At 38.0% G+C, this 121,896-nt stretch overlaps 1 protein-coding gene across 4 annotated transcripts; it reads right to left on the bottom strand.

The window, feature by feature from the left end:
• Nucleotides 1–4,693: 4,693 nt before the first annotated feature.
• On the bottom strand, nucleotides 4,694–78,989 carry SUCO (SUN domain containing ossification factor). Of its 4 annotated transcripts, none has more exons than XM_081218990.1 (24): nucleotides 78,638–78,989; nucleotides 60,710–60,818; nucleotides 58,898–59,008; nucleotides 56,599–56,753; nucleotides 53,179–53,316; nucleotides 52,794–52,944; nucleotides 49,209–49,332; nucleotides 48,120–48,256; nucleotides 46,975–47,042; nucleotides 39,882–39,989; nucleotides 37,995–38,100; nucleotides 35,433–35,453; nucleotides 35,175–35,230; nucleotides 34,572–34,663; nucleotides 33,691–33,756; nucleotides 28,152–28,220; nucleotides 27,102–27,192; nucleotides 23,172–24,329; nucleotides 20,450–20,537; nucleotides 17,643–17,747; nucleotides 15,921–16,075; nucleotides 15,237–15,328; nucleotides 7,736–7,791; nucleotides 4,694–6,723 (listed from the first exon to the last, which is right to left on the bottom strand). In XM_081218990.1, the coding sequence occupies exons 1-24, from the start codon at nucleotides 78,697–78,699 to the stop codon at nucleotides 6,280–6,282; spliced, it is 3,762 nt and encodes a 1,253-aa protein (XP_081075116.1). In that variant the 5' UTR covers nucleotides 78,700–78,989; the 3' UTR covers nucleotides 4,694–6,279. The 4 variants fall into 4 exon arrangements, with proteins under 4 accessions (XP_081075116.1, XP_081075114.1, XP_081075117.1 ...); XM_081218988.1 differs by having other exon boundaries at nucleotides 48,120–48,244; nucleotides 78,638–78,817; XM_081218991.1 differs by lacking the exon at nucleotides 35,433–35,453 and having other exon boundaries at nucleotides 48,120–48,244.
• Between the last annotated feature and the right edge of the window lie 42,907 nt (nucleotides 78,990–121,896).

Raw genomic sequence — 121,896 nt, 5'->3', positions numbered from 1 at the left:
CACCTGCTTGCAGGTCCCCTAGCTGTGGCAGGGGCCCATGTCTGTCTCTGGAGCCCAAGATGGTGGCAGCAGCTTGCACCTGCCCCCAGAACTCGTGTAAATGGTGCCTTGTTGCCTGAGAGCCCACAGGTAGGAAAAGAAGCTCCTATGGCAGTCCTGCCCATCTTCTCAGGTGCCCCCCCAACAGTGGTGTTTTGCCTCTTGGCAGGCCCAGGCCTCTTCTGAGTGCACACTCAGTTGTCACTCTCCAACCTTTTCAGGCTGTCTCCATGCAGCTAACCCTGGTCTTATCCCTGGGTCTGACATCTGAAGCTCGAGCTTCAGCACCCAGCCCTGCCCACACCAGCAGACAAGTGTCCCAGGCTGGGGAGCACAGGGCAGAGGTACTGACCATCTGTGCATGTCCTTCCACAAACTGGTTGCCGCACTCTCCTCCGAGGCTCTAAGGCTCCCCCTCCATCCAGGCTGATCTCCCCACCATTGAGGGGATTTCCCATGGTGGGGGAACCTTTCCTCCTTCACATCTCCCTCCCTGGGGTGCAGGTCCTGTACCAATTCCTTCTTTCTCTCTCTTTTCTTTCGTCCTACCTGGTTACATGGCGGTTTTCTTGCCCTTTTGGAAGTCTGAGGTCTTCTGCCAGCATTCAGTAGATGTTCTGTGTGAATCGCTCCACTTGTAGATGTGTTTTTGCTGTATCTGTGGGAGGTAAGCTCCACATTCTACTGCCCCACCATCTTGATTCCTCTTCCATTGCTGTTGACTTTTAAGGGTGTTGAGTTGAAATGGTAAAAGGGAAGTCCATCTTTCAGCCATTCTTGGAAGTCAAGGACAAAGATAGGAAGCATTGCCTTTGCCCTAATGAAGAATAAGGTGCATTTGAAAATATTTTGAGTGTCATTTTTTTCCCTCCCCTATAGGAAAGAGAACTTTCTTTTGAGTGAAAGAAAAGTGATTTGGGAGCGGGACAAGAAAGACCAGGGTGTAAAGGGAGCTTAAGAAAGCCATCATTGTTTTATTGTTTTAGGGCATGTCTCATGACTGTTGCATGGTTTTGTTTTTAAGGAAGCCCGTTTGGTTTTGTGGTTAGGCAAACCTGCTTTCTTGAGTGATCATTAACTTACAGGGGTCTCCCATACTTTTTTTACTTATGTTCCCTTAGTGGGATTATCTATTTAATCACCTACTTTTTCCCTTTACTCTGTTCTTATCAGTATGACCAATGGACTGTAGGATTTGATGAAATCGAAGAATTGTTAGAGTTAGGGTGTGGGGGGCATGAGCTAGAAAAATAGGAGGTGGTGGTCAGAGTTGGGTGCTTGAAATTGATATTAAGGATTATGGATATTGACAGTGACAAACACTAGGATTTAATCATGGGAGTAAGTGGCTGATACAGGCTGGAGAACAAGATCTTAGGGGAAAGAAGGCAAAGAAGTGAGAAACTAGAAAAAATAATGTAGACATTGAAATCAAGGATTATGACAGAAACAGTATTAGAATGACAGTGACCCCATGAATGAAGATGAGAGAGGGTGAGAGAAAATAGGGGTTCACTTGCAACAAGGAGAAAGAGTAGATGATAGAGTTTGTCAATATAAGATACAAAGTGAGGCATTTTAGGCACTGAAGATTAAGGAGACCATCTATTCTACCTCTAGGTCGAGTGGTATGAGGCAGTCAGGAAGAAAAAAAGTGACCTCCTGGAAAGGATTCAAGGAAAGTAGTTTCAATTAGAATAAGGAAGTGAAGAGAAGGTTGAAAGAAGTTAAAGATTTAGGAAATTTTACTGATGACTGATTTTTGAGTTCCAGAGGGCACAGGGGAAGTGTTTTTAGGCGTTGGTGAAGGAATATGGGTCCAGAAAGAAGGATGTGAAGAGCCATATGGGGTTTCTTGTGGTGATAAAATTAATAGGAATCAAAGGCATATGAAATTTGCCTTAATGGTTTTGAGGCATAAAATTGTGTCAAGGCCTTATAACAAGGGGTTGCAGGGTCTTTTCAGGGGCCCTGCAGAGCTCTGGAGTGACTTACTGATGCCTGCGATGGAAGCACTGAGGGTGGAATCTTACTCAGAGCACATCCGGCTCAAAGCTCCCTGCTGACCCTGCTAATGGATGGTGGTTGTAGAGTGAGGCTGGAGATGACAGTCTTACACCTGCTGGTTGATGCTCAGAGACAAAGGGATGAGATCTCACTCTGAGCATCAAAACATTAATAGCTAACATTGTGTATACTACATGCTAGGCACATGATAGTTTTACATGTATAAGCATGACTGATCTTCAGAACAGTTATCTGAAATAGGTGCTGTTACACATATGTACAGGTGAGAAATCTGATGCTTAATGAGATTATGACTGATTGTGATTTTGTCTAATGCCAAACTCAAGAGATAGAGAACAAATATGAAACTAGGCAGTCTGATTTAAACACCTGCTCTTAAGTGGGATAGTACACCACCTACATGGGGAACTATTTTAAACCATTCTGGGTGTAAAACTTGGTTTTTATCCCTTATAAACTTAAAAGTCACAAATGCTTCTGTTTGCTCAAAAAGACTTATTTTACAAGTTTTATAACAGAAGGTATTTGTTTGGGTTTTCAATATCTGATTTGTCAAAAAAATGGAATGCAAAGTTGGTAGTCTAGGGTGTATGACCTTACAAATGCAAGTGATGAACTCTGTTGTAAACAAATATTCTGAAGATTAATTTTGAAAGTAATAGACTAAGTGGAGTATAGTGCAGTGGAGTATATAATACATGTTCCAATAGGATTTTTTTTAATGTCTTAATGTCATATAAATGAATACTTGTGGGTTGGGATAAAATTTATAGTGACAGTGTTGATACATCACTAGAAAAGCTCTTAATAGCCACTTTGGTAGCCCAGACACTAAAACTGGAATGATTCAGAGAAAATAAGTATGGCCCTTACACAAGGAAGACATGCAAAGTCATAAAGCAATCTGTACATTTTAAAAGAAACTAAACAATGAAACCAAGTGAAACTTGACTGGCCCTTGGTAAAGAAAGAAGGAAAGGAAAAGGAAGGAAAGAGTATGCATGTGGGCCTGTGGAGAAATCTGATCATGGAGTGTGTATTAGATATTAGGGAATTACTGACTCTCAGGTGTGATACTAGTATTATGGTCATGTAGGTGAATGTTCTTATTCTTAGAAAACACATGCGTAAGTATTTAGGGGTTAAGGGCATGATATCTTTTAACTTTCAAGTGGCTCACCCAAAAAATGTGTTTAATATGTGTGTATGTATGTATAAAAAGAAAACTACAAATGCTAATTGTTGAACCTGGGTAACGGTGCATGGGAATTCACGTTTTCTATGGATTTGAAATTTCTCAAGTTAAAAAGTTGGGGAAAAGCGTGAGGTTTTTTGTTTTTTTTTAAGATGTTGGGGGTAGGAGTTTATTAACTTATTTATTTATGTTTGCTGTGTTGGGTCTTCATTTCTGTGCAAGGGCTTTCTCTAGTTGTGGCAAGCGGGGGCCACTCTTCATCGCAGTGCACAGGCCTCTCGTTGCGGAGCACAGGCTCCAGACGCGCAGGCTCAGTAGTTGTGGCTCACGGGCCTAGCTGCTCCGCGGCATGTGGGATCTTCCCAGACCAGGGCTCGAACCCGTGTCCCCTGCATTAACAGGCAGATTCTCAACCACTGCGCCACCAGGGAAGCCCAAGCATGAGGTTTTTAAGTAACTCTGTTCTATGAAATAGAGAGTTAAAACATATTTCTAAATAGATATGTTGCTTATTATACTGTGATCTTAAATTTGTTCAACCAGGTTAACAAATATAAGTTTATATCTACTTCATATTCATGCCAACAAGTTTATATATTCACACTGGGGACACATCAAAAACTGTCAAATCAGTAAGTGGCAAAATAAGCACAGTAACTGGAGATACAGAGTTGAAAACAGTTGCTGCTGGGGAGCAAGAAACCCTTGATGGGGGAAAGGCTGGGGTGTAGGGGATGTGTAGTGGTAGAGAACAGAGAACAGCTGTCCTTCTGTGCAAAGCTTACCTTATAAAACAATTTCATTCCTCAAATTATATAACTATTTCAAAAAATCCAATTAAAAGAACTGCTTTACTTTGTGTTCTTGCTCTTACAGATCCCTTCGTTTCTTCTTATTTCTTACTGTTTTAATGCTTTACTTAATATTAGAAGAAACAAAATAAAGTTGACTACCAAGGAACATTGAAAGCCTATTACATACATACACACACACACACACACACACGTGTACAGCTTTTGCTTCTCACCAGGCACAAATCTATTATTGGCAAGAATTTTCATTTTTTTTCCCCTCATGTAAGTATAATCTCAGAGAGGAAAAATAAACCCCAAATTGTAAAATGTTATGCTATGTTATATATGGAAAAAATTAACAATTAGTAGTCTTAAAGGTGGCACCTAATAAGAGAAAAGCACATAAACAGTCTACTAAATATTCAAAACTCTCATTTCAGTGTTTGAAATGGTGAAATTCTGACTGTATAGGGAACAAAATGTTTCTGTCAAAGTTCAAACAGTTTGTAGTTGGCTGAAATGTGATCAATTATTTGATAGGATGCTGCTGTATTTAACTTTAAAAGTGGCAAAAACAAATCTGTTCAGAGTAACAAGTTTGGAAAAGTTCTCCTTCAAAGAACAGAAGAGCCAGTAATTAATAAAGACAAGTGTTCAGATTTATTTGGAAATTCACAGTTTCTAATGGCACTACAGCTCTGTAGTTATATATTGAAAGTCTTCTTTCCACAACCCTGGATGCTGCACACAGATGGTGTAACTTCCCGCTCTACCTCTGCTCTCATCTGGACCTCTTTTCAATGGGTTTCTATACAATCAGGCCCTCTTGCTCTGAATGGCTAACTAACTGTACAGATTGGAAAACAATTTTAAATCATCTAAAACATACTGTTAACCTAAAGCAGCAACTTAAACAAAAGAGGCTTTAAATAAGTCACATTACAACCAATACCCCCAGAAAGGTATTAGACAAGTTTAAAAACAGTTACTACTAAAAGTGCTCAATAACTTAAATCTTACAACACAAAACGGTCAATTCTCTCCCTTTCAAAAAGAAACTTTCCACTTTCACTCATTACTGTACAAACACATAGAAATCATTTGATTCAAATACAGTCACTGCCAATTATTTTTAAAGAAAAAAGATGAAGACAAACACATTGACATCACACATGTATATCTCTGCACATTTGTAGCCAATACAAAGCAAACATCAAGAAATAATAATCCCTTTAGACTTGACCAATTAGACGAGGCTTGACAAACTCACTAGCTGGTTCTGTGCATACATACATAGGCAGTGATTATGAGACCTGGACTCATTTGACAAACCTTTGAATTTTCCGTTTGTAAGAGAAAACAGTGATCTGAAAGTTGGGAGGATTAGTGCTTACTGTGAATGATGAAAATGTAATGTAGCTAAAGAAAACCCTTAAAAGTGGCTAAATGTGTTTAAAAGGTGAGTTTATAAAACAATTATTTGCAAATACTAGTTATCTGCAAGAAAAGATCCTGTCGTTTTTTTTTTTCTTCCCCTTCTCATTGAATTAGTAACCAAAGAAAACTAGTGTGAGTAAGTTAAATGAAAATAACATCAAAAGCATCACCACTTACCTAAAAGAAGAGATGTAAAAATTCCATCAAGCGTCTGTTTCAAGTGAGTTTGCTAAACAGAGGTCTAGTTGGCCAAGTCTTTAGGATCTTTATACTGTCTTTACTGATCTTTACTGAACTCCAGGCGCAGATCACATTAAAGCCTTGTAGTGTTTGCAGCTTCAAAAAACTAACAAAGTTATAAAAGAAATCAAATGACAGGAAAAGTTCTCCCTCCTCTTCCAGTGGCATTATAAATAGACAAAAGGCACATAAATATGGGAAGGTGCAAGAAATAGGAACAAAGCTAAAGGAAGAGGTTTAGGCTTTCATTCCTATCCCACCCAAGGAACTGGGCTTCCAAATTACTTTTGTCCCAGTAATTAATCTGTGAAAAAAATCTTTATAAAATGTCTAACATTGTCCTTGTAGGAAGTGATCAGCCTTGTAAAACTGCAGCTCATTAACCAAGATGGACACAATCCCACCTACTTTTTAAAAAGGCAGGAATCATATTTCTGAATACTTTTCCCAGTAATATTTTCTCCCTCCCCCAAACCCTTCAAATACCACAGACTGTTCTTCAAAGAACAACAACAAAAGTCTCCAGTATGAAAAGTCCGGTTAATTTTAAATATGTCCCGAGACTGCTGTGACACCAAGTGTTCCCACGGTGATCTCTTTGTTTCCTTTGATTATGTCATGCAGGCTTGGCAATGATCCTGACTTAGTCTGTATGAGAGTTTTTATCAATTTTCCTTGGTCTTGGACTTTAGACCGCCTTCGTTTCAAAGCCCTCTTCTCAGTTTTTGTCTTTTGGGACTGTCCATTGCACAGACTTGTGCAAGCTGAAATGCCACAAAAATAAGACTCTTCTGACTGTGATGAAGTTTCTGAGCTTCCTTCAGACGGAGGACCCTTATAAGAAGAGTGATAAACTTCTCCCATATTAGAAAAATCTCTCTGGTTCGTAAAAGGCTTTCTTCCTTTTATGTCGCCATTGGCTATAGGGTGCAATGGATGTGCTGGCTTTATGGTCTCAATTTTTTCAGTTTTGTACTTGCAGCGTTTCTTCTATAACACAAGGAAAAGAAAGGGTAGGAATTAGACCTCCAATAGTTACCTAACCAAATTCAGAGAGCTGAGCTACTGGAGTAAAGTGCCATCTCCTGGTGGAAAGTAAAAGAGTATTATAAATAGCAAAACATACTGTTATGTTCTGTACAGATACCATAACTACCTTTTCATTTTGTAAATACTACTCAGTCAAACTCTTTACTTACCTGCCACCTCTGAATATAGATTAGGGGGCAATAAATAAAATCTGAATGCCTATTATGTGCCAGACATCATTCTAGTTGCTTTCATGTGTATCTTACTTGCCAACCCTGAAAGGTGAGTATCCATATTTTGTCTCTGGTTACCAAATGAGAAAACCAAGGTTCACAGGTTTGATTCCTTCCCCAAGTTACAAGGTAGTAAGTTCTAATGGCCAAGTTCTTTCACCTAGAGACAATTACCTCTAATCAAAATGAGTACAACTTACTTTAAGAGGCAAAATGGAAAGAGCACATACTTTGTAACCAAAAAAGCCTAAGTACAGTCTGATATTTAATGAGTCATTTCAACAAGATACAAACTCTGAGTTTCAGTGTTCTCACTTAAAAAATGGGGAGAGTATCATCTTCAGGTTGATGTGAGGATTACAGGAATAGCACACACACTAAGTCATTCTTTATTATCAGTGCATGTCAGACAATCAGCCAGGGGTCAGCAAGTTTTTTCTGTAAAAGCCAGATAGTAAATATTTTAGGCTTTTCAGGTCACATACTTTCTCTCTTGCATATTCTTTTTTATTTTACAACCCTTTAAAAATGGCTTCAGGCCCGTAAAAAACAGGCCACAGGCCATATATAGCCTATGGGTCATAGTTTGGTGACCCCTGTAAACATTTACATCATTATCACGATTGAAAATAAACAGTAAGTTTAAGGACCACTTAAAGGTTATATTAAAACTTTCAACCTATTTCTTCATCTACACCCACATAACACACCAATATACTTAAAAGGAAACAAAACATTACCTTTTTTTCTGGAGAGAACTTGAGGGGTTCTACAATGTACAGATCATTTGGGTCTACTATAAGTAAGAAAAAAAGCAGACGTAAAATGTAGATTATACTATGATTAAATACTATAAATATTATATTATCCCTTTATGATTATTTTCTTAACAGAACCAATGAATTTATATATTTATGCACTTGAAATTAGTAAGCCAAAAGCAGTAAGTTAGGAGAGGGCACCAATCTTATTTTGGGCTTGATTGATCATCATCAAATAACTTAAGTTTTTAACTTACTGTGTTGGCTATCAGCTATCAGCCATCACAGTAAGGATCCTTGTTTGGGCCAGCTCTACCCTCTTACGTGATGAGAAAAATCACATTCCAGGTAAGCTAATACCAAACCTACAGATCATCTGAATATTTTTCCAGAAGACTATACTCTGTACTGTGTTGCAAATATGGGTTAACTATGTGCAACAAGCAGTTGTGACTGTATGAAAGCCAGTTAAAGGAACATACAAAAAGAGGTCTAAGAAGTTTTTTCTAATTGTTTATTACTATGATTTACTGCGATCAAAACTATGATTTATTGTGATCAAAACTATGAACTCCAAAATCTTAAAATAGCTTGAATATGCAGTATCAGCGATCAAGCAATAATGAATGAACACTCTGGCATGGTGAGTAAATTAGAAATACTGGCCTTAGGTTGCTGAAATTTCATTACTTTAAGCACATTCACGACAGCTCTATGCCACCCCCACCCTGACAAGATAAACAAGCATATAAAAGAGGTGCTCTGAGACTTCAGTCCTATTCAACCCACTAAAAGTAAATGATTTATAGTCTGATGCAGGCAGAAGTTTATAAGTAGCAAACTCAGTATAAAAGTTCATGTACCAGAAATTTACTAATAACACGATTCAACGAATTATAATTTTTACATTGTCTTAGAAATTTGTTGAGAAAGTCATCAACTATATAAAAATATCCAAAGATTCCTTTAAATAGTCATTTCTATCAGATTACTAATCTCATTCAAATTGCTTTTTTAAAAAACATGACGTCTACTTCTAGGAATGGTTTTTAATGGTTTTCAGATCAACCTCAAGCAATTAAATATGAATTTAAAAAAAAATCACTAACAGCACTGAAGGGCTGTCAAGACTAAGTAAGTAATCCCAGGCCACAGTTGAAGGAAAAGTAGGAACCCAGACAGTCAAGTGGAACCCAGAAGTCATTTCTGTCCTGAGAGCTTGCTGCTATTGCCTAGCATCATGAGAGAGAATCATACTACATATTACTAGCCTGGGAAACGTCAAAATTCAAAGCATTTTAACTGAATGCATATTGCTTTCACACGTCGTGAAGTTGAAAAATTAAGTCAAACCATCATAAGTTGGGGACCACCTGTACATTATACTCCCCTTTCAACAAAAAATTACAAGGCATTTAAAACAGGGCAAACACAGTTTGAAAAGACTAGACGTGCATTAGAACCAGTTAGATATGGAAGGAATGCTTAAATTATTAGATCAGGAATTTTTAAAAACCATGATTAATACTAAGGACTTACTTAAGTGGAAAAAAGTAGATAACATGCAAGAACAGATAGATAATGTAAGCAGAAAAATTCTAAAAAGGAATTAAAAAGAAATGCTAGAGATCAAACACAGTAACAGAAATGAAGAATACCTCTGATGGGTTTATTAGTAGACTGAACACAGCTGAGCAAAGAATAACTGAGGCTGAGGATATGACAATAGAAATTTCCAAAACTAAAAAGTAAAGAGAAAAATGAATTTTTAAAAAATGAACAGAAACCCGAAAACCACGGGACAACTACAAAAGGTGTAACATTATGTGTAATGAGAATACAGAAAGACAAGAGTAGGAGAATGGAACAGAAGGAATATTGTAAGTAATAATGACAGAATTTCCCCAAATGAATGTCTGACAGTAACCACAGATCCAGGAAACTCAGAATACCAAGAAGGACAAATGCCAAAATTACTACACCCAGGCATTTCATATACAAACTACAAAAAATCAAAGATGCAAGCTAAAATTGACGAATTGTTGCCAATAGACCTGCTTTTGCAAGAAATGTTAAAAGTAGTTCTTCAGAAAGGAAAATAATACAGGTCAGAAACTCCGATCTGCATAAAAAAAGGAAGAGTATCAGAGAACGAGTAAGTGAAGATAAGATAAAAACTTTTCTTATTCTTAATCCATAACATAACAACTTGTTCAAAACAATAATAGCAACAATGTATTTGGGTATGCTTACGTAACTATACATGCTTATATAGAAGTAAAAAGAATGACAGAAATGATATAAGGGACTGAAGGGAGGAATTAGGAATATTTTTTAATTATAAAATATTCATACTACCTGGAAAGTAGTATAGTGTGATTTGAAAGGGGACTTGGGGGACATCCCTGGTGATGCAGTGGTTAAGAATCCGCCTGCCAATGCAGGGGACACAGGTTCGAGCGCCCTGGTCTGGGAAGATCCCACCTGCCGTGGAGCAACTGAGCCCATCGCCACAACTACTAAGCCCGCGTGCTGCAACTACTGAAGCCCGCATGCCTAGAGCCTGTGCTCTGCAACAAGAGAAGCCACCACAATGAGAAGCCCCTGCTTGCTGCAACTAGACAAAGCCTGTGCGCAGCCACAAAAGATCCCACGAGCCACAACTAAGACCCAATGCAGCCATAAATAAATATTTTTAAAAAAAAGACTCCACGTAAAATAGGTTGTCTCAAGAGTGAAATAGATATCTACATGAAATAAGGTATCTGCAACATTTAACCAACTAACAATTGGAATCCAAATCTTAAAGATAACTATAAACAAGTATGAAAGAGAGAAACAACCCAGTAAAAGAACAGGCAAAAACCTTTAATGCCCAGGAAAGTCAAATGAATAAACGGCATAAGTAAAAATGCTCAGCCCCACTAGTAATCAGGTAATGCAAATTACAATTGCAATGAGGTTAAACACTTTAAAATTGGACAATTCTAAGTGCATGCTGGTAAAAACATAGAATGAAGGGAATTCTCATGGTACTGGTGGAAGGATAAACTGATATGACCACTTTGGAAAAGTTTGCCATTATCTTATAACTTGTAGATAAACATAACCTACAACCCAGCAATTTTACATCTAGATAATATTCCTAGAGAAACTCATGCAACTATGTGCCGGTATACAAACAAAGGGAATGTTTACAGCAGCATTATCTGTAATAGCCCCAAACTGTAAACAACACATTACAATGGATAACTACATTGTGATTTAGTCAGTTACTGAAATACTATACAATATTGAAAATGAAGTATAATCATGTATATGAACCTTACAAATAGAATGCTGAAAGAAAGAAGACAAAGAAGAGTATATATGGTATGATTCCATTTATCAAAAGCTCAAAACCAGGCAAAAATCAAATTATATTGTTGAAGAATCCAAACACTGATGGTAAAACTATTAAGAAAATGAAGAATATGACTATTTCAAAAGTCAAGATAGCTATCTCTACAGGAGCAATACCAAAAGTGCTGGCCTTGTTCTATTTCTTGATCTGGGTGTTAGTTACACAGGTGTTCACTTTATAATTACTCTGCATGTTGTACATTTCAGTTTTGTGCGCTTTTTTGTATTTCACTTATTTTATAATAAAAATGTCTTACAAAAATCAAAACAATTTTGGTCCACCCGGCTGGTAAACAAAAGTGAGAGATGTAAATCAAAGTATAAACTACAAAACACTGATGAAAGAAATTAAAGAAGGTACAAAAAAATGGAAAGACACCTCACATTCATGACTGGAGGACTTCATATTGTCAAGATGTCCATACTACCAAAACAATCTATAGATTAAGCATAATCCCTATCAAAATCCTAATAGCATTCTTTTGCTGAAATGCATCCTAAAATTCATATCAAATTCCAAGTGATCTTAAATAGGCAAAACAATTTTTAAAAAATAAAAACAGGACTCACACTGCCTGATTTCACAACACATCACAAAGTTACAGTAATCAAAACAGTGTGGTACTGGTATAAAGAGACATACAGACCAATGGAATAAAAAAAAGAGACCAGAAATAAATCCTCTCACAAATGGTCAAATAATCTTCAACAAGGGTGGCAAGACCACCACTCAATGGGGAATGAATGGTCTCTTCAACAAATAGTGCTGGGAAAACTGGATAGCCACATGCAAAAGAATGAAGTTGAACCCTTATCTTACATCATATACAAAAATTAACTGAAAATAGATTAAGAACCTAAACATAAAACCTAAAACTATGAAGTTCCTAGAAGAAAACACAGAAGGAAAACTTCATGACATTGGCCTTGGTAATGATTTCTTGGATGTGACATTTAAAGTACAAGGAACAAAAGCAAAAACAGACAAATGGGACTACATCAAACTTAAAAAATTTTTGTCCATCAAAGGACACAATCAACAGAGTGAAAACGCAACCTACAAAATGGGAGAATATAGCTGCAAATCATATATCTGATAAGGGATTGATATCCAGAATATATAGAACTCTCACAATTAAACAATAAAAAATAACCTGATTTAAAAATGAGCAAAGGACTTGAATAGACATTTCTTCATAGATGATTTATAAATGGCCAACAAGCACATGAAAAGATGCTCAACATCACTAATCATCAGAGAAACACAAATCAAAAGCAAAATAAGATATCACCTCACCTCCATTAGGATGGCTACTATCAAAAGAGAAAACAAGTACTGGTGAGGTTGTGGAGAAATCTGGAACCATTGTGTACTGCTGGTGGAACTGTAAAATGGTGCAACCACTATGACAAATACTGTAAAGTTTCTTCAAAATAGAACTACCATATGATCCAGCAATCCCATTTGTGTACACAGTTGACCCTTGAACAACATGGATTTGAACTGCATAAGTCAACTTAAACGTGGATTTTTTTTCAACAGTAAATACTACAGTACTACACAATACGTGGTTGGCTGAATCTGCAGATCCAGAGCCTCAGATATGGAGGAACCACGGATATGGAGGGTCAACTATAAATTATACATGGATTTTCAACTGCACAGAGACTCAGTGCCCCTAACTCCAGCGCTGTTCAAGGGTCAACTTTCAGAAGAACTGAAAGCAAGGTCTTAAAGATTTATTTGCACACTCATGTTCACAGCAGCATTATTTCACAATAGCCAAGAGGTAGAAGCAACCCAAATGCCCATCAACAGATGAATAAACAAAACATGATTATATCTGTACAACAGAATATTATTCAGTCTTAAAAAAGAAGAAAATCCTGTCACATGCTACAACATGGATGAAACTTGAGGACACTATGCTAAATGAAATAAGCCAGCCAGAGAAAGACAACTCATATAAGAGGAATCATATTATTTATCAAAATATTCAAATTCACAGAAACAGAAAAAACAATGAAGGTTACCAGGGGCTGGGAGGAGAGGAAAAAAGGGATTAGTTTAATGGATATAGAGTTTCAGATTTACAAAATGGAAAAGTTCTGGAGATCTGTTTCACATCATTGTGAATATACCTAACATTACTGAACTATACACTTAAAAAGTAAATTTTTAAGAGCAAATTAAATTTCAAGATGGTAAATTTTACATGTCTTTTACTACAGTAAGAAAACAAAATAAGACATGGACCCTATTCACTGAGCTTAGAATTAGAAATAAGGCAAGTACAGGATGGCTAAAATCAAAGTAGACTATGATAAATGCCTTAAGAAGAGATTTAATTCAAACAGGAGAAGAAATAAACGAATTAACAAACAGCAGAATCAGAATTAAAGCCAGTTTCCTGCCTACTGTACTCAACTTTTTAAACTGTAAAGATGAACCAAGATGACACAGTTGTTTAAAACAGAAGTAATTCTATTATCAGGCACAAAAGGCTATTCTGGCTTTGAAGAGTGACATAGAGAAAATAAATAGTAAAATAGGATTTCAACTAATTTAAAATGAGACTAGAAATGCCGAGAAGGAAAAACATCTCAACATATTTCTTAATCACACGAACACAGCTCAAATAAGTAATGCACATACACCCACCACAATGGCTAAAAGACCAACAATACTAAATGTTAATAGGGATATGGAACAAATGGAACTCTCAAAAAGAGCTGACGGGAGGGCAAATTCATACAACACTCTGCAAAACTGTGTGGCAGTATTTACTAAGGTGGAATATACACAATCTTATGATCCAGCAATCCCATTTCTAGGTATATACCCAACAGATGTGTGTTCATGTGTTCGCCAAAAGATATGTAATAGCCTCAAACTGAAATAATCCAATGTAAATGAATAATGTATGTTTGTATAATGGAATACTATACAGGAATAAGAGTAAACAAACTACAACTATACCCAATGACATGGTGAATCTCACAATATCAAAATATGTAATGGCTACACTGAGAGGGGATGGACAGTGTAGAGCACAAGGAAGTTTCTGGGGTGCTGGATAATGTTCTGCTTCTTAATCTGGGTGTTGGTCACACAGGTATGTTCAGTTTGTGAAAATCCACCAAGCTTCACATACGATAAGTACACTTTCCTGTACAAGTTATACTTCATTTAAAAAACTCAGTTATAAAAAGACACATCAGCCAAAAGAAGAACAAAAGAGAAAGAAAAAGGCAGGAACTAGGATGAAATTTACTAGTTGTAAGTAAACACACATGTAATGGATTAAGTCTGTAAAGTTTTGTGATAACAGTAAACCAGAGAATCTCAGGAATGATTGCTTAAATGACTGAATCAATTGAAACATGCTGCTCAGTTACTAAATCCTAAAGAAAGAGAATCCAATGATTATTAAGAAAGCACTAGTTGAAATATATCATTAATTTGGTTATTTTAATACTGCTATGAAGATAAGTCTCTCAATAAGCACTAATTACAGTACTAATTATAAAAAGTAGTAATACAGGAAAACAACCACTCAGTACACACCCATTCATTTAAATTTAAGTATTCATTAAGTGTTAGACAATGGAATACTATTATAGACCCTGGGCTATGAAAAAGAGAAAGACCTGATTTATTTTTCGGAAAGTGCCTCACAGACCTAAACTAGAGACAAAAGGGGTCCTACCTGTACAGGAAGAGAAGGCAGATAAGCACAGGATACTATGGGAGCACATTCAGGTTTTCCATATCTGCTGAACTTTCTCAAACACCCCTTTCTAAAAAGAAATACTTCTAAACAGGAGCATGTGCAAATAAGGCTACCAATGGCTAATTTCACTAAGCCCCCCACCCCACCCTCTGGGCTTTTAGGAACAAAGACAGATTTAAAGTGTGGAAATGGTAAAGTGGCTTTGACACGGCACAAACAAAGGCTACTTATACCCACTGTTCTGTTGCAGATGGTCTCAAACACAACATTGACATTATGCTTCTGCTAGAAGGAAGCTAGATTCACGTTTCTATACACATATTACATATCCACAAAAAATCTACCTTCTTTCCCAGTTAGTTGTAGAGACTTGGATCTGATGAGTGGGAATGAAGTTCTCCTTTTCAAACTCATATCATCATAGGAAGAGAAACACCTAACATTAAGAAAAAACAACATTGGGCACAATGAGTAAAATACATGTAATTTACTCCGTAGTTGGGGCTAGACAGACGCTAGAGAACTGTACATGCCACATAGGACTAACCTCTAAAGTAACACTCCAGTTATTGATAACACATGTAAAAAAATTTAAGGATCATTCTCTAAAAGGTATTGTATTAGAATACCTATTCTCCTCCTCCCCCTTTAAATTCCACATTGAAGCATCTTTCACAACCATTTCAAGGGTTTTTATGCACTTACTATCAGTGTTTTCTCTATTAGAGTCTATAGAACCTTCCAGGCATGCATAGGACCATCTCACTAGTTCCAATGATGTTTTTAACATTTTGGTTTCAAGATAATCATACGGGGAAAGAAATTATCTCAGTATCCTTTATCTGCTCAAATTTCTCAAAGGTATAAGAGGAACTGGACTTCCCTGGCGGTCCAGTGGTTAAGACACCATGTTTCCAATGCAAGGGGCATGGGTTCGATCCCTGGTCGGGGAAGTAAGATCCCACATGCTGCGCAGCATGGCCAAAAAATAAAAAAAAGAGGAAAACTGAAATATAATGCTGACTTACCTTTTAGGGCTTGGATACTGGTTACTTTTAGGAAGTTTTGAAATATAATCTCCATCAAATTGAGAAGTGTTTCGACAACGCTGCATACAAAGCATCAGTCCCAAGACAACACAGAGAACCAAAGATATGACAAGATAGCTTTGTCGATCTGAAACCTGAGATGAGAAGAGGGCTTAATAATAATAATAATAATTTGAAAACCATATTAGAAAAAAATACAGTGGGATCTAAAGTTCAAAGGACAAATCATTTTAAACATTTTTTTTCAGAGTGCTTCAAAACTGTAAATGCAGGGCATGCTCTTTGAAAATGTACCACAAAGGCAATGTTTTACTTTTTCTTCTCCCCGCCTCCATTCTTTAAAAATTTTCAAACCTATGGAAAAGTTTTAAAAATAGTATAATACAATGAATATAATATGCCTTTCACCAATCATTAACATGTTCTCCAATCATTAACATTTTGCCACATATGTTCCATTTTCATTTGTACTATCTTCTCCTTGGTGAGAAAAAAAAAAAATCATGCTCCTTACCTATCTTTCCCACATTACAAAACTAAATCACCAATTGCCCAGTGATTTAAGCCTGGGGATCACCCTTAATTCCTCATGTCCCACATCCAATCTTTCAGCAAGGCTTGTCTTTCTACCTCTAAAATATATCCTGAATTCAGCAACTTCACAATGTTCTCCACTTCTAAAATCCTAGTCCAAGCCAACATCACCTCACCCAGGCTACTGCAATTGCCTCTTTAATTGGTTTCCTCCCCACTTCCACTCTTGCTGGTCTCTAAGAGGCAATTCTCTATAGAGCAACAAACAGGGAGTTTCTCAAAGTGTTTTCAATGAGACGATCCACGTTACTTCTTTACTGAATACTTTCAATGACTTGCAGTGATTAGAATAAAATTCAAACTCTATATTGCCTACAAAGGCCTATATGACCAGGTCTCTGCCAATTTCCTAAACTCATTTCTTACCCTTACTTCTCTCATTCACTCTGCTCCAGCCACACCAGCTTTCTTTCTGACCCCAAACACATTACACTGTTTCTAGTCACAGGCCCTTTGCTCTACTTCTGCTACTAACAGATTTGTTCTGACCCCAGGCTCTGTGTGGATGCTAACTCCTCTTGAGCACTCAGTTCTAATGCCACCTCCTCAGGCAAGCCTTCCAGCATCACCGTAGCTAAAGCAGCAACACTTAAAGCACCACCAGTCCACACACACAAGTTTCACTCTCTACCCCACTGTCCCTCATATATATTTACTGTATGTATTCCCTCTCTCCCCCAGGTGAGAGGGCCCTGTGAGGCTAGGGACTCTTCACTGCTGTATGCCCCAACCTAGAACTGGACAGCTCATGCTTCACACACACCAGTAGCTCAATAATTACTGCTTAAATCAATGAAAAATTTGTTTCATTAAGCAATTAATAAGCCTATTTGAACTGAAAATGAAGTATATATTGCAACTACCAATGGTTTACAAAAGGCCTAACAGAATTGCTTTATAACTAGGTTTTTAGATTAAGACCTAAACTATGAAAGCCGTGTTTTCCAAAAGATTATGATAATTAATATATTTCCAAAACTTTAAAATGCCACATTCTGGTGTTCTGAAAAAGTTCTTTATAAATGACAATCTTCTTCGATTAAAGTTCTTAGATATGAAGCCTGCCTTTATGACACCATTTCCTACAATACCGTCAATAACAATTACCTCATGTTTTAGTTCTGCTACTGTTGTTGATAAATTTGAAACAAGCTGTGTCATGTTGGTCAGTTGTGCCTGTAGCAACTGGATGGCTTCAGTTTGCCGCTGATCCTATAATAAAGGAGGAAATAAATATTTGCCTTTGTGTTTCATGTGTACTTTAACTGCATTATAAATTCAAGTAAAAAATCTGGAAAAACTGTTAAATTCCTCAGGGCGGGGGGGGGACATATTAATAGGAAGCTCTTAATGAATGGATACTGTAAACTTGGACCAGAAATTTAAAAAAAAAAACATAAAACACTTCAAGAATCTAAGACTATTCAACCTTCCTCCCCTGCCCCGAGCCAAAAGAAACCAAAAACCAAAAAACCTTTTGCCATTCACTGCTACCATGTAGAATATTGTCTAACAGACGCTACTAAACTGCTTTTCAAGTTAATATGGGCTCCATATGTATAAACCAGTATATAACCAGCTATACGCAAAATAGTCACTTTGTCAAGCATGTTTTTTTTTTTTTAAACCAAAGCAGTCAATACAAAGACATGTTGAAAAATTTTTGAAGAATGTTTCTGGATCTCAAGCAGGCTCATACCAAGAAGGTTTTAAAAGTTCTATTTCACAGCATATTAGGATGGAACTTAGGATGTCACATAGTCAAAAAACTACAACAGGTCCTCTAGTCAACCAGTGAAAAGAAATTCATCAAAAACACCCATCTTTCCAGCTCTGAATTTTAGAAACTTTTATAATCAACAGACATGTCTTTATTTAAAATATCACTTGCATGCATATTTTAGAGACTTATACAATATACTCATGGTCATGAACCTATGTTAGGTAGACTATACTGAAAATTTCAACTAACTAGTGAATTTAGGAAGAAGGAAAAGAGGGCAGAAAGAAGTCAAGGAAATCTAACACTCTAATTTAGGACCCTCTATGAAATAGCTACATAACCATTTATTATTCTAAACCTAAGTTTTTCAAACTTAGATTTAAATAATCTTTAAGTCTCCACTGCGTATGTGGGGGTGAGTAGGCGGATGTATAAAGCTATAACAAGAAGTTTCACTTACTTCCCTCACTGTGATCCACTGTGGTACTTTCTATCCTACTTCATATTTTTAAAATGCGGAATGTGATTCATTAAACTGTTTCTTTTGACTCACTCACACTGAGAAATTCTAGACAGTTTTAAAGGATAAGTTATTACAGTTATTAAATTGGTTAACACTTCTAATCCAGATTTACTTCCAATAGTGTTAATGATACACAAGATTATTTAAAAGTACTTAAACAAGTCTTTCATAAAGCATAAATGTTAAATATAAAGAGAAAATATAGAGGGAAAATGTTAATGAAGAACTAAATAAATACTGTGTTCATGGGTCAGAGGACTTAATACTATTAACATGTCAATCCTCCAAATTGATCTATAACTTCAACACAAACCCAATCAAGATCCAAACAGGTTTTTGTTTGTTTGTTTGTTTTTGGTAGCAACTGACAAGCTGATTCTAAAATCTGTATTAGTCAAATCCAGATTAGCCAAAACAATTTTGGACAAGTGCAAAGTTGGAGGATTCACTCTACCTGATTTCAAGAGTTCCTATAAAGCTACAGTAATCACAACAGTGCAGTATAAGCAAAAAGACAGACATAGATGAACAAAACAGAAGAGAATTCCAGAAACAAATCCACATGTATATGGAATTGATTTTCATCAAAAGCACAAAGGAAATCCAGTGGAGAAAAGATAGTCCTTTCCACAAATGATGCTGGAAGAAAGGAATATTCATGTTTCTCAATCCCCTCCCTCACAAAAAAAAGAACTTTGATCCATACTCTGTAACACGTAAAAATTAAAATGGATCATAAACCAAATGTAAAACTAAAATTATGCAAATTCTAAAAGAGAACAGAGGAAAACAATCTTTGTGACTTTGGGTTAGGCAAAGAGAAAACAGGTAAATTGGGCTTCAATGAATTAAATTCGGCTCTTCAAAAGATATGTTTAAGAGAACGACAGAACAAGTAATGGACTGGGAGAAAATATTTGCAAAGCCTGTCTCTGATAAAGGACTCATACTAAGAATATGTAAACAACTTTCAAACCTCAATTTCAGAAAAAAAAAGGGGGGAGTGGGGAAAATCTTTTTGTGGAACGACAATTATAACGTGTCACAAACTGGGAGTAAGATGCAACTAAACTCTGCAACCTGAGGCCTCCTCACCTCATCTCACCTTCCCTTAGTCCCAAATAACCTTTTAGAAAAGTTAAATATAAAATTTCTTCATGATGGTAACACACTATAAAAACTTATTAATGAACATCACATTTAATGCTGCAATACTGAAATCAATCCCTTAAAATCAACAAGACAGGAGAATGGCCACTATCAGTCCTATTGCATCACTGTACAGCTCTAGGCAAGAGATAAGAGGGAAAAAAAATAAAAAGGTATAAGGATTAAAAAGAAATAGAGCTGTTTATTTGCAACCAATAAAACTGTCTACACAGAAACCACAAATGATTTTAGAGTTTAACAAAGTTGCCAAAAAGTCCACTGCACTTCTACACACATACACATACATACAAATCTTGAAATGTAATACAAATAATGCTCAAGAAAATTTTCTCTTGAGCAGATACTGATGCTAACAGCTAGAAAACATCATATTACAGCTTAATTATCAGCTATCAGGGAAAAAGTGAACCAACATTACATATCCTTCTTACCAGAGAGATCCTACAAAATTCAATGGAAATTTATATAAGAAGTAAATAAGATATGAAGATGACCAACCTGCTCCTCTGCTATTCTTGAAGTATTCTGAAGTTTTATTATTGTCTTATTGAAAGCCTTTTGCATTTCTTCCATTTGTTTTCGGTACCTATGGAGTAAGAATTGATTTAAATTGGTTTTAATTTCTTATTTATTAATTTATTACTGGAAACACACTTCTGATTTCAATATATAAGATAAATCCATATTTCTGAAAATGACTCTTACTGAACCCTGTGCAATACAGGAAAACTTACAAAGGTAAAATAAAGAGGTCCTTTGAGGCATTTGCTACCTCAACATCAATTCTATGTTCCTCCCTGCTATAAAAGATTTAATAGTCGCATATATAGTCAATAATTTATGACAAAGGACCCATGAATATACAATGGGGAAAGGACAGTCACTTCAATAAATGGTGCTGGGAAAACTGAACAGCCACATGCAACAAAATGAAACTGGACCCCTATCTTATACCATACACAAAAATTAACTCAAAATGTATTAAAGACTTGAACGTAAAACCTGAAACAACAGAACCCCTAAAAGAAAACACAGGCGGTAAGCTCCTTGACATGAGTCTTGGAAATGTTTTTTGGATTTAACACCAAAAGCAAAGGCAATAAATGCAAAAAAAACCAAGTGGGACTACATCAAACTGAAAAACTTCTTACAAAGCAAAAGAAACCATCAACTTAATGAAAAGGCTACCTAGAGGCCTGCGCTCTAGAGGCCTGCGCTCTAGAGCCCACGCACCACAACTACTGAAGCCCGCGCGCTCTAGGGCCCATGTGCTTGCAACTACTGAGCCCGCGCACCTAGAGCCCGTGCTGCGCAACAAGAGAAGCCACTGCAACGAGAAGCCCGCGCACCGCAACAAGAGTAGCCCTGCTCGCCACAACTAGAGCAAGGCCGCGTGCAGCAACAAAAACCCAATGCAGCCAAAAATAAATAAAACATTAAAAAAAGAAAATTGGCAGAGAATCTCAATAGATATTTTTTCAAAGAAAACAGATAGACGGTTAACAAGTAAAAGATGAAAAGATGCTCAACATCATTAATCATCAGGGACATGCAAATCAAAATCACAATGAGTTATCACCTCACATCTGTTAAAACTGCTATTATCAAAAAGAGAAAAAATAACATGCTGGCGAGGATACAGAGAAAAGGGAACCTTTGTACACCGCTGGTGGGAATGTAAATTGGCGCAGCCACTATGAAAAACAGTATGGAGGTTTCTCAAAAAATCAAAAATAGAACTGTCATATCATGTAGCAATTCCACTTTTGAGTATTTATCTGAAGGAAAAAACCACTAACTTGAAAAGATATCTGCACCCCCATGTTCAATGCAGCATTATATACAATAGTCATGACCTGGAAGCAAACTAAGTATCCATCAATAGAAGAACAGATAAAGAAAATGTGGTATGTGTATACCAAGGAATATTATTCAGCCATAAAAAAGAAGGAAGTCTTGCCATTTGCAACAACATGGATGGACCTTGAGGGCATTACGCTAAGTGAAATAAGTTAGGCAGAGAAGGACAAATATCATATGATCTCACTTACATGTGGAATCTAAATAAAGGGAAAATAAATCTTGCACTCATAGATACAGAGAACAGATTGGTAATTGCCAAGGCAGGGGGCGGGGGTGGGCAAAACTGATGAAGTGGGTCAAAAGGTAAAACTTTAAATGAATAAGTAACAGGAATATAATGTACAGCATGTTGACTATAATTGATAATATTGGATTGTATATTTGAAAGTTGCTAACAGAGTAGATCTTAAAATTTCTTACCACAAGGAAAAAAGAAAAGTTGTATGTGGTGATAATATTAACCAGACTTGTGGTAATCATTTAGCAATATATACAAATATCAAATCATTATGTTATATGCCTGAAACTAATACAATGTTATATGTCAATTACATCTCAATTAAAGAAAGATTTATTAGTGATTTCTGTGGTTCCTTTAGTGGGGCAAATAGGGTGGGGGTGGGGAGAGGCAAGAACAGGTATGATGTAGACATGCACACACACCCACAGAAAACTGGCCAATAAATTATATGTATGAATTAAGAAGAAACCCCTTTTAGGATATAATGATGACCGTAGTGACATTTCATTAGCAGCATTTTAATTTAAGAAGATTACGAAAAGGTAGTGTTTCAGAAATTCTGGCCATTGAGTGCCTAGGTGGTTACAATATGTTGGAAAAGCTCTAAGGACACTGGATACTTAAGGAATTAAAAAAAAAAAGTAAATAGGCTTAAAAAGTGGAGAACTGTGCCTGAGATCTTCATCACTGCATAAGCAAACTGGCATGGCCTCTGGCATTTTTCTAATCTTCACTTATTTAAACTCTTAAAAAATATCTGCTCAAGTTCCACATAGAGCTTTAAAGTCTATAAACTAATTTTTCCCATGAGTGCTCTGGGAATCAAACAGCAAAAGTGGCTAAAGTTAAGCAACAGAAGAAAGGAGAAACTGATTATAGATAATTCAAACTTGTTATCAGCCTAATAATAGTCACTTAGTAATACTTCTAGAAAAGGAAATCAATTCTTAAGATCACTGATCAACATCCAAATAACTTTCTCTCTCCAGCTAAAATGGTGCTTATTACTATTATACCATGAGATAATTAAATCCCCTCCTTCTCTAGTCACAGATTATACTTTGCTACTTAACTCACTGTGCAAAGTGGACTGTGCTAATTCATAATAAAGCTTACCTTTGGCTAAGTTCCTCCAGATAGCGACCACTGAGAGACATGTTAACTTCTAAGGCTTTAATACGGTTATTAAGTCTCATAAATACTGATTCCTTTTGGTTTGATCCATGTACAAGATTTCCATTAGCATATCCTAGATCTGAAGAATTTTGCAATTCAGCATAAAAATCTGTAGCTGTCCTCTGTAACCCTCTTAAAAGGGCATCTTCTGGAGACTGTTCTTCCTCTTTTGCCTCAGGTAATGAAGAAGAATCCACAACGGGAGACAAAATTTGCTTTGGTGTGTCAGCTATGTTCATTTTGGCTTCCCCATCTTCACTGTCTGGCACAGTAGCTGTGTTTACAGGTGACACTATTGTTTCAGATAGCTTTGTGATAGTTTGCATGGAGTCTTCTTTTACAATATTATCCATTACTTCATCAAGTTTTTTTGTTTCATAGATCACAGTTGGTTTCTCTATAGAACTAAAACTCTCAGACCTTTTTTCTGTTTCATTATCAACCTCAACAGAACTCTCTTGGGGAATCACTTGTGATGGTGTATGCCCTGCCTCATATTTAATAGGCTCAGATACTTCTATTTTAGATAATGAATTGATTTCTGGAGTAACATCTAAGAGAAGAGACTGAGAAAGAGTTTGAGGATGGCTTGGTTCAAGTTCAATTGCATCTAAAGTGTGATTAATCAAACCTCCCTGGTGCACACTACTTAAGTCACCTAGAACAATAGTTTCAGCTTTCTTTTCCTTACTCTTACTGTCTGGTTCTCCACCTGGAGGTTGCAATACTGAAACATCTACTGATTCTTCAGGAAGTACTAATGGTGATTGAGGTGACACAAGATACTCTTTTTCTTTACTCATAGCAGTTCTGCTGCGTTGCCGATACTGAGCAACTCTAACTGAACACCATTTATATATGTATTCCGAAAAACTAGAAATACAACAAATTGTGGTCAGTTCACTGCAAAATATTTGTGTCTCTGACTCAAACCAAGGTGATGTTTCATCCTCTTGTTCACCACTACCCAGAAGGGTCACTGTAGAAGGACTTGCCTCCTCCTCCTCTTCTTGAACTAGTTGTACAATGGGACCCTCTTTTGTAGTATCTGGTGATGATGGCTCTGTGTCATGTACAAGTCCTTCAGTAGTTACAAACCTAGAAATACATATCCATAATTATGTTTAAGGAAAATAAATGTATCATACATAAGGTAAAAGGAAGGCTGGAAATACAGAAAACACTCAATTTACTTTGGATGAATTATTTCCCTTCAAATCACTTTCATTATAAAAACAGTATTATTCAGAAATGGCAACAGAAAGATAACTTATCAAGTGACCAGCCAGATAATTCAAATCACCATATTTACCAAATCAAATTTTTCTTTAAACTCTGTTTAAGAGTTGTTTGTATGTGAATATTTCCATTTACTGAACGTTTCATGTAACTTTCCTCCCATAAATATTCACCAATATTACAAGCCTCATCACCCCTTATATCAGAAATTGAGCTACCCAGAGCTAGTCCCAGAGCTAGAACTAGAAGGCAGGACTCTTATTATGAATGCACTTTGTGCTTGAATATCCTACTTTCAAAAGGCAATTACTGTTGACCCTTGAACCGTACATGGGGAGTTAGAATTGTCGGCCTCCATGCAGTATAACTTATAGTCAGCCCTCCATATCCACAGTTCCTCTATATCCATGGCTCCTCATCCACAGATTCAACCAACCAAAATCATCTGTACTGTAGTATTTACTAATGAAATGCCACGTATAAGTGGATCCGTGCAGTTCAAACCCATGTTATTCAAGGGTCAACTGCAGATTTCTCAGAGATTATTTCTCTATGGATGACTTGAGGAATTTCAACATGGCATTACATACACACACACAAACAATTATCTGCAAAGGGAGAAGAAACATATCCCCACTCACCCCAAATAATCTCAGTATCACCTTGGCTAACTTTCAATTGTTGAAAGCTAAATACTTAACCATTTTAATGAAAATCCTGACTAATAATAAACTAGTAGTGCCACTAACTCAGTCCTATCTTTGGGCTCTGGAGTATGTGTGTAGGGTAGGGAGAGTGGGAAATGGAGCTGGTGGGAACAGTGTTATAAATTATAATATCTGTGGTCCCTTCCAAGATAAAGATAATGAATTTCCGGGTGCAGCCCTTGCAGCACCAAAAGTGTAATTTGAGAAAACAAAGTAATTTCAAAACCAAAAAAAACCTCTTCATATGCAAATTTTCCTACTGTGAAACACTACTAAGCTGTGACAAAGCGAAAGAGAGGCATGGACATATATACACTACCAAACGTAAGGTAGATAGATAGTGGGAAGCAGCCGCAGAGCACAGGGAGATCAGCTCGGTGCTTTGTGACCGCCTGGAGGGGTGGGATGGGGAGGGTGGGAGGGAGGGAGATGCATGAGGGAAGGGATGTGGGAACAGATGTATATGTATGACTGATTCACTTTGTTATAAAGAAGAAACTAATAAAAAAATAAAATTAAATTAAATTAAATTAAATTAAATTAAAAAAAAAAAAAGAATGCCAGGAAATGTCTTCAAACAAAGCCTAATATCACAATAGCAAAAGTAGGAATAAAAAAGACAATATCTAAAAGCTGGACTTTCATCTTATTGATAAAATAGTAAATGGATTAAACTAAAACATAATTAGGCTATGCTTCCCTAAATAGACAATATAGATACAGATATCAATATATAGTCACTATACAACATTTCTTACATACGCAGGTGGTATACTGCTTATTATCTACCAAATAAATTATAACAGTAAAAAGGAGGAATGTCTGAAGAAGGAGAGGGAAAAAAACTAAACTGAATTAATTTGGTAAAAATTAAGTTATATACCATATATATATATATATATATATATATACACCCTAATCAGAGTTATACTTTAAAAAACTCAAACCTGGGAAAAGAAAGTAAGTCATCTTTTCTTAATAACTTTAAGAGTGATACCCTATCATGGATTCTTTTATTTTCTTCAGAGGACTGTCATATAACCATCAAAAAGAATTTAAGACAAACATACATGAAGAAACATTAAGTAAAGAAACAAACAATTATGCAAGAATATCTACTAAAAAACAAACTCTAATATAGAAAAGTGAAAACTGCTACATTAGCCTGATGTGATACATTTCAACAAATATTCATACATATGTATGAGGGGTGAATGTGTATATGTATATATGTGCGTATGTGTGTATATATGTGTAAAATATCCAAATTATCCCAATTATTGTCCCAATAACCCAAATCATTAATGAGCCTATCTATTATAGATCAGAAGTTGAGGTACCGACAAACCTTAATCACCTCTGGTAGAAAGGACCAAATGAGGTTATTTCATATGTTACCTCCATATATACATCCCTGCCCAAAGTGCCCACTGCACCCTGGGAAAAGACCTATATCATTCAATTTCAGAAACTGAACACTGTAAGAGTATGCTGTGTGGCAAACAAATCATTTAAAAATCACTGCTCTAATTATTTCAGGTACCCTTTATAGCTTTCTAGGCATAGCTCAGATACTTAAATCAATGCTTTTAAATTTGAACTTAATAAAAACAGACCTTTAATATTTTTCCTCACTTATACTTGCAGAGTTAGGTTAATTATGTACAACAAGGAAAAGATTAAGTATTGTAAATAATACAAGTAACACATAAAATCAAAACAGCAAACATTTGGTCTGGAGTGAAGTGAATTCCCAGTACCCAAAAAGCAACTCAAAGATGTTTTAAGTGGCTGTGGAATGTCTGTCCCATGATCCAGAGCTTTCTATAGATAATCATTTCCCACAAGTTACAAGTACCTTTTTATGTACAAGTATACTTAGCTTTCCATTTTAATAGAACTCTAATATCACAATATAACTTACTCATGTGATGGAACAGGAGTTGAAACAGGAGCTGATTCAGGCATTTTAGGTGCAGTTGTGGCAGTGGCATTCTCAGATATACTTTTATTTCCTATTTTGAGAAAGATGCCCATATTGAGTTTAATTTTAAAAAGCTATACCATGAAAATATTTCACTATAACAAATAAAGGACTTTAGTTTCTCGAGGGAGAAGAAAAAAAGTCAAATACGTTTACTACTGCAGACTTTGTGGGGTTTCTTCATCGAAGTTCTTTTGGAAAGAAATAATCGTAGAAAGTCACAACTACAAGAGTGCATATTCTTTCTCAGCTTCTCAGATAATTAAAGCAAGTAAGATGACTATGAATTTTGTGTAATCTTACATGATTAATAAGATACCTGAGTTACTAAAAGAGAATGAGAAGAAATAAGTGGGTCATTTTAAGTTTGCACTTGGAACTAAATTTTTTTTATTGAAGTATATTTGACATACAATATTATATTCACTTCACGTGTACAACACAGTGATTTGACATTTGTATACATTGCAAAATGATCACCACAATAAGTCTATTTACCATCGGTCACCATATTGTACCTCCCATGTTGTACATTACAACCCCATGACTTATTTTATAACTGGGACGAAGTATTTTTGAAAACAAAAAAGGCAAGATTGTTTCTCCTTGCTAATAATATTCTTATCTGACATTCTTTAAGGAAATAATTGCTTTCTTAATTGAATAGCTGTTTGATAAATAAAAGCATACTTGAAGTACCTCTAGAGCACCAAAACCTCAGGAAAGAGATAAGGGATAAAATCATTACTTCTACAGCAGGGAAGAATCAAAAAACAAATTCATGATTTTATATAGACAGGATCGTATTTATTAAAGAGAACTTGTGAAATTCAAATAAACAATGAATAATAGAAGACTGGTAAGTTCCTCTGAATGGTTTCTATATTTCTAAATGAAAAATCAAATTGCTTGGCTTATTAATTAATTTTACTAACTAGGAAGATCCCTGGAGTATCATATATTTAAAAGACCCATAAAATGATTAGGTACCTTCTGTCAGGTCTTCAGTTTTTGCTCCCAGAATATTAGCGGCAATATTCACCATATTTAGAATGGCATCTAAAACAAAATTCAATCAGAGAAAAATACCAATACACCTAAATATTTTCATATAACTCAATATCAGATAGTCAAAAACCATTTGTAATGGTCTTTTTTCATTTTTTGGACTAATTACCTTTTTGCTCGCCTTACTATGTAAGTCCAATATAGGACACAAATTTCAGGCAAACAGTATTAAGCATGAATCTGAATTTTTATGTTCAGAAGGATTTTAAAATTTAATTATACTTTTTTGTAAAACTTCCCCAAACCTTTTAGCAAACACTACCTTCAGCATATTATAAAATTCAAGTATAATTCATCATATAGCCTGTACTGAGATAGAAAAGAAATGTGACAACCAAAATTTGTATTTTATAGAAAAGTCTTTTTTTCTTTAGAAAGGGGTTCTACAGTCTAAATCAAAAACAAAAAAGCCTGAAGAAATAAAAGTTTTTCCTAAACATGTGACTATCATAGGTAAAAATAAATGAAATGGGAAGATTATTATCCAAAGGGCAGCAGAAAGACTTTATTTTCAACTAAAATATCTGCTTAAATCCAAAATGACACTGCATAGAATCATGTATTTGATGACTTTTAACAATGTTTTATGGCCAATAAATGACATAAATTCTTTAGTGAACTGGATGAGTATGGGCAAGGGCAGAGGAATTGAAAGTCAAAGTCATAAAACTTAGCTGGCTGGGAACAGAAGACTTCCTTCTAGTAATATAATGTAATTTCAAGGGAAATTAACTTCCAACTCCAATCTAATCTCTGAAATTCTATTAGAATTTAATTCACCAGGTATTTATCCTATTAAAATACTAAGGTCTGGCAGGGGCTACATATTAAGCCTCATCAGTTTTTTCCATTTTAGTTTCCTTTCCTAAAAGAGATCCACAGAGTTTTCATCACACTTTCATGAAAACCATAGATGTGAGAAGTACAAAAGGATCTAAAGAAGGAAAAGCTAGCATATCAGGAAGGCTGGGAACAAGCCAAGCACTGTCACCTGGCGCTGACACTGTAAAGATATGCTTTATGGCAGGTAAAAATAGTATATTTTAGACTATTAAAAGTGATATCTGATAGACAGTTATTAATTTTAATCTTTACATTAACTATGATTCTATATTCTGAAAGACAACAAGCAGTGGTACTTCGTTGCCAATCATCAGTTTGACACACAAAAGCTTTATATTTGCTTTTTAAATATCTAAGATTACAGGTCAACCTTGCCCTTTGACCTGGCAAATTGTTAAACAGAGAAGCAGTCTCGGATCTTAGGCTAAAGAGATGCCTCAGCATGAGATAAAAACAGAAATGGAAACTCTATTTTCTTACAAACCAAGATAAAGTAGCAAAGGAAACTCTGTTATTACCTCATAAATACAATTTTAATGTCACCCAATACTGCAATAGTAGTATGTGATCCTCTACTTAGCCTGACAGCTGAAGTTCAGTCAAAACTGATGGCTTCACAGAACCCAAATTTTGTAACCAAGTCTATATTCTAAGTCCCTTGTGCTTCAAAGGGCAATCTTACCACAGATTTCAAACCTTCTGCATTAAAATTTTCTGGTATTATTATTAACAATTAAAAAAATCTGTTATCTATTAATCGGTGTAGAGAAAGAAGCTTCAGAGTATTACTTTTTTTTTTTTTTTTTTGCGGTACGCGGGCCTCTCACTGTTGTGGCCTCTCCCGTTGCGGAGCACAGGCTCCAGACGTGCAGGCTCAGCGGCCATGGCTCACGGGCCCAGCCGCTCCGCAGCATATGGGATCCTCCCGGACCGGGGCACGAACCCGCATCCCCTGCATCGTCAGGCGGTCTCTCAACCACTGCGCCACCAGGGAGGCCCAGAGTATTACTTTTTAACCTAAATTTTAATACTAGTACCTACAATAAGGAAGATTTATGCTACCCTTCATTTTAAAACATTATTATCATCATTTCAGGGGGCCACTTGATAACAAAAGCAAAATCTGGCAAATTTCTTCTTTCTCAGTCCATCTAACCTGTAAGAAAGAATCTTGCTATGTTCACAGAACAATGACAAATACAATCTTTTGCTTTTGTCTTTTGAGAGAAAGCAGCTTTGTGAATTTTCTTAACCATTCTCACTTTGCATCCGAACATGTGACTGCTTGTCATGACGATAATCTGGCCACTAAAAAGCCTTCAGAAAGGCTAAAGGGTAAAAGTATAATTTGCAATATAGTGCCAAACAAGATACCCATTCTTAATTTCTCATGGATTAGCCAACTCCTTTCTCTTTGAGTTGGGCAACTATTCATCCCATCCCATTCCTTTAGGGATGAAATTCTCCTAGGGACCAAATATCAGTATGTTATACTCAGTCTCCAGCACACCAATGGCTCTTTTTGAGACAGAAAACAAACTGCCTATGCTACAACACAAGACAAACCAATGAAAAAACTACTTCCTCCCATGTGTACTGAGCATGCCTACCTTCATTCTCTTTTCCTTCTAGGACCTTAAAATATAAAAAATACTCTGACTTAAAACAAAAACTACACTTTGTCTTAAACATATACAGAAACAGAAACAGAAGCCTGGACTTTAGCAAATCTGATGATTCTAATAAAATGCAGACCATATATAGGAGTAAAGGCAGACTTGCAAGAATATCAAAGTAGAGAGTGATCAGGAAGATCCACATGACCAAGCACAAGTAGAGCAGAGTGATACAAAGAATTTCTGGTGATATAAAATATTTAAATGTTCTGGTTCAAGAATGTAAACGAAAGATTCAGGAAGGGGCTTCCCTGGTGGCGCAGTGGTTGAGAGTCCACCTGCCGATGCAGGGGACACGGGTTCGTGCCCCGGTCTGGGAAGATCCCACATGCCGCGTTGCGGCTGGGCCCGTGAGCCATGGCCGCTGAGCCTGCGCGTCTGGAGCCTGTGCTCCGCAACGGGAGAGGCCACAACGGTGAGAGGCCCGCATACCGCAAAAAAAAAAAAAAAAGATTCAGGCAGAAGAGTTGCCAGAACTGGCATATGTAAAAGCCAAGAATGCTGCTCTAAAATAGTAGTTTCTCCCTTTCTGGCAGTTCAGTAAATTATGTAATATCAACAATGTCTAAATATGCAGCATGCATGCTCTTTGACAACCAAGTCCCATCAGAAGCAACATACTCTGGTGACGTATATTTCCTACAACTATTAATTGCTCAACAACAAAAAGAAAAAAAGCTTCTCTTTAGATTAAAGTCACAGGATCCTGTTTTGGAGACATCACATAAATACTGAAAATAAATTAGGTGCAAAATTGGCCAATTTCAAGCTAATTTAGAAAGTGGTGATGATTATAGTCAAATTCAGACATTCCAGTGCCAGAGACTAGCTCTTTGGCCTGATTCCACATTGTTATTTACACCTTAAAGTTATACTACATTGGAGGCAGTAACTAGGTCAGGCTCAAAACCAGTCCTAGACTGTTCAGAGAAAACTAGAAGGATACAGGTATAGAAGGCAGCAGTGTTAGGTCATGCCTATCAACTTTATGACAGCAGTCTTATCACTCAGTTACTACTGCGTCTCTTGTTCTGAAACTTCAAGAAATAGAGATCTTTTTAAACCCCATTTTTCATGCTTAGGCTCAGCTGACATCCTCCCACCCATCTTGTCTCACTACATAAAATCTTTTAACATCTAGAACGCTGGAAGGTAAATGGACTGTCCTTCTAGAAAGCCACAAAAAAGAAAAATGATGTGTTACCAAGAAACACACCTCCAAGGAAAAAGATCCAAAGAGTAGGATCTAAAAACATTCTATGTCTCATTAATTAAAATAATACATTAGTCAGAGAAGTGATTACAAATAGGGAAATGTCCTCCACTAAAAACGTTTTAATGGTGTCTTGGAGTTAATCCCATAGGAAGATAGAAAAAGAAAGCAAGAATATCAACAGTTTTCCCTTATCTAAAACTTCTAAGTCATTACTTCTGGAAGGTGCCTCTTCCTTCCCAGTAACCATTGGATACTAGAGAGCTTTTAGTCTGGGGCTATTTTCTGACCCCATAAAATAATAATTCCTCCTCACAGCTAAGTCAGCATTACTGAGCTATGATATAATGACTATTATATAACATAGAGTTTTTTATTACAAATTTAAGGACATGAACAATAATATTAATATCCAGATAAATAAAATAGCATCACTTTTTCACTCCTAAAAAACTATACCCCACAGCAGTGAATGAGGCACCTGTTTTAATGCTATCATCAGCTAGATAGAGCTAAGGAACCTACTTAAAAGTAGTCTATAATATCTAAAATGTCAGTTGACTAGCAATCGAGTAAAACAAAATATATTGAGCTAATCTGTAACAAGGCTAAATAGTACATAAAAGCATTCCCTTTATGCAGGTATTTTTAACACTCTTCTTTCTATTCCCTAAAAAGTCCACTGAAATCTATAGTCTTCTATGGAGAGGAAAAGGACGTGAAGGGAAGAAAGAGAAAAAAAGATGAAAAGAAAGAGAAGTGACTCAACTCCATATACTGTAGCCACCCAAATATCTACCTGAAGTATATGTACTACTGGTTGAGTATCTTAAAAAGCTATAAGGACAATGTACAGTGAGATTGGGATTCAAGCAATTCAACTCACTAAAAGAGAAATGCACAAATAGTTTTCTATTTTACTAAGACTTACTTTCATTAAATTCAATTATTAATCTCCAAATAAAAAGAAAACTCCTTCCAGTAAGTTCCATATTTTTCAGGAATAACCAAAGATAACAAACATAAAATATACCTACCTGCATTCAAACAGTAAAACTAAAGTGTCAGTCAGTAATGGTCTTTCAAGGAGTCTACTTAGTTAGCCTACCACTAAGTTCGGATAATAGGTTGGCATGACAAGAAATTAAACAACTAGTATGTTAGTTACTGTTTTTTTTAGTTTACAAAGAGTATATTGTTATTGCTATTATTGTTACTGGTTGGGAATCATCATTATTATGAATAAGAAACAGGCTTTATGTTTTATAATTAAGTAGGAAACTAACCATACCCATACATTAACAAATCCTCATTTGGTAGGATTTCATTGACGAGTACCACCTCTAAAACTAATTCCTTTCCCATCCAGTATGATTACCCAGATGCTCTTACTCATATGGTCTAGGACTTCTTTAATAATTCTTTCTCCAAGTAAATTCATAGCCCATTCTTCATTGTAAGGAATTTGCCTAAAAATATAACTGCTTAATTTTAGTAGAAGAACCAACTTGTGCTTGCATTTTTCCCTCTCTTGTTTTCATATATTCTTCCTATTTTATTTCCACGGAAATACTTTTCAAAAGTATTTTCTTTGATTTCAACTCAAAGTTTAACACTGGGAGAGTAGGAGCCCCCTAAACTATACCACAACAAAATGTTCACATATGCCAGGAAAAAAAAGTTGAGAAACACTTTAATTTTAGTGACTAACAAAACCCAAAATACTCACTTGTAGCAGAACCAAGAAGATTTTTTGAGGATTTATCCTCTCCAGTATTATAATCCAGTGGGTAATCTGTTCAAAGAGAAAATGAAGGTACTTATGCTAAGAACTATCTCCAATATGTTTAAAAGCTCAAATTATATCCCGTCAGTCAGCTGACATTTAAAACAATTTCATAATTTTTATTATACATCTAAAACACATTCACAAAAAGAAAATTAAATTCACAAGCCATTTATCAAACAGATATAAACCAAGGAAAATATTTCTACTGCTTACCAAAATTTTAATCACATTTATAAGACTTTTATTCAAGCTTTCAATGTAGTTTACCAACCCTTAGTAAATGTCTTTCACTTATGGGAAAACTAGGGAAGGGAAAAATTAGATTTTTCAGACTACAGTTTAAGACATCTTAAAACAAGAACTGGATAAAGTAGAAATGGAGGGTATCATAAAACCTTCTCTGACCTCTGCAGGTTCATGGGAGTTTCTCAAAAACTCAGGCCTCAATATGCTTGCTCTGAGGCTAAAGGCAAATCAAAGAAATTAATTTTCAAGTCTACTATTTCAGTTGCCTTATGAGTAACAGGTTTTTGGGGCTGGCACAGGGATATAACCATAATTTATAGCACTGATGTTATGGAACGGAGTTCCAGTCACAAATAACTGATTGATAAGCTTGGAAAACAGCTCAATTTACAAAGCAGAAAATTATTTTAGAAAACAGGTTTAAGAAAAAATTAGTTACTAGGGTTAAAAACAAGGAAAAAACTAAAGACAACCACCACATTGATTTTTTAAAGTGACCTACATTTACCCATTACCATTAGATTTCAAAAAGCAAAAAATAATACATAAATAGTCACTGTTTTAAAGTCACTTACCATAGTCCTCATCAAATAGTTCTTGACGTTCTGACTGGTACTGGGAATCAGCAATCTCTTCATATTCTTCCACCATGCTAGTACCAAATACCCTATTAACAACAATTTCATTAAAGTCTTTCAAAACTAAACAGTTGTTAAGTCTCATCTCTTCATAATAAATGACAAAATATAATAACTTTGGTTATGTTTTGAGGGCCATTAACTTCTGGACTCAAAAATAATAACCACTGTTTCTCAATCCACTGTTCCCATTAAAATGTTAATCTATTTAAGGCATTTAAAAATACAATAACTAAGTTTTGTATCGGTCTAAAATGTTTCCATATATTGTCATCTTATCAAGCAAGCTAAATGGAACACATAAAATGAAGTTTCTTTTTTCTTAAAGGAAATTTTTACATTTTTCTAAATGGTATTCAAGAGTAAGAAAGGTATAGTAGCTTATATTTCTTTTTTTCTTTTTTTTTTAGTAGCTTATATTTCTATGGTGTTATCTTCACATAGTAGAACATTATTTCTTTACTTTAAATATAGTGGGATTTTTATGTATCCCTTTTTTTCTTTTTAAACCACTCAGTAAATTTTTTTATTCTGTATTACCTTATAAGGCTTAATGGACAAAAGTGCTCTGATCCAAAATGTGATACCAACTCCACCTAAACAATAAAAGCACATGAAATGGGAAGCCAGTACAGTGCATGTGAGATTATCTAACAATATATTCATTTTTTCATTATAATATTTCTAAAAACAAAGTCCTCACTTCCCCAAAAATCAATACTTGTAAAGTTTTGCTCTTTGCCATGAATAATATGCCATGCCCTGTTATTCAATATTGCAAAAGAGAAGGTTGCTAACCTTTATGTACTTGATGAACATCTGAAGCAAGAGAAAGGAAAAGAAAAAGAAATCAGTTCCAAAGTCTGGATAACATACCATAAGCAACATTTAATATTTGTAAATTTTTGTATAATTAAGGAATAGAAAGCAATGTACTGTGATGGATAACATTGTAGTACTCATATTTCTTTGCAGAAACCAAAGCAATGATTTAAATTTTTACCAACACAACTAGAAAGTATAGTTTAACTGTAATGAAATAAATTAACTTTAATCTAAAATTCATTGCTGCTGTTTTATTTATCCATTAGATATGAAAGCATTCTAAAAGTAATTAGTAAAGAGTATCTAGAAATAACCTGTCTTATATTACTTTAAATATTATAGACATGTTATCATGTATATACCCACATATGAATTTATATATTGATACATATGCAGCTACACATATCTATGAACATTCATATTGATAAAAGAATTAACTAGCATAATATGAAATATTTATTCTTGCACAGTACTGTATACAAATTTGTTTTAGGGAAAGCATGAATTTTTGATATGCTATGCTATTTCAAGTATAACTTACAGAAGTAGAAGGTATTTATCAATACATTTTAAAAATATAAATTATTAAAAAGTATTTTGCAAATCTGGATTTAGTTCTTTGGGGATGAGGAAAACCCAGGTAAACTTATATAACATTTATCAGTATAAAATGAGAATCAGAAGTAAATATTTTTTGCTTTCAGACTTAATTCTACCAAAAAGGGCTTTTAAGAAAACCAATCATCAAAATGCTCTATAGTCTCCCATCATAAAAAGGACAAAGTAGGGAGTTTTATGTGGCATTTTTGTATCACCAATAAAATGTTTTTCCATTATTAACAAAGTAGATGATATAAAGAATAATTCTTGGAACTATTTCATGACATGTCAGTTGTCTTAATTGTAAAATTAGGTACACTTGTTATCACCTGCCAAATTATTTTTAACATTTTTTTCCTTATCACAGTGTAGAAACTGTGCTATATAAAAAAGTCATTAAACAACTGTTTCACTATTCACTTTAAAAGAAACTGAAAATGTACCTTTAACTTTTCTGAACACAGCTGAATCATTAACCGAGAATATCAACTGTACTTTAAAAACAGCATTTTTATAAAAACATTTTTATATGGAGACTAGGAATACTACAAGTTTACCCATTTACAGAAGCCAATTTAATACATGCTTAAAAAAGACATAGACAGTAAAATCCCAAAAGACAAGTAGGTAGCTATAAGTTTTCACATTTAAAGAAGAAAAGATTAGAAAGAAAATTAGAGCTGCTGTCATTCCAAAAGGTCTTATTATTAACACAGTTGTACTTTAAGGTATGGTTGTATTATTTTAAAGAAAAAAAGGAAGAAATGAGAGGAGTAAGAAATTCCCATATTTTGTCTAAATTCAATTCAAGAGTGATTAATTCTACTTTGGTAGATAATTCCACCTCTACATTGGGGGAGGAAGCAGCAGGAATTTATTTATTTATTTATTTTTGATTTTTATTAGAGTATAGTTGATTTACAATGTTGCGTTACTTTCTGCTGTACAGCAAAGTGTTATCAGTTATACATACATCCATTCTTTTTTAGATTCTTTTCCCGTATCGGTCATTACAGAGTATTACAGAAGAGTTTCCCTATGTTATACAGTAGGTCCTTATTAGTTATCTATTTTATATATAGTAATGTATATGTGTCAATTCCAGTCTCCCAATTTTTCCCTCCCCCCACCCTCCACTTTCTCCTCAGTAACCAAAAGTTTGTGTTTTGTTTCTGTTTTGTAAATAAGTTCATTTGTAGCATTTCTGTTTTGTAAATAAGTTCACCTGTACCATTTTTTTTTAGATTCCACATATAAGTGATATCATATGATATTTATCTTTTTCTGTCTGACTTATTTCATTCAGTGTAACAATCTGGAGGTCCACCCATGTTGCTGCAAATGGCATTATTTCATTCTTTTTTATGGCTGAGTAATATTCCTTCGTATATATGTACTACAATTTCTTTATCCATTCCTCTGTTGATGGACGTTTAGGTTGCAGCAGGAATTTAAATGGTTAAAACTTTATTTGAAATTGTTACTTAGACATAATATTTCACTTGAGTATACAAAAGGCAAAAAGCTATAATGATAAATAACTAGATATGAAAATGGAAATGATCTTAGATTCTAATAATCGGAACAGCTTTAAAGACTGCAGTGACTAACTGATTTGGGTTTTAAAATATAAATAAATATAATACTATAAAGATGACATTTTATATCAAGACTCCAAAAATATTACAAGTTATAATTTGGAATTTCATCAGAGCCACAGATATCAAAAAACCAGCCTAGGTTTCCAGTTATACAAAAGGGACTTTATTAGTATTTGTCCCATAAAATAATATATCCAAGTAAGAACTGTTTTATTAAAAGGAATATTGCAGTAAATTTCCTCTTAATTTTTCTTATTTCTAAACAGGTGAGGTACAAAGTATGAATAACAGATATGTTTCACTATAGAACATAGTTCTGCAAATATAAACATACCTTCACATATTTTGCATACATCTGTTCATCTAAAGGGAAACTCTGGACATTCCTCTCATCTCTACCATGGAAAGTACCCAGCTTAATCCATTTATTTGTGGGGTATCTAGAAAATATAAAATATAAATATTCCTTTTTAGAAAATCATAAATCACATATTGAGAGGTTCCATCACATTTTCAAAAGAGATCCTATGCATTATTTTTCCCCTCTCCAGGTAAACACACTTACTTAACATAGTTTAAATATGAGTTAAGCATCGAGTTGAATAAATACATTTTTCTCTTCCAGCTAAACTCTGACAGGTTCCTCCTTATGAGGAAAGATGGTCTTGAAAAATTACACCATTATCAAATAGAAGACAGAGGAAGACAAAAGTAGGACCAGGACTGCTTCTTGGGGTTTGGGAGGGCTTCCAAGTAAACTGGAGGTTTTAAAACAGAAAGTAGCCAAGAGATTGTTTTGGAAGAAAGAGGTACTACTCTTCATGTACCGATAAGTGTGTGATGACATGAAGTATAAGTACTGGTGGAAAAGGAAAAAATCCTTTACTATAATATTTGAATTTCACAGCTCTTATATAGCTTTTCCCCCTTTAAAAGGACATCTAATGTAATAGCCCAAAACTATTATTTTTATTTACTACAGCATTTAAAGAATCCCTCAAGTAACGAGTGTTCTCTCATCACATAAAAAAAAACACTTTAGTTGTGAAAGCTGAATATTCATTTGACATATAAGAAAATTACAGCTTAGAGAAAAGGAAATGATTTGAGCAAGATTAGTAAAAGAAAAATGAAGGAGAGATCTTGAGAATTCATTTCAAAAACTGTATATAGGCAATGCTAAGTGTAGGGTGGGGGAAAAAAGCACCACAGAAAACCCTTAATGATCAATGATAAAAGAATGGTAAAATAAAAAACAGCATCCTGGGCTTCCCTGGTGGCACAGTGGTTGAGAGTCCACCTGCCGATGCAGGGGACACGGGTTCGTGCCCCAGTCCAGGAAGATCCCACATGCCACGGAGCGGCTGGGCCCGAGAGCCATGGCCACTGGGCCTGCGCGTCCGGAGCCTGTGCTCCACAACGGGAGAGGCCACAACAGTGAGAGGCCTGTGTATCGCAAAAAAAAAAAACAAAAAAAACCCCCCAGCATCCTACATGGTATATTATGGGCACTCAAAAAGGATTTATGGAAGGAATAAACACCTCCACTGGGAGGAAAATATCAAGTATTCATTAAAAATGATGTGTTTAAAACACAAAAGGATATTCTCAAGATGTAAGCATTAAAAACTGACTTTTTTGGTAGAATAAATGTGTAGAAAAGACTGGAAAGAATATATTAAAATGCTAATAGTTATCTATGGTTGACAGGATTGGGGTTCTCTATCAAATTCCTTACAATGTATGTTTATTTCTCTTATAATCACACGTATATAACAAAGTTTTTAAAATATACTTTAACAAAAATATACCTCATGATATAAAATGCTCATGTATGTTTTTAGTAACTTTTTAAAGAAATATCTGAAAGCAATAGGGCATAATATATTAAAAATAAGGACTTTAAAGTCATACAGATCTACATTTGAATCTTGGTTGTCCAAGTCACAAGTCATGTGATCTAGGCAAGCTACTTAATCTCTCCTTGTCTGTTTCCTCATCTCATAAGGGAATAATATCAGAGGGTTGTTATAAGCACTATATAAGTTAATGAAAGTAAACTAACAAGTGCTTTTCCTACAATAGTATTACTACTGTTCTTACAAATTGATACAAGTTGATTAAAATAAAAAATAAAATAAGTTTTAAAATGTGACCTGTTTTTAAATTTTTATTCTGAAAATCCAATATAAACTCTGTAGAAACCAGCTTTAGAATTTACCTGTCACTGATAGAAACCAGAAAGTCTTTAGGAGTAGAAGAAAATAATTCATAATTTGCAATATCAAACTGTTTTACTTGAATTGGTTCACAGAGCTCAATAACAAACCTTTAAAAAGAAGACAAGACAATTATTTAGATAAAACAACCAAAATAACAGTTCATATTAAACATGACATTAACAGCTTACATAAACTAGACCTCCATGAAGTTACTCATTAAAAAAATGTAAGCAAGGAAGAGGATCTGCAACCTTGGTTATAAATAGGGAACACCCTTAAGTATTTCCCAAGCATATCATTAGTGGGAAAAAAAAGATACTGATTTTGTCCTATAATATTTTTTTAGAAGATTCTTTTCTAATGACAAACCTCATTCTTGGAGAAGGAATGACTTGACTAAGAACAGCTAGTAAGAGTGTAACCTGACCAGTTTAGTGGGTAGTTTGGCCATATTGTCTCAAAAGGTACCATAGCCTTTGATTCAGCAATATACTTTTAGAAATTTAATCTATGGGTACACGTCTCCAAATGATCACCCTTAAATATACATCTTAATAAATATAACAAAGCACAGTTTATAAGAGCAGGGGGGGGAAGTCAACCTAAATGTTTAGCACAGAGCATTGATTAACAAATTATGGCCCCACCCAGACAATGAAATACCAAACAGCTATTAAAAATGGTACTAAAAACTATACATTCCATTTACATAAAAATCTAGAAAATATAAACTAATGTATAGTGATAGAAAACAGATCTTTAGTTGCTATGGGGTTAAGGCTGGGAGGGAAAAATTATAAAGGGGCATGAGGACTTTTGGGGGAGATAGACATGCTTGTTATCTTCATTGTGGTGATGGTTTCATAGATGTATAAATGTCAAAACTTATCAAATCGTACACTTTAACATTTCACAATTTATTTTACATGCAATTTTTTTATGCCAATTATTCCTCAATAAAGCTGTTTTTAAAAATACAACAAACTAGTAAATAAAACAAAAAAGAAGCAGACTCACAGATACAGAGAACAAACTAGTGGTTACCAGTGGGGAGAGGGAAAGGAGGAGGGGAAATAGGGGTAGGGAAGGGAAAAAAAGGGTTATTATGGGATTATATGAAATCATGTGTATGAAATTTTTGAAAAAATGATACTTGAGATATATATATATATTTATGGACATGGAAGAGATGCCACAAAATATTGCTGTTTAGGAAAAAATTAAAAGTATGGTTCTACACGTGTAAAATAAAACTGCAGACAGCATGGCATTTAGGGAAAAGAAATACTCATGACATCCAGCACTGCAATACTTTAATAAACTAATTATTATATCAAATGAGATTACATACACTGACAATTAAATGTTAAATAAAGGCATTGAAATTAACATATGGTGTTAATCCTGGAAAGCAACAGAACCGAGTTCCAGGAGATGGTAAAAACAGCCATGATTCAGAGAAAAGCTCATGAAAAAAAGGAAACGAACATTAGCTGAATGCTTACTCTGGGTCAGATACCATGGTAGATGATTCATATCCATCCTTTGATTTAATTCTTACAACCAAACTGCATAGGACACTATTGCCATTTTATAGAACCACTCAATAATCACTAATTGGTTACTTCACATTTTTCCCTTCTGCCTTTTTAGTAACAGAACCTGTCCCCGCCCCCAAAGATGTAGCCAAGCATACAGCCACCCATCAAAGACTGTTTTTCCCAGTCTTGGCAATGTTGCTTAGTTATGGGTCATGGGATGTGAGCGGCGTGTCCAGTGCAACTTCCAGGTCAAGCCTTTAAAAGAAGCTGCTACCTCTCCCATTTGCTTTTTCCTACCTTGCAGGCTAGAATGAGGATGTGGTAGGAAATCATCTCAGCAATGCAGGCAGAGACAACATCTCAGGGGTGGTAGAAAAACATGACAGAAGGTGTGTGGGTCCTTTAATTGTTCTCTGTTCCCTGCACCACCTACCAGCTTGAGGTTTTTATGTCAGAGAAAATTAAGTATCTATCTTTTTTGGACCACAGTTATCTGGTCTCTGTTAAAGCAGCAGAATCAAGAGGCCTAACTAATAGTCATTTAGCCAATACATAGTAAAGCTAAAAGTCAAAACAAACATCTATCTGGCTCCAAAGCCTAAACATTGTCCATACCACCACAACACCCTGGGGAGAGGAAACTAAAGAAAATCAGACTCAAGACTTTGCCTTTTATTTACAATGGAGAAAATAAATCTAAAAGAGCACTAAGAAGAAAAAGCAAATTCTCCTCTACCTCCTTTTTTTGCATACAATGTTCTCAATTTCTAAGAAGACAGGAGCTATATTACTAACAGTTAAAATAAACTTTTGGACAAATGTATTTCCAGGTGTAAAGAGTCAATTCACCAAGCAGATTTAACAATTCTAAAACTTGTATGAAACTAACAGACTCATAAAACATTAGTACATATGTAATTATTCCACATGAAAGTTGATTTTAAAATGATTTCTTATCTTACTGCCTCATCTTTTCTATTTTCTTAGAGGCAGACAACACTGTTTGTAAATTAATAGAACTACATAAAAAGCTGACAAATCTAATTTCAACATATTCCCTTAATTATTTATGTCAGGAATTTTAAAAGATCAGTAAAGTAGCAGATCTAAACATAAGAATAGTTTGATAAAATACCATGTGTCAAAATTTAGATGATATAAACATACTACCCAAGGCAATCCACAAATCCAATGCAATCCAATGGCGTTTTTCACAAAACTAGAACACATAACTTTAAAACTTATATGGAAACACAAAATACCCCAAATAGCCAAAACAATCTTGAGAAAGAACAGAGCTGGTAGAATCACATTCCCTGACTTCAGACTATACTGCAAAGCTACAAAGAAAAGATCTTTAAACAATAAGAGAATACCATAAACAGCTTTCCTACAAAAACTTTCAAAATGTATTAAAGACAAATTCCTAGAAAAATGTAATTTACCAAAACTAACTCAAGAAGAAATAGAAAACCTATATAGTCTCATAATTATTTCTTTTAAATACAATTTTTAAAACTTCCCATCTATTCACACAAGTATAAAACAATGCATGCACAAGTTTATTTATAATAACTGGCTGTCATGGCAAAAGATTATAAACAACCCAAATACCATCAACAGAAGACTAGTTAAATCTTGGTACAATCATATAATGGATTTTCATGCAGCTATCAAAAAAAAATGAGTAAGTTTTATATGAGTGAAACAGAAACATGACCAGATATTTTTAAGTTAAAACTTAATTCAAGGTGAGATAGTAAGTATAATATGCTACTGTGAAAAGTGAGAGATAAATAAAAATCTCTAATTTTTTGCATAAAGAAACTAAAAAGATACCTAAAAATTTAACACTGAATAGGAAGATAGATGACAGATTGGAAGTATATTTCTCACTGTAACTCCCCTACCTCTTTTAAATACCTTTTTGGGTTTGAGCCATGTGACTGTACTAAATATTTATTTTTGAAATCACATACTTAATTTAATTTAAAATTAACATCTTCCCAGAGGCCTGGAAGGTTTTACAGTTGAGTTCCTAACTTAGAACATTGAATCTTGAGAAAAACGAACAAAGCTGGAGATATCATGCTCCCTGACTTCAGATTATACTACAAACCAACAGTAATCAAAACAGCATGGTACTGACACAAAAACAGACAACAGATCAATGGAACAGGATGGAGAGCCCAGAAATAAACCCATGTCCTTATGCTCAGTTAAGCCATGACAATGAAGACAAGAATATACAATGGAGAAAAGACAGTCTCTTCAATAAGTGGTGCCAGAAAAACTGGACAGCTAAATGTACAAAAAATGAGATCAGAACATTTCCTCACAACATATACAAAAGTAAACTCAATATGGATTAAAGACTTAAATGTAAGACCTGAAACCACAGACCTCCTAGAAAAGAACATAGGCAGAACACTCTGACATAAATCATAGCACTATTTTTTGGATCTGTCTCCTAAGGCAAAAGAAATAAAAGCAAAAGTAAACTTAAAAGCTTTAGCACAGCAAAGGAAACCATCAACAAAACAAAAAGACAACCTACTGAATGGGAGAAAAAATTTGCAAATGATGACTGATAAGGGGTTAATATCCAGAATTTATAAACAACTCATACAACTCAATATCAAAGAAAACAAAGAACCCAGTTTAACACATTATTTTATTTTTTTATTTTTATTTTTATTTTTTGGCTGTGTTGGGTCTTTGTTGCTGCGAGCGGGCTTTCTCTAGTTGTGGTGAGTGGGGGCTACTCCTCGTTGTGGTGCGCAGGCTTCTCTCATTGCTGTGGCTTCTCTTGTTGCAGAGCATGGGCTCTAGAGCTCAGGCTCAGTAGTTGTGGCACACGGGCTCAGTTGCTCCGTGGCAGGTGGGATCTTCCGGGACCAGGGCTCGAACCCGTGTCCCCTGCATTGGCAGGTGAACTCTTAACCACTGTGCCACCAGGGAAGCCCAACACATTACTGACTGGGGGATTTTTGCAGAAACTAAAGCCTGTGGCCATAATACGTCTCTGGTCAAAAATGTGTTAAAAATTGGCAGAAGACTTGAACAGACATTTTTCCAAGAAGATATACAGATGGCCAACAGGCACATGAAAAATGATCAACATAGCTAATCATTAAAAAATGCAAATCAAAACCACAATGAGATATCACCTCACATATGTCAGAATGGCTAACACTGAAAAGTCTACAAATAACAAACGTTGGCAAGGATGTGGATAAAAGGGAACCCTAGTACACTGTTGGCGGGAACCCCAGTACACTGTAAATTGGTGCAGCCACTATGTAAAACAGTATGGAGGTTCTTTGAAACACTAAAAATAAAACTACCAAATGATCCAGCAATTCCACTGCTGGGTATAAAACTGAAAAAAATGAGAACATTAATTTGAAAAGATACAATACATGCACCCCAATGTTCATAGCAGCATTATTTACAGGAAAAACTGGTGCATGAAAATATGTTCAATCTCATTAGTGATTAGGGATTGACACCCTTCTAGGATCTCAGCCTAATTTGTGAAACAATGTTATTTCTAGTATCAGCAACCTCACATAACAGGTGCTCAATAAACACAGAAAGAATGAAAGAAGGAATAAACTGATGAATGAACAAATGGACAAACTATCAAATGAACAAGAAGGCTCAAAATCCTAAAATGTCAATTATCCTGAAATTCATCGAGACATTCGATACAATTTTAATAAAAATGCCAGCATGATTTTTTTTTTTTTAGAATTCAACGAGATGATTCTAAAATTTAAAAGAAAAAACAAAGGGACAAAAATAGTGAAGATACATCTGAAGATGAGGTATAAACTTATTCTACCAGATATTAGGATTTATAAAGCTATAATGAGACTGTGTGGTCTTATACCTTAGGTGGGTCAACCCAATCAAATCAGGTGAAATCAGTAAAGGTGTTCTGAGGTTCTTTAATTATACAATGAAAAGACGCATAAATGGATGAGCAAAAAGTAAAATATACAGTAAACACACATACACAAATGCATGCTGTCTGCAAAAACATACAAATGGGTAGCTATGATCACTTATTCTGTAAACCAGAATAAAACAAAATGATTGCTTCATATAACTTCATCCCAGCATGTCTTTGCTTAAAATACAAAATTTTAGAGCATAAAAACTGAGTTGTTACTGACTACAAGGGCTTTTATCAACAAAAACAAAAGCCCAAAAATAACACTTTGATTATGATCTCAGATAACTATTTCCTCAAATTCAGTTTCCAGACCAAATGGCATATGGGAAAATTAAGTTTTTTAATATTATCCCTTAATACCCTTAAATAGCTTGGTGTTAATTTTCAAACTGAACTTAAATATGTATATTAACAAAAGGAGTGAAAACCAAAAGTAGAAAAGAATAAGCATTATCTTTAAAGAGTTTCTCTTTAAATTAAAAAAATGTATATATATATATATATATCATATATATTAGTTACTCAATTTGATGGTGGTGATTTACCTCAATTCTTTTTTAAAACAGCTTTTGATCAATGAAATCAAGTAATCTAATAAAATTGTTGGTATATCAATTTATTTCCCACATAAATCGGTTCCTTTGCCTATATTCTTAGTTAATGGCAGAATCATAGATCCAAGCAGGGAAGCCAAAGTCAAGGGAGATTAACAGATGCCTCTCTCTTCTTCACATCCAATTTCTAACCAAGAGCTGTCAATTTTATCTGCTATACAAATTTTTCAGATTCCCCTCTCTTCTTTATCCAAATTGCCAATGTCTTAATTAAAGCCCTCATTTCTCACCTGAGCTATGACAACAGGTTCCTAACTGGTTTCCCTGCTTCCAACTGCATTATGCTGTAGGCCATCTTTTAAGGATAAGCCTTCCTAAAATGCCAGTGAGGTCATGTCATTTCCTTCCTTAAAACAAACACTACCCTCCACGGTCTTTAAGATAAACTTCAGAAACTTTTAAGCTGGGTATGTGTAGCATGGAATGGCCTGGTTATTGCTAAACTGACTCTGCTGTCTCATCTTCCATGATTAATTGTACCTCTATTCTTGTAATCACTAAAATGACTTCTTCAGGTTGCTTCTACCTATAGTTGCCCAGAAGATAAATATGCTCCTTTTAGTGCTATCCCCTATTCTTATAGTTCCTGAATACCTCTGCCTCCCTCATCTGTGACTTCCTATGAATTCAAGGAATTCATCCTTCAAGATTCAGCTCATGAACTACCTCTTCTAGCAAGCTCATCCTCTTCTGCAGTTATATATCATCTCTTTTCCTATAATACCTCTGCAGCAGTACTTTTTATACCATTTGAAAACTGTTGAACTAGGTCTGTCAATTTTTTTGTGTGATGTCGTCCTTAAAAGGAAAGGCATTTTTGTCTTCAATTTTGTACCCCAGGACCTAAGGTAAGTACAGTACCAGCACCAACCAATCATAAATGTTTATTAAGTGACTATATGAACAAATCAATCTAATCCCAAAATAAAAGCTTAATACATGTAGAGTATACTTTATTAAATTTCATATTACTTACCATATTTTAGTGCTGCAAGGATTCAACATATAAAGATCCATATTTTCTATAAGAATAGCAGATGTGCTCTATTTTTAGAAAGGGGGAAGGGAATAAATTACTTAAAGAAAAAGATTTATTTCAACTATCAAGCTTTCTAGGTTTTCTATATTTTTAGATCTTAAAATACACCTAAGACTCTGAAACATTCACTTTGGAAGAAAGCATAAAAGTAGCTAAAATTTACAAGTTTTGTCTATACTGTGCTAAGTTAGCCTTATAACAAGACATTTAAAATTAAATGTCTGTTACTATAGGGGAAAAATTATTTTTTTATTAGCTATTTCCTTCTGTAAATTTCACACAGGTTTTAAAAGTTTAAAAACAGAGGGTATGTCCTTCAGTAGGTGAATGGATAAACTGTGGTACATCCAGACAATGGAATATTATTCAACACCAAAAAGAAATGAGGTATCAAGCCATGAAAAGACATGGATGAATCTTAAATGCATACTAATAAGTGAAAGAAGCCAATCTGAAAAAGTTGCGAATGGTATGATTCCAGCTATATGACATTCTGGAAAAGATAACACTAGAGAGATAGTAAAAAGATCAGTGGTTCCCAAAAGTTGGGGGAAGGAAGCAGTGAATAGGTAGAGCACAGAGGATTTTTAGAGCAGTAAAAATACTCTGTATGATACTATAATGGTAGATACAAGTCATTATACATTTGTCCAAAACCACAGAATGTTTAAGAGTGAACTCTAATGTAAACTATGGACTTCAGGTGATAGCAATGTGTCAATATAAGTTCATTAACTGTAACAAATGTACCATTCTGGTGGGAGATGATGATGGAGGAGGCTAACAGGCATGGGGACAGGGGGTATATGAGAAATCTCTGTACTTTCCTCTCAATTTTGCTGTGAACCTCTAACTGCTCTAAAAAAATTGTCTTTAAAAAGAAAAAACAAAAATAGGGTGCAATGTATCAACCAATACACTAAGAATCCATGCAAGAAAATGTCTTTAAAGGCATAATCCTGCATTTATTAGTGGATTAGGAAAATAGCTCATGTTAAAATACAGTTCCCAGGAAACCACTGCTTACATTTAATAAAGTCACTAGTTTTCTATATGTACAGAGGAATTTTACACTTCAGTACCTTGGCTTCTGGGTTAGCTGCCAAAATTTTGGCACCACATTCTACTGAAGCATAATTATTTCGATTTTTCTGGACCTTTTTTGTGGCATGTAGACCTCCATTAGAAGATGGATGCATTGACTGACCTGCAGACAAACCTTATTATGAACATATATATATGATGATTATGACTGAAAATACCCAGAGCAAACAATCTCAAGACCAACAGGCTGCCATCTAGAGAACAAGTTTTAATGCTTAAGAGAATATTTTAAAAACCCACATGAAAATCAAAATGCTTCAGCTCAATAACTTTAAAATATCCCTAATAAACAAATTAACTACAAAAATCTACATTACTCAATTTATGCCTAGTACAATTCACAAAATGAAGCTTATCCATGAAAATCAAAACTTTTTGCATATACATTTTATTCTATTAAGGATGAATGCTATCCTTCTATCTCTAATCCCAATCATAATAATTTTTAACTCTGAGATTTAATTTACAACAACAAAAAGAAAGTATAATAATTTAGTTCAATTCTGTTTACAGTTTAAAGCTTTATGACTCAGAACTTTCCATGCCTCAACTTTCCTCTTATAAACTGAGATGAAAAATCACTGCTCTGGGCTTCCCTGGTGGCGCAGTGGTTGAGAGTCCGCCTGCCGATGCAGGGGACACGGGTTCGTGCCCCTATCCCGGAAGATCCCACATGCCGCGCAGCGGCTGGGCCCGCGAGCCATGGCCGCGGAGCCTGTGTGTCCGGAGCCTGTGCTCCGCAACGGGAGAGGCCACAGCAGTGAGAGGCCCGCGTACAGCAAAAAAAAAAAAAAAAAAAAAAAAAAAAAAAAAAAAAAAAAAAAAAAAAAAAAATCACTGCTCTGCCTACTCTAATAGCCTCATTTAATAATTTACAATAATGGATTTTAATCAAGATTAAGACATATGCACAGGTAAATTGCATGTGGGTAATCAAAGGCATCTTGGTAAGTTTCACCTTTAAAAAGTTTTCAAAAATGTTACTTTGTTTTACCAATTAAAAAGAGAACTACATATTTAAACCAGTCCCTTTAAAAAAAAAAAAAAGAATCACAGTGCTTCCTTACTTTTTTCTTTTTCTACTTCCATAACTTTCTTCTTCCATTCATCAAATGTTGGTATATCTTCTGGATCTTTGGGATTTGTTACAGATGCAGGGTCAATTTCTCCTGGTTTTGTATAATCAGAACTCTGACAGAAATGTCAAAAATAAACAGATTTCAGATTTCAAAGAATATAGAGAAAACAGATTAATAAATTATAATAGTAAATACAAATGTTTCTGTCAAATTAAATAAAAGTCCAATTTTATAATGAATGATAGTATTTTGGAAAAAAAACAAAAATGTAAAAAGAAAAGTTTTGGTTTAACTTAAAAGTTGAGTTTCTCTTCGAAGAATTAAAATCTTCTACCTAAGCACCACAGGATGAATCCCTTCACATGTTAGCAATATTAGCATAGGTTGTAAAAAAACCTATATAATATCGTAAGCCAAAAATTACCCATACAAAAACTGTACCAATTAATACTATAATTTTAATGCATCCATCTTAAAATATACATTAATATATACATTAAAGGAAAGCTAACTAATTTTAGATGTCGTATATTGTTTCTACAAAATCCTTAACAAGAAGTACCATTTACATAACTAATAAAGACCTAGTGTGTAGCAGAGGGAACTCTAAATACTCTGTAATGTCCTATATGGGAAAAGAATCTAAAAAAGAGTTGATATATGTATAATTGATTCAGTTTGCTATACAGCAGAAAGTAATACAACATTGTATGTCAATTATACTCCAATAAAAATTTTAAAAAAAGAAGTACCATTTATATAAAAATTTTACAGTGGATATGAAAACCTAAATGTGAAAAGCAAAGCTTAAAGAAAGTACAGAAAAACATATTCATGATTCAGGCTATAAAAGGATTCAACAAGATGAAGAAAGAAAACATTTTTAAAAAGGCTGATACATTTGGATAGATTATAATTTAAAAATTAAATATATCAAAAGACCATAAACCACATGGTTCAAATAGCCAGAGACAGAAATAAATATCTGCAACACATTCAGCCAACAAAGAATTATTACCAACTACAAAGACTGCCTACAAATCAATAAGGGGGGAGAGTAAAGGAGGAACAATAAACTAAGCAAAGATAAAATACAAAATGTTCACTCTCAGTATAATCAGGGAATGCAAAGGAAAGCTAAGGATACTAAATAAATTATACCAATCTGAGGTTAAAGTGTGACAGCCTATTGAGCCATGGTACATCTATTAGACTGCTAAAGTGATTTTAACATTTAGGAATATTAAATAAAGATATGCACACCCTATGACCCAATAATTCCACTCCTATGTATAAATATCAGTGAAAACACACATATGTGCCTAAGAAAATATGCATAAGGATACTTACTGCAGCACTATGGATAACATCAAAAAATTAGAAATAATCTAAATATCCATTAATTGAAGAATAAATTGTGATAGAATCGAACAATGAATAGACAAAACTCAAAAACAATGTTTAGTAAAATGATACTTAAGACAAGAACGATACCATTTTACATTGTTTCAAAATATGCCAAATAATAGCATGTATTGTTTGTAGCAATGAATATTTGGTAAAAGTTAAAAAACATGCTCTGCCAATGTAAAAGACACCAGATTCAAGATAGTGGTTATATCTGAAGTGGAGAGAAGGAATGTAACTGGGAAGGGCATACAATTCAATCTGTAATTTTTTTCTTAATTGGAAGAATGTATGCAAGGATGTTCATTCCATTTTTAAATTATTTCTGTATTCCTAAAACAACACATAATGTACTTATTAACAGTACCTTGAGAACTGTACAAAACATCTATTTAGACAGCATACTTTGGTAAATAGCACAAATCTTATACAGTATATATTTGCTATATTAGGGCACATTTTCGAGTACTAATACTAATTAGTGTATTAGTGTAATACATCAATACAAATACCTATTATCTCCCTTTAGGAAGACTTATTAGCAAATTGGTTCTTATACAACCTCCACGTTGGACTGTTTTGCAGAACACACTAACTTACCAAATAAAGTATGTGGCTATTAAAAAAATACATAGCAGAAAATAAAATTAAAGAAGTAGCATTATACTAATTTAAAAATTAAATAACAAAAATCTAGTTTGAGAAAATAAACAAATATTTATAAAAATTAATATAGTTGAGATACTTAAGAGTAAAGCCCAAATACTAAAAGAAATACATAAGAAGAACTTACACAGACTCTTTGAGACCCAGGCAGAGCAATCACTATCGCCTCTTAGCAACAAGTAAGAGAACTAAACAATACAATAAAATTACTTTGTAAAGCATTACAACAGGCAAAAGAGTGGAATTTTTAACTGTATTAATTACCTCCTGAATAACTTTATATTCCAGAAAAATTGTCAGATAATGAGCATATTATAAAGTGTTCAGTAGTTTTGTATACTATCCAGTTCAGAATAATTCTGCCCTGTTAAGTTTGTGTGAGTGGGAGAGAGTTTATCCCTGTTATCTCAAGGATCTGCAAGACTGCTGCAAATGGTTGAGAACAAGCAAACCTTGAACAAAACTGGTTGCCATGCTTGAATTTTACATTTGATACTTAAATAGCTCAAAGAAGACATTTTTGTAATGTTTGTCTAATTTTATTTATGCCTGTGGTATTTGACAACTGAACTGTAACGTATGCTTGATTTGGTTTCACTGGGAAAATTAGTTCCTTCAAGATGTTGGACTATGAAATGGGGACCTCCTATATTTATAAAAAGCATCAAATAAACAGCTGGCCCAATGATAGTAAAGTCTCCAGAATGAAGTTTAGTTAGTTATGAGTGCAGATTCACAGAAAATATGTGAAAGAAAAGGTGGAGAACAGAAGATACAAATTATAAAGAAATAAATGTGGATGTGGTACTCAGTATTTTAAAATACTCCAATTCCACGCGTTTTGAAGTGCATAGAGCAGCCTTCATCTTTTATTTAGCTATTTCTTAGCTGAAGGGAGAACACTTCTCTGTCAACATTTCTTCAGGAAATTCTGTACTGGCCTCTACGTGAAGTCAAAGTAGAACTCGAAAGAAGAAAAGAAAGTAAAACTGCTACACAGGAATGAGCCCTGTCTTTATTTTAAGAATCATATTCTTTAATATAAGCTGGTCTAGTTATATTCTGCACACAAATAACAAAGGGTAAAATGTCCCTTTAAAATAATTCTGGTTGAAGAGACTAAATTTAATCTTGTATTATTGAGTCAAATTTTTATTCTGAAGATACTTAACAATCATAACTTCTTCTATACAGCTCTCTTAACTGCTTAAATAAGGACTTTATGTATCTGGTTATCAAATAACCAATGGTGGCAAAAAAACATTTAAAATTAAATATAACCCAAGAGAGTTTATACTTGGGACAACACTATGTATAAACAGTATACTGGCAATAGTTCTGTGAAGTAACAACTTGCTCTCTGGGAGCACAGCTCACTTCAGTTCCACGTTCATCACTAACTACTGATCCCCTGACTTTATGGCAAATACGGATAGCAAATTACAATAACAAAAATGCATTGTATAATAAAGTAGGAGATAGTGCAAGTTATTTACCTACCTCACTTTTTAAATTATCTGAAGCATTCAATGCAGATTTTGGATCACCACCACCCTGATCACTTGATGAAACTTTTGATTCAAATTCTGATTTTGTTATCTTTCCTTTAGCATGCGAAGATGACACATTTTCTATATGCTGGCCGACAAGGCTATTTAAAAGCAAAAAGCATATTAAATAAACAAATTTTAGCTGAATAATGAGTATATGCAATCTAAACTATTATAAGTGTACATGAGTACAAAGTAAACCAAGAAAGGAGTACAAAGGGACCAGTTTTCTCTCAGTCATAAAGTGGAATTAAGCATGCACCAAAGTCTACTCAAACGTGACACTGCTGTTTATTACAGAACCATACAAAGGGCAAACAACTGCTCACACCCACCTTTCAGGTGGACTGACAAAGGAAGGCTGGTCAACTGGAGCATTTGCATCAAGGGCCTCACCAACATCACAATCAGTTTCAGATTGCTCAGTTTCACTTGGCTTGGCTATAGGAACAGTACCAGATTTTTCTATTTCACTAAAATAGAAACAAAAAAGACAATCTGACAATTTAATGGATATGATGAACCATAAGTTAAAAGTGATATTACTGATTTCCAAAACAAATCTAAGCCAGAAAAGAATGCTTTAGAGCTCTGCAGACGATTTTCAAGAATTCAGATATTTTAAATCGTGTAAAGATTTAAATTATGTATACCGTTGACTCGATCTGTTAGTGCCCTTGCTTGGCCTTTAAATATTGGGTTGGCCAAAAAGTGCCTTCAGTTTTTAAGTAAAAATAAAAGACACATTTTTCATTTTCACCGAGAACGTTATTGAACTACATATTCACCCTTTTGTTCCACTACCTTCTGCCATTTTTCAGGCAACTTCATAATTCCATCTTCCCAAAACTTTTTAGCTTTTTGAGCAAAGAACTGTTCCAGGTACCTTTTACAGTCTTCCAGGGAACTGACATTTTTTCCGTTAAGAGAATTTTGTAAAGGCCGAAGTAAATGGAAATCCAAAGGTGCAACGCCTGGTGAATATGGCGGATGAATCAGAACTTCCCAGCTAAGCTGTAACAGTTTTTGCCTGGTCATCAAAGAAACATGCAGTCTTGCGTTATCCTGATAGGAGATTATGCATTTTCTGTTGACTAATAACAAAATGCTAATTAACAATTCCAGACGCTTTTTGTTGAGTGCTGCTTTCAGTTGGTCTAACTAGGAGCAGTACTTGTTGGAATTAATCATTTGGTTTTCTGGAAGGAGCTCATAATAGAGGACTCACTTCCAATCCCACCATATACACAACATCACCTTCTTTGGATGAAGACCAGACTTTGGTGTGGTTGGTGTTGGTTCATTTCACTTGCCCCATGATCTCTTCCGTTCCACATTATTGTACAGCATCCACTTTTCATCGCCCGTCACAATTTGTTTTAAAAACAGAATGTTTTCATTACATTTAAGTAGAGAATCACATGCGGAAATACAGTCAAGAAGGTTTTTTCCACTTAATTTATATGGAACCCAAACATCAAAGCGATTAACATAACCAAGCTGGTGCAAATGATTTTCAATGCTTGATTTGGATATTTTGAATATGTTGGCTATCTCCCTCGTGGTATAACGTTGATTGTTCTCACTTAATGTCTCAATTTGATCTCTATCAACTTCAGCTGGTCTACCCGACCGCGGAGCACCGTCCAGTGAGACATCTCCAGCATGAAACTTCACAAACCACTTTTGACATGTTTGATCAGTCACAGCACCTTCTCCATACTCTGCACAAATCTTCTTGTGCGTTTCAGTTGCTTTTTTACCTTTCTTGAAATAATAAAGCATAACAGACCGAAAATGTTGCTTTTTTTCTTCCATCTTCAATATTAAAATGGCTACACAAAAATTCACCAATTTTGATGTCTTTTTTTATGTTGTTTTTTTTTTTTTTTTTTTTTTTTGTGGTACGCGGGCCTCTCACTGTTGTGGCCTCTCCCGTTGCGGGGCACAGGCTCCGGATGCGCAGGCTCAGCGGCCATGGCTCACGGGCCCAGCCGCTCCGCGGCATATGGGATCCTCCCAGACCGGGGCACGAACCCGTATCCCCTGCATCGGCAGGCGGACTCTCAACCACTGCGCCACCAGGGAGGCCCTAATGTCTTTTTTTAAATGCACGCTGATATGACAGCTGTCACATACAATCTAGCAAAACTGCTTCGAATGAAGTTAAAGACAACTAAGTGCTACGAGAGTCATCTTATGGAAAAAAATGAATGATTGGCCAACCCAATAGCTAATCACCAAATTTTAAAACAAAATATTATAGGTTAATATCTGATCTTACCAAAAATAAGATTTTTAAATTATTTATTCTAAATGCATCTTTTCTAATGTTTCATTTCTATTAGTACATTGTATCAATATTAGAATTGTTGCCTACAGTATCAAGAAATCATCTATTATCTCAAAACGCTTCATTAAAATTCTTAAAGCACTTCTGTAATTTCATTTAAAAAATATATACCTTGATATTTTTCTTTACCTCACTCCCATTTCATTAGACAGTCATGTTCAATATAATGAGAAAATAAGATGTACTGTTCAGATACACAGTATCTAGCCCTAAATTCTTTCTAAGCATTTAATATTTAAAAATTTTAAATACTATCATTATTTCTAAGCATGTCTTCTGTTACCTTGTCCCTTACCAGGGAAAACTCCTAAATGGTAACTGTAACGTCTTTGTGTACAACTCCTTCAACCTAGTCCCTTACACTCTTGAAGAGGACATGTGTCTAAAAAGTGCTTGTGGTAAAAAAAAAAAAATAGTAGTGATGATAAAAATGATGATATTAACTGACACATATTTTTACTATGTGCCAGATATTGTCCTATACATTTTATATAAATTAACTCATTTGATAAAGGATATGTTTAATGTAGTATTAAGAGAAGGGAATTTTGTTTTGTTCTTTGTAGTGTTGCTGGAGCTAGGAGTATAAAAGAGATTTTCTAAATTAAGGAAACCTTCAACATCACTAATCATCAGGGAAACGCAAATCAAAACCACAATGAGATATCACCTCACACCTGTCAGAATGGCTATTATCAAAAAGTTTACAAATAACAAATGTTGGCAAGGATGTGGAGAAAAGGGAACCCTTGTACACTGTTGGTGGGAATGTATATTGGTGCAGCCACTGTGGAAAACAGTAGGGAGGTTTCTCAAAAAACTAAAACTATGACCCAGCAATTCCACTCCTGGGTATATACCTGAAAAAAACAAAAACACTATACACACACACACACACACACACACACACACAAACAATGGAATACTAGTCAGCCAAAAAGGAATGAAATTTTGCCATTTGTAGCAACATGGATGGACTTGGAGGGCATTATGCTAAGTGAAATAAGTCAGAGAAAGATAAATACTGTATGATATAGCTTATATGTGGAATCTAAAAAATACAACAAACTAATAAATATAATAAAAGTAGCAGACTCACAGATACAGAGACCCAACTAGTGGTTACCAATGGGGAGGGTGGGAAGGGGCAATGTATGGGTGGCAGGGTGGAAGGTACAAAGTACTGGGTGTAAGATAGGCTCAAGGATGTATTGTACAACATGGGGAATATAGCCAACATTTTGTAATAACTATAAATGGAAAGTAAACTTTAAACAATGTATAAAAATAAAATAGGCATTATTACTTAGGTCTGCTATATAGCCTAAATGTCAAATTTGAGTATCAAAGAAATTTTTCTGTCATTATCTAATCATATTTTTTTTTCTTTGTAATGACTTACTCAAGCTTTGAGATTGGAGTGATCTCTGAGGTAGATGAGCTGGAAATATTTTCCACGTTTTCACTGTCCACAACTGCACTGGAAGAACCTTCATGTAGATCAACTGTAGGGAGTGTTTCAATCACAGATGGACTTAACTTTTTTGACTCCGTATTCTGTTTTTAAAAAAGTCAGTTATATTTAATGTTGGGATTAATAAATTATCTCTTTAGCTGAAGAGGGTATTATGAAAAGTTTGTCTCAAAAGTAACAATATAAATAAATAATGTTCACTAAAAAAGTACTTTTATAAAAATCCTTTCTTCCAACATTACCACCCTAAGGAATATATTTCATATTAAAGTACAGGCTCTATACATTTTTTCATGGCATTTCATAAACTAGGACAAAGCAGCTTGTCTTTCTTCTTTCCTATTTCCTATTTTATACCAGGACCCACAAAATTTCCCTCTTACTGTAACTAATTAATGCTAATAGCAACACAGAAATCCTATATAAATATATAAAATAGTACAGTGCATAGTTTTTGCCCCTGAGCAGTTTAGAGGACAATGTGTATCAACAAATAACAGCACAAGGCATGTATAAATAACATTACAAAGCAATACATGATTCTTGCTGCTCCTTCAAGGCCCCTATGCTCTGGGCCATTCGCTCCTCCAAAACACAAACTGAAACGTACTTAACACCTACTCATGTTTGAAAACCTCTTATCAGTACCTCCTCCCCCACAACTAACCCTAAATAGAATTAGCCATTCCCCTTCCTCTATGCCTCCACTGTTCTCTGTACAGACTTTAATCACAGGATCTAAACACCTCAATTGCCCTTATTTGTTTCTTTCTCTTCAACTACACTATAAATGTCTTGAGTAAGGACTATGTTTTCTTGATCTTCATGTTCCTAGTGCCTATCACAGTATCTAGCACACAGTAGACATTTAATAGTTACTAAATGAAAATCAAGTGAGAGGTACTCATGCTCAGTTCAAAGTAAAGAGAAACTAAGGACCACTCTGGACTAGAAGAACTAGGACACTGAAGAATAGGATGGCCAGTACAGCAGCAGAAAGAAAACATGAGGCAGAATCAGAAGAATACAAAATAAAATGTGATCATTTGGGGAATTATTTACACTGGAACAAAAAATTCACAAAAGAATACAAATAGTTTGCATTTTATGATGGAGACTTTGAGAAAAGAACCATTACAATATTATCAAATACTGCATTATCATTCAATATGCATTCAATATAAAAAAATTAGTAAGATATTTTACACTTTTTTTTTCTTTCACTAAGTCTCCAAAATCGATGTGTATCTTATACTTACGGCAAATCTCAACTTCGACTATCCACATTTCCAATGCTCAATAGCCACATGTAGCTAGTGGCTACTATATTGAACAGCACAGGTCTGTAAGATGCAGTAAGCACTTCAAAGTATTTGAACAAGAGAATACCATAATAAAAATTCAGGAAAATGAACAACGGCTGGACTGTTCAGGATACTCATAAAATTGAAGGGCTACAGAGATCACTTTTCTCTTACTCTTATGCACAAATCTTTTCCAAATGTCCTCCAGAATCCAATAAAATGAAACTTACTATATCTCCTTAGATAACCCAATTAACTTATAAGATAACTCTGGCTGCATTTTTTAAAGAGAATTCTCCCTCCTTTTAAGCTGAAATTTGTATTTGTTAATATTTGAGATATTTAGTTTCCCTCCAGATCAAATATCCCCAGTTCCTTCAGTCACTCCTGATATTAAATGGTTTCCAGATGCTTCAGCATTCTGGTCTAGTTTTTAATATCTTTCATAAAATCTGGTATACAAAATTGAAAATAACATTTAGGATGTAATATGAGAGAAAAAGGAAAAAACACACTCACCCTATTGTTTATTAATCCATATTCCACACTAAGTGGTAAAATTTTGGTATCAAAATGCTCTGTGTTCTACATATAAATACGTTAAGTCAGAAAATAATTTCCCCTGACATCTGAAAAACTGAAGAGACAAGATAAACTACAGAGAACCAAAATGGAATCTAGAAGAAAGGAGGACTTACAACCAAACCTATACTACAGAGAAAAGTCACATTTACTACTAAACCTGTAATTCCGAATTTTCTCAAAAGTAGTACTCTTAGCAGGTGACTAGTATTAAGGCCAGTTGCATGGTACTACAAAAAGAAAAAAAATAAAAATACACAATATGGTGACCAAACAGGTTTTCTATTTTGTGAAGTGGTTTGAAAAGGCATATCATTAAAAATCAAAGCAACAAAGCTTACTTGTACATTCACAATGTAGTCATCTTTTAATTTGTGTTCTTCTGGAGGAACAGGTAAGCTTGAACCCACTTTTCCCGATAATTCGGCATTGATAGGTCTCTCTCTTTCGTCCTATATTGCAACAAAGAAAAGGCCAACGGATAAAACTGTTTCACAAAACAATCCTGAAGCAGACCATCTTTCTATACTTTACAACCAAAACATTTTACTGTGACTTTAATGTCTTTTGTTTCCATGCTTATTGTCTACCTTCCTGTATTACCCTCCTTACCGCTTCACTTCAAATGTACACTACATGTGTGCACTGGTGGTCTAGTGATGATCATAGCTGCCTTCCAAATATACACTACATATGATTTCTTAATGAACACTTTAGTCCTACTACCCAGCACTGTGTCAGTAAATACTTGATAAATGAATGTACTTATAGTTCTTTGTGTCATCTCTTACACTCAGTTTCAAATTAGAATTTCAGATATATTGTCCTTAAATTTATCTTCTGGAATATAAGCTTCATAAAAGCAAAGTTCATATTCATCATTATCTAAGCCTGTATAGCATATACTAGGTACCCAAATGTTTGCTGAAAGAATGTTTCCCCTTCCTTAATGCTTTGCTTAAACTCATTCTTACAACATTTAAGTTTTCTAATTTCTCATCAAAGAAGATATCTAAATCTTATAGACTGTAGACAGAGGCACACAATTATACTTTATTTGGAGAGATACCCAGCAATAGTCTTCAAAATTTTAACTGCTCCATCCCAGAAATATATCCTGTATAACTCAGAAATTTAAATAATCTACTCTAAACACAGTATCATGCCAAAAATTAACAAAACAGCCCAAGCATGTAATTATAAGTTTGTGCATTCACACACACACACACACAAATGTACAAACATGCATGCACACACACAGCTGAGAAACAATGCAAAAGTCTATCAATAAATAAATGCTTAATAAATTGTGATATACCCATATGACAGAATAAAAATTTAGCTATTCAGAAGAATACAGTAACATGCAAAGGTATCCATGAGATATTACTGGGGAAGAGGGGAAATAAATTTGTACAATTTTTTTTAACAAAAATTAAAACATTAATTTGTGTGCTATAAAATGATATATCTATAACCACAGAAAATGGTCTGAATGATTTCACAAGAAACAGTAAATTGTGGTTCCTTTGAGGAGGGGAATGGAATATAAATATGAATATCTTATAGTGGGTATAAATTACATCTGTAATTTAAAATAAGTATATTGATTTGGGGGGAGGGGAGAGCCAAATCTAGCTAAAGTCAATACTCACCTTTCATCATTTAAAATGATAAAATAATAAATTATTTAGAAACCATCAGATTTTTTGGACTCTGTCTATTCACTCCACACAATTATATAAAACAAAGTACATAGCCACTAATTGCAGACTTTCCCTATAATCCTCATTTCTAATAGTTTTTAATTTATAAGACTGGGGTTTCTTTAGAAACTCTTTACTAGTTAAAACATTAAAAAGAGAACCCTAGTTTTCTCTCTGAATAGGCACTATTTTTTCTCCCTACTGGAGGACTAAGCATGTTATTACAACATTCCAAATATAAGCAATAAGAATAAATATATAAATATCTCAGAGTCACGTTAATTTCAGAATTACCTGAGTAACTCCTCATATTATATAGCAAAGAAAATTACAAATCTCCACCAAAAATTATGTCATAGTATTTTTGAAATACTTTTATTCCAAATGTTTTGAGGAAGTCTTAGAAAGCTAATACACAAATTACAACTTCAACTTCATTTAAGGTACCTTTTTCTGGAATTGTACATCTTCATTTTCTAGTGCACAATTGTCATCTTGAGAGTAGTATGATGAAGCTGAAGAACTCTCTTTGCAACATACATGCCAACTGGGAAGCCTGTAAAACATTCACCATCACCACCACCAAAAAAAAAGAAGAAAGAAAGAAGAAAAAAAAAGTTGTTAAGCCAACATATTCCATACCTGGACTAGAATTTGAGGCAATAAACAAACAGATGGTTCTTATCCTAATGCCCTTGAGAACTTAACAATTTAATGATGAAGACAAATGTACATAAGACAAAGATTTTTTATTTAATGTCCTAAGAAAAGCATAAACAGTGTTATCAGCACTCCAAGTAAGGCATCATGAATCTCATGAAGGTAAAACAGGAAAAACTTCACAAAAGGAGTATCTGATAATTATCACAGAAGGAACAGAGAAAGTTGTCAGAGCTAACCTCCTCAGAAAGCATCAAAAGCCAATTATATTCTAAATTCTACCAAATATTTAAGAACAAATAACTCTAAAGCTACCTAAACTATTGATATTTCAAAGCACAGAAGTAAAGCTTCCAAATTATTTTTATATAGGGAACATAACAGTGATATCGAAAATTAACAGAAAGAGCACATACATATAAATACTATAGGTTAATAATATGAAATCAGACACAAAACATCTAAAGAAAATTTTAAAAAGTCTCCAATAACATACCAAAGATATAAAATACCACTGTTACGGTCAAGTAGAGCTTAGCTCCGATATTCAAAAATGGTTCAATATAATATAACCTATTTAGTTTGCCATGCAAAAATATCAAAGAAAAACATCTCATGATTACCATCACCAAAAGACATCTGATAAATTTACACAACCATCAAGATTTTTAAAGTCAATAAAATAGTAATAAGTAGACATTTAACATGGGAAACATATACATAACACATGAGCCTAAAAGCCAGTATCATATTCAGTGAAGAAACCAAAAAATACCCCTATTTAGATCTGAAACAAGACAAGAATGTCCATTATCACTAGTATTACATTATATGAGGACAAAAGCAGTGTAAAATGGGAAAGGAGACAGTAACATTATCATTAATTTCAGATAATGAGTTTATATAGGTGGAAAACTAAATAGAAACACTTATTAAAAGAAGTCTTGGGTATAAAATTATATTCCTAGGTATAAGAAAGAAATCAACAGACTCTCTACTCAAATCATCACAAGTTATAAGATTTAACAGAAGAAAAGTCCCCATTTATAATAGAAACAATAAAATACTAAATATAAACATAGTGAGAAATGTTCTATACGTATACTAGTACATATTCTATGTTGTTAATAGTAGAAATGTTTGAAATTGCCATTATTGACAATTCTTTTTTTTTTTTTTGTGGTACGCGGGCCTCTCACTGTTGTGGTCTCTCCCGCTGCAGAGCACAGGCCCTGGACGCGCAGGCCCAGCGGCCACGGCCCACGGGCCCAGCCGCCCCGCGACACGTGGGATCCTCCCGGACCAGGGCACAAGCCCGCGTGCCCCGCATCGGCAGGCGGACCCCCAACCAAATGCGCCACCAGGGAAGCCCAACAATTCTTTAAGTTGAAAAAAAGAAGTCAATTTTACACAATTTAAGGTAATATGTATGGAAGATCTGAAAACCACATACTGAAGTGGCAAAAAAGGAAACTTAAAAAATTAGACAGACTGACTGTAAACTTTATATAAATAGAATAGTCAAGAAGATTTTAATGTGGGGAAACTAGACATCTAAGAAACCACAATAATCACAACAATATGGTAGTGAGATGAAAGAGGAAAAGGGAATCCCCAGGGTGACTGGAAAGAGAATTCCTAGGATGACAGCTGTACGTACACAAAGAACAGAGGGCAACCATACTAAATTGGAGGGCATCAGAAGCTCTGGAAGAGTCTTCTTTAGGAGGATGAAATTAACAGCACAACTGATGAGTCTGATAATCTCAAGAACAGATTTACATAACTGGAAGATAATTTGTAATTAAATAGAAAAATAAGCAAACATAACAAGTCAAATATTAGTACCATGAAAAAGGAAAAGTAGAACAGAAAACAGAAAAGTAATCATGTTTTACTACATAGCTCAGTTGTATCATTTATAGTCATAATTTAAACACTGAATACTGATCTAACCCAAATTATGACTAAACTGTATTACTAGCATGTACTTAAGAGAATCTGATCATCTGTAGTAAAATACCTAAAACTGACATTAAAGCAATTATTTTAGAGACAAAGAGGTAAACATAAAATTCATCAGCCAAGAGATAAAAGTGGTTTCCTTGAAAGAAATAATAGGGAAAGAGGGATGAGGGAATGGCTTATTTGCAAAAGTAAACAAACAAAATCTTTTTAGAGCTATCTGACTTTTTGATATGAATACATCATTTTGATAAAAATTAAAACCAAAAAAAAAGAGAGAAGAGCAAAGTACATAATAATATATACATATAGTATGCTACCATGTGTGCATATGTGTACTAAAGGCACCTGTATGTGCATAAATTTCTCTGGAAGAATTAAAAAGAAAAGAAAAATAGCAACACCTTGGTTGCCTCCAGGGTAGAAAACTGAGGGACTGGGTGACAGGATAATGGGTATTCTTCACTCTATAATACTCTATGTCTTTTGAACCACAAGAATATATTACTTATTCAAAATTTCATACAGATATATCATTATTTATTAAATATTTCTTTACTGATAGACTTTTGCATTGATTCTCAGCTGTGTGTATGTACACATGTGTGTTTGTAGGTGCATTTGTGAGTGTATATATACACATACTTGGGACAACAAAAAGTTTCAGATATTCAAAACTGTGGGTGTTAGAATTTTGGAGATTATGCCCCCTTATTTTCTATATTCCTTTCTAGACTTTCTGAATTTCTACCATGAGCACACACTAGTTTTATCACCAAGTATTCTGCATGTGTATGTGTATATGTGTGTATAAATCCTAATATTCACAGTTAATATGAAGATGGCCAAAAGACGTTAAATCTCATGAACCTTTTACTATCATATAATCAAATCCCATTACCCAAAGTTAGGAGTTTTTTGGGTGAGATTGGCATTTGAATCAGTGGACTCAGTAGACTGCCCTCCCCAATGTAAGTGGGCATCATCTAATTCTTTGAGGGCCTGAACTGAACAAAAATCAGAAGAATTTGCCCTTTTTTCCTCTGCTCACTATTTGAGCTGAGGCATCTCATCTTCTCCTGCCCTTTAACTGGGATTTATATCTTCAGCTCTACTGGTTAATAGGCCTTCAGACTTGGCCTGAATTAACCACTGGTTTTCCTCAGTCTCCAGCTTTCAGATCACAGACTGTGGGTCTTCTCAGCTCCCATAATCGTGTGACCCAATGCCTCATTTTTTATATATATATATATATATATATATATATATATATATATACACACACACACACACACACACACACACATACATATATATATATATATATATATATATATATATATATGGTTGGTTCTATTTCTCTGAAGAATACGAATACACCTGACATTAATATAGACTACATTCTTTACCTATCTACCCTATTCCTCCTCTTAATTACAGCTTTATCAATAGTATCACTTAAATACCTCTAACATATCAGTCCCTATTTAAGGACAGATATTAATTAAGGACAGACCTGTAAAGATAACCTTAATTTTGTGTATAAGAAAAAGCCTAAAATAGATAAAATTTATCACCAACTAATAACTGTCTAGGAATTTTAAATCACCAAAGTAAGATGAAATACCCCAAACCCACTCCAACTCTACTGAAGAATGAATCTCTATAATGGGGTCTTTACTCTCAACAAGTTCCCCCAGGTGAATTAGATATGCATGCCCCCTCATTAAGAATCAGTGGGTCACATTACAATGGCTGAGGGCACTTTGTTGCATGATTAAATGGGTCTCATTCCATACTAGTTAATCAAGTTTCAAAAACTGTACTATGAAAATCCCAAGCCTGATGAGATGAGTTTCAAAACTTTTAAGAAGTTCAGCACCACAAATCACATCAAGATAAATGGCAGTCTGTGAGCCTCTGACACTCTCCCTCAGTTCAAAATGAGTACTCCCCTCTACTATTTATAAGTTGATTCTGTGCCATGTATATCCTCTCTTACACTTAAACTCTTTGAGAATCAATTCCATATTCCTAACTAGTGATACTTTAGCCCCACCCTACAAAGCCAAAACCTGCAAATATTATGTGCTTAATAAATATTTATTAAATGAATAAGGGTTCCGAGGGGAACTGTTTTGTAGCAAGTAGCAGAAAGGAAATTAGGTCACTTTTCATTCCACTTCCCATCAGTCCCATCACCTCCACCACTGCCACTCCCCAACTCGCCCACCCACCCACCACCCCCTCACACACACAAAAACTCAAAAAATAGAATCTGGAAACTAAGAGGACATTTATCCCTTTTTGCCAATTCCTCCCCAATAACGTGGCATGGATTCACCATTCATATAGAAAGGTATTAACTTTCAGAGTAAATGTAATTAAATGTCTTGTAAAATTCACATTTGACTGTCATTTAGGATAGCAACAGCTAACAACATTCTAAAGCCTGGAAACAAAATTATGCAGCAGAATAATCCTCTGGTTAAAGAGGAAACAATAGGGAACATTATAAAACACTGTGGCAGAAGACTACAGGTCGAAATTGGTGGGATGCCGGTAAAACAGCAGCAGGAAAACTATGCTTCTGAGCGCATTTGGAGACACTGAATACAAAAGAGCTAATCTTTCAACTCAAGAAGATAAAGGACTGTAAATTTAAAGAAAAAAGGAAGACTATAAGGACAGAAATCACTGAAAAAAAACAAAACCAAAAAAAACAAAGAAGATTAAGAAAACCAAAAGTTAGTTCTCCTATGAAAATATTAAAAAGATAAACCTCTGGAAAAACCGATAAAGGAGAGTTGGTGACGTGAATTAACAAAATACATTCTAAAAGCATGAAGTAACCACAAACAAAACAGATTTTTTAAAATTATAAAATATTACCAGCTATATATACTAATATATTTGAAAACTCAGAAGAAATGGATGGTCCTAGAAAAATAACAAAATTGGCACAAAGTATACAAAAATTGGAATTAATTGATGATAATTAAAGAAATTTGAGTGGATTAATCAACACCATACACAGAGAAAAAGGAAATCCCACTCTTTTTTCCCACTTTTTATTTGGAAATAATTTCAAACTTTCAGAAGAAATGCCAACATAGCACAAAGAACATCCACAAACCCTTTGCCCATATCAACCTATTGTTAACATTTTGACCCATTGGTTCCATCATTTGCCATTTGCTCCTGGCAAGCACATAGCCCTCCCTCTCTCCCCACTCCATGTAATTTATCTCTAAATATCTTCTGTATGTATTTCTTCAGAATAAGGATCTTCTCTTACACAACCATGCCACAATTATCAACCTCAGCAAATGTTACATTGACACAATAATCTATGTCCCCAGTAGTGTCCTTACAGCATTCCCCCTCTCCCCACCTCAAGTACAGAATCCAGTGTAAGATCATATCCTGCATTTTTCATGTGCCTTCAGCCTCCTTTAACCTGGAATAGTTCTTGGCCTTTACCTTATGTGGCACTGACATTTTGAAGCATATAATCCTTTTATTTTGAAATAATATGGTCCTTTTTTGAGGTTTGTCTGATGTTTCATGACCAGATTCAGGTTATGTATTCCTGGCTGGAAGCTTTCATAAGTGATGTTGTGTCTTTCTCAGGGTATTATATCCAGAAGCATACGATATCCATCTGTTTTGGCGCTTGCAATTCCACTTTTAGGTATTTCTTAAGAGAAATGAAAACTATGTGTACAAAAATGTTCCCTGTAGCTTTTACTCCTAATAGCCAAAAACTGGAAGCAGCCCAGATGTTCAACAGGAGAATGTAAACAAACTATAGTATATTCATACAATGTACTACTTCTCACAATAAAAAGGAATGAATTACTAATGAATGAAACAAGATAGATAAATCTTGGAAGCATTACACTGAGTGAAAGAAGCCAGACACCAGAATAAATACTGTATAATTCCATTTAAATAAAGTTCCAGAATTAGCAAAACTATCCACGGTGACAGAAATCAAATCACCGGTTGCTTCAGGGAATTCTGTAGAATGGGACATGAAAAAACAGTCTGGAGTGATGGAAATGTTCCGTATCTTGATGGGGTGTGAGTTACACAGATGTATGCATTTGTCAAAACTGATCCAACTATACAGTTGATAACATATGTGCATTTCACTGTATGTAAATTATTTCAATTTAAAAATATAAGCAAAAAAGTCAGTATTTTCCTTCCCAGCAATAACAAAATAGAAAATAAACTATTAGCAATAACAAAAATTATAAAATAATTTATAGAAATTAACCTTAAAAATTACACAACCACTTATAGAGAAAAAGTGTTAACTCTAATAATGACCATAAAATGAGGAGACAACTAAATGAAGATCTAATATGTTCATGGATGGAATGCTACTGACAGCAGAGTAAAGACAGCAATTCTCCCCAAAGTAATTCATCACTTAAATATAACTCCTATCAAAATACCTGAAGGGGGACTTCCCTGGTGGTCCAGTGGTTGAGAATCCGCCTTCCAATGCAGGAGATGCGGGTTCAATCCCTGGTTGGGCAACTAAGATCCTACATGCCACGGGGCAACTAAGCCCGCATGCTGCAGCGAAAGATCCTGCGTGCTGCAACTAAGACCCGACACAGCCATAAAAAAAAAAAAAAAAAAAAAGGACAACAAAAAAACCTGAAGGATCCTTACTGTATGGGACAGGAAACTCTACTCAACACTCTGTAATAACCCATATGGGAAAAGAATCTGAAAAAGAATAGATATATGTATATGTATAACTGAATCACTTTGCTGTACACCTGAAACTAACACAACATTGTAAATCTACTATACTCCAATATAAAATAAAAATTAAAAGAAAATCCTAAAGACAAAAACAAACAAATAAAAAAACCTGACGGATCCTAATGTTCTAAATATGATATGGAAAAACCGGTCTAAGAATAACTATATTAACAAAAAAAGCAAAGACAAGTGTTTCACCTTGCCAGATAATTAAGATTTACTACAAAACCACCCTAATTCATCTATAGTACTGGGAGCGCAGAAGACAAGCAACTGGAACAAATACTCCCAAATGCATTTGTTGGCATAAAGTCTCTCATTAGAAGCAGCCTGCACACAAAGGGCTCAATAAATACCCATTGAATGAATGAATAAATGAGATCAGGCCTTCCTGAGGCATCTGCCACATCATTAACTACGTAGAATTCACTTAATGATGATTCTAGTAACTAAAACAAGCTTCTAAAAGTGTTCAGTGGAAAAAAGTAGGAAAAAGAATGAGATTAATAGCATTATACCCTGTATGTAAATTTTAAAACATATAAACAAAACATTATTTTGGAAGAAAACACAAATATATGAAGTAAATACATGAAGGTCGACTGGAAAAACACATCAAATATACTCTAGGGTAAATGCCTAACATGGAGGAGATAGTGAAGATGAAGATAGAAGATAAAAAGAGTAATGGTGTAAAATGGAGGAAAAAGGGGGACCCATACAGAAGGTGGCATAAACAGAGTATGATCAATCCAATCCTAAATATCTGATGTCTCTAGAAGAAAACAGTCTTCTTTTTTAGTGTGCCAGGCAGTTTAGATTAAAATATTAATCTAACTTTTACAAATAAAGCTCAGAAGTTAACTGGCCCAATGTCACTCAATTTGTGACTACGAATCTAGACCTACCTCTCCAAAGCCTACGATCTTTCTCTAGTGCTACATTTCTTATTTAATACTCTCTGATCAATAGATAAATGAAAAGAAAGGTGAGAAAATAACACTAATCCATTCCCTTAAGAACTGATGATGTTAGTCATGGCTAGTTACAGCAGGCCATAAAAATATAAGAACTATTAGAAGGGAGGGGCAATATTTACCTCTTGATTTAGAAAGCAGCCACAAGAGATAAATATAAAGCTTTGTAGTGTAGTGGCTAGGGCATGGACTTCAGAGTCAAAAGACCCAAGTGTTAATCCCAGGTGTATTCTCTTGAACAAATTACAAAACCTGTATGTCTCCACTGTAAAATGGGAAAATGAAATAATGCATGTGCAATGCTTAGCCTGGCATAGAATATGCACTCAAATGTTAGCAGTTGTTATCAGCTACTATCCTTATCTTCTTTCATTTATCAAATTCCAGAGTAGTGTAAACAGTTGTCCCTAGGTATCTTGGTTCCAGGACCCCCTGCAGATAGCAAAATCCACAGATGCTCAAGTCCCTTGCAGTAGGCCCTCAGTATCCCTCCTCAAATCGAAATGGGTTGAGTGGTTTGAAACATACAAGTGTGAGGCTACTCCAGCTTCCTGTATCCCTTCTGGCTGCGAAACAAATGTGTACAAGCTCACACTTACCACTCTCCAAATACCTTCTATTTCCACTCACAAAAACTTATCAACACTCACAAAAACTTACCAATCACCTCTCTCTTTTGAAAACAAGGCCCTTTTCTCAACTTTCAAGCTTTTCAGGCTATCTGAGACTTTTATATTGCTGACCATTCAAATGACCTCCTTAAACCTCTTTCCACCTTCCCTAGTTTCCGCTCTCAGAGCTTTACTTTGCTTGTCACCTTTGCTTGTTCTAAGTACCTGCAGAAACTCCATGTTCAAAGGTTCTGTTTCAAAAATGATCCCCTCTATGAGGACAGCTCCAGCCCAATCTCATTTTCACTGAAGTCTGCATTTAAGTGCCTATATAACGTTTCCACTAGGATATTCTACTCGCCTCAACTAACATCTCCTTCTCCTTTAAAACTCTTTGCAACTCTTCCAGTTCTTTTTTAACACCTCCAATTCCTCTAGTTTCCCAAGTTAAAAGAAAAAAAATTAACTCCTCTTCTCTCTTTGAACTTTACTTCACAGATTCATCATTTTAGACCCTAGAATTTATTCTCTCAACCACAGTAGGCTCCAAGAAAGCAGCCACTTTTTCTGTTTTGTCCACCAGAATCTTGCACAGAAGGCAGCACATAGAAAAGCCTCAGTAAACATCTCTTGACATTGAGATGGACAACAGAAAGGTGGTGTTGAAGACCAAGAGCTGGTTAGAGGCAAACTAAAACCCAGTTCTTCTGAATCATAGCCCAATGCTGTTTCTACTGTACTGCATTGCCAACTTGCCAACCTATCACCAAACCAGATCATTTACTTCCTCAAAATCTCTGCTCAATGAACCCTCTTCATTTCTACTGCCAAGTTAAGTCCTTGTTATGAAAAACTTCAACTATTCCAATTACTTTTCATTTAGTATTCATCCCTCCAGCCTTTCTCCTGTAACACAATGATGTCAAAATAACACTCTCCAAACACCACTTCTCTTGCTGGATCTTTACTGCCTTACTCCTTGGTTTAGCTTGCAAAACCCATCACAATTTCCAGAATACACTCAGTCCTCCGCATCCATGGGTTCCACATCTGGGTAGAGGGAGGGCTGAGTGTACTACGCCATTTTACATAACAGACTTGAGCATCCAAGGTTGGGTCCTGGAACCAATCCTCCACGGATACGAAGGGATGACTTTAGCTTTTATTTTCTACTCAGGCTTGTCTGCTTACTATCACTTCCACCCATATCAAGTACATGGTCTCTTTTACTCATAACCTTTCTCATTTCTCCTGACAATTAAGTACTATCTGCCCACTGCAGGCAGGCAAGCAGACACACACACACAAACTAGGGAAAGGCCACTATTCATATTAACAGCACCAGTGTATCTTATTTCAGTTCATGAAGCACCTGTATTCCACAGAAGTAAGGTATATGAACCACACATGTCATTTCTCTTAAAACCAAGTCTTCCTTGACAACTCCAGTCCAGTTTTTTCCCGCTTTTAAGAAACTACTAAACAATTCAGCTCTTTGTATTGTTCACTAATGTTCAAATCAGATACCTTAGAATGTTAAAAGTGCAAAAGAAAAATCTCAGAATTCATTTAATTTAGCAGTAATGACTGGAATGCACAAAAGAGTATCCCAAACTTAACCAAATCTCCAAGGTAAGTGCTGTAGGATGTATTTTTTTTAAAAGCTTCATGAATAATTCTATTATTCATTCCTTGTAGAGCCAATCCAGTCAGCCCCATTTTTTAGATAAGAAAATTGACAAACAAAGAAAAGGTAGAGAAACTTGCCTAAGGCCACCTCCCAGCCTACAGGCAGCAGAGAGTAGTGGTTAAGAGCACAGGCTCAGACTCAGGCTACTTAAATTCCAGCTCAGTGCTTACTGAGCATTTAGGCAAGTTGGTTAATTTCTTTGTACCCTTCTTAATCTCTTTAAAATGGTGTGTCTATCTCAAAAGAGTTTAATTAGGACAAAATGAGTTAGTGTATATAAAGCACTTAGAACAGAATTAAGTGCCCAGAAAAGCTGCTCAACATCACTAATTATTAGAGAAATGCAAATCAAAACTCCAATGAGGTATCACCTCACACCAGTTAGAATGGGCATCATCAGAAAATCTACAAACAACAAATGCTGGAGAGGGTGTGGAGAAAAGGGAACTCTCTTGCACTGCTAGTGGGAATGTAAACTGATACAGCCACTATGGAGAACGGTATGGAGGTTCCTTAAAAAACTAAAAATAGAATTACCATACGACCCAGCAATCCCACTACTGGGCATATACCCAGAGAAAACCATAATTCAAAAAGACAGATGCACCCCAATGTTCACTGCAGCACAATTTACAACAGCCAGGTCATGGAAGCAACCTAAATGCCCATGGACAGACGAATGGATAAAGAAGATGTGGTACATATATACAACAGGATATTACTTAGCCATAAAGAGAAACGAAATTGGCTCATTTGTAGAGACGTGGATGGATCTGGAGACTGTCATACAGAGCGAAGTAAGTCAGAAAGAGAAAAACAAATATCGTATATTAACACATATATGTGGAACCTAGAAAAATGGTACAGATGAACCAGTTTGCAGGGCAGAAATAGAGACACAGATGTAGAGAACAAACGTATGGACACCAAGGGGGAAAGTGGCCACGGGTGGGGGTGGTGGTGGTGGGATAAACTGGGCGATTGGGATTGACATGTATATACTGATGTGTATAAAATGGATGACTAATAAGAACCTGCTGTACAAAAAATTTAAAAAAAGAAATAAGTGCCCAATAAATGTTCACTGTTAATACTAGAAATGAAGGATTACAGCCAAGTTCTAACTTAGTTTCATGCCCTTTCCACTACACCAGTACCTACCTATATTTTGACAAGCAGCTTGTATACTCCTGAGGGCAGAGCTCAAGTCTCCTGCTTCTTCAGCCACCCCCACCACACCAAATACATTGTTGGCAACACAGTAATATTGATATTTTGAACAGATGTATGGATTCCTACTTCTGAACTCTGATACCTCAGCCTAGGATCCTACTTCTGCCAAAGTATCCAGGATGAATGAATAATAAGAACTTACAAAATAGGGCTTACTGTGAGCAGAGCACTGTTTTAAGCACTTTACACATTTTCTCCTGTTATCGAGTTCAAATACTCCATAACAAGAAATATAGGGCTTCCCTGGTGGCGCAGTGGTTGAGAGTCCGCCTGCCGATGCAGGGGACACGGGTTTGTGCCCCGGTCCGGGAAGATCCCACATGCCGCGGAGCAGCTGGGCCCGTGACCCATGGCCGCTGAGCCTGCGCGTCCGGACGGGAGAGGCCACAACAGTGAGAGGCCCGCGTACCGCAAAAAAAAAAAAAAAAAAAATATATATATATATATATATATATATATATATATATATATATATATAAAACAAGCTTAGTACTTATGAGCCATGTTAATGCTACAAAACATTTTCTACCAAAGCTAGGTGTTACTTTTACGGAAAATATAAAATAATTTTAACTAATGATTCATTACAAAAACAAAGTCCTAAAATAAAACCAAATTTTCTTTCAAAAAACTCGGCATTTATGAAACTAGTCTATCGCAAAGGATTGACATTCCTATACTACAAATACTCAAAAGCAATTTCCATTCCCTTGAGACAGGTACAATTTTATTTTTTGAATCTACTTTAAAATATGGTCTTGAAAACAAAACAGGTAACATACACCTGGCACTAAAGTACAATCTGCAACATGTACGTTTCCAACAGAGTATTTAGTTTCTTACTAAAGTATTTTAAACATATAAATGTTTCTACCTAATAAAATGTTTGTGGATATCTATCCACAATATCTTGTGGATATCCATCAACTCTCTCCTAGTGTGACTGCCACTTCAGGGCTCCCTGTCTCTAAAGTCTGTCCTTTCCAATCCACTCTTATCCCCCTAGTGATCTAACTAAAAGATCAATCTGACCTCACTCTCCGGTTTCTCCTATTTAAACTAGTTCACTGGCTCATCCTCTCAGTCAGGTTAAAATCAGAGTTCACCTGCACAATAATCAAGTCCCTTCAAAACCTGGCTCTAACCTCCCTTCCCATCTCCCTCCACCAACAGGAATCTTTCCTCTGCCTGAAACAAAATTCTCCCAACTCGAACTAGCCATTCTGCAAAGCATTTTATGGATGAGAACTGAGGCTCATAGAAATAATCTGTTGGAGGACACACAGCTAGTGATAGACCGTTATCTAGAATACAAAGTCTTCCCTCCGAGTTTCTAAAGACCTTTTAAACTATTTTTGGTACCTATTTGTCAAATGTATGAGAATTGTTTGAATGTCAGGCTCTTCTCATTAGCTCTATATATGAGCTTCTCCAAGATGATCCTTTTGGGTTCAGGAAGAAAAAAATAGATTTTTTTAGTCTTAAAAAATAAATTAAACCACTCTGCTGGGGGATGCTGATAATGGAGGAAGCCGTGCACGTGTGGGCGCAGAGAGCAAGTACTAAAGGTAATCTCTGTACCTTCCGCTCAATTCTGCCATGAACCTAAAACTGCTCTAAAAAATAAAGGCTATTTTTTAATTAATTTAGCTTTATCAAGATTAATAGACGGATTCACACTTGATCTGAAGGTCAGCTGGCCATAACAGCAGAGACTACATAGTCAGAAACCTGAGGAAAGTACAGAAGTTCCACAAACAGTGGGCTTTACTTCCAGCACATTGTGAGGCACTGCAATTTATGTGTGCTCAATGAAGCCAATTTAGGGATTATATTATTTAGTTTTAACTAAACTGACTCTCACAACATGGAGAAGTAGCTTTGAAAAAATTCCTGCAAAGATAATAATAATGCAAGCACAAGCCAACAAGAAAAGAGCAGCGCTAAGCACAAGCTATTATTCATCCACATTCTGATGTAAAATAATCTAGTCAGTCAATCACACACCTCTCACCAAACTACTACTTTTTAAATAAGAACAAAAAGGTCTGTTAACTTAAAGTATTAGACGGTTTATTTTCTTTCTCATCTTTCTTAATCATCTAATTTGTGTAATTTATTATGTATACCAATATGCTATTAGTATACTAATATACTAATACCTATTTACACATGTATAAATCTTATAAACAATTAATTACATATTAAAGGTGCATGCACAATGCTTTTCTGATGGGGGGAATACAAAAAAATTTGAATATCCACCACTTAAGGCACTGACCAAGTCTTTTTTTTTTCCCTCTTTAAGGTGGTCATCAATCTTCCTAGTTTGCCAGGACCAAGGCAGGTATGCTAGGCTGCATAATGGCCCCTCCAGAGATGTCTGAGTCCTAATTCCTGAATATGTTGCCTTACATGGTAAAAAGGTCTTTGCAGAAGTGATTAAATTAAGGAATTTGAGATGGGGAGATAATCCTGGATTGTCTGGGTGGGCCCAATGTAATCACAAGAGTCCTTGTAAAAGGAGGCAGGAGGATCTGTCATTAGTAGATGTGAAGACTGAAGCAAGAGGTTGGAATAATCCGAGGAAGGAGCCACAGAATATAAGCAGCCCCTAGAAGCTGAAAAAGTCAAGAAGCAGACTCTTCCCTTAGAGTCTCAAGAAGGAACCAGGCCTGCTGACACCTTGACTTTAGCCCAGTTAAGACTTATTTTGGGCTTCTGACCCCCAAAACTGTAAGATAATAAATGTGTGTTGTTTTAAGTCACTAAATTTTTGGTAACTTGTTACAGCAGCAATAGGAAACTAACATAGGGGATTCCTGGGACTTAGGACTTTCACTGCTAAAACCAGGATAAGTTGGTCACCCTATTTCCACATTTTCAATGCCCATAACAACATCTGGTACTTAATGAACATGAGAAAAACTTTTGTTGAATGACTTTATGATGAAACATATAGATAATGTACCCTTACTATTTTACAAAGATCTACCATATATGTTATCTCATGTTATCCTCCTAACAACCCTGTGGGGTGTGAATGAATTAGTTTTCCCACTTTTAGGATATAAGGACTAAGGTTCAAAGAAATTACAAAACATGTCCAAGGATGCAGATCTAGTAAGTGATGGAGCCCTATCTACAATATAGGTTTCCTGACCTACAGTCAAAGGATTACAGCAGTCAGGATCCCATGAATCAGGCGGCGTAGGTTCAAATCCAAGCTCCAAAACTTAATAGCTGCTTTACCTTAGTCAAGTTATTTAACTTCTCTACTTCTTAATTATAAAATGTAAAAGTAAATTATCAATAATACTAATAGGGTTATTGTGAAGATTAAAGGTGCTAAAATGTGCAAAGTACACACCACAGGTTTGTAAGAGGTAGTTGACAATAAATAATAGCTATCTTAATTATTCTTGCCACAGCTATAGTACATTTATGCCTAAAATACTCTACTATTTGATAAAGAATCACATGAAGTATGCAAAAGGAAAAAATAGCAACCAGAATGAATAATAAGAAGGATAGGATGAGCCTTTTGTGAAAGTAATCTAAGGTTAGGACTCCAGGCTGGAAAGACAAAAGGAGAGGGGAGACATAAGCAAGACTATAAATATGTGACAGTATAAATAAAGTGACTGAAAAAATCAGTAATATTGGTAGGATGAGGAGTTTAGAAACTTACAAACTATAGAGTATTGTAGTATAAACACATAGCACTCATAAATCTACAAAATGGTATGGCTTAAAAAAGAAATGGATCGGGCTTCCCTGGTGGCGCAGTGGTTGAGAGTCCGCCTGCCGATGCAGGGGACGCGGGTTCGTGCCCCGATCCCGGAGGATCCCGCGTGCCGCGGAGCGGCTGGGCCCGCGAGCCATGGCCGCGGAGCCTGTGTGTCCGGAGCCTGTGCTCCGCAGCGGGAGGGGCCACAGCAGTGAGAGGCCCGCGTACAGCTAAAAAAAAAAAAAAAAAAAAAAAAAAAAGAAATGGATCACAAAATCTTGGAACACTTTATAAATGACAGAAACAAAAATGGCTCTTTGCAAAACTTGTCAAACCCTACACGGGCATTAGGCTAAGGCAGAATGGAGATGTTGAGAAATGACCTAACAGACCATCTTGTAGCAAGAGTTAGATCTCCAGCTGAGTCAGTGACATAATTTCATTATTCCAATTTCCCAAGGAAGAACAGCCTCAAAAGACACAACATACCCTTTGCCAATCACACCACACACCACTTCTCTTCCCTGATGTCATCATCACCCTTCCAAAAAATTCTCAAGCCTTAATATCCTATAATGCCTTTCCACGGCCTCAGTAAAGAACAATTAAAATATCTTGAAATTTGGCAGCAAAAACAAATCTCAAAACAAACCCAACTGTTTCTTAAACAAAAGTTTCTTAAACTTTGCACTATTTACTTAATCCCTCAACATCCATTTTTCACTGTGAAAGTCAATAAACTTTACAGAACTTAATGACTATTATTTTCAGTACTAGGCTAACTGATTTTTTTTTCCCCTAACAGGTAATGATCTCCTTACTACTTCCAATGAATAAAGTTGAGAAACCATATTGAGGTCAGCTTAAGCAAAAGACAGCCCGAAATTAAACAAAGTAATAGAAGCTTGGTTAATTTAAATCTGCAAATGATTTTAAAAACCACACTGTAATGCTTGATTTCACTGCCACCAGCCAATTAATTTTTTTAAAATCATGTTTAAGGGTAGAAACTTGCAACTGGTAGATAAGTTAGTCCTGGAGATCACAGTATAGTGAGTACAGAACAACACTATTGTATTATAATTATCAACTTGCTAAGAGACCAGATCTTAATTATTCCCACCACAAAAAGAAATGATTATATGATGTGATAGAGATGCTAACTATTGCTACAATGGTAACCATATTACATTATGTAAATGCATCAAATCAACATGTTGTACACCTGAAATTTACACAATGTTATATGTCAAGTATATTTCAACTAAAAAAGAAAATCAGAGATCCTGGTGTGTTTTAAACCTGAATGAAAAGTGTAACCTCTTTGCTCTCTCAACCATTTCAGAAAGTGATGAAGAATAACATGGCCTAAAGATGGGCAAGATCAAGTAGAAAGAGGAAAGAAAAAACATATATAACCTACAAACAACTAAACAGCCCCCAGAAAGAAGCGGATATGAACACAAGGTTTCCGTATCTCAGGTACAAATTTAAATTTAAAATGAGGTGAGTGGACTCATCTCCTACATGCCCTTCTTGGTAACCAACATGATACTAAAAAGTAGGTGAGATAACACTGGTCTCATTAAAGGGTTCGGAATGAACGTCAAGAGGCCAAATTTCTTGTTCTCTAAAACGTCTATCAACCTGCCAATCAAAATTCTTCAGCCAGGCAAGTGTTTTCTTTTCTTCTTATTTACATAATATTTTCTGTGAGCAACAACTCTACAACTTCAGTGTCTTTGGAATCCATTAGGCACCCACATAAATGAAAAAAATTGTTGGTGTTTTGCAGAAATAAGCTAAACAAGAAACTTAGTTTATCTAGATTCTAATGTAACGGCAAATAACTTTGACTGAAGAAGCATCTTTACAGTCAGCAAATGTCACACATCTCCGAAGAAACTCCCTCGGAGGGCAGAATGAATTTTCCAAGTACAGTGGTAGCGATCCTTTGACTGACAAGCTTTCTCTTCTCCTTCAAAAAACCCCAAATGTGCCAGGGACTAACAGAAACTCCACAAACTTATAGACAAAGCACTCTTCCCGCCTTCAAAATGCAGGACTTATCCTTCCATTACTACGGGACATTATCCAAGCCACACTACCAGAAACCCCTGTACGCACTATACCCTAAGACACTGTCTGCTAAACAGCTTCTTATCATCTACCCCTTAAAAAAGTGCTTCATAACGCCTCCCAAAAGTCTCCAAGAACAGCAACCCCAAGTGTACCCGAGGCCAAAGACTAGGAGAGAAAGGTCCAGGAGAACCAGTGTTCGTACATTAGTCACCTTCACGACAAGTCACGTTTTTAAAAATCGCCTGTCGGGAACACATCACATCCGACATACCTTATGCCCTTCCCATACCATGAAAACAAGTGGCTGCTACTAAACCCGAGCAACTTACCCAGCCTCTATCTGAACACTTCCCACACACAACCCACCATCACCAAGGGCCAGGGTAACCGGGTACAAAGGCACCCAGGCGCCTCCCTCTCCCACTTAAGTCTCTGTAAATTACAAAACGCGCCACGAAAACCTCCGCAGAGAGGGCTGCCAGGCCAGCCCGCCGAGGAGTCACGGAGTAATCGGTTTGTCGTTTCATAGGAGCCTTGGAGACCCGCACCCTAAAAGCCGGGATGATTTGGGGGTGTGACCTGGGCCGCTCCCTGCCCCTCTCTCCCTTCATGGAAAACTCCCGTGTGGTCGCGGCTACTCACCAGACCAGGGAACACAGAGAGAGGAAGGAGACTAGGGCCAAGGCCCGCCGGTACTTCTTCATCTTTTCCTCCTTCTTCCCCCTGCCAGAAGGCGGCACATCCTCTCGGCAGCTGCTACTGCCGAGGCCAAGATGGAGGAGCCGGAGCAGGAGAGCGAGGATGAGACCGAGAGTCCGAAGGGCTGCGGCGCTGGAGAAGCGGCTCCTGAGCGGCGCGCGCGCTGGCCGCTCTCTCCCAGGGGCCCACAGCGGCGCCGACGGGTGCGCTTCACAGGAGGCTTCCGGGAATCGCCGTTGCTGCCGCGGCCGCCGGCTCGTCCGCGCCCGCCTCCTCCAGCCGCCGCCGCCGCCGCTGCCCCATATCCCCCGCGCCCTCCCCGGTTCTCGCTCCGTGCTGCCGGCGACCAACGGCCGCTGCGTACTAGCCTCTCAACAACCAATCACCGGCGGGGCCGCGACACCTCATACACCGCTGAGCTGGAAGAAGACGCGTCACCCACGTCCAGTGGCGCTCGCACCCCCCACTAGCCTCTGCGCGGGCCACGCCCCCTCCGACGTCTCAGGCGTCTGAGCCAGAGGGAGGAGGGCACAAAGCGAGAGAGGCGGGGGTGGCCACCGCCCCGCCCATCTCAAGTCCCGCCCACTTCAGGAAGTCCAAGAGGAGCCTCGTGACCCTCAGCCTTCTTCGCACGATGGCCCGCCCTCTAGCCCAGGGCGCGCCGTGTCCGTGCAAGGGCCCTTGGGAGCTGTAGTTTTCTCTCCGGAACCCTTCCCTTTCCCTTTCCCTGTCCTTCCCAGGATCATTGTTTTGATGAAGAGGTCTGTGGTTTCGCTTCTCACTGCAAGACTGGCCAGCTTTGGAATTGTTACATCCAGTTTTCCTTTTTTGACCACAGTTTGTGGGAAGGCCTAGAATGACGGTGGGGGAAAAGCTATACTAATAAAATTTAAAAGACGTTTTCCTGGTGTCAGTGGGCCGGGCCCATCGAGCTAGGTGCTGATTGGTTAGCGGAAAGGGGTGTGCCAAGAGTGCCTCTCATCTGATTGGTTGGAATGAGAAGTCTTCCGCATCTTTTCCGCCTCTTGAAGAATTTCGCTCCCCGCCAGATTCCTCCATTGGGATCGGCTCGATTGGTCTTCAGTCTCTTGGATTCGTGCTTTGGGTTCGCTGCGGTGGGGCCGGAAGGGAAAACTGCGGCTCCTTATGGGGGAGCTCCAAGTTCTGAGGTTCACCGAAAGCGGGGAAGGTGGTCGCGTACACACGTCTGTTGCTACAGTCTGAGACAAAAAGTGACCGCTTCTCAATCTTTAAAACGAGCAGTGTGCCCCACCCCCGAGATTTTTATGCCATTGAGGCCCCTAAAGATCTCTCAGAAGCTTGTTTAGGGACCCTCTGCCTGAAAGTCCACAATGCTTGACCGCTTTTCTTCCCAAGCGCCTCTTGACATAGTTCTCTTCTATGAGGTGGTATAGAGGAAGACGCACGAGCTTTTTTTGCTCGGGAGAAGACGTCTGGCCTCTGGCCTCATGTGTTCCTTCTTCTGTCTCTGGTGATGTATTTGACTCTTGACACTAAGAGGGAAGTTAGTCTCTACCGAGTGATATTTCTTTTATAAAATAAGAAATATAAAAGCATAACTCAATGATGTTTCCCTTTTTGTCTTGGCTGTCAGAAACTCAGAACTACCTTCTCCAGAAAGCAGCCAGACATATGGGAGAATGGAGACTCCAGTTGTCTGTGCCGTGGAACATGGCACAATGTCTAGTGTAAGAAATGTTCAAAGCAGGTGTTATTAAAGTGTAGGCCACTTGGTGCTCATGTGGTCGAAGGAAAAAAGACTCAGTAAAGTGCCCATCTGACAATTTTGAACCACGTAATTTCCTTGTAAACCTTCTAAGTTGAATTAGTTGTTAATTGTATTCCCAGGGAACAGAATGTTTTGACTCATTCTAGAATTCTTACTATGAGTCAACTGGATATTAGAAAAATTCTACATAGGATGATTTGGTTTTAGAAGAATTCATCCTAAACTAATTTTTCTGGCAATAATTAGGTAACAGTTCCAATGATCTGTTCATGGCACTTTTAGTATATGACAATAAAATCACTTCATCTCTCTCACTGTAGTAGGCAAGCACTTAACTCGCCCAAGAGCAGTATCAAATGATTAACATGTAAATTAAAAGGAAGGTAGGGGCAACAGAAGGATGGGGACTATTTTACATTCTTTACCATGTGAGGCACCCTTTTCCTTTCACTCCAGGAAATAGGTTATTCATGGCAAGGAAGAGGTTCTCCTGAGCTGATCCTCAGTAGATCACAGCAAAGAAAGTTCTGTTAGAATACATGCTCAACTCAAGCCTGGCAAGTTATCATGTGCCTCTCTTGTATCCTCTCCTTCTCACCCCAAACCCACAAGTCCACCCACTGCTTTTCCACTAAGTCTCTGCAATGATCTTTTGGAATATATAGTTAGTAGATAGAATTTTTCTTCTTTCTTTCCTCCCTTCCTTCTTTCCTTTCTTTCTTCTTTTTCTTTCTTTCTTCCTTTTTCCTACAGTTGGGGCTTTATTGTGACCCCTGTGGTAGGGTTGCCATTCACCTAATTATTAATCAATCATTAGCTTTAATTATTTCAATAAATAAATATCTTTTTCCCTTTTTGTTAATTTCATTTCCATTGTTTCATGTTAAGGTGTAATTTTCAGCCCTCTGAGCCTTTTCATTTTTCTCTTGGATATTTCATAATTTCCGTTCTCATCTATACTGTTGACTCCCCGGTCTATATCCCAACTTCACTTCAAGTAAGTGCTAGACATAACACTTATTCTACCATCACTTCAAATTTTACCTGCATAAAATAGAACTTGTTTCCCCGTAAATTAACTTCTTCACTTGAGTTTCTATTTGTGCTCATTCTTCTTTGTTTCAAGGCTTCAGATAGTGAGAATAAGAGAAGTTCCATGGAGGTGACGTTTGAAAAACTGGTAGACATTTTTCTGCATGGTTGGTAAATATAATGAGAAAAAATAATGGAAAAAATATAATGAAATAGATAAATATAATAAGAAAATGAGTAAGAATTATATAAAATAAATTGAGTATAGATAAATGCCACCATACTCAAAAGTATAACATATGCCAAAGAATGGCAAGAAAGCATATAGAAAAACCAAAATGTGTATATAATCTTTAAGGCTCACGCTAAGTAATCACCATTTACCACCTCTTAACTACACTACAGTGATTCTCAACCAGGGACAATTTTTTTTCCCTTGGGGGAAAATTGGCATTGTCTGGAAATTTTTTGGTTGTCACAACTGAGGTAATGCTACACCTAGTGGGTAGAGTTCAAGGATGCTACATCCTACAATGCAGAAGACAGCCTTACATAACAAAAAAATTATTTGGCCTGAAAAGCTGAAAGTACCCAGCTTGAGAAACTGTGCTATAGCAGAATCTCACAATTCAATAAAATCTATAAAGCACCGACAACACACATGATAACTCATGTGACTTGCAGGTCCTTGGATTATTCAGGAAGTCACCAAGGACAAAAATGCATGATGAACAGGAGCTCTCCCATTCCTAAAAGGTTAAAGACACAGAAACTCTGGACAGGTTGTCCCTGCCCTGATAGAGATCAAATACTCTGTTTGCTGATGGTGAAGAAGAAGAAGCAGATCTCAGAAAAGAAGCCAACCCCTCTGGCCATCTCCTTTGTCATTTATCTCATATATAAATCATACTTTCAAAGCACAAGAGAAGAAATATTTGTCTAAGTTGGTGATATTTGATGAGCAAGCTCTGACTTATTTTGAATTTGTTGAAAAGTTATTTGCCCTTTTCAATATTATAAAACGCTGAGATACTATGTGTCTTAGAGAGGAACAGCTGAGGCTCAATGAAATTAGATGCTTCTAGAGTAAAAGCCATTTAGGAAAAAAGTTCCCTGGAAATCAGTGAAAGAAAGGCCAGGGAACTGAGAAAAGACGTATACAGAGACAAGAAAAGGGACTAAACCAGATGGAAATAAGGGTGAATGTGGTGATCAGCACTTAAATTTTTAACTACATATAGATACAGTACGGAGATTTCTTACTGTTTGTCTTCACTCCACTTGCTGCTGCTTCTTTGAGTGTGTGTAGATATGTACATAGAATAGCACATACCTGTTTTATTCAGTCACTCCTTGCCTGAGGGGAGCCTAAACTACTTTGCCAAATCTACCCTAGAGCACTGATAATGTGGCCACTGGAGGAGGAAAATGTAGAACTCAGAGGGAGATAAGAAAGTGAATTGCTTCTCTAGGACAGCCTGAGAACTCAGTCCCTTAACAGAAGAATCACAAACTGCAACGTTGGTTTGTTCAGTTCTGTTTATACAGCAAATAACAAAAGATAAGATTTCCCCTTAAAATTTTTGTACTTTATGATCGTCAATTTAATCTTCTATCACTGTTTTACAAATGTCTACTTTGAAAATACATGAGTTTAGCAGGCTAGTAATGAAATCAGCCAGAGGAAGGATTACTCAGGAAGTGGATAATGGAGAGGGAGAAATCTAAGACAGTTTCCAGGAGGGTGTGTGGTCATGACATGAATGGGAAAGTCAGGAGTCACAGGTTTGTAGGAAAGATTAGTTTGATTTTAGGAGCATAGTTTTGAGCTTGAGGTTCTGGTGGAAGGATCTAGCAAGCATTTATAAATACATATTTCCACATAGGAAGAGAAACGAAGCAACTGATGATGATGTATTAGGAGTTTTAATTGCTGTGCCCTTCAGTACCTCCTGTACAATGCTCTCAGATGAAGCTTTCTAAAACATTACCTTCATCACATCCTTGCCATGTCCTGAAACACCTGTGTTCTTAGTTCTTGTAATGTCTGTCTCCCCAAGCAGCGTGTAAATTCCTTATGCAAAGAGGTCATGTGTTACATATGCAAAACACAATGCTTTTTTTATTATTATTATAGGGTCCCAAGAAATAATTTTTTACTTAATTACTATTTCATTTGTTTAATCATACCACATTACAATCTGCCCAATACTTTTTTTTTTTTTTTTTTTTTTGCGGTACGCAGGCCTCTCACTGTCGTGGCCTCTCCTGTTGCGGAGCACAGGCCCCGGACGCGCAGGCTCAGCGGCCATGGCTCACGGGCCCAGCCGCTCCGCGGCATGTGGGATCCTCCCGGACCGGGACACGAACCCGTGTCCCCTGCATCGGCAGGTGGACTCTCAACTACTGCGCCACCAGGGAAGTCCTGCCAAATATTTTTAATTCCTAGGAATAGCAATCCCCTAAGCTGGGAAAGTTTTATGTAACTGACTAGTCTAGAGCCCCTAGCCAGCTATCTCTTCCATTACAAATAGCCAAATTAGCTTCTTAGCATAATACTGTTTGACTTGTATGTGACTAGATTTTTCTGGGCTTAAATTGTCCCTGAGTAATCTGGAGAAATAACGTGTTTAACAAATATTTATCGAGCTTTTCTTATATGAAAGGTGCTGCAGCAGATTGCCTCCAGGAAACTCACATTGTCCTAGCAGGTTTCTTAACCTTCTTCCAGACTGCACCCCTTTGGCAGTTTGGTGATACACATGGGACCCTTCTCAGAGTGTTTATAAGGGTATAAAATAAAATAATAGATTACAAAGGAAACCAATTAAACTGAAATACAGTTGTGAAAATATTACAAAGCAAATTTGTGATTAGTAATACATGTGCTTTTTTATTAACACATTAAATAATAAGACAACAGCAGGTCTAGTAGCTTCAATAATTCCAAAAGAGTGATGAGTTTAAAAGGTATTTCAAGATACCTACAGGGACTTCCCCTGGTGGCACAGTGGTTAAGAATCCGCCTGCCAATGCAGGGGACACGGATTCAAGCCCTGGTCCGGGAAGATCCCACATACTGCAGAGCAACTAAGCCCGTGTGCCACAACTACTGAGCCTGCGCTCTAGAGCCTGTGAGCCACAACTACTGAGCCCACGTGCCACAACTACTGAAGCCCACGCGTCTAGAGTCCGTACTCTGCAACAATAGAAGCCATCGCAATGAGAAGCCTGTGCACTGCAATGAAGAGTAGCTCCCCGGGCTTCCCTGGTGGCACAGTGGTTGAGAGTCTGCCTACCGATGCAGGGGGCACGGGTTCGTGCCCTAGTCCGGGAGGATCCCACATGCCGCGGAGCGGCTGGACCTGTGAGCCATGGCCGCTGAGCCTGCGCGTCCGGAGCCTGTGCTCCGCAATGGAAGAGGCCACAACAGTGAGAGGCCCGTGTACCGCAAAAAAAAAAAAAAAAAAAAGAGTAGCCCCCACTCACCGCAACTAGAGAAAGCCCACGTGCAGCAACGAAGACCCAACATAACCAAAAATAAAAAATTAATTAATTTTTTAAAAGATACCTACAATATGTATCATGTGATGTAAAGATTTCCATTAGTGACAAATTTATAGATATTGTTAGTACTACTAAGGTTAGTTACCTACATTCGTAATAAGAGAGAATTATAAATTTCAGTAAAAGGTTAGTGGAAATAAAGACATAATTACTTTTCTGTCCAAGTTCATGGACCAGTGAATTGTATACGTGGATTCCAAGTTAAGAAGCCCTGCACTAAGGCATTATTTTCTTTTGTTTTGTTTTGTTTTTTGCGGTACACAGGCCTCTCACTGCTGTGGCCTCTCCCGTTGCGGAGCACAGGCTCCAGACGCTCAGGCTCAGCAGCCATGGCCCACGGGCCCAGCCTCTCCGCGGCATGTGGGATCTTCCCGGACCGGGGCACAAACCCGTGTCCCCTGAATCAGCAGGCGGACTCTCAACCACTGCGCCACCAGGGAAGCCCTATGGCATTATTTTTAAAATTGTGAGTCACAATTAGTTAGAGAGTCAAGAAATCAATTTTAAGGGACTCCAGCAGTACTTTTTAAAAAGTAAAAGGTAATAGTTTATAAAATATCAGTGTCTCAGTGAGGGGTAGTATTATCTCAGTTACTGTTGTTTCAGTGACGTATGTATTGTGTATGTGTACATGTGTGCATGTGTGTATATGTGTGTGTTCTGTTATATATGTATATGCATACTGAGTTGCAATGTAAAATATATGCTTTAATGTGGGTTGCAGTAAAAATAAAGTGAAAGCCACTGCACTAGGGGAAATAAGATACATAAGACATGGAACAAATGCCACAAATAATACAAATCATGAGTGTCACAAGATTTTAGAGGAAAAAGAAATTACTTTTTTTCTTTTGGGGAAACTATCAAGGAAGACCTAAAGGTGGAGGCAGATTTGAGGTGAGTTTTGAAAGATGAGTAGGATTTTCATAGATAGAGATGTGAGGAGAACCTATTTCAGGTATAGGGAACAGTAAACCCTATAATCTAATTAAAAACTACCTTTACAATTTTTATCATGTGCCCTCTAGTTTTGGTTTGCCTGACACTTATTTGGTATTCTGCGTTTGACATAAACAGTGATAGTGAACTCTAAATGACACCAAAAAATAAATAAATAAACAGATATTTATTGAATATTTACATAAAATACTTCACTTTAGGTAATGTGATGACTCTAAAGACTAAGCATTAGGGATGCTATCTTCTTTGAAACAAAGCCTTCAAGAATATTAAAATAACAAAATGCGTGCCAAGTACAAAGTGATCACAGTGAGTTCAAGATCATTAAATTGAGTAAAGATAGTGCAACTGAACACATGCAATTACCTTACTCACAAAACCCCATAAAACAACAGGAAAATTTTGTTTGTTGTTTGTACATAAAGCCACAAGGATGGGGAGATCAGGAGAGAGAATCAGAAGAACAAAACTTTGAAGCTGGAAAGCATATCTGTAAGGAAACAACTTCTTAAAGTGACCATATGCTGGTCTTCCAAGGACAACTCTGATTTACCCTTATTAATCGTCCTGGCATAATTAATAATAGTGCCAACTTTTACTTTCAAATATGTTCTGGTTTGAACAATGGATAATAATCCTCAACATAGCAGACATGATAAAACTGAACCCTAATTTAGCAACAGGAAGTGGCAAAAATTGACCCAATTTGTGACACGAAACCCCCAGAAAGCTCATTCAGGAAATGCCAGCCCAAAGTACAATGGAAAGTGAGGTTAACAGTACATGTGGTTGGTGGTGTTAGTAGTGAGAGGGGGTTGCAAAGTAAGAAATAGTTAGAGACCCTTCACGACTCTACATGGCTAGGTGACTGCCCTTCCCCCATCTCCCTCAAAAAACTATAGATTTATTATTAGGGGAGGAAAAAGGTAAAGCTTGGACTTGGGAACACCTGGCATAGTTTAAGGCAGAAGTATCATGCAAAAAACAAGAGTATTTTTGTGATAATCGGTTGGGGAAACTTAAATTAGGACTGGTCACTAAATAATAAATTATTTTTCTTATATATGATAATACCATTGTAGTTATATAGGAAATGTCCTCACATTAAGGAGATGTATGCTGAAATATTGAAGAGTGAAATGTCATAGTGACAGCACCTTACTTTCAAAGATTCAGAGGGAGAGAGAGAGAGAGAGAGAGCAAGAACAAATAGGCGCAGGTGTTAACTATTGTTGAATCTAGATAGAGAGTATTCAGGTAGCCATTGTACTATTCCTTCAACTTTTCTATGTTTAAAACTTTTATAGGGCTTCCCTGGTGGTGCAGTGGTTAAGAATCTGCCTGCCAATACAGGGGACACGGGTTCGAGCCCTGGTCTGGGAAGATCCCGCATGCCGCGGAGCAACTAAGTCCATGAGCCACAACTACTGAGCCTGCGCTCTAGAGCCCATGAGCCACCACTATTGAAGCCCACATGCCACAACTACCGAAGCCCTCGTGCCTAGAGCCCATGCTCTGCAACAAGAGAAGCCACCGCAATGAGAAGACCGTGCACCACGGCGAAGAGTAGCCCTGCTCACCGCAACTAGAGAAAGCCCACGTGCAGCAACAAAGACACAGTGCAGCCAAAAATAAATAAATAAAATAAATAAATTTATTTAAAAAATTTTATAATAGCAATTTGGAGGGAGTAGGAACACACACTTGATGCTGAGACCCCAGCCATCTTCCTGCACTGGCAGGCAGTCTCTCATTTTCCAGGCGGGAGACTGGAAGAGTCTTCTCTGGGGAATTTGATTATCCCAAGAGAAAAGACCTAAAAGATATTGAGACCTGAGTTTTCCCAACTAGTTCGCCCTATGAGAAAGTGTAGTCAAGTCCCAGCCATGTACTCAGAGTATCCAATCAGCTTTTTAGTGCCCCATTCTTTAAAAGGAGTAGATAACTAATGACTACCAGGCATGAGAAAATACTCTAACATGATGGATAGAGACTAAAACAAACAGGGAAAAACAAACAACTTGAAGCAGAAGAAAAAGACTATGCAGTGAGAAGAAATCTTAAAAAAAAAAAAGAAAAAGAAAGAAATTCTAACATTGCCAGATATTGCCACCATAAAATAGGAGCAGGATACTATAAAAAAGGAACCTGTCAAGAACAAAAACAAGATCTCTTATAAAGTAAAGCTATAAAATAAAAAACTCAATGAAAAATTGGAAGATTAAGTTGCAGAAATCATCTAGAAAGTAGACCAAAAGATAAAGGACCAATCCAGGAGGTCCAGTATACCTGTAATAGAAGAAGAGAGAAGGCAGGGATGGGGTAATAAATAATTCTGAAGACATTTTCCTTCAGTTGGGAGTTTCCATATTGAAAATTCCCTAGTCTAAGTGCCCAGCACACTGGATAAAAATGACCAACAGTAAGGTGCATCACTGGGATAGTTGAGAACACTGGAGGCAAAGGGAAGATCACAGAAGTTTTAGAGATAGGAGAGAAAAATAGGCCATGCACAAAGAATCAGGAATCAATAGTTTCAGGCTTCTCTACATTTACATGGAAAGCTGAAAGGCAGTAGTGCAGCATCTTCGAAATACTGAAGGAAGGTTATTCCCAACCAAGAATTATATGCTCAGCCAAGCCATTAATCAATCCCCAAGTGTCAGGGGGAATAAAGACATTTTGAGACAGGCAAGATCTCAATAAATTTACCTGCTGTGCATTTCTTATGAAAAGAGATTTTGCTCTACCAAAACAAGGAAGGAAACCAAAAAGAAGAAGACACTTGATATAGGAAACAGGAAATCCAGTACAGAGGAAAGAAGTGAAGGGGATCTCCAGCGTGACTCTGAAGGAAGAACCCAGCATGACAGCTGAGTACCAGGCATAGGAGGCAGCCACTGCGGACTGGGGCAGGTCAGAAGACACTGAGAGAGACCTCTTCAAGAAGATGACAGCCACAGAACATCTACTGCATCTGAGTGATTTGGAGGAAAACTTAGACACTTTTGAAAAGATAGTTGATTAGTGAAAAGCACTTTTAGAAAACTAAAATAAAACAATTTAGAAAACAGCTCTGCAGGAAAGTTTCATCTGTGAATAGCATTTACATGATCTTAAGAACAATGAAATTAAATCTAATCAAAATTATGATATAACTACATCAGGAGGATGGGAGAATTGAAAGGATTATAGGTCTCGGGTAGGAGTTATTGGTCAGGAAAAAGGAAAAAGAGCAAAATCCTCAGCTTCCATAGCAGAAAGTCAAGCAAAAATGCCTAAAACTTGGAAAATCAAAAACAAAGAATAACAACACATGCTATTTAGGACATGGAGGTAAATATCAAAATAACTGACTTTAAGCAGTAAAAGCAGTTGATTTTCGAACAGGGAGAAAAAGAAGGAGGGCACCAGGGCACTGCTTTTCTTCATAACTTTGTTAGAACTAGTTGATTCTTTTTTTGTGTGTGTGTGGTACACGGGCCTCTCATTGTTGTGGCCTCTCCCGTTGCAGAGCACAGTCTCCGGACACGCAGGCTCAGCGGCCATGGCTCACGGGCCCAGCCATTCCGCGGCATGTGGAATCTTCCCGGACCGGAGCACGAACCCGTGTCCCCTGCATCGGCAGGCGGACTCTCAACCACTGCGCCACCAGGGAAGCCCCAGAACTAGTTGATTCTTATGTGCATGTATAACTTTGAATTTTAAAAAATTAAGATACTTTATCATGATATTTGTGATTTGTGGCAAAATAAATTCATATTTTTCATGTTTTAGTATGTTTTCCATTTGTCTATCCTAAATCTGTGGAACAAAGTAAACTATTTGCTATGATGTGTAGATTTCACAATTGTTCTATTCAGTCCCTAGACTTGAAAATCTGAATGGAATGGAAGAAGATAATAAAAAGTGGAGATGTGGGGCAAATGGACATTTTCCTATTGATTATTTTTCTCTTTTAGAATAGGAAAGCGTTACTAGACCTCTCCCCACTACCCCTGCTTTCAGAACCACCTATTTAGTGTTTTAAATGTAATTTTTTTCCAGGCCTGAAAATTTCTCCTTCCCTCTGTTATCTATATCTATTCTTAAACCATCTTTCTAATGGTCTTATTAAGTAAAGCAACTACCTGGATAATTGACACATATTTACTTTGCCTCAGTTATTCAGTCATTATCTTGTTTTGAGGCATGAATTGTGAAGATCGTTATATAGACCAAGTAATTTCTCCTCTTTATTTTGCACAGGGAGATAAAGGGATATTAAAGCGTGTCGGTAAATCTTTAAAGGATCTGCATGAAATGATATTTAAGGTAAACCAGTATTAAAGAGCCTTTTCAGTTTCCCTCCACAAAACAACTTTCAATTCGTTACACTGAAAGGACCCAAACCATTTAATTGAACTCATTGAGAAAGTCTGTTCAATAGGAAAGCATTAAATATTAATCATTTCACATCACCAAATAATTAATGAAGAGTAACAAGGATGCTTCTAGGAAAGGCTGAGAAACTGTTGAGAATATTGCATTTTTATAGAAACTTTTGGCAGGCCAGATGGAAAGCCACTGTCTCCATAAGGTCTGGCAGAATCCCACTGTGCAATCCCTCCACTATGGGAACCTCATAATATGGATTATTACATTTTGACTTGCACTATAGTTAGTGCGTCCTTCACTGGATGGATGGGAAGTATCTTATTTCACCTCTGTATCCCCCAGAGCACTGAGCATTATTTCTGCTACAAAGGAGCCATTCAATCAAGTCTAACTATGAGGATGATACTGGTGATGATGAGGATGATGATTCATATAGTGGGATATTTAAATTTATTGGGCAGATTTTATATTCAGAGTTAGAGCTTTTATGTGCATTCTTTCATTTAAAACTACAACAATTAAAAAGAAAAAAACAGAACTACAATTAAGCGATACAAACCTCATTATATTACTTGTGAGATGGAACATTAAAGTCTGACTTTTTTAGAATGTTTAGAAACATTCAGCCTTTATTGGAATTTATTAGAACTGTCAGTAGTTAAAGTCCCATCTTCCGAGATACAATTGAAAAGAAAAATTACACTGTAAGAAGTTTGAAAAGAAAAATACTTACTGAAGAATAGGGATGAAGACGAAAGGGATTTTTTTTTTTAATTTATTTTTGGCTGCATTGGGTCTTCATTGTGGTGCGCAGGCTTCTCCTTGCGGTGGCTTCTCTTGTGGAGCACGGGCTTCAGCAGTTGTGGCACGCGGGCTCAGTAGTTGTGGCTCACGGGCTCTAGAGCACCGGCTCAGTAGTTGTGGCACACGGGCTTAGTTGCTCCGCGGCATGTGGGATCTTCCTGGACCAGGGCTTGAACCTGTGTCCCCTGCATTGGCAGGTGGATTCCTAACCACTGAGCCACCAGGGAAGTCCTGAAAGGGATTTTTGATCATTATGGGGAGGATTTAAAATTTGAATCCTTTAAAATGATTTTGATTAATTTTAAACATTGTATGTTTTTAATTTTACCTTTATTCAGAACCTACTTATAGGCTAAAAAAATCAATGTGATACATTTATTTGCACAATTGTGAGTAACTATACCTACTTTTTAGAGACTCACATTTGCTGGAAATATCTTGACAAATGTATTATGAATTTATTTTTATTGTATTTATCTATAGTGTTGCCGACATAGATTCAGCCAACTTGTGAAAGGTGCACAAAGCATTTAATTAACTGTGCTTCTTTTTTTTTATTTGCACAAGCAGTTCTTTGTGTTTTCACTCCTCTTTGGTCAACTGCAATTTCTTCTAGATCTCAATTTTCTAAATTTTCCTTATAATAGAATCTTCTATAAAAAATATAGTTTCCTAAGCCCACCCGAGAAACAAAATCAGAATTTCCAGGAGGCTGGCCCTGAAATCTGTACCTAATAGGTGGCTTTTGTTGTCAAATAAGTTTGGAAACACTGTTCTAAGACATTCTTCCCTTGGCTCCTTGAGCCATTACCTTTACAGGACTAAATAAAGCATCTCTGTTGTATTGGACTAAAAGTATGGCTGCAGGGAAACTTGGTAAATTTTATTTCTATTCTAATTTCATTCAGTTTTTAAGTTGCACCACTCTGATTAAATGACAACTCACATTCTCACTGTAGAGTGAAAAGTGAAATATATATGTATGTGATTTTCCTTTGACACCCCTCACCCTGACAAATAAACTTCCTAAGGCTAGAGTCTCATTTTTTCTTTTACCTATGCTTCTCACAGGCCTAAGCAGAATGATTTAGAGATCATTCTGCTAATCTTCTGCCGACCAAGACCCAACTGCTATCAACTAAGATTTCCCACTGATGAATGGAAGATATTAAGAAAATCTCCTTCCACCAGTCCTCTCTCATGTACTCACTTTCCTTCTTTCCTGCTCTTTTTCCAAACTCCCTCTGTTGAGTCTGTTTTGTCCTGTTTTGTCCACACTCAAGTAATGGCTTTATGTGTGCATTTATAAATATAGCATAGAGGGCTTCCCTGGTGGCGCAGTGGTTGAGAGTCCGCCTGCCGATGCAGAGGACACGGGTTCGTGCCCCGGCCCGGGAAGATCCCACATGCCGTGGAGCAGCTGGGCTCGTGAGTCATGGCTGCTGAGCCTGCGCGACGGGAGCCCGTGCTCCACAACGGGAGAGGCCACAACGGTTGAGAGGCCCGCGTACCTCAAAAAAAAAAAAAAAAAAAAGAAAGAAAAAAAAAAATATAGCATAGAATGTAAACTTCAGTGAGACGGGACTCTCTCAGCAGAACTTTCTGGTCTTGATCAGTGTATTAATAACATAAACAGCATTTCCAGGACTATAAACAAAGCCATTTCAGTGATGAAGGTGGGACCTTTCTTTCTCCAGTGGAAAGGCAACTTGCAGCAGATACTTGATATCACTGAATTAAGGAGTCTCTCTGCCATTGAACATAGCTCTGTGCCTGAAAATCTGTGGCTCATCTGGCTTTTTCAGCAATAATTGGGTACAACTGACTCAATTGTAAGAGAAAGCATGACAATGACTGTGGTAGATTATATTCTCTAAAAATTGTCACAGAAATTTGTCTAGTTCCCCATGTTCTTCTGGAACCTTGTTACTTCTCCATCAAGAGTCAGAGACTGTCTCTCCTCCCCTTGAAATGAGAGGGGGAGGTGGGCTTTGTGACTGCCTCGACCAATAGACTGTGGTGAAAGTGAGGCCATGCGATTTCCAAGGCTATGTCATAGAAGACCATAAAAGGAGATATGGATTCTGCCTGGCTCTCTCTCTTACTTGGACACACCCTTAGAAAACAACCTCCATATTATAAGGAAGCCCAGTGACACAAAGAGGTCACATGTATGTGTTCTGGTCAATAGTCTCAGCTTATATTCCAGTCAACAGCCAGCATCTCCTGACAGATGTCTCAGTGAATGAGCCTTCAGATAATTCCAGCCTCCGGCAGTCATCACCCCAAACTTTTTAATCTTCCAGTGGAGGGCCCAAACTTTTTAATCTTCCAGTGGAGCAAAGACAAATTCTCCCTGTGTTCCCTGTCCCTATACCTTATCCATGAAATCCATAAGCACAATAAAACATTGTTTTACTCCACTAAGTTTTGGGGTGATTTTATTACACAGAAGATAACTGGAACAATGGCTAATATGCTGAAAGTAAGAGAACACAAAACTTACCTAACATATCAAACAAAACATTAATCATGGAAATTGCTCCTACATTTCTGTGAGAAAAATAATTGAATGGCCTGTTATAAACATGAGCTAGGAGAGGTAATTCTGTATTGTCATTAGAAGATTTGTGAGCAAAAGGTCAACAGAAATTGATGCATGACTTTTCTAAGGTTCCATTACATTATTTTCTTTTTCTTAGGTTCATGATAGATAATTTGGAAAATAGACAAATACCAAGAAAACCATAGTCCCACCACTCAAAGTCAACCACTGTATTTTTCCATATTTCTTGTCTTTTCTTTTTCTAAGCATCTGTTTTTAAAACATCATCGAGATCATATTATCAATACAGCATTTTAATCCCACATACAGTCTTTTAATCCACCGCTTAGTTTAGTTCCCTCCATCAGAATTGTCCTGTGCTTCTCTTTTCTGCCCACCTGAAGCTCTTCCTCATCTAGGAAGTCTGCTGGGACCACCCAACCCACAAAGATGTCTACCTTAAAATTGTAGCACTAATCGCCAACACCACTTATTTGCTATATAATCACATATTACTTCATGACATTTTATGTATTAATCTTTTAATGTCTATATCATATAATCTTTTCCATCATGCCTTATCTTCCTAACAAGACTGAAAGGGACTTCAGGGCAGAGGTCAGTGTTTTAATCTTTCTATTCCCTACAGCACCGAATACATATGTAGCAGATACTAAATATTTATTGAAAGAAAGGAAAAGATGGGGAGAAAGGAAGGAAGGAAGTAAAGTTTCATCTCTAATACTGTCCATGTTTATTTCATTGTTCTTTCATCTCAAAACCACATGAGTTATTAATTATCGTAAGTTTGACATGTGTATGGCTATGGCTATATATATATATATATATATATATATATATATATATATATATATATATATATATATACATATATATATATATGAATATATATGAACACCTTTAGGATTTTACCTGAAAAAGGTATTACAAAGTCTACAACTTTTCCATTATCTTTCACAAATATGTCTTTAGTATAGAAGCAAAATTGGGTACTCAAAAACACGTTTTAATGTTCACATTTTATTTACAGAGCATGTTATTCCGACATTATAAGGGTATGTGTGTACACACTAGAAAACAAAAGTACCAGGAGGTTTTGTTTGACGTGTCAAAGGCTTCAGCGTATGTGCAGACTAGACTACAGGGCGAGATGGAGACTGCCTGAAGCTGGTCTAATACCATTAGAACTTTCAGGAAAAGGCTGGAGAAGGGAAGGGAGAAGAATATAAACTATTCAGTTTTTAGTTTTGGCCAACAGGATGCCGAAGGAGCAGCACTTAGGAGGTTAAGTGCAATTTAGTGGACATTTTGGCATTTGGGGTATAGAGTGTGTGTGTGTGTGTGTGTGTGTGTGTGTGTGTTGTTGTGTGTATAGTGGTCTCTCCAAATTGAAAAGATGTTTTTTTAAATATTGAACTGGTGTTTGAGAAGCCTTGGTGAGTTTCTACCATCTATAAAACTGGCAGCTGTAGGATGAAGGTCAAAGTAGAGAGAGAGAGAGAGAGAATTAGCACAGCTATGGGAGAGGACTAGTAAAAATGGGTTCTGTAAGATAAGTGATCAGGACCAGGAGGTGATATTTTATTTTCATCACTTCTCTCCTCTCTGTATTCATCATCTCTTCTTCTCAACCTCTCAGCCTTCAGCTTCTTCACTAAGACACACACACACGCACACATACACACACACACACATCTCTTTTTCAAAGCCTAATAAATTTTATCAAGAACATCATATTCAGTTTCAGTGCCAGCATGTTTTCATCATGGAGATTAACTTTTGCCTGACACAGGTAAGTGCTGTAGGTGTTCAGAGAAGAAAAGAAGGGATGGAGCAAGGTGAGCTACTCAAGGAAGGCAGAGGAAGAGATGGGCCTAGGACTGGGCCTTCAAGGATAGATGCACTTTCCCTGGCAGAAGGAGCATGTGAGGTACTGCGTGTGTGCCTGTCATGTTTCAGGTATGGGATGGTGCTTTCCAGGCAGTGGGAAGAGCATATAAGCTAAGGTCTGGGGCCTGCTTCATATCCTAAGGGAAAAGAAAGAAGTTCAGTTTATCTTGAGAGAAGGCTACAGCCCTGTCAGGGATTGTAGGAGACAAGGCTGAAAAGGTAGTTTGGGGCAGATTATAGAAGGCCTTGAATGCCCCCCCGCCAACCTCCCCGCAATGGTACTGCTCTCCTCTTCACCCAAGGACAGCAGCCCTTGGAATTGTTTCCATTTCCTCCCCGCGAGGAGCCAATACAGATCCTTGGCCTTAATCTTGAAAAAAAAAATCACCTAATGAATGGTTAACTTGCTGGAGAAGAGCTAATATGCTTGATGGATGAACAGTTTACTCCCAGAGAAGACATTAGTTATGAGAGAACAAGGAAATCCAAAGAACCTTCCTCGGAGGTCATCAGAACACTCAAGTATTATTTCATTAATCTTAATATTCTAACAATATTAAAAACCTGTCCAGATAAAAGGATATAAGGGAGAAAAGGGAGGAGGGAGAATATGGACAAGGAACAGGGAGAAAAAGAGGAGAGAGCGGGGAGCTGGGGGAGAGAAGAGTGATGAAATGGGGTGAGTCATGCAACTTTGTGTGCATCGAGGTGACCCTCCTGAAGCTATTTCTCTGTCCTCCTGCTTGTTCCCAGAAAAACAAGCATGGAAGGGTTGACCTATAGTCGAAGGAAGCCTAGTGAACAGTGGAAGAGCTCCTATATCTTTTTCGTTTTTCATTGCTTTTACTGGCAGCAATGAGTGTTGCATTTTGAGCATGACCTTTCTTTTTTTTTAAAGAAAAAAAAGGGATTTATTTAAAAATGTAAAAAGCTAGAAGCTGAATAGTGATAGGAGCAATGGGCTGACAAAAACAATGCATCTTAGGAAATAAGGCCTAGCCTCATGGCTTCCTGTTGCAGTTACTTAAGAAACTGAAAATGCATGATCAGGAAGCAGTCCCTGAGGTCTGCCTTTTGTACCAGAAATGACTGGGGAGAGCCGGGCTACAGAGAAATGGGTCTTCCTTAGCACACTTATTCTGTTCTTAGTATGTTGGTTTGAACATCTAGACACCACCAGAGAATGCATAAAAGGACAAACAAACACCATGCAACCATACTGCTGAGGGCCATGACCTTGCACAGTAAAACACAAGGTCAGGCATTCCAACTCTTGCAAACTGTCATTCTTCAAAAGAGACCACAGGAGCCAAAGTGATGCATCCTAAAGACAGCGATGTCCCCAGGAAGGGAATACACAAAAATGAAATTAGTTTTATTATTAGGGTGATGTGTTCAGGAATAATTAATTTTTGTTTCTTAATAATCCACTTGATAACTCTATTTTAATTTGAGGTAAAAATACCAGCATGTATCCATCCTACGTTTCCCTAAGAGAACCTTTTTATTTGCCAAAGGACATTTCATGTGAAGTTGGCAAATTGTGTATTGACTGGGACAGAGTGTGCAGGACTGTTTATCTTAAGGTCCCACATGGCTACATGACCCTCTGATATCACCAGGGTGATATCGCTTCTTCCAAGACACAGCTATCTTTGAACACATGCTACACAAGGCTTTCAATCAGTAAATAAAATTCCATGAGTGGGGGGGGATAGCCCCTACCCATACAACCCTGTAATTCAAACCTGCTGTGTTTCATCTTTCACGCCTTTCTGCCACACAGAGAATTTGTTGACACTACAGAAAGCAAACAGACACACACGCAAAAGACATGGGAAAGCACAGATGGTTTTAGATCATGCCTCATGACTACTCAAGCTATGGTTGCTCTATTCTTTGTTATTTCTCTGCAAATGGCTTGATTTTTTTGTTCACAAAATTGAAATTAGCAAGGAAAGAATATTTTTCTTCTCACTCCCATTCCTTTTGCTATTTGATATCTAAATGTTGATACAAGTCACTGACTCTGATAAAATGGAGACAAGGGTCAGAGGAAGGAGCACAGGTCATGGTATCTGGAAAAAACCAGATTCTGATGCCAGAACCCCAGCTTCTCACTCAACACAGATCAGGCCTTACTTAAGGCTCGTAATTTCCCTAAGTCTCTGTAAAATGAGAATGCTGAGACTCCTCGGAAGTTGAATTGAGAATCAAACGAGGTAATAGGAGCATGTAGCAAAGTGCCAGAACAGAGCAGTCAATCACAAACAGTTAGTTGAATCTGAATCTGAATGAGTGGGTGGCAGAGAACAGGAAATACTTGAAAAATGTCCATTAGGACTAATTTTAGTCCTAAAAGCCATTCTGCTAGTTAAGAAACATGTTTTGTGTATTGTACTTACTAATCTGGAGGTTAATAGAAAAGTCCCTTTTATTTTCTCAACAGTGAAACAATGAATTGAGTTTTCCTCAATGAATCTTTCAGCATTCCAGCCAAAGATCTGTACACAATAAATTAGACATAAGCATTATTCAAGTTCACGTTGCCTTCTTTTCATGTATATGTATTTCCAAGAGCTCTGCCTACAATGATAATCCTTATGTTCTGCTTTACTTCTAAGTATTCAATAATTACTTTTGCAAATTCCTTTCATTAACGAGGAGAAAATTTTCCTTAAGCTGTGTGAAATATGCCAATTCCTTTAAAATATTTAAAGTGAAGAGATACAAATTGGACATGTCGTCCATATTCTAGAATGCCTAAATGTCTATATTCTCAGGACTGGGAAGGAAGCAAGTTCTCACTTTAAATGAACTGTGACAAATGAAATGATAGCTCAAAGGCTTGTGTCCGCAGACCAGATGGAGCTGAAGTTTCCTATTTCTTAGCTCACTCATTATGACTCTGCAGGTGGGGCTCACTCATTATGACTCTGCAGGTGAAGACAGGCCTGAATCAAGCAGAGTCTTGGTGGCCCAAGGTAAATTTTTTATCAGTATTTTCCTACTACTTTCTGTGGAAAAGAGGGAAGCTGACTCTTGAGGATATATCCAGAAATACATACTCCTAGTCACATACTGCTCTTTGCTTACAAAGAATACAACTGGGGAACAGCAATCATTACGACCAAAACCAAATCCAACTTTTAACACAATAGCCAGAATAATTTAGCAGCAAGATTAATAAAAAGAACCACATCTATTGTCCGTTCTTACTCAAGAAGACTCTGAGTTGATTTTCTAATGCCTCTGTGCTTCACTTTCCCCATCAGTAAAAGACCTGACTACACTTAGGCAGTAGATTTTTATTATTTGTTTCTGACCATCACCCGTTCTTTCTTCTGGAAACAGCATTTCCTTATTTTAGAAGAACTGAACTTCCCCACCTTGCACCTGGCCGCAAGTGGTCTGGATGGGAGCTGACCTCATTCCTCTGGTCAGTGATTGGCCCCATGAGTTGGGAACATGACCCAGGTTAATGCACTCTGAGCCTTTCCCTGGGATTTTCACACTGGAGTTTGGGAAAAGTGCCTTTCTTTCTTTCTGGTAGGGAAGGGATGGAGATTGAACCCAGGGACAGCTTGTAGCCTGGAGTAGGAGTGAATGAAGTTAGCAGCAGAGAGAAACAGAGATAAGGAATAGAGAATCCTGCTGCTATTCAATCCCCATGTTCCCGTTCTCCCAAGGCTGGCTACATCCCTGTCCTTCCTGGGGTCTGGCTGTGTGAGACAAGGCAATCCTCTTTTACCTAAGTTAGTTCCAGTGGGGTTCCTGACCCTTGAAATCAAAAGAATTCCAATTGACATGCCCTACCTATCCAGAGGCTACCTGAGGAATATAATTTCTCAGATGAATGGAGCAACGTAAATATTTCACATGATGGAGTACTGATAAACTGTTTTTCATCATCATAATCAGTGTCTAGAAAATAATTAGAAATGACAGGCAATGCTGTTGTCGACTCTACTTGACAGGGTGCATAACTCATCTGAGAAATAACTGAATATTTGTTTACAACTGACTTCCTCTGTAAAATCTAAGTTTTAAAGCTATTGCGAACAAAATTATTTCCTGATCATCAAACCCAGTAAGCATTTTCTTCCTTTTCTTATGTCTTAACTTTTCCAGCTGTGTTTGTAATCAGAGCTCTTTCTATCCTTGGGAAATTCTATCCCATCAATTGCAAGTTTCCATTCAGTAGACTCATCTTTTTATATCTTCAACCTCCATCTCCAGTGCTCCTCTCCCATCTGCTCACATATATCCTTACAGCTTCCCTGTCTTAACAAAAAGTTCCCCCAAACCACATTCTCCTCATGAGATACAGATAAAACTATTTCCTTCCTCTGAATCAAACAAATCTAGAGTGAGAATCACAGTAAGCTGGCAGTCAAGAGTTGAACAGTTCTGAGTTTGATCTGAGCTTCATCAGCTCCAGATTATGGGTAATGTATCAGAGTAAATTAACTTGCATAAATTACTGCCCAGTCTGTGTTGCAATTTGCTCATCTAAAAGGAGGATAATGATAGTACCTACTTAATAGGGTCTCTGTAAGGAGATAATACATGCCAAGTGTTTTGTGGAATTCTAGACACACAGCTAAGCTCCCCAATAAACATTGGTTATCATCATTATTTTTACAACCCTGTCTCCATTTCTTCACGGGCTGATTTTCCTTAACATGTTGCATTTTGTCTCTTCTCCTCTCATTCTACTCAGCTCATCAGTTCTAATCACTAAATCCAACTCTTCTCAGTTGTCCAAGACCACTCTTCAGCATTTGGCCTAATGGTTTACCATCTCCTTTTTTTTTTTTTTGCAGTATGTGGACCTCCCACTGTTGTGGCCTCTCCCGTTGCAGAGCACAGGCTCTGGACGCGCAGGCTCAGCGGCCATGGCTCACGGGCCTAGCCGCTCTGCGGCATGTGGGATCTTCCTGGACCGGGGCACGAACTCGTGTCCCCTGCATCAGCAGGCGGACTCTCAACCACTGCGCCACCAGGGATGCCCCACCATCTCCTTTTTTAATCTCATTCCTCCTTTGGCTTCCCTTGTTCCCTTCCTAGCTCTCTAAATCCATCTCTGTCTCTGGACCAGCTCCATTTTCTCCTTTAATGGAGGCTCTATACTGCTGTTGATTCACTGGTTTTTTTCCTCAGTGGAGAGCAGGGTCATGTTGAAATTAGATCCAGAACGCAAGTGCTGATGGTGTGTGTAGGTCAGGGAGAGGTTTAGACAACAGGGTTCTCACCTAGGTAGGCAGGTTTTGTCTGGTGCCCAAAGATGCAGGGAAATAAAGGACTAAAAGGGGTTTTAGAAGAAGAAGATCAAGGACAAGTCTTTATCCATTCAACATTCAACGTTACCAGACTTAGTCTTGGCCCAGGTTATACCTAGACACTATAAAAGAAGATTTAAACAAACTTAATAACACATTAATAAAAAACTTGAAATGAATCTAGATGTCACCTTTTTAAAATCTTTCATTTAGATTACCTTCACACTAATTAGTAACATAATTGCTGCAAAGTGAATACACAGTTTGTTTACTTCATGCCATGATCTGCCATCCCTCTTCCATTACAAATTCCCCTGAAGTTGCCTACCCATTTCTGTTATTTTCCAGTGTTCTCTCTGTCATTTTGTTGCTTTTCAATGTCTTACTCCACCTTGATTATTCTCAAAACCTCACATCTGAGAAAATTTGGGAATGAAATCCAAGGTACCTCCAAAGCAAGCAAGAAGTTCCATTATTCTGGGTGATCTGTTGTTTCACTCTAGCAAATGAGATCTGATGCATCTTGTCCAGTTATGAGAATAATTATTCAGCTTTTGTTTAAGCATATCTTCTAAAGTTTCAGAATTAATCTTGACCCTGATAAAATTAACTAATAAAGATCTCCCTTTCCATTGTCTGTTTTGTGAACCATTCCGCCCTGAAGCTTCTAGGGGTCACTTCCCATCTCAACCTTCCCTGAGAGCAGGGGCTATACCTTTTTCATCTTTGAAGCCCATTGTCTTTCATGAGGTAGACACAATAAACGTTTGATGTTCCAGGCAGAAGCAGGGAAATATGCTACAGGGTTTCCGAAAAAACCTGCTTCTCTGGGCTTCCCTAGTGGCGCAGTGGTTGAGAGTCCACCTGCCGATGCAGGGGACACGGGTTTGTGCCCCGGTCCGGGAGGATCCCACATGCCGCGGAGCGGCTGGGCCCGTGAGCCATGGCCGCTGAGCCTGTGCATCCGGAGCCTGTGCTCCGCAACGGGAGAGGCCACAACAGTGAGAGGCCCGCGTACCACAAAACAAACAAACAAACAAACAAAACACCTGCTTCTCTTGTATCAAAGGCTAGTGATTCACTGAGACTAATACTCAGGGAGATGGTGAGCCAAGAAACCACATTATCTACCTCTTCTTCCTCTCTCTTCACAGGGTTTCACCAGGAGAAAGCAGTCCCCTTTACTTCACTTCCCTCCCTTGAAAGTAGACTTGTGATGTTGATTACTGGGTAAGGGGAAAAGATGGTGTCTACATCTTTAATTCTCATGATCTCATTTGTTCATCAGTTCCAACCAGTGAGGTAGGTAGATGAGCTATAACTATATTTCATAAGCAAAAAAGTCTAAAGCTTAAAAGGGTCAAGAAAATTCCAAATTATTCTTCTTAGTGGCTGATTTGTCAGGTCTCCAGACTCATATCCAATCACACGAAATTCCCACAGTCACAGATTTTTAGAGTACTGTGTATCAATAACAACAGCTTTGTTTTCCCGTTACAAATGGAAAGGTACTTTCATATGTATTGCCAACTGTCAATACTGGAATAAATTATCAAGATTCCTTGCCACCAGCTCTACCTGTCAGGAATTGATTTTTCTAGTAAGTAAACATGCTTACCTGATGTATTCATTCTGCATCTCAGTAATTGCTTTATAATTTTCCTAAAATTTTAGGTGATTTTTAAAATTAAAATAAATGTATTTGAATCTAAATCCCATAGCAGCAATTTGATCCTCTAAGCAGGCAACCTCAGTGGTTGGATGTATTCTGATTTGAAATGAAACCAAAGGGCTTTTGTTTTAATCGAAATATAATTGACATATAACATTGTAAGAATTTAAGGTGTACAATGTGTTGATTTGATACAGTTATATATTACAATATGATCACCATATTAACATTAGTTAACACTTCTATTGTGTCACATAATTATCACTTCTTTTGAGGTGGGAACAGTTGAGATCTAATCTAGTCTTTTAGCAACTTTGAAGTTTAAAATACAGTATTGTCTATAATGACTATGCTGTGCATTAGATCTCCAGGAAGTATCTACTAGCTACAAGTTTGTACCTTTAAACAACATCTCCTGAATTCCCCCATCTCCTCAGCCCCTGATAACCACCAAATGACTTTTAAAGTAGGAATTCTACTAAATCATAAACTTGCAATTCCACTGAAGTCTCCAGTAGACTAAAACTGCCTTGAGGGTAGAGAAATGTCTTATCTATATCCTTAGCCCCTAGTACTCTGCCTAACATACACTACATATTCGATAAATGTTGAATAAATGAATGAATGATTTTAGTCATCTTCTATAGAAGTTCACTCTCAGATCCCCTAGTTAACTACCTAATCAATTTCTAAGCTTGGGGTTTTATGATTGCCTATAATTCTGGAGCCCAAATGCAGGATCATTATAATTCAATAAGGGAAATCAAAAAGAGCTACAATAGCAAACTCAGGGGGCAATAGATTAGAACCCCAAGAAAGGTTTAATCTCTAGCAAAGACCATAGTCACAAATACACTTAGGCCCAGCTTGGACTAGAAAACATGTAATTGATCTAAAGCCACAGAGCATCAAGGGAGGTGGCCTGCCCACAGAGAAGACTGGAAAGAAAGGACAAGCATTATGGCAACTGGTATGCTCTGAGATTGCTATTTATTTTCTGCTTGATAAGAATAGGAAGTTTCAGTTGGTATATCACCTCTTATTTTGCCCAAGTGGGGAAAAGTGTGGGCCATGAAGAATAAAAGGAGGTAACTGGAGGCTGAGGAGGTCTGTGGACCATTCAATTTTTTCACTAGATTTGGTAATCAGTGTCTGAGATTATGTATCATGTCTCATCAGTGGTGAAAGAGGGGAGAGGGGTAGGAAGGAACAGCCTAAAGAGAGAGAAATTGATGGAATTCAAAGGCAGAAGACTCCAGTAGACTAACAGAATGAATGTATATTAGACTGGCAATTCACCTTAAAACCCATGTGTCATTTGGCTCTATTAGCTTTAGACACAAAGACTTCATTTTAGGTGTCAGTGAGAAATATCTGTATGCCACTAAAAGAGAAGATGTAACCAGTCCACCTTTCCAAGGGACAAGGTGGAGAAGTGGCTTTAAGTCCAGTTAGTTGCCTGGAAAAGATAAACATCTACAGACTTATACAGAATGGGAATTGGGACACACATTAACAACGGAGATTGGCCCTAGAAAAGGTAGCTGAAATGGGGCGACTGCATTTCAAAGAACTCCAGCCTGCTCACTATAGGGATGTGGAATTAAGATACTCTCACTGCCTCTATCCGCGTTTCCCTACCTGTATAATAGAGATGATTGATAACTTCCCTGAACCTGTCTCACAGAATTATAAAGAAGATGAATAATGCAGCATAGTAACATGCTTTGAGACCTTTAAAAGATGCCTTGTATAAGTTCTGGGTATGATTTTGTCATTATCATGATTACTTTATCACCTTATCATTGCAAAAACACATGCTTGGAGAACTGTGTTGGTCATTTTGACATAAATTTCCGGCCAACTTCTTTTTCCTCCCTTATTTCTTTCCACTCTAATGGGCATTAAGCCAAAATAACTGGTCTACTCAATCTCCCCAGTATATTATGAGCATCTTGACCTTTGATTCTCTGCTCATATCATGCCCCCTGCCTATTCTTGCTTTTCCTCTCCAGTTTTCTAAATCCAGTCCTTTTTTTCAACGTCTAACTCAGGTTTCCTCTCCTCTGTGAAGTGACTTTCTTTGTCTTATTCAGCACGGTATTAGGCAGGCTTCTCCAGAGAAATAGAACCAATAGGAGATACACAGAGATATTTTAAAAGAGATTTATTACAAGAGATTGGCTCATGTGATTATAGGGCTGAGAAGTCCCACAATCTATCATCTGCCAGTTGGATGCCCAGGAAAGCAAGAGGTGGAGTTACAGCCAAAGGCCTGTGAACCAGGGGAGCCAATGGTATCATTCCAAGTCCAAGTCCAAAGTCCCGAGAACCAGAGCACCGAATTCTGAAGGTCGGAGAAAATGGATGTCCTAGCTCAATGAGAAATCAAATTCACCCTTCCTCATCCTTTTTACTCTATTCAAACCCTCAAGGGATGGGATGGTGCCCACTTGCATTGGTGAGGGTGATCTTCTTTACTCAGCTTTACTGATTCAAATGCTAATCCCTTCCAGAAACACCCTCACAGACACATCCAGAAATAATGTTTTACCAGCTATCTGGGCACCACTAAGCCCTGTCAAGCTGACTTCTAAAGTTAACCATCAAAAGCACACACAGTCAACAAATATTTATTGAATGCCTACATATAATATTGAGCGCCTAGACCCTGGGACTGTAGCCCTGAGTAAGGACACTGTCCTTGTCCTCAGGAAGCTTATGGTCCAGTTTACTCACTTCCAAAATTCCTTTTTTTTTTTTGCGGTACGTGGGCCTCTCACTGTTGTGGCCTCTCCCGTTGCGGAGCACAGGCTGCGGACGCGCAGGCTCAGCAGCCATGGCTCACGGGCCCAGCCGCTCCGCGGCATGTGGGATCTTCCCGGACCGGGGCACGAACCCGTGTCCCCTGCATCGGCAGGCGGACTCTCAACCACTGCGCCACCAGGGAAGCCCCCAAAATTCCTTAATGGTGTTCCAGTAAGGAATATATTTTACATCACAGCCCATTACACACATATATTTGTGTGTACACATATATAGAGAGACACAAAAGTTTCACAATATAATATTTATTATGTATGCTGCCTCTGTATCTTCTATTTTGTTTTAAATGATGCTGGTTGTGACCTGCTGTTATGATTTTATAGCCCCCTAATAAGTCTTGACTTACAGTTTAAAAAGCACTGGTCCCACTGAGATATAGAAAGGGAAACAGTCATGTAACTAGGTGATTACAGTATTGTGTTAGAAGCATATACTTCTTTTTACTGTTCACCATTGTTATCTGTGGGATACTTATTCAGTGAAAGGCTCCCTGAGAGTAGGGACTGTGGCCTGTATCTCTTTGTATGCTTCCTCCATCCCTCAGTCTTGGTAGAGTACCCTCCACAGAGAATGCAATAGATATATTATTGTTAATGATTGTGCTAATTCAGGTCCTCTTAACAGAGCCAAGAGAGGATTAGATGTGAAGGAGATTCACAGGTCGGTGCCTGTGAAGGTTAAAGGGGGAAGGAAGAGAAGCTGGGAAGAGCTTTCAGACCACGATGCAGCTCTGGTGACTGTGAAGGGGAGGCACAAGGAAGGAGAAATGGGTAGGAAGAATCATGGACTACAGCACAGTTACAAGAAGGGTTTGGCCAACCTGACAGGATGTCCCTGAGCCAAAGTCACCTACTGGAAGAGTCTTGCAGGAAAGGACCTGCCTCATTATGCCCTGTGTGCTTTGTCAGTGGCTGGGAGCAGCCCGTAGGAAGTGTGGCCTCAGCAGGACCACGGTGGAAGATCCAGAGGAGCAGTGAGGTTGTCAGTCAATTATGCTGCCTACATAATTGTGTGAGTGACAATACTTTTGACATCATAGGCTAGGTTTTCCTTTTCAACTGGAAGCAAGTAGTAAAAAATTCTTGTTAAGCATGTCACTTTCCAACTGTACTTTGTTGTAGGTTCTTTCCCCACACCCCCTTTGGCTGTAGAGATGAGGCCCTCTCCAGCTGGCCCTCCCACCATCTAGCTGTCCTGCTATGGACTAAGCTTTGGGAGTTTCTTTTGATACTGTCGTTCCAGGTTAGTGTTCCTTAGGGGTGGGGTGCTCAAGAAAGTAGGTAACAGGAGAACCTTGAGAAAAGCTGCCGGCACCAGTGAATACTTACAGCCCCAAACCCAGAGACCTAAATGAATTATTCCCTTGTTAGTGACTCAGTTCTCTTCCTCCACTCCCTGTCCTTTACATCCACTGCAACCGACAGGGAAGATTTTGGGACCTAGGAGAGGTCTCTCCTCACTTTTTAATTCAGGCACTGCAATTTGTGAAACAAAACTTTCTTACATCTTCAACAGATTGTGAAGTTGTTGGTGAGCTGGGATTGGCTCTATTCTTTCTAGTTCTTTTGTCCCCCATCTTGGGACAAAGTGGCCCAGGCTGGGGCACTGACTGAACACCATCTGATGACCACTCAGGTAGAGAAAGTAGCCTCTCCCCAGCCCACCAGGAACAGGACCTCTTAGTGATCTGAACATAAATGTGACATAACATATTTACAGCTGTCAGAGAAGAGTGGTAATATCTCATTCTGTGACTACCTTTTTAGGTAAAGGGGCATCCCCTGATTTTTGTGGCTAGACAGCTCATAGCTGGTCTAGTTTCAGGCCTAGTTCTCAAGGTATCACTACTCATGAGTAACTATTAAAAGAAATGTCAGTTGGGTTAAATAAGGACTATGTCAGTATTTGTTCAGCATTCTACTTAGTAAGAACTCAAGCCCTGTACAAGCATAATCTCACTAATCCTCACAAGAGTCCTTTAAAAGAATTGGCAAAATATCCATTTTGCCAGTCTGGGGAAAGGATTATTGCAAGTTAAGACTGTCTCAATCATTTAAATAATGGGGGGGGCGGTCATCATTAGTGACAGTGTAGTACTTGGAAGGTTGGGGAGAAAGGGAAAAAGTCTCTGAATGTATCCCATCCAGGCCTAATTAGGTTGGCAACTGCTAGACTTCACCTCTGGTCATTTAGAAGATAATCAAACTGAAATCTAACCCATATGTTCTTCACTTGGTTTTGACAGATCTTTTTCTAAGATCCTTATTACCCCAAACTAAATGGATTTCCCTCCCCTCTATAGTTCTGTACACTTAGTACTTCTCTTATGACATTTACCAAATTTGTTGTATCAGGAATAATTTAATATTTTATTAGTAATTATGAAACCCTTGTATTTACATGATGTTTTATGGTCCATGAAGCTTCCATTACACATACTATTGTACTTGACCCTTCCAACACCTTGAACAAGTTACCTAACCTTCAAGAGCCTCATTTTCTTCCTTTGTAAATCAGAGTTATACCAGCCTTTCTTAAGAGACTTGGCAAATAAGCTCATTTTGTCGGTCTGGGAAAAGAAGACTCATCTAAATTAAGACTTACTAAATCACTAATCAAATAACACTCTTAGGGTCATTGTGGGGAGCAACTGAGCTAAGGGAGGTGACAACTGATTTGTAAAATGCAAAGGCATGTAGGGGTAGAAAACAACAAAGACTCTAAGATTTCAAGCTTTTGAGGCTAAATATCAAAACAAAGACTTGCAGCAACACATGAGAGGGAGAAGATTGACATGTTGTAACTGAATATTTGATAGGTTATCTATCTGTCTGGCCAGTCAGGCTTTTGGGCTGGTGCTCAGATGTCAGGCCTAGTAGGTGTAAGAGGCAATGGCGTGTAGGCAGTAACTGAAGACAGCAGTGTGGATTACATCACCAGAGAGAGAGGGTAGCACAAGAGGCCGAGAAGAACCTTTGGGAAGGCCTGCGTTAAGGTCTGGAGTGTATGGAGAGGTGATGGCTGAGGGGAAGCTGGAGTGCCTTCTCCAAAGGGAGGAAGAGATTCTAAGTCAGATATTAGAAGGCAAATGGAAGGAAAAGAAACTTTGGATTTGCAGCTTAAGAGGCCATTGGCGTCTTTGAAGAAGGTGGTTTCAGTATGGGAGTGGGTCGAGGAATGAAAGACATGAGGAAAAGGAGGCAATTAGTGGAGAATCTGCAACGTAAGCCATCTTTTTGAGAAATTTGGTGATGAAAGGCAATAGAGAGATTGGATGGTAGCTATAGGAAGATATAAGACCAAAGAAATGAAAGAAGTAGTAATAGCTAATGCTTAACAGTTATATATTTTAATTAACAATTGCATAGCATTTATAATGTGTCAGACACTGTTCTAAGTGGTTGACAATTAATTTATTTCATTGTCAGCTCTGCATGATGAGATAGTTGTTATTATGATTATCCCCATTCTTACAGATGAGGAGACTGAGGCATGGAATGGTTAAGTAAATTGCCCAAACCCACAGTTAGCAACAATAGAACTGGTATTATTTAAACTATAGGCAATGTGGTTCAAGGGTCCATGTTCTAAGTCACTTTTCCCTCTGGAATGATTTGGTAGTAGCTTGAGGAAGAAGTATCAGGATTTTTTCTTTTTTTTCGTGGTACACGGGCCTCTCACTGTTGTGGCCTCTCCCGTTGCGGAGCACAGGCTCCGGACGCACAGGCTCAGTGGCCATGGCTCACGGGCCCAGCCGCTCCGCGGCATGTGGGATCTTCCCGGACCGGGGCACGAACCTGTGTCCCCTGCATCGGCAGGCGGACTCTCAACCACTGCGCCACCAGGGAAGCCCTTTTCTTATTTTTAATGGGGAAGACATCAACTCACTGGGATGCTAAGAAGGAGCCAGTCCTTTAAGAGAATGAACAAGAATTTCTAGATAATGAAAAGAACAAGATGCCAGAGTCATGAGCAGCCATGGTGGGAAAGTGTAGATGAAACTGTTAGTCTTGAACAAAGTCAGCACTAATTCTTCTTAAATAGGAAGATGACGAAAATATAAATTACATTTTGAGGAGAGGGAAAACTGAGCGAATTCATATCAGATGGAGATTCTGCTGAGAGAGCTTGCGGGAGCGGTTAAGGATTGAGGAGAAAAAGCTGCGGCTTCCTGTAAGGGAGAGAGAAGTCCTCTCCTAGCAAACTGCACTGAAGCCACTTAGTATGATGACTAAAGGCATCCTATATTCAAGGCCATATGCTGAGAGCTCAGCCTCCTTCTTTTATAGCTTTGCACAAGTTGAGAATGCTACTGAAGAGACACTTATGGAAGACAAGATAAGATCAAGTAGCACTTGGGACTTCCCTGGTGGTGCAGTGGTTAAGAATCTGTCTACCGGGCTTCCCCGGTGGCGCAGTGGTTGAGAGTCCGCATGCCGATGCAGGGGACATGGGTTCGTGTCCCGGTCAGGGAAGATCCCACATGCTGCAGAGCGGCTAGGCCCATGAGCCATGGTTGCTGGGCCTGCGCGTCCGGAGCCTGTGCTCCGCAACGGGAGAGGCCACAACAGTGAGAGGCCCGTGTAGCACAAAAAAAAAAAAAAAAAGAATCCGCCTACCAATGCAGGGGACAAGAGTTCGATCCCTGGTCTGGGAAGATCCCACATGCCTCGGAGCAACTAAGCCCGTGAGCCACAACTACTGAGCCTGCACTATGGAGCCCACGAGCCACAGCAACTGAGCCCAGGTGCCACAACTACTGAAGCCCGTGCACCTAGAGAAGCCACCGCAATGAGAAGCACGTGCACCGCAACAAAGAGTAGCCCCAGCTCGCCACAACTAGAGAAAGTCAGTGCACAGCAACAAAGACCCAACACAGCCAAAAAGAAAAACAAAAACAAAGTAGCACTTGCATGGCTTACTGTTTTTACAGAGCTCAGAGAAGGGACAGATCTGTACACTTCAGAGGAGCTGCGATAAGGCTGGGCTTGAGCTGGACTTTGAAAACCAGGAGAATTTGAAAGATAGAGGAAGAGCCAAGGTATTTGGTGGTGGAGGAAGAGATAGGAACAGAAGGATCAAAAGAAGAGAGGCAGGCATTAGAAGGAGCTCTTGGTAAAAGTGCAGGAGCTGGGGTGAGGGGAGCAGTGGCATTCAAGCCAAAGAACAACCTCACCCAGTGACTTACTCCTGATTTGGGTCCCCTTGAGTCCTCATGTCTCTATCAGTCTCCTTGGTTATTTCCTAGCCCGTTGTGCTTTTTTCCATAGCAGTCATCACTTCCTAATATACCATATTTAAAATTTGTGTTTTATTTATTTATATGTACTACTGGATTGGCCAAAAAGTTGATAAGATGGTATGGAAAACCCGAACAAACTTTTTGGCCAACCAATAGAATGTAGGCTCTGTGACAGCAGGGATAAGGGTCTGGTTCATTGGTATATCTCTAGGGTCTAGATCAGGCCTGGTGTGTAGGAGGTGCTCCCTAAAGATTTGCTCAGTGAATGAGTCCACCAGAAGTTTCAGGGTTAACGTGGGGTGCTTCCAATGTAGGCTCAGGGATCCCTGGGCTCACAGCCGGACTGTGGAGGGAAGCCTGCCAGCCTGCTTCTCGAATGGATGACCTTTAACACCAGGTGAAAAGCAAGCTCTCAAAAATGAAAGGCAGAAACTTCTGGGAACTGGGGACGGAGGAAGACATCTTCCCTGAGGAGGTGGGAGGAGATGTTTAAAGACTGAAGGATTTTAGGCTACATGACCCAGAATGGTTTAGGCGGGAGGACAAGGGCCCTGGTGGGGCCTGACAACTTTGGGAGGCCCCACTGGCTCTTCCAGCCCTCAGGTTTTATTCGCCTGTTCCCTCAGTTCTCACTGGGGGCTGTGCCAGCCCTGGTGAAAGGAACAGTTTATTCTAGAGTCCTCTTCTGGGTAAGGAGCATTTCCTCAGATCCTGGTCCAGGTAACAAAGGCTCCTTGTATCCTTGCCAGTTTTTTTAGACTGTCCAATAGCAAAAACATGATTTTTTTCCCCTACATACATTTAAGTTTAAAATTGGCTTCAAACAAGGAAACAAAACACACACTGTTCAAAGGCCAGGAGTTACACGTCTGAGCACTCACTGCCCAGCGATGGAGTGGATCCATGGTAGGCATTCCTGTGTCCAGAAAGCGTCAGCAGTATCACGGGTCTGCGCCCAACTCAAGCTACCAATCCCCTCATGCGTCAGCAGGGTCATTTAATGTGTCAGCCCCTCTGTGAAGGGGTGATCCAAATATCCTGCTCTGTGAAGTAGGCTTGAGAGTCCTCCGTGTTCCTGCATCTGAAGAGCAAAGGGGGTCTGCTCCCCCCTGTCAAAAACACCTTGTGTTCCTTAAAAAGAGGCAATTTGCTCTTAGTCAGTGGCACTGATGTTTTGGAACTCGACTGGCCACTTGTCAGGAGGGGTCACTTGTCAGATCAGGTGAGCTGGCTGTTTCCTGGGAACCTTGGCATGTGGCTGCAATCTCCCAGGGAGAGGCCTGTTGGCTTTGAATTCCTTTCCCCCAGAGAAAACCTGAAGGCAGTCCTCCCTCCCTGTGAAAATGCCCAGGAAGAAAGACTCACAGTGAGAAACCTCTAACTGTCTTCTAGGAAGGGTGGGCAGGTGAGGGAACACCTGGTGACATCTGTCAGCCCGGCTTCCTCAGCTGAAATAGCCGCCATGGAGTGACAGGCCCCTCCCTTGGGCCAGGACATCCTGCGTGGAGCCCATTTCCTATTGAGCAGAGAGGCAGGCAGGGCCTGAGCAAAACTCCTCAGGGCCAGGGCAGCTCTGCCGGGTGCCCTCCTGAGCTCTGGTCTCAGTCGGGGTAGGTGTAGTCCAGAGCTGAAGGTGGACTTTGATACCTGTATCGGGGTGCTCCCTGGCAAAGGACTGCATGTGTCATTGCCACCTGACTCTGATGAACAGGGTGTGGGTGTCATACTCCAGTCCGGAGGACTGATTTGGCAGCGGTTGGCTGGGGCAGTGTCAGGGAGGGAATCTGGCTCAGGGATCAGCTGAGGGCCTCGTGTTTCTGACCTGCTCTCCTTCCCACCCTTCTTCTTTTCCTTTTCCCCTGGCATGGGCACAAACTCTCCTGAAGAGGAGAAATCACATCGTAGGGCCTGCTCTATTCCAACAATGCCTGGGTTCTAACCTGAACTCCACCACTGGGCAGCTGTTTGTCCCTAGGTAAATTACTTTATATCTCTGTGCTTCAGTATTTTAAATCCATCTGTAATAGGAGGATGAAAAAATGATATCTACTTCAAGACTTATGAGAATTACAAGAGTTAACACATGCAGAATGAATAGTGCCTGCCGCAGGGTACATGCTTAGAAGGACAGTATTAAGTCATCACCATAATGCTTCTTACAGCCCTCTAGAAGTTGCTGCTGCAGACTAAGCCAGGTAGAAGACATGCAAGAATATGAAGTTGCTAAAGAACGTGATGGAGCCTGATCCCCATGCCCACCCATGCGCCAACCCTTCTCCTGCCCTGATCCTTGGGGAAATTGTGCTACTTTTGTAAATTTTACGAACTCTCACCCAGATTTTAATGCTATAGAGCCTAGAGCTCGGTTATACCTCTGCCCACCCCTACGCCCCATAGATACGCTCCCCAAGGGGAAGAACTCATTTGGTCACTTTTTAGCCTTTCTGGACCGTAAATTCTACTTTCAGTCAATGTGGGGGGGGGGGCGGAATCAATAACGACCACCAAAACCTGGGTACCAAATCTGTTTTCTCCACTGCGAGACCTAGTGTTTCCCAAAACTGAGGCCTCCATGTGCTGTGGCCATGAGGCCAAATTAATCCACATTTTTAGAGGTCTGTTTCTTCAGAGGATTCTTTCTTTAACTGCTGGAGGGAATATCAGAGAAGGTGAGAAAGTCCCACTGCCATCTGCTCTCTGACAAAAGACCGAGGGCAGCTGGGGCTTCCATGAGCCCTCTTTGGCCAGCCCTCAGCTAAGCCTTTTCTAAACCTCCGCCTGGAGTTGGGTGAGGGGCAGTTCATCATAACGTGGTTGAGAGCCACGTTCATCTGTGGAGCCTAAGAGCACGTTACGTATGAGATAACTGAGCGTTGAGGGTCTACACCGGAGCTTCTGGGGTTCTAGTGTGCCGCGGAATCACCGGGAGAGCTCCTGAAAGCACAGTGTGCTGGTCTCACCCCAGAGCTTCAGATTCAGTAGCTGGGATGGGGCCTGAGAGCATGCATCTCTAACAAGTCCCTAGGAAATGCTGAGGATGCCGCTTGGGAGCAGATTCTGGGAAACACTGATTTACCCAACCAAGGGGGTTTTCCAGCTTCTCTCTAGCAAAACCCAGAGTCACCGGTTCCTTGTCATCCTTAATCCTTCTTTGGAGCAGAGCCACTGGGTGGATAGTGCTGCCATTAGGAGGTCAGGCTTGGGGGTCAGACTGGCTGGACTTGAATCTTGGCCTCATTTTGTCAGCTGTGTGATCCTGGCCAAAGTACTTAGCGTCTGTGCCCCAGGTTCTTCACAATAATAAATACTCACATTTTCTGAGAGTTGGCACAGCTCTAATGTATTTATTATTTGTTTGTTAAATTCTTCCAAGACTATGAGGTAGGTGCCATTATATCCCTAATGAGGACACTGAGGCACAGAGAGAGATAATAATAGCAAACACCTCGTAAGACTATCATTTGGATTGAGTGAGATAATCCATGTTAGACTTCCATTTGAAGATCTAAGAATGTTAATTACTTGCAATGTGGAAACAAAGATTTGAAGGTCCTTTTCCTTCTTTTGAGATCTTTAAGGATTTGCCTAAGAGGATGAACCATCCCACTTCCTCCTGGGTCCTAAAGAAAAGACCTACGAATCACATGCACGTCTCCTCTCGTGTTTAGGTCCTCCCACAGGAGATCGGGCTGCCCTCTTGCAGACCTCCTGTCTCTGGAGAGCGGTCACGGTTCTGAGGGCCCCAGGGCATGCGCGGTGGGGAGGTGGGCATGGGGAGGGCTGCAAGAGGATGTGTGCAGGAAAGCAGTTGGGTGTGTGCGCCTGATTAAGCAGGGAGTCATGTATGAGACCTGACGGGCAGCTCTGAGAATGCAGACTGTTTTCAAGCTCACCAGACCAAAAGAGGAGAGAAAGAGAGAGGAGAAAGAGCTCCCCAAACCCTGAGCTGAGCCAGCGCATTCCAGCAGGACAGACACTTGCTAGTGGCCTTTGTTTTTCTACCAGAGCTGGAGGGGTGGGGTCAGAGACTGGGCCTTTGCTTTTTCCTGACCTCCACACATTTTAAGCTGTCCTTTCACAGATCAGGACAGAGGGCTTTTGTTAAACATAGGCTGAATATGAATATGAATTGGTATCAACCACCATCACTAAACTGAGTGAAAAGTGGATGATTAAACCTTCAGAACTTTCCAGCTATAAGAAACTATTCTGAGATGCAAGGATCCATCATTCAGTTCTAACCTATGCTCTCTCTCACCTCCCAGCAGCTCCACTGGCTCCAGAACCTCCTCTCTGTGCGCACACCCGGCCCTGTCTTTGGGTCACCTAGCGCCTACTCAACAGGTGGGGCGTGACTCCCCTCGACGCTTCCTGGACTCCCTTCCCCAGCCCCTCTGCTCACCAAGGCTGGATTCAGTGCCCATCTCAGTGCCCTCCCGGCCTCGGTTCTCATCGCGGTGCTCTGTACCGTGCGCGGCTTGCTAGCTTGTCTGCTTCCCTCTCTCAACGTGAAGGCAGGAGCAACTCATTCATCCCTGATCTCCCAGTGCCAAGCACAGCGCCAGGCTGATGGGGGGTAATCACTGAATATTCACTGAGTGGTGCTTTGGGCATGCCCACCCTCTCCTCGCCAGGCTCAGTGCCTGCTGTGGGCCTTCCACAAGGGGAAGGCCTGATTCCTACCCTCAAAGAGAACAATAAAAGGCAGGAAACACTTGCTGAGTCGTTCAGCTTGGTTAGTGGTAAACGCTGGGGTGAGAACACATTTGACGTGCTCCAGCTTAAAGCCGGGCTGAATTGATTGAGCTGGGCAAAGAGAGATGGTGCCAGCGTGTGAACCGGGCCAGAGTAGACAGATGAACGAGTGCCTGCACTGAGACGAAAGAACACAGCCTTAAACGGAAGCACTCACTGTCCAGTTCCATGCCTTTCTAGATACCTAGTTCCTCCTGTGTTTACAGTGCTGCTAAGGTAAGCCAAGGCTCTGGAAGACCAGCTTTCCGGAGAGGCTTTACCATGATGTTGAGGGGCTGAGGAGTGCCACAGGTGGGCTAAGGGAGACATTATAGGATTTGCCATCTCATAGGGGTGAACATTATCCTGGCCTGAATCTGAGGCTTAAAGATATCTCTCTGGCAGACAAATCTCTCTGATGACTCCTCAAACCTCTTAATTGCAGACTTTCTCTTCTACTCCAGTCAGTAGGTCCCCAATGTGTACCCTTAGCCATAAGGGAAACCAGGATGAAAAGGTATTTGGGTAGGTGGGGGGGTACCTCTTTTGCAACTGGACAGATACCTCAAAGGTCATTTCCTAATAGGTCAGTAGGGTCCTTTTTCTGTAGGAGAGAGGAAATGAGGGGAATATTCAGGTCTGGGAAGGCATATAATCTGTGAGGGGTTCCTATGTGTGCACCTGCTACAGAAAGACTCCATGGGCTGAATGCTGCCCCAGTGACTAGTTACTCTCTGGTCAAGTCTAATCGGTCTTGTATTCTTACTTCATTGCTTTTGTGTGCATATAGCCTTCTCAGGATGAATATATGCTCTTGGAGGGCAGGGTACATATCCTGGTGCTTCCTTTGTATTTTAGCACAGTTCTGGGGACTTGGGATGGAGCGGGGAGGAGAGACAATACTTGTTGAAATGATAATAAAAATCAAGAAAGGGGGCTTCCCTGGTGGCGCAGTGGTTGAGAATCTGCCTGCCAATGCAGGGGACATGGGTTCAAGCCCTGGTCCGGGAAGATACCACATGCTGCGGAGCAACTGGGCCCGTGAGCCACAACTACTGAGCCTGCGCATCTGGAGCCTGTGCTCCGCAACAAGAGAGGCTGTGACTGTGAGAGGCGAGGCCCGCGCACCGTGATGAAGAGTGGCCCCCGCTTGCCACAACTAGAGAAAGCCCTCGCACAGAAACGAAGACCCAACACAGCCAAAAATTAATTAATTAATTAATTAAAAAAAAAAAAACAAAGAAAGGCATTGGGTACAAAGCTCCAGGTCTATCCATTGTCCTTCCAATCCAAGAACAGTGCGCTTAAATTTAGTCCTCTGATTTTATTAGCTTTATAAACTTCTGGATGAAATCCTGTGCAAAACTTCTGTGTTGTGGAAACAGGCATTCCCTTGCCCCCAAATGCTTTGCAATCTATTACAGAAGCTCATGAAACTTTTCTGAGGCTGCTAAGAAATGTCCACTGCCAAAGGGAGCCTCTCTTTCCCTCCTCTCAGGCTGCAAAGGTAAGGCCACAGCTACCTCTTTATTTTGGAGTAAAATTTGCCTCTACCAATCCTTACCCTTCAGTGAGCAGTGGAGGCCAGATTCAACAAAACAGCACGAGGGAAACTCATCCCTGGACCAATTTCTTTTTTTTTTTTCCCATAAATACTAAAATTATTTTTCTTTTCCTCCAGTCCTTCTAGCTGAGAGATCTGATGTAGCAAAATGTGTGACCTTTCTGTCCTTCAAGAAGAAATGACTAAAAGAAAGTAGAATGATTGTCTTCATATATTTGACTTTTTTATTTTTGATGCTAAAGAGGGGTTGGCGGGTTCTGTACGACTCACTAAGAGGGATGGGTAGAAAAGTAGAAGCCACACAAAGACTAATTTCAGCTCAGCAGGAGAAACTACTGTCTGCCAATTCCAACCATCTGAAATGGAATGATCTATCTGCTTTGTGGTGTAATGGGTTCCATCACACTAAAGGTATTTTCAAAATACCTAGTTTACTTTTTTTGAATAGGCAACCAATGCAACAGGATGAAATTTAAAAGGAACAAAAAATATATTATGAAAGGTTAGTCCCCTTCCCACCCCTGTTTCTCAGACATTCCTTTTTCTTCTGAAGAGGCAACCTCTGTCATCTGGTATTTAATCAAAGGCCAGACCACTCTGTGAGGAACACTGTAAATGGGCTGTGGCTTCTGGCATTGGGCAAGATGACCTCTGATGACCTTCCATCTCTTAGATTTGCTGGTCATAATACATAAGGTTCTTCAGAAAATTGAAATTGAATTTGTAAAATACAAATTCACTGCTCAAGGACAGGGCTGAGGACTTGTGACTTGACAGTGGAAGTATTGGATGGGCTCTGAGCCCCCCTTACAGCAACAGGCAGGTTCCAATATGTGACAAAAGAACTCTCTGAGGGAAATGGAATACAGACCCCTGTGCAAAGCTTGTAGGAAACTTTTTGTCAAATGTAGCTCCCCCCACCACCACCATTTTGAAATTGAAGATTGGAACAGGACTGCAGGCTGGTGGGGAGGAGGCCAAGAATTAGAGGAAGGGGTTTGGGGGGGAGGGTGGAGACAGGCTTCGGGTAGAGTGCAATGCAATGGTCATGGTGCTGTCAGGAAATGCTGGGAGTCCTAACACTGCCGACCCTGGGCAGTGACCTTTCCTGCTCATTGGAAAAGCCCAAGTGCTCCTCTTGGCCTTTATTCCTGGCCATCTCCTGCCTTCTCCAGGTTTCTCAGACTCTTGTAAAGTTTGTTGTTGGAGTATCTAGAAGGCATGCTTTCATTCCCTGATATATAGGGTGGCACATGACTGCATACATGGAATCTCTTTTCATGTATCTTGGAAAATTCAAAGGTACTTTTGACCTTGAAGGTAAGCTCAAACCGCTGATCCTGACAGATGAGTTCAACTGTAGTTTCAAGGGCTTCCAGACCTGACAAATCCAGGCAGCATCTGTCCTATTTCAGGAGCTTGGCTATTTCCCCAGAATAAATGGAGGGAAGTGAATAAAGGTGGGGCTTTCAAGCAGGACTCCAGACTGATCTTTAATTACAGGAGGTATAAGAGGCCAGGCCATCTTACCCATCCCTGGTTCAGCTTCTTAGAGGGGGAACAAACAATAAAACCATTTCTTTCCTGACACTGTTACAATGGCCATTATTCATTTTAAAGGTTAAGAAGTCAGTGTTTATCAAATTAAATTTTAGAAAAGATGTATGTTTTCTAGACATAATTTTGTGTCAGCAATAACAAAGCACATGGCAAGCAAAATCAAAAAGTCATTAAGGATTTTCTTATCCAAGACAAACTCGCAGGGCATGTCAAGGGACAGATTATTACCCAGCTCTGTGCTTGGCGGTAGATTTGGCATCACTTTCACAAGCATCTCTGCACAGTAAGCGTTTATCAAGACTTCTCTCAGGGAACTTCCCTGGTGGCACAGTGGTTAAGAATCCGCCTGCAAATGCAGGGGACACAGGTTCGAGCCCTGGTCTGGGAAGATCCCACATGCTGTGGAGCAACTAAGCCCATGCACCACAACTACTGAGCCTGAGCTCTAGAGCCCGTGAGCCACAACTACTGAGCCCACACGCCTAGAGCCTGTGCTCCACAACAAGAGAAGTCACCGCAGTGAGAAGCCCGCGCACCGCAACAAAGAGTAGCCCCTGCTCACTGCAACTAGAGAAAGCCCGCGCACAGCTACGAAGACCCAATGCAGCCAATAAATAAATAAATAAATAAATAAAAAAGACTTCGCTCAGGGTCCTTGGCCATGGGAACCTCTGAGGCTGCAGTGTGGGCCTCCCCCAAGGCACTTGGGGCAGCATTGTGCCATGGAAACATCACTTCTACTGATGACAATGATAATAACAAGGACGGAAGTAATGTTCACAAGAGCTAACCTGTTTAAGTGTCTACCACCGAGATATTTGCTGGGAATTTGGCACGTATGTCTTCATTTTCACCTCACGACACTCATAAAATAGGGACTTGTAGTGACCTGGTTTTGCGTATGGGGATGCTGAGGCTTAAACAGGTCAAGTCACTTTCCCAAGGTCACACCGCCAGCAAGTGAAGGGGTCAAGGCACAAGCCCAGACCACTTGACTTCTCAGATTCTGTGTTATCTCTTACGCTAAACTGAGTGGAGCCGACCCAAACACACAGGGTAATTCCAAAGAATGATCTTAGGAAAGGAGGAAGAGAATAATAGCAGAGCGAATGTGAGAAAGACCAAGAGTAGGACCAAGGGACAAGTAAAAAGTAGATTGCAGTGAGTGATGTTTAACTAAATCTGTGAATAGAAGAGCAGGCTGGGGCTCGTCTTTTACATAATGCCCGTTTGGGTGGTGGGGGAAGTGTGTGTTTTGAAAGAAAGCCCTGCCAGTCTAGCTCTCACCTTCCCGGGCTCTACTCAAGGCTCCCGCCTCCCGGACAGGGCAGAACTGGGGAGGAGGGACATGTGCTCCAGGTGGGACCTGGTCCCAGCTACTTTCCTGAGATCCGTAACCAGAACCCCTGTGTCAGGTTACAGATCTGTCCAGAGCATATAGTGGAGAGGATGAATTGGCTGAAAGGAGTCATACTGGCTACATACATGTGTTTCTGAGAAACACATGTCACCAAGCACTCATCCTAAGCACTCATGAGCGGGAAACCCTGTTAATTCAGCAGCATGACAAATGGAGAAACTTTGAACAAAAACTATATGAATGATGTAAATTGTGAGAGAGAATGGAAATAATGATCTATTTATTGTGATGAAGAATGCTTATTGCCAATCACACACAAAAAAATATTCCTGGTTTTGATAATCAGAAATAACCCTCTTTGGTCTAATCCCCACATTACAAAGACATCTTACATTGGTAACTGTGATTTGAATACACTCAGACCTGGATTAGTGTTTTTTAATTGTTCACACAAACCTCAGCTCTATTAAAGAGGGTCTGGGAATTCCGAGGGTTTTTTTCTTCTTTGCTTAGAGGAAGAGGCATGCAGAATGCAGAGGCGTGTTTGACATGCACTTCTTCAATGTTTCACACTAAGCTAAAGACAGAAAATTATTCTGGTCCTTGGCAGTCCCCCCAGGACACGACTGATGTGCTTTTCTACGTGGGAGGCCTCATCATGCTGCAGAATTTCTGTTCCCAAGCTACCTCTGGCTTTATCTAGAACCCCCTTTTCCTTCTGAAGGCTAAGTATACTGAAAACATTCGGTACTGCTCTGCCTTTGTATACATGGGGAGCCAAGAATGTATTGCCACAGCATGGGTGTGCTGGATTGACTCCTGACCATCACGAGAGCCAATGGCTAAATTTATAGAAACTTTATGAGCTTGTTGTTAAGCCATGGGTAACTTGAAAGTGGCCTGGCTGGGAGTATTTACATCACAGTAATTGGCAAATGCTATAAATCAGGGCTTTTCTTTCTTTGAGAACTAAAAATAAGAGACCACTATCCCTTCACCAAACATGCCATGCATTCACAATTTTTTTCAGCAAAATTTGTTGTGCATCTGCTAAATGACAGACCTTATACAGAATTACTAGAATTAGAGACATAATGATAGGTGATATATCATCTCTGGGCCAGAAGAGACTTCATTAACTTGGAGAAGCTCCCTGACTATTTTCCTGTCTATTTCAGAGACAGGTGAAAAGCTTCGGATCTATTCACACTTGAGATTGAAATAGTCTGAAGTCTCTTCCACTTTCCATGATCAAACATCCTAAGAAAGAGATTTCAGAAGCTTGTAAACCAATTCAGCTCAAAATAGAATCTTTACTAAATGGCAGAAAAATCAAACCCCTGATTCTTTAGAAATATTTTTCTTCCTCTTTCTCTTCTAACCCTTACTCTGGATCCTTGGGGGTTTTTTCATGCCAAAGAAATGAATACAGTAGGGTAATTCCCTGGGATAACTTGGGGTATTTGCTTTTGCTAATGCTTTCCAGATTACTGGGAATAGGTTCATAGGGATTCCATAAATTCTATTTATCATTTATTTATTTTTAAATCTTGTTCAAATATATAATTTTCTCAATAGCCTGCCCCCTGCTCTGGTTTTAATTCTGTAGCTCTGTGTCCAGAGTTAAAAATGCCAAAGGGAAAAAGAGACTGACTTGCGTTATGTGACCCCAGTACCACCTAGTTCTGCCATTTAACTGCTGAATGACCTTGAGCTATCACTTTCCTAATCAATGTGGAACAGAATGGTGTTTCCACCCACAGGAGCCTTTAAAGGATGAACTGTTGGCCCTCTAGGATTCTTAGAAAAGGGAAAAGCAGTTGATTAGTATTTATCCAGTGCTGGTAGTCCAAAAGACAAGCTCTGCATTGTCTAGATTATGGAAAGCCTTGGTTCCCTTACCTCTAAGAACCATAATCAGCTTAGAAGGATCTGAAACCGTGGCTGCTCGGATTTTCCATTGAGGATCAAGAAAATAAAGTGAAATGCCTTGCAGAGTTATCTTCACTGAGGGAC

This window comes from Mesoplodon bidens (genome assembly GCF_964165515.1).
Source record: "Mesoplodon bidens genome assembly, chromosome: 2".
Lineage (NCBI taxonomy): Eukaryota > Metazoa > Chordata > Mammalia > Artiodactyla > Ziphiidae > Mesoplodon > Mesoplodon bidens.
This window is presented reverse-complemented; position numbering and strand designations above follow the sequence as displayed.

Bases quoted from the DNA above. Each gene is read 5' to 3' on its own strand.
- SUCO (XM_081218990.1), bottom strand. From the start codon at position 78,699: ATGAAGAAGTACCGGCGGGCCTTGGCCCTAGTCTCCTTCCTCTCTCTG. The intron at 60,819-78,637 runs GTGAGTAGCCGC...AATGTTTTACAG, and splicing joins TCTCTGTGTTCCCTGGTCTG to GCTTCCCAGTTGGCATGTAT. The intron at 6,724-7,735 runs GTAATGTTTTGT...CTTGTGTTATAG, and splicing joins AGTTCTCTCCAGAAAAAAAG to AAGAAACGCTGCAAGTACAA.